Source organism: Genypterus blacodes, unplaced genomic scaffold (assembly GCF_046128005.1).
Source record: "Genypterus blacodes isolate CSIRO-AG114 ecotype Tasmania unplaced genomic scaffold, CSIRO-AGI_Gbla_v1 ptg000048l_1, whole genome shotgun sequence".
In the NCBI taxonomy this organism is placed as follows: Eukaryota; Metazoa; Chordata; class Actinopteri; order Ophidiiformes; family Ophidiidae; genus Genypterus; species Genypterus blacodes.
In genome coordinates, this window is record NW_027466861.1 from 2,023,769 (window position 1) to 2,165,743 (window position 141,975).

Sequence of the window (141,975 nt, forward strand, 5' to 3'; positions counted from 1 at the left end):
AGAATAAAACGGCCTCAGCACTTGGAGTCGCCGCTGTGATAAATACCTGAGGCGACAGCGTTCATTATTTCCGCATTATAACCGCTGGTGAATCCTCTCGACTGTTTAACGACTCGCTCTTTAAGGAAGCGAGCGCTGGGGTCACGGCGCTGGGAGGGGGGGAAAGAGGGGGAATGAGGCTCCTTTAAGCACCGGGTGATTCATATCAAACACCCTTTAAGTGGCATGTGGCTAAATTAGTGACGGGAATCTCGCAGGTACTACAGCTTAGCGAGCGGCAGCGTAACGAGCCGCTCTCTCACTGTGTGCTAATGTGGCCTTGATATGTTTTACATGAACCCACCAATAACACTCAGCTCACACCCACAGTGTCTGCATGTCGCCACAACACCCACACACGAGTCTTCTTCCTGTTTTGTAGACAACATTCCCGTATCCTGAGTCATTGACTCTGCTTAGGTTCATTAGTGGAGATTATTCCAACGCAGACAGCAGGTCAGCTCATAGCGTGTCACCGCGACAGCAAGGCACCAAACAGCAGCTAATTATAAACTAAGACGTCTTCATCAGAGTATCTATAGGGGTGCGGTGAGCTGCTGGGAGATATGGATCATCTCCCTGTTTAAAAGGTCGCATCTCCGCAATATGAGTAAACATCTGAGGGAGATGGGACCCCAAATACTCCCTCACTGCCCCTTATTCTACCTTCTTTATTATTCTATTTGTGCCTTTGCTTCCTTTTCTCTGCTGTTATTTTCTCTCACTATTAATCAGAAAGACACAGTGTGGTGGTAGTGTTGTTCATTGTGCATTTTTGGTGACAAATATTCTAAAGCAGACATAGTTAGCTCCATATTAGCCAGCTAGCGTTGTTCTCTTTGGTCTTTAAATAGTTGTAGTTTGTAAAGTTTATAGGTTAAAAAGTGCAAATGAGACGCGCAAGCTAGCCAGCTGCGAGAGCATGCCTATGTTCCCTCAGCCCTATGTTCCCTCAGCCCAATGGTCCCACAGCCCTATGTTCCCTCATTTCTAAGATCTTTTTCAAAATTAGGCCCTATGTTCCCTCAGCCCTATGTTCCCTCATTTCTAAGATTTTTTTCAAAATTAGGCCCTATGTTCCCTCAGCCCTATGTTCCCTAACCCTAACCCTAACCCTAACCCTAACCTTAACCCTTAGAAATGAGGGAACATAGGGCCTAATTTTGAAAACTATCTTAGAAATGAGGGAACATAGTGCTGAGGGAACATAGGGCCTAATTTTGAAATAAATCTTAGAAATGAGGGAACATAGGGCTGAGGGAACATAGGGCCTAATTTTGAAAAAAATCTTAGAAATGAGGGAACATAGGGCTGAGGGAACATAGGGCCTAATTTTGAAAAAAATCTTAGAAATGAGGGAACATAGGGCCTAATTTTGAAAAAAATCTTAGAAATGAGGGAACATAGGGCTGTGGGACCATTGGGCTGAGGGAACATAGGGCTGACCCCGCCAGCTGCTAGCATAACATTTCAGACTTTCAGGCCGCAAATGTTCTCACAAAGTACCAATATTCTCTACAGCGCCATGTTAACTTTCCATCCACTATATGTTATCCTTTCATCCTAACTTTCCTCCAGCGTTACAGTCTTTCCTTCAAGTTTCCTCTCCTCCTCTGAGTTTCTCTTTCCTCCTTTATTCTTCTCTTCACATTACCCCCCACACACATACACACCCCACACACACCCTCTGTCACCTGTGAGTAACGACAGCGTACACATTCTATTCATCACACACTACTGCACATGCTCAGTAGGTCTTCATTATATTAATTACTCTCATTGGAAGAGTGATCATCAGGCCCGTCAGAATCCATCACCACCTGGTTCCCACAGCGACCCAGGCCCGGTAAATAATCACCGGTGTCGGTAACGGGGCTCCGGCCCCAGCATTCCCGTCGGACCCACCAGGGTGGGCCCTAAATACCCAGGGGGGCCCGGCTCCCACCGAGCCACATTCATCTCTGCCACCAGCAGGGGAAGAAGCTTGCTGTAAGTCTGATCCAACGGGACTGCTGGTGCTGGTTCAGACCTGTAATGGGGAAAGGTGAGAGCAGAGCAAAGGTGGTCTGATCCAAGCACGGCGGTCGGGAGGGAATTAATACATTCGGTTTTTCAACATTGTCAGGAAAGGTGCGAGAGGTTCTGTGGCCCAATCTTTGTGGAGTAATAATGAAAAATGAGATCTGGGCTCCAAACAAATTTATAAGCTGTGTAGAAACTCATCTGCAGCACAACAGGGGGGAACATAGGGTCATGGGGTCGAGTCTGCAGTCGAGGTGCAGTTCATCAAACTTGGACATCAGCCCCTTTATTTCAGTTTGTTTGCGAGGTGGATACAAATGAGAGTACAAATAAAGGAAAATGCATGTGCAAATACAGATCAACTTTATTCTACTACTACACAAATGCAAGTGTGTCCTTTTACTCCACTGTCACTTGAATAAAGGGGATTTACCCAATTTCCAATACGACTCAAATGCAGCATTGGTATTGGATGAACATATACGCATCTAATTAAACTTATAACTTAATGTGGAGGAGCTTTAAGAGGCTTTTCTGTGTGTTCCATGGTTCCATAAGGGTCCGTAAGGGTCCATTTAAAGGCCGTCAGACCTGGAATGTGAACACCAGATATCTCCAGAATGTTACAACTTGCAGAGAAATACCAGTAGCCTAGTTTGGACATGAATTTTCTGAAAATCACATCGATTGCAGCTCCATCTGAAAGGCAAAATGTAGCAAACCTCCGCCTGTAAGACTGAATTGGTCTGAGTGTAGCATCTCTGTAATGGCCTCGTCTTGCCCCGTTTAAAGCTCTCTTCATGCTCAATTGACCTGATACCTCATTGTTGTCTCTACTAATTGAACAGAGATGGAACTGGGGAGGGCGGAAGGGGGGGACGAGCGAGGCAGAGGAGCAGAGAAAGAGAGAGAGAGAGTATGTAAGACTATAAGGGAATTGAGGATAGCAAAGAGTGATGTGTTAAAGGACGAGTGAGGAGATGGAAAGCGGTCGGTGTAGCACGCGAGGCCTCATTGATTATGTGGTGAGCGCCGCAGTGCTTCTCTCCTGATGCTTAAACCCATTAAAGCTACATAAACACCCATAATTGGTTCGTTTAGGGCAGAGTGGAGGCCAACTCTGCCATGATTGTCTGTAAAAGTAGAAAAGAGGAGCAAAATGAAACGCTCATAAAAGGAATCACAAGCGTTTTACTTGCAGTATAGCATGTGGGTGGATAGATGCCTGGATGTGTGTGTTTGTGAGTATGTGTGTATCCCTGTGCTGTACTAAGCAGGAATGATAAAAACCATCCTTGGAGACTTGGGATGACAATAACATTCACTTTGGGGAGAGGAAGAAATGGGAGGGCACTACTGACTATGACAAATTAGCTCTGGAATATGGAGGCAGCCGATTGGCCGAGGGCGTCAGGAGGGAGAGATACGGTTGGCCGGCTGAGTTGATGGATAGTTATTATGCGATTCTAATAAAAGAAGGTGCAACTTTGGAGCTTTTCTGTTCGATGATGGCTGAGAAAAAATGTGCAGCGCCACATACTGTGTCATGAACTGGGAGAAAGCTGGGAGGTTGTATGGGAATTTAAATATTGATAGGAATATCGAGTGAAGAAAAAGCTTGTATTATTAAAACTTTAGGTATTTTAGCAAGAATCTAACACTTACAATCCTTTACATGAGGTATTGTATAACATGAAACCTATAGAAACACATAAGCATTCAAGGTGTTCCTTCCATTGCAATATGGTAACATCTGAAAGAAATGTAGTCTGTTGAGCAGGTGTACATATTCTGTATGTACACCTGTGTGTGTGTGTGTGTGTGTGTGTGTCCTTCTTTGCCGTGTTGTACTATTTTGTGTCATGTAGTTGGAGGTAAAGGTACAACAGCAGCAATGCAAAAAAGACACAATGACAAAATTAGAAACCGTTGTGCATCTTGCCACAGTGTCAGTGTCACCGAACCCAGTGTGTGTCAGAGAGGCAATATTCAGGGTGTTCCCTGCATCCCGTAGCGCCACATCCATCAGGTCATAAGACCCCCTGACAGGGTGTAACTGGCACCCCCTCCTGCCCCCCCCAGAGGGCCGTGTCTGCGGCTGAATGAAGCGCTCCCTGGACATGGAATGATGGGATTCTTCGGTTTTCGCTGTCATCTCTAATCCAACACTCTCTCCCACACAGCTGAATCTTCATCACTCTCTCTCCCTCATCGACGCCGTACCGCACGCTTGCTCTCACACACTCGGTGAACTCTCTCTGTCTCTTTCCCTCTCCCTCTCTCTTCCTCTCACACACTCTGCGCTGCAAATAAATTCACATTCACTGCCAATTTAGACGCTTTATCAACATTGCTGAATCTACATATCATTGACGTGTCCAGGTGCTAAGTCACCATTTTATCTTGACATCTCTTCCCAACACACACACACACACACACACACTGGCAGGTCACAGTGGCCCCAGAGCACTGGACTGTGCTAAGCAGGTAAATATAGTATGAACAGGCTCTATTAGAATAGAAAAAGCTCTGCTACTGTCAGGGGTAAACATGAGCGATCGGGTCATGGTGTCTCTTTCCCCCTACCCAGGCCAGAGTTTCACACTCGTCCACTGTAGCTCCAATCCTGAGTAGCTTGTAGCTTGAAATAGGAGTAGTAGCTTCCCCCAATGCTGCTCATAAGGATGTGCTTCTTTACATATCACTCTGCTTAATCCACCAGGTTGATTCTTCTCAAAGAGGTACTTGAAATGTAATGTGTGTATGTCAGTGTGTGTGTGTGTCTCTCTGTGTGTGTATGTGTGTGTGTGTGTGTGTGCGTCCACTTTCTATAATTTACTGCTAATGCTCTTGGTCTATAACAGAAGGTGTGTGTATGTCATGTCCTCCTAATGTAACGGCCCAGTAGATTACCGTCTTATTGCCTTGGAATCAATACGGTTGAGCGGGTGAAAAATAAGGCCGCAGTCGCCTCAGGCTATGTGCGTACACACACAAACACACACACACACACGCATATACATACTCTGTACATGCATGCATTTTCATATGCATGTTTATAAAAGGAAGAGTGGTAAATAGAGGAAAAGGGAGGATGAAGAGGGAATGTAATCTCTCTGGCCTTGTCACCGGCTAAGATCGTACACACTGAGCCATCCATTCTTGATCCCCTAAAGCCCATTGATCGTATCAACAAGCAGAGTGAGTAAGGACCCCGCTTATACCTCACCACCCCCTACCCCCCCCGCCCCCCCACACCCACTCTATAACCGGGATCAATATTGATTATCATCTTTAAACTGCCTGTCTTTGGCCATGCTCTGGCCTCAAGGTGTTCCTGGGGAAGAGAGGAAGGTTGAGGAAACAATAAAAGGGCTACAGAGAAAGTCATCAGTGTCTTTATATTGTGGGATTATCGTCAGTTTGGCTTTTTATGGCTCGAGTGGGAAAGCAGAGGAGCACAAACAGTAGAAGAATGAGACAGGAGGAAGGCCCAACATGGAGAAATGTAACCCTCTGTGGCGGCGTCCTGGGGACAGCAGGACGTGTGTACCACCGTCAGGTTCACATTGCAACTTTGAGCTTACGTAACAAAAGAAAGATCCTACCTGGTCTGAAATAGTTGATGTTAAACTACTACTGTGCATTGGCCTGAAAGTCAGTCGAGTGTGTGTCTGCATCAGTCCGACTCTCCTCCCTCCTTTTCTTTATCCGGCACCCCCCCACCTCACACCTCCGACTCCATCCCGTCAATCACGCCTCTCAGATGGCCCCATGATCGCAATCGACACTCAAATGATGGAAGTGAATAAAACTCATTACTGACAGTCAGCGTGAGTCATGGCCCAACATTAAAAGTTGCGTCTGGCCCCTCAGCCGCTCATCCCTCAGCCGTGCTTTATGACGGGACACACCGGACCGGGTTTTCTAACGTGTCCCTCCGCCAACCTCCATCAATCCATAGCTCCAGAGTCCCCACAATGCTCACACAACACAATGCACCTTTACATCGCTGTGCATCGCTCAGAGCAGATTTGAGAATCCCTCACAAGTGAATGAGTAAGTAAATCCCTATTCATAATGTTGGTTGGACTTTCAAGCTTTACTGATTCAAGTGTCAATAAAGACTAGACTTATACTTGAAACTGAATATATATTACTTTTATTTGGTATGTTATCATTAACTCTTGTTTTGTGAGCCATGGTGGAGGCACCATATTTCCCAGAATGCTCTGCTTTGTCCAAAAGGCAACAAAATGGAGGCAAACTGTGTTATGTCTGCGTTTCATTTATTTAAATTTAGATGACTGATGCTGAATTATTTTCCCTGTCCTTCAAATTCAAATTCATGAATTGTTGTGGGTGCAAATCGGAAATTCTAAATGTTGCCCAACCCCCGACTCTTTGCGTAGTCAGACGTCTGGGTCGTTATGTCAGGGCGGCGGGGTCGAGTTTGGTTGTGGTGCAGGAAAAGAACAAGACTTGGGGTTTGGGTGGTGGGTGAGTGGTGTCGTGGGCCTTTGGGTGTCTCGGGCTACAAATGCGGTTGTGGTGATGAAAAACATGAGCTACTGCTTTTCTATAAATATGTTTTAAATTAAACACTCATTGCCGCCCACTGGAAAGTCAGACTAATTAGTTCTCGCAGCACAGCAGATCAGCATCCGCCTGCTTTGCCTTCATGCTGCCGTCTATATTCTCCAACGGTCTATACTAACCGCTGCCTAAACAACTCTTTACCTTGTGTAAACTCAGTCAGCGCGGTGAGTCGCCCACTATCTCAGACGCCCTCCTAACTGGCTGGTCCCGTCCTCGTAAACACAGTTCAGGGAGAGAGAGAGCGGCGTTTACAGAAACACGAGGGCGGCATAACCTCTGATCTGCCCCGCGATAGAGGAAGGAAAGAGGCAGAGAGAGAGAGATAGAGAGATAGAGAGAGAGAGACAGAGAGAGAGAGAGAGAGAGAGAGAGAGAGAGAGAGAGAGAGGAAAAGAGACGCCAGGGGTCACATGATTGCAGGACAAACTCATAAAAGTTCCATTAACCCGCGAGGAGTTAAAGAGGCCCTGTTTTCATCCGGCAGACAGCCGTCACAAACAGAGCATCACCATAAACCAGATCCTCCTTCCTTTCCTCCATCTTTCTCTCCATCTCTAGATCCTTTGCTCCCACGGTCTCCTCGTCTCATTCCCACCCCTCCACTTCTTTATATGCTTTCATGTTGTATTTATCAGCTTTATTCTTTCCACGCTTAAGGGACAAACGACAAACAGGATTCCCTTTTTTGCGTCCCATCCATATGTTCTTCAAGTCTGTCCTCTTTTCCCTCCCCCTCCTATTCCTCTGACCAAAAACAGGACTCCCTCATTACGCCCTCTTTCTCCCCCCTGCCCTCGCTCTGGGTTCCTGGTCTCTGAGTCACAACCTGAAGACGCCACAGGTCTGTCAGTCAGCGTCACTGTGTCTGTCTTCCTAAGCTCGCCGTCCATTCACTAACTGTTCTCTGGGTTGATCTCATCGTTTTAACAGAGATTAAAAGATTGGTGCTTGGCTTGTACATATAAAGTCTTGTGTAAACATATATAAGTGTATGCACACACACATTCTCTAGACATTTAATTTCAAGTGACATTCTTTGAGAGTGCATTGTTTCATGTTAGTGCCATATTTCATTTCATCAAGATTAACAATAATGTATTTGGCATTCAGTGTAGATCCGGTAGACTTACATGTTATTTACCCCTAATACATACAAAATACCTACAGTTTCTACTTTCTCACACACATGCACACACACAATGAGAGCGAGAGAGAGAACCGACCCCACCTCTGTCTTTGCCTCAGTTTTATAGGTTTGGGGAGTTCTGCTCCAAGACAAACAGAGTGAGTGTTCTTTCAAATCATCCATTAAGCCACTAAGCACAGGCTCTCAGATCCTCTACTGATGCCCTCACTACCTGGTACCACTAGCTCATCTGGTCCCTTTCCCATGGTGTAACCTTACCTCCCAAACTTATTTCTTCTTATCTTCTTTGTGTTCTGTGCCAGTGGTAGTTGATCCTCAATGAGATTTTCTTCCACCATTTGCGTGTAATCCTGTTCGTCCTGTTAAGACCTTTATCAGTAAAGTCATGCTTCAGCAATTTCCTAACTTGTTCTTCCAAACTAGGTGATTGACACTGTTTAGTATAGGTTGGCGTATTTAGGAAATATGTTTGCTGACCACGTCTGTTGGTCCAGCAATCCGGTCTGTAGGCCTCTGAATGGACTATAATGGAAGCACAATACACGATCCGAACACGTCGGAAAGTTGCTTGTGCTGATAACTTTTCACATCAGTTCCCACAACTTGAGGTAGCTTAGAGAATGTTGTGGAGATATACTTTACTTGCGAATATTGATTTTGCAATGCATTACCATCATTGTAGCATAACGCAGATCTACTGGGAAATCCAGAAGCTCCGTTTAGCTTTTATTGTCCATAACTTCTGTCTGTTGAAAAAATAGCAACAGGATTCCATTGGGGTCAATTCAAAGACCTACTAGCTGAATCGCCGGACCAATGCCAGTCAGAGGTCAGCAGGACGACTCAGCAATTCCGACTGAACACATGGTTGGGAGGATGTGGGTTGGAGATGGGAGGTGTAGGGGGTTTAGGGAGATAGAGGAGCGCATAGAAGGGGAAGCCCAGACATCCCGGTCCCCCAGGAGAGGACCAGTAGGCTGGCTGTGACGGTCATGGGATGGGGACATAATGAGGATACATCACTGCGGCACTGAGGTGCTCGATCACAAGCACACACCAACAGGAAGACATACACAAACACACACACACACTTATGTAGCTAGAATAGACACCAATAACCAAAACAGACACAATGATATCATCATACACACATTACTAAACATCCCTGAATACATAAAATCTCTGTTGATCGCAGTGTTATTGCAGATGTCAAACAAGTCATGGAGCCCATCAACATACTGCATTTTTCGCGAGTCCAGTCCAAATGTGGGAACGGGCTCTGGCTCAGACCCTCCCTGGTCTGGAGTCTGTTTGATGATTCCCTGGGAAAGGGAGGGCAAAACTTTTCCTGTCGCCCTCAGCCACCATCGTTGCTGAGCAGTAAAGCGGCCGGCGTGCAGTAAAATAAAATGAGGTGTGGAGAGAATTGGACCGATCTGCAAAGCTATTGGCTGCCAAGAGGGTCGTAAAATAATAACACGGCGTCGTAAAACAAAGTGCTTATTAAATCAATTTGAACGATATCACATGATTTGGTGCGCTTCACGAATCGTTTCACAAAACAAAAGATCTCATTGGAAAAGCAGCTGAACAATCAAATGAAACTTAATAACTTGATCATTATCACAGTGCTGAGTAAGACTTTTTGGGATAACTTGGTGTCTGAGCTCTGACAATTAAACATAAAATCCATTATGTGGCCATTATTTTAGCTTTAAATGACAAACGTATATCAGAGGGGCTTAAACTCCTGTTTGTGGTTATATTTGTGTCTCTGTGGTAAATGTTTGATGTATTATTGTTCTATGATGGATTTCCACTGTAGCTGTGCTCACAGATGTTACTAGTTGTTGCATGTGTGGGTGTGGACATACTACACCTCTGTGCCAGAGTACACAGATGTACATTTTTACAACAGAACTTGTCATCATAGTATTCTGTAATGGTAACGGCTTATATTACGAGTTTTACCATGTACACGATATGGTACAGATAGGATCGTAATACTAGCAATATATACTACAAATAAAAATTATTCCACTGCTTTTTTAACTTGTGGTACAGGCCATGGAACAACAGTGAATCATAGTACTGACTGGTAGATGAACCAGAAGCAGTGGCTGTGGTACTGGCCATAGAAATGTGTAACTTGTGCACTAGCCAATAAATGAATGATGATACATTAGAACGCAGTCGCCACAGTATGCCACATCTAGACACAGTAACATCTAATCAATACATATATCTTGGATTGTTTTTATGCTTATAAGCTAAAGAAATGTGCATGTAAAAGTGAGTGTATGTGAAAATATATACTATCTAAGTACAAAGTATAAACTTTTAAACATTGGATGCATTTCACTTATCAGGCTTTAATTATGAGAATTTACAGATTGATTTGGAATATCCAGTGCTATATGAAGCATAATGTCTTATAAGTGACACATTAACTTGAAATGAAAGTTTAATATCACATATAAAAGTAGTTCAGAAGTATCAGCAGACTGACACAGACACATTAGGACATATTGTGTCAATCAAATAGTAACAGTAGCTTTTTTACTGTGAATCATGACTCACTGTTGATCCGTACCTGCCAAGAATCTGATTGGACAGACCCACAGCTAGGCCTGCAATCTGATTGGCTGCCGGCCTCTGTTGCTGAGCCAATCCCATTCAAATGCTATGAATCTTGCGCGCGCTCATTTCACGTCACTGCGGGCCGTCCGGCGTCTGCTGCCACAATTTACCGGTGCAGGTAAGGACGAAATGATTTAGCTCATATTATTACGAATGTTTAGATATATATTTTCATACAATTGGTAAAATGTTAGATACAAGGCGCTCTCTTAAAAAAAGAGCTTTCGGCACTGAAAACGGCGCTACGGTAACTTTAGCCACGCGCTCGATGGCTGCTAGCTTAAAGCTGTGTCGGAGTTTGAGTCTTCTTCTCCTTTTTCCGGTTGCTGCTGCTGAGTTGTCTGCATGTCTTCCTGTCCTCTCCTGTCATGTCCTCTCCTGTCCTGTTCTGTCCTGTTGCTGCGTCCTATTTGAATTTGGCGCTAACGTGAGTGGAAGAAAGTGCGCAGAAACGTTTCCGTCCCGTAGGGAAGCTAGCTGTTGTACTATAGTAATGGCATCAAAGCAGGAGTAGCTAATATGTTTGTTTGCCTGTTTGCTGGATTGAGTTTAAATGAAAGTTAATCTTAAATAAAGGCAGAGGGCTTACTTAATTTGATTTACAAGTTACTTGCAAGAATACCAAGTGTATCGCTGTGAGTAAAACAATCTTCTTGCTCCTTTTCCAGGCTACATCAGAAGAAGAAGAAAAGGCCTGATGTTCGAGCGACAGTGAGACATCTGGCAAATTCCACTTTCATTCAAGCAGTAAGGTAAGTTTTCTCGTCGACTACTTCATCCTTTGACTCCACTGGGGTAAGTTTCACCGAATCCGCGTTACTTCTGCTGTACTAAAGTAAGTTTGTCCTGATGTTTGCTTGGATGTTGCCAGATGTTTAGATCATCTTGATTTACATTGAAGGTGGAAGATGTATGTTGTCTTTTTGAGTTGTGAATATGGGATTTTACTATATTGCAGTTCTAGTTTTCTAACTAAACTACATATTCTGTCGTTTTAAACTATATTGCCGTGATACTTTTCTATATAAAACCACCCCACACACACACACGTCATTATACATTTACTCTGCGGTCATTTTGTCTCGTTTGCCGGCTGCATTGATCTGCAGAAAGCTGATCTCTGCCCGATAAAGAGAGCGGGCCTTTATGAGCGTTATCACTCAGGCAGCAGCGTGTGTATAGATTTGTGCGTCACGGCAAGAGATGAGAGAACGTGGCGAGCTCTATTTGTGTGTGCCACAGTCAGAGACGCCTCGTTATCACCCACAATAACGCCAATACCATGGTAGAGTATGCATGTAGTAGCAAACCTCAAGCAGTGTTACAGTGATGTAGGTGTGTGTGTGTGTGTGTCGTCTCTGTGCTTTGAGTTTTAATCTACCATGTTTTCTGCTCTGGTCGTCTTTCAAGTCATTATTATGCAACTTTTGATTAGACAATACAACACATTTAATTACTTAAGTCAAACCGTCCTTGATCGGAAATGTGTTTTTTTTGCAGCATCTCGAAAGCCAAACAACGTCAGTGTCCAGATTCACTAAAGCAGAATTTCTTCCTTCCTTTCGTGCGGTTCAATCATAGAATTACTGCGTCGGAGTGTGTTTACAGAAACTGACCATGATTTTGATGATTTATCTCGAAAATGAGTTGTTGCTCCATTCTGCGTCCTGTATTGTTTCAGGTTTTTCCTCTCAGTAATTTTCTGTCCCTTTGCCGGCACACCTGGCTGCTGGGGGCGGGGGGTGTGTGTGTTACATTGCTTCTCCAGAGGTTACTTGTAGTTTTCCTTCAGTTTTCTTTGAGCGCTTTGTTCCGGGTCTTGACCTTTTGCTGCATGAGAGATCGAGCCGTGCAAATTAAACTTTTCCTGACGTAAATTGTCTTTAATTGTCGCAAATCGCTTGTGTTCATGTGTGTGTGAAGTCGCCTTCACCCTGATTGAGTTACAAAGCCGTAGACGCGTCTCCCGTGCAAACTGCAGTAATCACTGTTACACTCAAATCTACGTTTTGCTTACGTTTCCAAAATTCTTCCCTGTATGATGCAGTGAACCTGAGCTCCATGTTCCTCTGAACACCTGGATGCTCTTTGCTTCTGTGCAGTAAGAATGTTGTTTTTGTTCCACTCATCCATTATACTCACTGTTACTGCACTATTTGCTTCTTGAAAATAAATCGCCATCTGTGTGTATAAAATGCAGGACTTCAGTGTTTTACAGCCTTAATAAAAAAACTCATATTTTACTCCTGACTGGTGATTCTTTGATTGTTCTTCTCAGACTTTGATTGCTGGTTGTTCTGTGCATGTACACACACTTATACCCTGCATATGTGTCAGATTGATTCAATTTAAGGACAGTGGGGTTCAAATCCAGCTGCTTTTCTTCAGGTTTGAAGGATTCCAGACATTAGTTTGTGTTTAATCCATTCTTATCTGTTTTGTAATGCCTGCCAACTGTTTTCCTGATAAGATGCATTTGAAAATAAATGTTTTACGAGCACTTTGCATTCAGTTTCTGTGTCAAGTTCCTGTGGTGTGTAGTTTAATCTCCCGTGACTGTAACATTCAAAATCTGTGGTTATGTTTCTTGTCATCTTTGATCATAATCTTAGTCATATCCGGTTAAATGTCTGTCAGTGGTGCTGCATTTGTCACGCAATAAATTAAACCTTGACAGAGATGTTTTGTTTCCCTAAAGCCTCATATTATCTTGTGGGTTTGTTTTCTTACTCATCAGTGTATGTATTGTCCTAAAAGTATGAGAGGGTCCAGTCTGAACCCCACCTGCCATTACGGCTCTAATCTCTAATCCTGCTTGCTTGCACCGTATATTGTCAGCTTAGACTTCAAACACACACCTGTACACATTAACATGAGTAGCCATTGTACATTCTTTCCTTCCTGATGTGATTTATACTGTCGTGTGTTGGCTGCAGCCTTACAGGAGCTTAGAAGGTGCTAACAGTGCAGATAGTAGATGTCATGGCCTCTGGTACCTCTTTCTACCCCCAGCAGTACTGACACAGCTAAAACCGCAGTACCACAAAAACTCAGTGGTTTACCAGTGACAAGACGTAAGACAGAGGAGTGTGTGTGTGTTACATCTTTACATAACGGTAGACGTCTCCTTCTGACGTGGTAGGAATTTAAATCCCAATATGTCTATTTGGACCAAGCGTGTTGGCAGCATTGCTCAGTATTCTGAGATGCAGAATTCCTTGTCATTATAGGCTGAGTGCAAATGTTTGAGCTGAAGCTTTAAACCCTCAACCAGCAAGGAAAAGGACTTTGGTTCAGTGATGACAGAGCAGCTTAAAGCCTCAACATCCACACAGAGGAAGAATATGCTAAGTCAAACAATTCAATAGAATGACGAGGTGAACAGCCACAGAGCTACAAAACGTTTTATTGTGCATTATTTAAGGTTAAGGGATATTAAATTTATTACAAATATTCAACTAAAATCGAGGTAAAGTCGTGCTGTAATGTTTATCTGTCATGAGGAAAGAACGATATGATCATAATTTAGCATAACGTGTGTCTGGCTTCATTGTACTGTAAATGTCCTAGTCTGTATCTTCATATTGTTTATTCTATAGTATATTTCATAAGGGTCCGTGTTACCATAGAGCCCAATTTTGATTGTTCGCTTTTTGCAGTCGAGGGAAGGGATTTGATCGTGTATGTGTAACATGTTCGGTTCCACTCGGGTTGAACAAGCAAATGAGGCTGGATCCTCCATCCTCCCTCCCTCCCTCCCTCCCTCTCTCCCATACATCCCTCCTGCTCGCCTCTGTGTGTCCCAGCAGCTCATCCTCCTGCTGTCTCCGCTGCACCGTAAATAATGTTGATAAAGACGCCGCCGAAAACGACTTTCACGCGTCCCCCGATTGATTTAACGTGACCCCCGTTTCCAAATGATATTGGAAGCGCTATTTAAACAGATGAAGGTTTAAATTGTCTTGCTTGTATGCTGCATTAATCTCCCATTCATCATCATTACGCCGTGATTGGTCCGTCCACGCCTCCGCCAGCCCCCTCGCGTTATACGACCAGGGCCTGTAAATTAGGATGTAATCCAATTTAAACCGCGGTACACAGCAGCAGCCGGCGCCGCACATCCATTCTGTGTGTGTGCGTGTGTGTATATATGTGTGCGTTTTGTTGAGTTTTGTGCCGGTGGACAGCTGCACCGCACCGCCCATATCCACACGCTTTGTGCGGGGCTGTGGGACTTGGGGAGCCCTGAGCCGATTGGCGCTAATAGGATCTTCTAAGGCGGCTGTAATTGCCGTTATGTGCGCAATCTACGAGCGCCATCATATCCGCGTTAGCTGCGCTCATTCGCTGCCTTCCAGCGGTTAAACGGCGCGCTGATGGCGGGATGAGGCCGCAGAGGATTCGGGATAGAGCGAAAGGGGACGCGGATCCATATGCGTCGTCGGCTATATGCGGCTTGTACCTCGTTTTCACTTTAATGTGTCATTCTGGCACGACGTGACGCGGGTTTAGGATGCGATCATATGCGTGCGTGTGTAACCGAACGGAACTCTCCTCTCCAAGCTTGGAAAATAAAGCCATCATGAAGCGAGTTTGAGCTGAATATTCACATTCTCCCCCCGTTTATCTTTATTTTACGGCGCCGTGATATTGCGCACAAACCCAAAGCCCATTTCCCCGCCTGACCCGCGGCCCTATCAGGCTTAAAGACACCGGCTGATAGTTTACATAAATCTGCCTTGTGGTTTCCCGCCCCGACCCGAGCGGCTTAAACGGTGTATTATTCCAAACATATGCATTTTAATCAGCTCGGTCACACTTACAAGAACTCCAGTTAATAAGGCCATCAATCAAGTGCAAGTGGGGCTGGGGGGAGGTGTGTGTGTGTATGTGGAGGGTGCAGCGTTTTTTCCCTCCATCCTCTCCATCCTGTTTCATTTTCGTGTTTGGCATCTTTCGGGGTAAAAATCTGTGTTCGTTATCGGAATAAAACCCTCGAAAATTTTCAATCTCGAACCGTTTCACGCGTTTGAATCTTTAAACTCAGACTTTGTTAGATTATAGCGGTTATAACGCGTGTGTCCAGTGCCTGCAGGTGAGCTAGAAGGGCCCGATTTAAATGTCACATCTCTCAGTTTACACATTAATGCTATAACTCCTGATGCACCCTAACGAAAAAGTAAAAAAAAAAAACGATTTAAAATGTGATTTGTGCGTCTCTCCAAACCCTATTATACCCGGAAAACTCTTTTAATTTACGCACGGCGGTCAAACGCGGCCAATTAAGATCTCGCTGATTGGTGGGCGCCGCTGTATCATCGATCTCTTTGCATTTCCAATATCTCCAGACAAACTAATTCTGTCGTGTCTATTAAGCGGCCGCGGTGGAGAAATATGAGTGGCGTTACCGGAGCCCGGGGACCACTTAGCTGTCACGGTCAATCAGGCGACGCCATCAGGAGACACCGAGGCGCACTCTGGTGTTTTGACACCGACCACTTGAGAACAAAATTAGTGTTATTATTGGATGGGAGCTCTGTGTGTGTGTGTGAGAGAGAGTGTGTGCGTGTGTGTGGATAGACTGATTGCCTATCTCACTTCCTTAATAGTCTACCTGAGCTGAAGCGAAATAAAAACGATCTGGGAGGAACGAAGCTTGTTTTCACTCAGATTTTATTCAGCTGTATAGAGTTAAATTAACATCAAAGCAAATGGTGGGGAAGCCTGTTTTTTTTTTAGAGGCGCAGACGGATTTGTGCACTGGAGTTCTTTAAATCATCAGAAAGGTGTTCAGAACAACACAAACGCTCCATTGATTATTTGACAGTGTTTATTGCAAATTAGACTTTGAGCACAACCCAACCAAAGAAAGAAGAATACATTATGATCAGTCTTTGTCCGCCTTTCCCACGGACTCCATAACGCCACTATGAGCAGTGCAAAGCGAGGGGAATGTTAGCGTGAACACCGGACCTGCTTGCTGTTTGCTTTTTATTCATCACATCCTCATCCTGCTGTAAGAGCTGCGTGTCTTTCTGCCTTTGAGGGGGGGGGGGGGGCAACATGAGAGCGATGGCCTCCAAAATATCGTTCAGACCTTTTTCCCCTGATTGTCCAATGCCCCCACCCCCCACCTCCATCACCCAGCTCTCCGTCCTCCTCTGGGTCCCTTCCTCTTCTTCTTCCTCCTCCTCTTCCTCCCCCCCTCGTCAAAACCGTGCTGGCTGTAATCCGCTCCCCTGGCGCCTTGTTACCTTTTGGCAGCAACGATCCCTTCCTGGTATTATCATTAATTCAACACTCAAAATTCACCCGGTCCTACATATACATCACTTACTAATTTTCCTAGCATCTGCACATTTTCGGCCCCGGGCCGCCGTGAGGGCCCCGGCGGAGAGCTGCTTATAATGAGACGGCCGCAGTCTGTTAACAAATCCCCTTGTTAAAAAGAGAGATGGAAGGCATCATTCTCCCGTTACTAACAATACATGTAGGTCGATTTGGACGCGGACGAGACGACAGATAATGATTTAAAAAGAAAATACTAAAAAAAAAACATTGACGTCATCCATCACAGAGATTTAAACGTTGCTCTGTCTTCTTTTCCACATCACATCAATTTAATCTTGTACAAAAAAAAAGGAAGTGTTTTTGTGTCCTCGCCGTCATATTACAGCCCGCTGCTCCTCAATCGGATTAGTGTTTCTCAGTAGACTGTAATGTGAGATCCATGGTGCGTCACATAGCTGCAGAGCTGCTTAATGCTGTTGGCTCATGTTAAGATGACTTTCGTGGTGGTTCTGATCTACCTCTTCATGCTGGTTCAGTCATATAGAATGTTTGATAAAGGCGTATATAGAACAGGTGATATGTGTGTGTTCTGGTTCTATCTGGTCAGAGGCACCTCTTCCCTTTGGTCTAATGTCACCGATGAAGACTTGCTGAGCACTGAAGGCGTGAATGTGATAAAGGCGTCAGTCCTGCTAGTTGGGGAGCAAGCGAAGTCCGAGCCGGTGGGCCTGGATGAGATGCCGTTGGTTTGACTGGAGTGACAGGCCAGGCAGGAGCAGGGGCTTCCCCCCGGGCCGAGGCCGTGGGTAGGACTCGGGTACAGCGAGGGATGTCTGAAGGCGCACAGGAGCTCCGGCCTCTGGTAGGGGTGAGACAGCATCCGGAAGCTGTCGAGGGACCTCAAGGGGTTGGCGAACGGGGTAGCTGCCGGGTTGGCGCCGGCCGGGACACCCAGGTGGGAGTAGTAGGGCAGAGGCAGGTGGGACGGGAAGGGGTACGGCAGGTTCCCCGTGGCCGCCGCATGGCTCATCATGTAGGTGTAGAAGGCCGGGTCGGCTGGGTGTGGCCACGTCATGGCCAGACGCTGGCGTTTATCCTTCATCCTGCGGTTCTGAAACCACACCTAGACCGGAGACACACCGGGTCAAACATTAACCACAACCCCCACACACCGGAGAGACCAATCACCAAAACAAAGGGAGACATCAGACAATGGATTCATCTTTACGCACGGATGTAGAATCGATTTCCAGCGAGCTCATGCTTATTATTTCGTTGAATCAGAATTTTGTTTAGTTATTTTGTAAATTATTCCGCTATAGACGAAGCAAATATTTGTTTGTTGTGCAAAACAGGTGATTTATTTAGGCTGTAGTTCAGATTTAAACGTAATGGTAATCGTAATTAAATGGTGAAGCGATGTAATAAATCAAAATTCTGCACATTTCAGATCTTTGAATGATAATTATGCACAGATGCTGGAGGGTTGTGATTCTATAAAATAACTATTTGGGATGAAGAACAAAGCACGTATAGTGGTACAGACAATGATTCTAATGAAGAGGCTAAACGCAGAGAGACGTCACATCACTCAGGTTCAGCTCAGCTCTGGTTCTTACTTTGATGGTGGTTTCTGGTAGATTTAATGCGGCCGCCAGCTCGCATCTCCGCGGCCTGGACACGTAGTTCTCCCGGTAAAATTCTTTCTCCAGCCGTCCGATCTGCTCCCGGGTGAACGCCGTCCGGTACCGGCGAATCTGGTCCGCTGCGTAAGACAGGGAACCTTGGCTGGGCATATTCTTGCCCGCATCAGGACCAGAATCGTTCGGGTGACCGGGAGAATCTCGACCTGAATTGACGAAGAAGAAGAATCATTAGCAGCACATACAAAAAAAAAATACAATAACCTAAAATATTGTTGAGTATTTAATTTATTTCGTTCGTTTCACATCTATTGCTTTCCCTCAAAGTGGACATATCTGGACTTCGCATGTGTAGTCATTTAATTAATTGTTTTAATTGTAAAATCAAGGCCCTTCTGCCACATTATGCCCTTCAGTTTCAGGAGACATTTACCAGCTAATTTTAGTATTATATTAAATATAGGTGACAAAGCTTCTGGTCTTCTCTGTGTGTGTGTGTGTGTGTGCTGCATCATAATTGTGTTTTCTTATTATTGTCGTTCATTCAACTTAACCTGCCGTTTTTCTTCTACAAATCACCCAAACATGATCCAGAATATTAGCTCCTAATTTAGCTGAGGGGTGTCACACAGCTGCTGTCAGGAATACTGATGGGTGCCTGCACCCTAAAGATGCCAACTTGACACCCCAGGAATTTGGTCTCTTGGTGGCCTTCTTCTCTTTCCTTCCTTCCCCTTTTTTCGCTTCGTGTGGTTTATATAAAAATCCCTCATTCTTCCCCAAGCAGCGAATATACACGGAGGCTGATTTGCTTTGTGAGTTTAGTGGAAGTGGTGCAGCAGTGACTCAGTGTCGGTGTCAGTGGGTAAGAATGCCTGGTTAGGTTGTGGGTGTCATCTCAGCGTGTTTCCAGCCACACTGGTCACTTGACAGAACAGCTGTGCGGCACATATGAGTGTACATCTTTATCCAATTATTATCAAAGCTAAACATTCTTACATGTGCCCCTGATTCATTTTCTGACATATATATAGAGCACAGATGCGTCAAAAGGGGCATTTTGTTGGTGGTATGCATGCGGTCAGACTCATGCCAGCCGGTGCTCGCCTCCTACCTTTAGCCGTGGGGTAGTCCATGCTCTCCGGCGTGCAGCTCACATCGATCTCCTCGTAGAAGTCCGACTCGGTGTCTGAGCTGCTGCCGTCCCTGTGCGGGTGATCGGTCCGGTGCCTCCCGCCGGACGAAGACGAGCCCACCGGCCTCATGTCGGCACACACGTTCCTCCGTGTGCTCTCCTCCGCAGCCGCCGCCTCCGTCCTCTCCCGTGAGTAAGGCACAGCGCCGGGGCTCAGGCAGCTCCTGTGGCCCGCCGTCTTCCCCTGCGCCTCTCGCACGGGGCTCCCGATTCCCCCCGACAAGTTGGAGGCGTTCTTCCCGAGCTGACCTCCCTCCGGCAGCAGCACCATTTCCTCTCTGCTTTCCATTACAAGGGGGAAAGAAGCAGCTCGACTTAGCGCGGTAGAGTGCAAGTCGTCCACAAAAAGCAAAACGGTTTTCAGTGTTGGAGGGGTGTGTGTGTTTGGATGATGGTGAGGTGCTGGGAGGGTGCGGGGGGTGCTTGAGTCCCAGAAGAAGAAGAAGAGGGAAGAGGCTCTGGGAAAAAAGAGAGGATGCAATCCGGTGTGACCCTGAGAGAAGAGCGCTCAGAGTGCGCAGAGAGGCAGCTCTGGGAGGGATCACCATTTACCCTCTCTCTCTCTCTCCCTCTCCAGAGCTGTCATTCTTAATAGGCCAGCCGTCACCGCGGTCCCCCCCTGATGACGACACGCATTGATTGGATATGGGTAAACAGAAGGAGCGATCGTATAGCGTGTAGATGGAGGTGTGTGTGTGTGTGTGTGTGTAGCAGAGGGCAGAGTGAGGGTGGAGTGAGTGAGAGAGGAGGATCTGGCACCACTTCATCTGCTCTCTTGTTATTGAGATCGATCTGTTTCAATGGATCTAATCAATTGGTTTCACTGTTAAATAGATTTAATAATTCACTTAAATAGTGTGTTCACCAACACCCAAATTAAATAATCCACTATTGAATTTTTTTTGTAATCTGTTCCCTTTCCGAAACGTTTTAATATTTCCTTGGAGTTGCTCATTATAGGGCGCGTGCAGGCAGACCGAGCCGCAGTGTGGATTTAACCCCCCTCGTTCTCATTCTTACCTAAAGTGGAGTCAAGTTAAGTCCTCAGGGGTCAAGCTGTGTGGTCAGAGTCGAGATAAGAGGCCACATGCGGTCTTTGAGTCAGCCACACACACACACACACACACACACACACACACACACACACACACACACACACACACAGTTTATCATTTGTACTGCTACTGCATGTTCACATATTTACATTTAGTCATTGACATTATGAATTAGACATTTACGTCTAATTATATACACAAGCTCTGCTTTACCTTAAATTGATGATGCTCGCTCACACACACACACGCACACGCACACACACGCACACACACGCATCAGTGATGGCCGGAGCTTTGTCTGTCAGGTTGGCGGCTATTCTCTGCTCTTTGATTTGACATAAGCTCTCTTGTGAGTCATACTTCTTCAGTGGTGGCTTGTGATGAACTTGATCTGACAGTTTAACTTGGGGATATAGATTTATTCAGTCTTAAATTGCCAATTTCAACTTTGTTCCATGCATCAATGTAAGCCTAAAATCCGCATTTATCCCTCCTGACTGAACTCCACCCGGGCTGTGCTATGTGTCTTTGTGTGTCTTTGTGTTTATCATCATTGTCACTAGGGTGAGATATGACAGTAAAGCGAGTCTCTTTGGAGCTCCTTATGTAGCCGTTTAGCAGCGTTTCCTCTAAAAAGCTACAAATAATTGATCACAGTGAGAAACAATAACATGGCGTCACCCTTATTGCTCCTCTGCATCCACACTTAATCGATCTATTTCGGTCAAATTTGACGTTATAAGTCACATAGTGTATCTACCTGAGCCTGTCTGACTCCTCCGGAAGTAGATGTTTGGCGTTTGATGGGGTTCGACAGAGCGTCTGAGGGCCACGCTGCCGCTCTGTGTTGGTGTGTGCAGAGGGGGAGGAGCCATGAGGGGACAGGGACGGAGGGGGGCGGTGCGGGGGAGGAGGGAGGAGGGGGGCCCGCTGCGGAGGGGCTGTGGAGGGGCTGTGGAGCTCCAGCAGCCTCCACGCTGTCCTTGTGCGCCCTCGCCTGTCCAAAAGAGAGAAAAGGCCCCAAGCTCAGGCTGCCCCTCCCCCCCTGCCTGAACACCACACAGACCAGGGAGGGAAATTCCTCTGCTCGCTCTCCTGCCGCTGTTTCATGTTCAGATGGAAAAAGAGGAGAAACTCCTTCTCCCTCTTAAACTTTTTTGCAAAGTAGTGCAAACTCCAAACATGAATGTCTATAGACTGCGTCTTTATCTCTCTGTCTTTGTGTTGGTTTTAGCAACATTCAATTCAAAATAGTTTCACGTGATTTTGTTTTCACATAGGTGCACTCCTCAGTCTCTCTCTCTCTCTCTCTCTCCCTCCCCCCTCACTCTCTCTCTCTCTCCCTCCTCCCCCTCTCCCTCTCTCCCTCTACCCCTCTACCTCCCTCCCTCTCCCTCTCTCTACCTGTTGCCTCTGCTTACACGGATGTGCCTGAGCCCGTGTGTGTGTGTGTGTGTGTGTGTGTGTGTGTGTGTGTGTGTGTGTGTGTGTGTGTGTGTGTGTGTGTGTGTGTGTGTGTGTGTGTGTGTGTGTGTGTGTGTGTGTGTGTGTGTGGGCTGCAGTCTGCAGACAGAGCGCAGGTCTCCATCACTCGGCGGATCACAGTTAAAGATCACAGCCTGCGGGTTGTTAATGGAGAACCGCAAGCTAATGGAAACGCACCAGGCTTCACTCAGCCGGGTCATAAATAACGTCTCGACTCTGGCCGCCTGCTTGGCACAGAGGCGAACCTCACTCTGACTGACTCGCACTTTATTCCCTAACTTCTTGGTCAGACTCGTACAATCTCTTTCCCTATATATGTCAGAAACTATCATGTCTGAATCATCTTTAGTGTTGAAATACCTCCTTTGGTACATTTGAAAGGATTTGCTTTGCTTTTCTTCGGGTTAATAATTCTCATTTCACTCTAAAGAGCAGTTTTGTTTACGAGTCTCAAGCTCATCCAGTGGTAATTCTGTTTCTGAACATTTGCTTTGTTTAGCAGTCTTATAGTTCTTTAACCTATATTGTATTTGTGTTGCTGCTCTGCTTTATTTCCAATTCAACCCCTAACACGCGGCTCAAACTCTTTATGTAGACATAAAATTGAGCTTCTTATGCAACGGGTCGCGGTCAGGGCAGATGAGATCTTGTGATCTATCCCGAGATAACGCCTCCGTGTCTTGCGCAATCTCCCGATGACCTTGCTGGTTTACAGTAGTGCCACTTATACTGTGTGTGTTTTAGATAGCGGAGGGCAGCGGATGGGTTTGGAGAGGTTGCTCATGGAGGAACCGCGCTGTAATATTGACACTTCTAAGCCTGTATACAGTAACGCCTCCATCAGGTTAGAGTGGCGCGGTGTGCGTGTTGTGCCTTTGCCTCTGTGTGTAGTTAAGTAGGGGGGATCAAAGAGGAGGAGCGCCCCCACTGCAGACATTGCAGACATTGCGCCCCTCAGTTTTACTAGCCAGCCCAACTTGAACTTGACCATGGAGCCTGCGCAGTACACGCATGTAACCCAACCCGAGCTCCTGCAGGGCAACAGGAAGATTCGCTTTTCATGCCAAAAAGATCAGTTTGATCGAAGTGTGTGTGTGTGTGTGTGTGTGTGTGTGTGTGTGTGTGTGTGTGTGTGTGTGTGTGTGTGTGTGTGTGTGTGTGTGTGCGTGTGCGTGTGCGTGTGCGTGTGTGTGTATGAGTGAGTAGCTTTGGTGCAAACTCATTCTACCGCTTTGAGACATGGAGCTGGAAGGAGACACAAAGTCGTCGCGCCTCCATGATCGTGGCCCCTCCCGCCTCCGGTGCTTCAACTTGGCCTTGAAAGCGGATGACGCAGCTCGCAGAGTTTAACTCGCTGACCTTGGAGCGCAGCGCGTCCCGATGAGTGTGCAGCTGGAAGTGTGCGCCTTTATCGCCGCTCCATCCGCACGGCCCTCTGCGTGATTACACCCTGGGCTTAGAGAGCCGCTGAGCCCGGGCACAGTCGACCCATTAAAGAGGGAACATCTCGGGAGGAGGGAGGGGAGGTGGGCTTACCACCAAATCAGCAGTAGCGAGGCGACGCACCAGGTGCAAAGCCCCGACGCTTCACAGCGGCGTCAGTGTAGCTGCTCTGCCCTGCTCACGGGCTTCTGCCTCTTTGGGAAAGGAGATATTTACAAGCCCGGCTGAGTGCAGATGGTTTCATACATGTAGAGAATCGCTGCGTTGCTGTTTTCTATGCGTCATTTCGCCACTTTGGACGCACCGATTAGTCGTGTTCCCTCCCTTGTTGATCTCAGGGTGTTTAGCATCACGTGTGTGTGCATGTGATCGATCGTGTGTCATTTCTCCGACTGGTTTCAGTGGTTTTGACTCATAGACGTTGAAGCTATTTGCCACAACGCGAGATTTCAAGGAAATTGCTTTATTTTCGCCTTTGCCTCTATTCCAGGAAAGTTTGGGTTGTTTTTTTTCTTGAGAGCACCAATTTGGCTGCGTAGACTTAAGGCCTTAATTTGATTTTATAGGATGAAATGGCTGCGTGGGTTAAAGAGAGAGGCGTGCAGAAAAAATGTTTTCATTTTAACACCACATTTTCTTGTAATTAGATCAACGTGCGGCATTAAAACAAGAAGAAATATTGTATATTTTTGCATTTGCTTTTAATAATCGATTTTTTATTTATGGCAACAATCCTTTTTGATAAATTAAACTTGAAGCTACATATCCACGAATGCATGCGGTTGCTCCACAAACGAATGTCGTGCACAGTTAGTTATATTTTCAAACACAGATCATTACGACATTGAACTTGACCAATTTGAAAATAAATGATTTTTTTTGCTATTATTTACGTTTTTAAGTTCAATCCACCCCTGCAGTTGACTTAATTCAATGACATTTTTCTTCAGTATCAAACCCCAACCCTCTCAGATTAAACAGATTGCGACATATTTGTGACTCTTGTGTTTGTTTCGTGCAGCTGTAGTCCTAATGGAGGAGGAGCAGGCCTCAGCCTGTAGGGCCCATAGCGGCCCATCGATTCATAAACATAATAGCAGTAAATAAGCTCGATCACTTGTCGTCCTCACTGCAATAATAATAACAACAATACATTATTATTATTGCGAATACACACTTATTGCGAATACACGTCATGTGTGCATCAAAATGAATGCGTTTGTGGCCTTCGTGTGTCAAATTGTGTAACGGCCTAGACTGAGTTTCAGCGTTTGTGTGTTTTTTTTATAGGTGCGGGGTCAGATTCGCGCACCTTGGATAATTAAATTCTGATTTTCCAAAGTCTGTGGCCGAAAGCCAGTAAATGCTGCAGATCTGGGGAAGAAATTTCAAATAGAAGCGGACGTGTTGTGTTTTTGCGTGTCTGTAAATGATCTCACGTGGAACTTCGACTGGCAGGGTGTTAACGTGACGTTTAAGGGTCCAACTCGGGGAATTTGAACTGCAAAATCCACGCTGAGCGGGTCACCCGCTTAAAAACACATCACACACACACCTCGGCTAACCTGCAGGCGTGTTACAATATCAGGAATGAGGCGAGTGTATGATGTCCGTCAACATCACTGCGCAGGCGCACGGCCAGGAAATAGGCTGATATTTTAGAGAAGCTCTTCTCACACATTCAGTTTAGTTCATAATAGTGACATAAAGGTTTGGCTCTCAGGTCTTTCCACTTGTACGTCATGATTCTGTTTCACTTTATGTCTGTAAGTCAAGTGTCTGACCGCTCTGTGGCCACAGAAACATGTCTGCTTTCATGATTTGGCAACATTTTGACAGGCCTGCGCTTTAACCACGCGTCACCTACAAGAGCCTCAGCCGAATATATACCAAATATTTACCATAAAGACGCAGGGCTATGATAAACATTTGGTTTTTGACAAATCCCAGCTTTTCTCGGGTTGTTCTCGGGTGTTGATTTCCCGCTCCCTCTCAATCTCTTGCCTGGTGCTCCACTTAGATGCCGGTGTGCACCTTGATCATGACCTCAGATCAAACCCCCCATAGGCTGAGTGACTCAGGGGACCTCCAGGGGCCTGAATGACGCTCCAGCAGACCTACTCAGCTTTACCCCACTTAGACTCGTATAAAAGTACCATTTACTTCTCGCTGCTATCTGGGGCTTTGGTTTGAAAACGTGTCGGGGAAATAGAAGTTTTAAATCACTCTTGCCCGCGTGTTTCCAGACAGGAATCAGGACACACGCTTCTATGAGCGCGCCGGCGGGCGAGAATCGATTAGATCATTTTACATTTGATTGGATTAGATTGGAAGAAACTCAACTGAGCCTGGTGGTGAAATGATTTGTTTGTAGTATAAGAGCCATGATGGTGTACATGTTGGTGTAAGACTAAACCTAATATATCCATAAACATGTATAAACATAGAGTATATAAACATATTGACAGTAGCCACGATTTTTTGACCTTTAACACGACTTTTAATCGATTAATTAAAATGCGAGAGGCCTGATTTTCATAACAGACGCCGCGGGGCTCCAGACTCATCAGGCCTGTATACAGTGTGTGCACATGACTCATGGCCGCTCCACGCTCGGATCGTATATATTATATTATGTCAAGACTCATCCAATAGCCGACAAAGGCGATACAGAAAGTGTAACACAAATGATCTGAGCTACATGATATATTTATTTATTCCACACCCTCTAACGAGAAAGACACGAATGAATGCAGCTCTGTATGGGAAACACTTTGAATTATAGAGGAGCAAATAGAGGAGGATCGTATAAACAGCCGGTGTGTATTTTTCGAAATTCACCATATTCCATATTTTGTAGTCGAATAGCTGTGATTAACTATTCGACTAATTTTGTATTATTCTGATACAATCGAAGTTTTATTGTTGAAATCATTTGCATTTCTATCTCGGTTTAGATTAAAGATACAAATCATTCCTTATTGGATCTGCAGTATTTGTTTAAATGCTTCTTTGTTGTGTTTGTCTTGTAATCGAATGTGTGTTCATTTAACTGGTTTATCAGATTTATTTATTTATTTTGGCAAATCTTCGCTTTTCACTTGGCAAATGAATCAAAGCTGAATGGAAATGAGAGCTTCTGATTGAATAACGATGAAGCACTAACAGGTCTGTCTGTTTGGAAATAGCTTCGATGCAGCTTCTGTTTATCTCCAAGCGTCGACGAGGAAACGAGCTGAAGCAGTAGTAGCAGCAGCAGCAGCAGAATCACACACTTTAGTGGCTCTAAAGAAGCATTTGAAGCTCTGCTAACAAATCCAGTGAAAGCTCCAGCAGGTCCATTTCCTCTCACGCAGAATAGACGTAGAGCCACTGGTCGTAAACACGAACCAGCAGACCAGACACACACACACACACACACACACACACACACTCTCTCTCTCTATCCCTCTCTCTCACACACACACTCACCCACGACATGTCTGTACTGTCCCTTTTTTTAGAGATCACATCATTTTCACACGTATTTACTACAAACAAACTCTTCCTGCGAATGAAAAAACCCAACTTTACTTCTTCAGTTTATGTTTCCAGTGTAGCTTCCACGTGAGTACAAGAGTCCAAAGCCCCGCAGGTCAGAGCGGGTTGAGAGTGGAGCTCCTCTCGGGGGATAAAACGCTGGAGAAAACCAAATGATAGTAAAAGTTAATGTCCTCCGAAGGCTTTCATTGGGACAGGAATTCTCACCCCTCTTCCGCTCCTTTCAGACGGTCCCTTCAAAGCCTGAATGGGCCCGACAGGCTGGACGGCGAGACGGCAACTTTCAACTTGACCTTGGCCTCCAGCCGCGTCTCCCTGCGACGTAAAAAATAGCTGCAAACAACACACACACGTACCGCCAAAGTCCAGAGCCGCTTTGTGTCTCTGCGTGGAGTGTAAACACGCCGGAAACCCTCCGTCTGGCATTTCCACCTTCACCGGCATCCTTAAACCTGGTTTCCTTTATTTATCTGCAGCCGTAAACGCGGCCCGTGCCTCCGTCATGTCCAATAAGCTGCTCCAATTTGAATTAATTGAAATATGTCACTTTCACAGGTTTATAGCGCGTCTATAGTATCACGTCATGTCCTCAAAGCGCCGCTTAATCTAACACACAGTTTATCAACAGCATAGCAAACGCCAGGCAATACACAACGTTTACTCGTTTCATATACAGCAAAATTATAAAATGTTTAAAATATATATATTATATGTAGTTTTAGCTTGTAAGGGCCGTGTTTGGTCTGTGTTTGGCGCTACGGTGGCTCGCCAGTGTCCGTGCGTAAAAGCCTCACGCGTAATGTTCATGTTAGAGGAATGATCACAATGTCTTCTGATAGAGTCGAGTGGGTTTTGAACCATCGACCTTTCTCTTATCTTAAAGGAGGGTAAAGCAGCCATCTTAAAAGCAGCAGGATCACGTTGAAGCCCGAGTTTGGAGGGGATTTTAAACTCTCATTAATGCAGAATAATCCAGTTCATTATGTGTTTAGTTTCGTTTTTTTGTTGCTTTTTGAAAGTCGATGTTAATTTATGTGGTGTGGTCGGACAATAGACCATCTGGACCCCCTCATAGGTACACGGTCACCTTACTACGCCGCATTTTTCTCCATTTAATTATCCGTACAGGGGGATGTTTACCGTCCTCTTTGCATAGCCCCGTCACGTGACAAGGCGGGAGCCAATGGCTACTCGGCTTCTGCGCTCTGGTGCGCGTCAGAGCGGCTTTACTCTCTGGGAAGCACTATCTCCTTTTTTCAGTCTCTGGGCTTTTTAAAAAAGAGGCAGAAGCTTCAATGTTGGATGTCGTGCTATGACAACGTCACTGCTGCTCCGTCCGCGCTGGGTCGACCCGTCGGTGATGTTCCTCTACGACAACGGCGGCGGTTCCGATGAAGTGAGCAAGAACATGGACGGTTTCGCGGGTGGCAACTTTGCTGCGAACCAGTGTAGGAATCTGATGGCGCACCCCGCGTCCCTGGCACCCAGCGCGGCGTACTCCACCAGCGACTTGCCCACCTCCGGTATGGGCGAGCCGGTGAAGCAGTGCAGCCCCTGCTCTGCAGCCCAGAACTCCTCCAGCGCCTCCCTGCCTTATGGGTACTTCGGTAGCAGCTACTACCCGGGCCGAATGTCGCATCACAGCAGCATAAAGTCTTGCGGAGCGCAGCCCCCAACCGCGTACGGGGACAAATACATGGACACGTCCGCCTCCGGGGACGACTTCACATCTCGGGCCAAGGAATTCGCGTTCTATCCGACTTACCCGTCAGGCCCGTACCAGCCTGTCCCCAGTTACCTGGACGTACCCGTTGTACCCACTATCAGCGCGCCGTCGGAGGCCAGACACGAGCCCCTACTGCCCATGGAGAGCTACCAGCCGTGGACTCTAACCAACGGCTGGAACGGCCAAGTTTACTGCGCCAAGGAGCAGCCGCAGCCCGCACACATGTGGAAGTCCTCCATACCAGGTAAGAGCCACCTCCAGAGTCCAGTGTGTGTGTGTACAGGATGGAGCTATTTTCAGCGTAGATGAGTGCAGAAAGGAGTGTGTGAGTAGGACAAATATACATGGCCGTATGGTGACAGTGGAAAACTACAGAAATGATTGTGTTTATCCTTTGAAAAATATAATTAATTTCAAACAAATTGACTTGGAAAAAGAAAAGATACTGCGAGTTGATTCCAATTTGCAAAATTTAAAACAGTTGTAAATACATTTTGCATGTATCAGGTGTGTTTAGATACTCATCGCCCTCCTTTGTGTGCACTTGTTTCTACACTTAATACTTTAATACTAAAAGCTTTTAAAATTTAAATGAGGAAAAAGCTAAACTGCGTCGCTGAGTTTGGAGCATATTTGCGTTTATACTGGCAGATTGAATCTTCTACATTGTGAGCAAAATCCACATTCTGTCAGCACTTGTTGAGATGCGTGCTTCTGAACTTTCCCCCCTCTCTGTTTTTCCACCCCCGCAGACGCAGCGTCCCACACCGGAGGAGACTCCAGCTCGTACCGGCGCGGCAGGAAGAAGCGCGTCCCGTACACCAAGGTGCAGCTGAAGGAGCTGGAGCGCGAGTACGGCGCCAATAAGTTTATAACCAAGGACAAACGGAGGCGGATATCGGCCCAGACCAGCTTGTCCGAGCGGCAGGTCACGATATGGTTTCAGAACAGACGCGTCAAGGAGAAGAAGGTCGTCAACAAATTGAAAACCATCAGCTAGTTTTTTATTACGGACATTATCGATATTGGAGATAAACTCTTTAACACACACAGTCACACGCTCTCTCTCTCTCTCCCTCCCTCTCTCTCTCTCTCTCTCTCTCACACACACACACACACACACACACACACACACACACACACACACACACACACACACACACACACACACACACACACTGTCCCTCACACACAGTCCCTCACACACACAAACACACAAACACATACACGTTTGGACTTATTGGATTTGAACTCCTTCCTGACTGAACATGATTCTCGTGTCCTGTTGCCAAATGATTTCCCGGAGCTTCTGGAACAAAATCGCTTCCAAGGTCTATATAGGAAACGTCTGGACCCACATTTCCCTCCCACTTGTTGTTAAATCGTGTTTATAAGTGGGAATGTAAAAAAAAATTACAATTTCAGTACCTGTGACTTTATTTCGGCATGCGCAGTTGAACCCGGCCCTCCGTTTAGAAGGTGCGCGCCACTTATCTCGCAATATTAACGACGAATGGTCAATGTGGAGATTGACAGGAAGTGACGGCATGACGGATTTGGACTCTGGGAATGTTAAATATTAATCTGTCCTCACCTCCTTTTTTTTTTTTTTTCTTTTTTTTTTTTTTTAAAGCCTCCTCACATGCTTAGCTTGTATGAAGTTTTAGTGCTCATTCATATCCACATCCATGGTGCAATTCCTTATTATAACGCTTTAGATAATCGTCCCGGATATGTGTTCGTATCAATCATAGCTTTTATAAATGTCTTGCGTATCCATGTGGTTGTATATAAAGAGAAAAATTCCGGCATGATATCAAAGTTGTTTGTATGTGTGATGTCGGTGTTAAAGTCCGTCCCAATAAAATATGGACTTGGTTGAATTGGATCTATTATGGGTTGTGTTGGAAATGAAGCGCGAGACTACAAACTACTACTTCGTTTAATTTAGTTTGACTTTATTTACAACCGCGAAAAAGAATCTTATTTATGATCTGTGACAAGATTTTAAAAAAGGCTCAAGTTCAAACCCCGTCGCGTCTTTTTTATTGTGTTGAAATAGTGAAGTTGTCCCGTCGTTTGCTCTAACTTTCTTTATATACAGAAGGTTTTGCTTTTAACGCTTTATGTTTAATCTGTGCAATAGTGTTTGTGAGTGAGAAGCTTCAAACTGCTCTAATGGTCCCCAGTTTGGCTGTGGGGGGACACCGGAAATAAGGCACTTTGGGCTGAAACGTGAGGTAACGTCGCCATCTAGCGGCGAGTTTGTGACACACTCAATGTGGGTTATCAGCATTCACATCCAAGTAATACAAATAATAATACTAGTTTTCTTTTGTTTATGTATGGTACGTGTACATAAAAACATAAAGGCACTTTGATAACGCGTCTTAATTAAAGACTAACCATTGTAAAGTGCAGCAAACCTCCTTCACCTATGTGGTAAATGGAGTTAAACATATAATTCCCCGCTAACGTGACTGTTGTGTGTGTGTGGGTGTTGTGTGTTTGTGGAGTGAACAGCTTCTAAAAAAATTTGATGTATACAAGAATAATTTCAACATGGACTCAGATGAAATTAGTGTGTTATTGCGCTTCTCGTTGTTTTGCGTTTTGCCCATAAAAACACAAATATGTGGGATCATAAATATACATCCAGAGTGACATTTAATATCTCACTTTAATACACGTCTGTCTGATATTACAGATTATGGATCAGTTAACTATTTGAATTCGATATCAGTTACAGTTTGCATTCTTTTTTTTTTGTACTCTTGTGTAATTTATGTTTATCAGAAATAGAGCAGACACACACACACACACACACACTGTGGTAAACAACAAATTCAAAACCCGTTTGGGCTTCATTTTGATTTCATTTCATTCTCCAGTTTTTCTTCAAAACCTGAAACGGGAAAATTTGTCAAAATTTGCTCAAACTAAAGAATAAATGTTTAAACAATTATCAAGCCATTTAACAGTTTCGGTTTATTAATTTCAACACATTTATTTCACGATCCATCCACCCAGTCGAAATCTGTGTAAACAAACCCGTCTGTGTTCTCACTCCCACGCGTGACACAGTGGGAATATTTACCTGTAAAATTGTAGCATCTTTCGTGTGATTAAGTGGATTTAACGGAGCTGAACCTGCAGCCCGAACCCCCCGGGGCATAGACCCAAACCTCCTCCCGCTCCTCACTCCTCCCGGCTGCTTCCTCACCTGCTCATCTTCACTGTATGCATCACATATAATTACCGTCTATTTAATAGATTTGAACAGATCGCTTTGATCTCCACGCGGGAAGCTGTTTCACGGTCAATATGACGAGCTGCTTTCTTTTTATTATTCTATCTCATTAGTGCACAGAAGTAACAAACATGACGTGTTTACTCCTCATCATCGTTACAGCGCTATTAACCTTCATCCTTTAGTCCTCGGTCTCATCTTTCATCGCTATACATTAGAACTTAGACATTTAAAATCGTGTAGTTACGATACAAATGTACTTTCATTTAGCGTCACGTTGGAATGACAAATAGTCTTTGTTGGTTGTTATTATAATTATTATTAGTAATAGTAGTAATGGTAGTGGTTTTCCTAGTCATAGCTTTAGCGTTGTGTTTAACTTTAATGATATATATTATACATAATTGGTCTATAATTATGTTGTCAATATTGTACATACTTTATTGATAAGGCTCTTATTTTTAAGATTCGTCTGGCTTGTGTTTTTACGTGTTTTTAAAGTGTATTTAAACTTAGCAGTGACCATGTTGAGTCTTCAGTGTTTGATCACACTCAGATGGAAGGAACCCGCGTGTATCTGTGTGTTGTATGTGTGTATTATATTAACATTGTTCATGTAAATATTTGGTAAAAGTTGAGAGATGAGTCATAGTTGCATTTGTTGGTGAAGAGTTAAAGTCTGTGTGCTGGTGGTCTCGCGTGCACGTCTGAGGAAAAACGTGAGTCTGTACGTACGCGGGCACGTAGCGCTGCGTGACCGCGCGCCACGCCACGTTACACTGACGTAGGCACGGTGGGGCGCGCACGTGTTTCGAGGCGGTCTCGGGCATAGGAGGGACGAGTGACCGGCCTGCACCGTTTGAGAACCAAACGAGCGGAAGCGGCGGCGGCTGTAGAGAGGAAGTGATGCGTGAGCCGCGCCTGGTTGGCTGTAAGAGAGCAGGGCGGTGTCTGATTGGCTCGCTCAGGACCAAAACAAACGCCCCCACCCTCCCCCACCCTGTGTCTCCACCCAGCCTCCCTCCCCTCACACATGACCTTCTCTGCCGGACGGGACCGCCCACAGGGCTGCGGGCTGCACTGCGTGTTTGCTCGGCGCAATGTTGGGGCTCTACTGCCACCTTAAGGCCACATGGGGAATTGTAGTTCACTTTAGTGCTCTAAAAAAGGTTCTAATATTGCAATTTTAATGCAAATCCCTTAACGTTCACACAGAGCCAAGCACGTCATTAACATTCAGCCTAATATCAAATGACAAACATTTAATATTATACCAATATGAAGATTTGATGCGTCACTGAATAACTGGGCTTGTTGGCTTGTTGGCTTGTTTCCATTTCTGTAGCTTTAGCTCACTGTTAGTTTCCGTTCAAGTGTCTTTATGTCTTCATGTGAATCCTGTGCACTTTCATCTTTACGCACGGATGTAAAAATCACTGAGAACCATCCGTCTGCGTGTTTTTCCTCGCATGCCCACGGCGTCACAGCCCATAGAAGCGGCCCCGCAGAGCGCCGCTGTGTCCTTCGACTGCCTGTCAGACGCGCTTGAATACCGACGGGCCACTAAAACGCTCTTTACATTGACCTTCGCTGTCTGCGCGTAATGGAGGCGAGGCCCGCAACCTTCAGCGAGATGGCTTTGGTCAAGTCGAGCTTGAAAGAATGAATTCGGAAGATAATCTCGTAATACGGCGCAGAGGCTGGAACACATCAAATAATCCGAGAGCGTGACAGCGGTCAAACAGGAGCACTTGACCGAGATTATGAAGGCCCCTTCATGCTGCGGCCCCGTGGGTCCGACCGGCGTGTTCGCCTCCACAGCTGCTCTCATTTACAATACATTGGGTTTGGAAATGCATGCCAGGTTGTTCAATGTATGGATTTGGGTTTGAAGGGTTAAATGGCTAAATGAAGGGCGACTGTTTTTTGCGTTTTACACTTCAATTACACGATTTCCGTCGCGTCTTTGGCGTATATGAAAGTACAAATACGCACATTACTGATCTGTAATGTGCCATGCGCAGTAATTGAAGCAATGTCGATGAATATTAAATAGTAGAAGACCACGTAATATCCAGAAACACGGGAATTGCGACCTAATAGGTTAAATTAGTCTTGTGTTGTGTTTTTTATAAAAATTCAAAAGTGATTGGTTCGATTATTGAAGCGCCAGTTTCCTAAAGCAAGAGGGTAATGTTTGATATTTGCGTAGGTAGACCCGTTTCTGCTCGTAAACGCCACAAAGTCCTGTTTCTACTCTCATCAAAGCGAATTAGATCACGGTCGTCATGTTAACAGCGACTTCTTAGGCGATTTGCGCGATTTAGATCAAATATGAGACGAGATTTGTGAATGTATCTGTCCACTGAGACGGAGCTAGTAATTATTCAATCTTAGGACGCAACCTGTCAATCACAAATTGATGCAAAATAGAAAAAAGAATACATTCACATTTGCAATGGCAATTTAATGTAATTTTCACGTACAATCGAACGAACAAACCGAACCTGCGATGCGCATTCAGCCAGAAATATGACAGAAAAATCCAGAACAAAGGAGATTCGAACGCGTCATTTCAATTAGATTCAGCAAAAAAATCAGTGGAGTCGTTTAATCTTCGTATTTTCTAAGATTTTCGTATTTTCGTCGCAATTCCGGGTATTGCAAGTTGTTATTTTGGTTGTTTGGAAGGATCACGGCTGTGGTTAGACTTTATTTGCTGCGTTATTTGTTTTAAACGAAGCGTCACAGAAAAACAAACCTAGGATGAATCTGTAATCTTTAATGTAAATATGACGTAATGCAGACGTGCTGATCCAGTGTTTGCACTCTTTAAAATCAAAACACTTACAGCGCAAATGTGGTATCTTAATTTATTTAGATAATTATTCTATTCCTTCTGTAAATAATTAGAGCCCGAAAAATCTTTTCCTCTCCTTTCGTTCTCTCTCGTTAAATTACTTTTGTTTCTCGGCTCGTTCTTCCATCCTTTTGTCCTTTTGGCACAATTGCCCCCATCGACGCCTTTCCGTGTTCCCAGTGTTCCCAGTATTGCTACACTGGTCCGCCCGAGCCGCTCCCGTCCCCGTTGACCGTGGAGTTGGCTGGTTCCATCCGCAGTCCCCTGTGTGGTCCGCATCTGGGGCCCTCTGTCGTCGCCATACGCGCCGTCATGCCCACATTTCTGTCACCTGTGGACAAATCAACAGTTGTCCCACTGAAACATGTTCACATTTATTAATATTATGTGTGTTTGTGTGCTGTATTTTTTGAGATGAATGTGCTCATTGTTTGGTGTTGATCATCTCACACCTCCAGGCTTCACTATGCAGCTGGAGATGGAAGACTGTGCATCATTCAAGTTCAAAAACACCACTTTGTCCTGCGAAAAAGTGCAAACCCAAGAAATAGCACAAACAAATCCATCAATGTGTTTTGCTGATGTAACATTGGACTTCTTTGCATAAACCTCCTGCACTCTCAGCAGCTTTAGACGCCCGCGTCCCAAACTACATTTCCCTGCTAATCTTTCCTACGCGTTCGCGGCCTTTTAAACGCAACTATAGTCTCCAGTCAAAAGCGCCTGATCTCCACTTCAGCCTCCTGCTCAGATACTATTCATACCTTGATAAAAGCGTGTTGCTGAGGTGTGGTGGCCTCTCCTTCTTCTCACTACAGAATGACCTGAAACCCAGCAGTGACCGCAGCTCGGTGCCTTTTTTTAACTTCACAGATTGAAACTCCAGGAGGTTTGTGAATGCGCCTCTTTATCCCCTTTACAGCCTTTAGGCCTACCTGCCGCGGCGTTAAACTGAGTGTTTAGAACCTCCCCACACTTGATTGTTTACTTGTTGTCTAACAAGCTTTTATGGCGCCCGGATTGGGGCTTGTGCTGTTATGTCGCGTTCACTTCCTGGGCAAAGCGCCGCGCTTTATTAGATTCGAGGACAACTCTTATTTTGAAAATTACTTTGTGTTTCTATATAATTTTGTGTGAGTGTGTGAAAACTGTGTCCTTGAGGGAATAGTTTGTGTTGTGTTGTGTGTGTGTGTGTGTGTATGTGTATGTGTGTGTGTGTCATGTGATCACTGCATTTCTCTATTGAACATACATGACCTCATTATGATAAGAGTCTGTCTGCTCCAAAATGAGTTAAGCGCTCAAACTTGAGTGATGTTTTATGAGTTTCCTGCGGTCTTATTTCGTATTCTTCTGATTTATGGCGTTAATATTGTAAAAAGTATGAAGTTGTAAGAGCTCAGTTTGATTGAGAGGCGAAATGTTCAACTGCGAGGCTCCAAAATGCTCTTGGGGGCAGATAGGATCATCTAATGCATGTTATGAGCTGCAGAAAGTCAGAACATCCCAGAAGGATTTCATCCAACAAATGCTTCTATAATATGCAACATTTTGACTCACTGTTTACTTCAACGGAACAACTGCCAAACCTGCAGCAGCGTCCCAGCTCTGCACGCACATACACACTTTAACACTTGAAGGTGAAGTTCATTCGAGTTTCCTGCATCTTTCAAAAGTTACAGACTCACACATTATCGATCAGTCGTGTAACCTGAAAGCCTGCGTTGAGCAGAGGAACTCCATCCGGGGCACCGTTGCGGGGCCTTCAGACGGCGTTTGCTCCCTGTGAAGGTCCCGCTCCCTCCCCCGAACTTGAAGTCGACCGTTCAGACAAAGCTTTGGCTTTGAGAGCTTTTACGCAGCGCCACAGCCGCGGCATTGATCAGCCTAAGCGGGACAACAGGCGTGTTTGTAGGATCAGCACAACCTCTTTCTTTGATACGAACCTCATTTGGCATTACATTAACTCATGTCCCTTTACAGCGTGACCCGATTAAACATAATACTTTAGTTTAAGTCAAGTGTTTCCCATGTCAGGTCGTTGCTTTGCTATGTCACATGCAGGAGAAAAGCTGAAGGCAAACAAGAATCTTACCTCATTTTGGGCCCAAAAACGCAGAGTTTCTCAGCTGCTGACTTTGAATCCGTGTAGGTGGCGACTTCCAATCACGCTTGGCCAGTTTAGTGGTGTCTGTCTGTCTGGCAGGGGAGGAAAAAAACGCAGCGGAACACTATAGGAGCTATAAAAGCGCAGGTCTGTGCAGGGCTGCCTTTGGTTTTCCTGGGCATCCTGTCCTCAATTACAGCTTAAAAGCTTCAGCTCGAGTCGTAGAATTTGTGTGGATTGAGTGAGAGGCGGAGCTGAGTGTGGGCGAGAAGACGACTCGACTTGTTTGTGCTCCTGCAATTTATCCAAATAAAAAAAGGAGGCCTGAGTGTGTGTGTGTGTGTGTGTGTGTAAGCAATGGCGCACATAGTCACAGCACACTGTTTTTCCTGTTTTTCGTGCAGTAACTCGGGCCTGTGTTTGTGCTTGTGTCGCCTGAGTGCGTGCGTGTGTGTGTCTATGTGTGTGTGAGGTTGTGTTTCAGGAGAGAGTGTGGGGCCTGGTGCAGCCTCGGCGGTCCTAATCCCAGCTCAGGTCTCTCATTCACAGCACATTAGAGTCAGGTTGCAGCCGCTGCACAACGAGCTGCACGGTGGCCTCACAGCTGAGAACCACAGAGAGACTCAGCGACTCGGATCCAACTTTTACATCCCTGAAATTCTGACTTTCATACACAAAGCAGAAGCGAGTTCAACGTTTAGTTTAGATTTTGATGAATATATTTTGTCTCACTGTTATTGCACTCCTATTTTACGCACATGTTTAAGTTGTGGATGGTTTAAATACATATTATAGATATTTAAATGTGTTATTTGGGGAAAATGTCCCTTCCTTCTGTCAATTTTAAATCCCTACGCAACATTCCACCTTAAGGAATAACACGGTGGTATTCCCGAAAACAAACCAGACTGAGTTAAATAGAGGGAATTATTCGGAAATTATAATATATTAGAACATAAAAGTGTCCAGTTAATATTTGAAGGGAGAGCCAATAACCGCTGCGTGTTTAGAAACGGATATTCACGCCACAAAAACGCAAAAGGAATACGCGTGCGTTAAAAAAAAAACGGCGCGGGCCGGATCGGAGCTTTTAATGGGGAGTTAAGGGCCAAACGGAGCAGGGAGCGAAGAGAGTATCAAGTAAAATATAAAGAAGTTTACTATGTAAAGAAGCGAGCAACGTTGAGAGCAATGAAGCGGCCCAATAAGAGGTTTAATGAATGTAGGTTACGCTGATTCACCAACACCAGGAGGCTCTGCGCGCTTTATGTGACTTAGTGTGAATAATAATACATCATTAAAATATAATGAGCACTGAATTAGTTTGTAAAAATCTAAATTTGTCCTGGTTGTATTTTATTATATTGGTTTTGGTTTGAAGGGCTGTGTGTCTGTGTGTGTGTGTGTGTGTTTCACAATAGCTTCATCTACGCAAATTGCGCAACTTCTCCTCTTTGTAAAGAATGTGAAGTTTGTCCCAGATTGTTCTTTTGTTCTTTGTTGTGGTGAGGCCTTCTTCCCACATGTGGTCAGTTGAAACATTAGCCGCTACTTTGAACATGACCCTGATAACCAAATGTCCACTGAGCCAAACGCTTGCGTTGTAAACCCACCAACTGATGATGACTAGACGTTTCTAAAAGCAGACTAAAGCAAGATAAGCTGCTCGTCTCCTTCCTCACTGCTGCAATAACCCCCCTCGCTTTGCTTCATATTATTGTCTGCAGACGCCGTTTATTTATCTCGCAGACCTTAAACATCATTAAACCCAAAATGGAACGCAGTAAAAGTTTAAAATACGCACAAAACAATTTCCAGAGTAGAGTGAGTGAGTGTGTGAGTGAGGGCGCGCGAGCATCTGGGAAATTGATATTGATATTCGACTTCAGCTTCGATTGAAATGCAACACGAGGCTTCATTTAAACAAACAGCACAATTATTCTAATTTTCTGCCTCTGGCTCATCTGCATGTTAACAAATTCATTTTTAGAGCGACACGGCGATAAAGCACCAATGTCAAAGCTTTAGGACATGCAGCAGGCATGTCTTACACACACACACACACACGCAGGCGCACACACTCATACACGCACACGCACGCACACACTCATACACACGCACATTCATACACACACATACACACACAGACATACACACACACACACCCTGAAAATCTGTCAATTTCTGCCGCGTGGTCACGTGACCTCCTCCTCCGTGGAGTGGATGGAGATGGCGCTCCACGTCAGCCTACGTCTCCAAATTTCTGCTTAGCGAACCTGCTTGAAAGAGGCAGCAGCCAGGGCGCCTCAGAGCCATGTTCAGGGCGGCTATAGAGGAATCCAACCCCCACACTGAGGTGTAGCAAAGGGCGAACTACGATGATGGATTTTGACGAGCGGGTCCCCGTCGGATCGAACATGTATTTGCCCAGTTGCACTTATTACGTCTCGGCGGGGGCAGATTTCTCCGGTCTTCCCTCGTTTTTGTCCCAGAGCCCGTCCACCCGCCCCATGACATACTCCTACTCCTCTAACCTGCCGCAGGTCCAGCCCGTCAGAGAGGTGACGTTCAGGGACTACGCTGCTATTGACGCGTCCGGTAAATGGCCGCACCGGGGGAACTTGCCCCAATGCTACCCGAGCGCGGAGGACATGGTGCACCGGGACTGTCTCTCGGCGCAGACCGCCGTCGTGGGCGACATGTTCGGCAAAAACAGCCCCGCCGCCGCCGCCGCCGCTTACCACCACCACCACCACCATCACCACGCCGGCGCCGGTTCCGCCGCGTCCAACTTCTACGGGAACGTGGGCAGGAACGGAGTGCTGCCGCAAGCCTTCGACCAGTTCTACGAGACGGCGTACGGCAACTCGTCGGAGAGCTCGTCCACGAACGGCTACTCAGGGGACAAAACGGCGAGCAAGCAGCCGAGCTCGGCGCCGGAGGACGCGCAGTCGTGCCGGGACACAGAAACGAAGGAGCCGCGGGAGGAGACGAGCAGCCCGGAGCTTTCTTCCGGCAACAATGAGGAGAAATCCAGCAGCAGCAGCAGCAGTACGTATGAACGCAGGAGAGAGAAAGTTTGCAATCTAAACGCGCCGCTGTTAAAATTTTTATATGCTGTTTTATAAGCATATAAGGTTTATAGAGGCCTGTAGACCCCCCACCCCCAACAAAACTTTGTTATAAACGGCAGGATCACGTGTTTGAAATTGAAATTGGCCGTGAGAGACACCCGGGGCTGCACCGGGGACGAGACGGTGCTCGCGCCGAGGGAACCGGAGCGAAACTCCCCCCGGTCCCTCAACTCGGTCAAATCCGTTACAAACATGTCATAGTTTCACGCTTTCTTTGCGTTAAAAGCGTGTATGGAACCGAGGGTGGCGTCTATACGGTTTAACACACAACACACACACATACACGTACACACTCACTCTCACACACACACACATATACGAGGGCTTTTCTGTTAAATCTCCCACGTCGTGTGTTGCTCTATATACATATATGTAAAGCTAACATTTGCACTGTGTGTGTGTCATCTAACGCGTCTCTCTCTATGTAAAATCCCCCTCCATGCTTCTGCGGCTCATATTTGAATTTGAGCTTGTTGTTTTGCGCTGCTGGGAAAAGGTCAAAGCCCAAGTGTAGATGCATGGGCTCGCAGCCGCCCGGCTCGCTGGAGCTCTCAGCCTCGTATAATATCAGCACACATATGAAACATGAAAGGCTGAAATGAGAAACGCGTCGTCGAGGCTTCGTGCAGATTAAAGGCGCTCACGCGTGATCCGGATAATATTCCAGTCGTATAAATCTTATTGTAACATAGTCATGGGTGATTTGAACTGTTTATATTTTGTGTGACCGGTGTGCTTTTGCTCTTCACTCCCTCCTCCTCCTCCTCCTCCTCCTGCAGATTCACAGCGGACCCGCAAAAAGCGATGCCCGTACTCCAAATATCAGATACGAGAACTTGAACGAGAATTCTTTTTCAGCGTGTATATAAACAAGGAGAAGCGCCTGCAGCTCTCCCGGATGCTCAACCTCACCGACCGGCAAGTGAAGATCTGGTTTCAGAATCGCCGCATGAAGGAGAAGAAGCTGAACAGAGACAGATTACAATATTACACCTCCAACCCGCTGCTTTAGGGGAGCCGGAGGGTGGGCGAGGAGAGGGAGAGAGGGAGAGAGAGAGAGAAGCACCGAGCGGCCCGGAGCTGCGCCGCGGGGGCTGAGCGCGTTTACAGACTGACTGCCTGCTGCCTGCCTGGTTGTGACTCTCCAGTGAACATTGTGTACCACAATGGCCGACAGCAGCAGCGGCAACAACAACAACAACAACAACTGATCGATGGTTAAATCCAAGTTCGAGGACATCCTTTTTGTTTCTGAGATGTGAGAAAGAAACGAGCATGAATTGAGAGAAGGACTCCTGGCTCTGACCCGGCTCCTCAGACTCTGTGGGACATGTGGGACTCGGGGTGTGTCGCCCTGCGTGTGAAGCCTATATGTTCATATTAATGTCACTCACATGGCGCCTTTGATTCTTCTCCTTCTCACGCGGGCAGAATTCTCAGTCAGTCGACTGATTCATTGTATTTTGTAATCAAAAGATTTTAATTATTTTACTTTTACTTCTGTTTTTTCTTCCGAAATCAGAAAAAGTGTTGGACGCGCGATGGCGGAATATGTGACGTAAAATAGCTGAAAACTATAGGAACTCTCTTTGGTGTGACCAAATAACGAGTCCGAGCGGATATGAGAATGTAATGTGTTTCCTGTTTTGTGTGCTTATTTATTTTGTAGCCACTCGTTTACTCTCATTTAATGCAACCAAGCCCAAGTGTCCAACTCATATCGGCGGCGGGCTCTCTTCTCCACACACCGGGGCTTCTGTTGTGTCTCCCCCCCCCCCCCCCCCCCCCCGCTTGTCTATACAATGAGGGCTAAGTATTTATATATTTTTTGCGTTATATTTCCCCCCCCCCAATCAATGTTGTGGTGTTTTCATTTCTGGAGACTATCAGTGGGAGTATTGATCACGCAGCAGGCCGCACCAGAGATATAAGCTGTGTCTGCTGGATCCGTGTTGATTTTGCACTGAGGTAAAAGGCCCCGACACACACACACACACACACACACACACACTCTCACACACAGGTATATGCAGCAAACACACAAACACGTATCTTAGCGACATATACGACGACATACATTTTTTACAAGATACATACAATACAAATCTTTGACTGCTTTGAAACTTGCGGTGGGAAAACAAGACACAAAGCTCCCGTGTTCAAGTCCGCTGCCATTGCGCAAGGCAGCAAGGGGGTCATCGCATTGAATCAATTGCTTGGTATGCCCAAACTATTCTGTATTATACTATATTTCCAAATAAAAATCAATCCAAAAGATCATTGAAAAAACCGAACTGTGCGTGATTGTTGTTGCGTATCTTCTCCGCATGCATTCTGTCTCTAAATGTGTCTGAAACCCACGCCGCTGAGTGAAATGACGCACAGGATCTCCGGGGTTTTTATTTAATTTTACGCACGTAGAAGAAGATCGACACATGACATTTATTTTTACAGCAGAATTATCACAGTCTGCTGCTCCAGAATATAGCGACACTTAAACACAGCGGAGTGGAGCGGATCACTGCGGCTTTCACGCGCAAATAATGACGCGTACAGTTTGAAAAGTTCCTCTCGTGGAAAGAATCCACATATTTATGCAGATTAAAGGAATATAGAATAATAAAAAAAAGTCCAATCCCAATGACAAACGTGTCAAATATATTACTGCAGTATAGACAGGTGGATGGTTGATCTAATTTATGTTGTGTTGTTGTTGTTGTTGTTGTTGTCATTCTCAGCTCATTTTAGCCAAGCTACAACATTTAGACTCACTTTATTATTTTATACAATTCAACAAAAACTCCAGCGTTCCTACATTAACTTCCTCTATACTTCATTTACTTGATCCATGTCCCCGTGTCCACTTTATTTGTACCCCCCCCCCCCCCCCCCCCCCCCCTCCCATGCTCCCCCCCCCTCTCCCTCTTTCTCTCTGCAAAGTGTCATTTCCCTGATTGGGTTTGGACACACTGCTGCAACAGCCTTCTCCTTTGGCTCGAGTCGCCATATTTGCTGTTGTTATCGCCGTGTTTATGGGCGCTAGCCGCAGCGCATTGGCGTTCATATATGACAGTCAAAAGGGCCATAAACGCGGGGAGAGAGGCTGAAGTTTATGGTTGCCTCTCTCTGCCATAGTCCGGCCTTGCCTTGCGCATCCTTTACTGCGCGCTGGAATTCCGTCCCTAATTACGGGACATCCTCCCCGTTGCCGCAGCAACGCGGCCATAAAAGCTGTCTGAGAGTCTGGAGCATTTGTACAATTGGAGTGCAGTGCAATAAACCGTCTGAGACCCAAGGTTATTAACTGTGTTACCAAGGAGGCGAGAGCAGCGGCAGGAGCGGACGCGCAGGAGAAGCAGCCCCGGCTGGTTGGCGGCACTCAGAGGCTCGTTGCTCCGCTCCGTTCATCCGCCGCGAAGCTCCTCTCTGACAATGGCGTGGACTCCCGGGGGTCAAGACCCTTCTCCACCACCGGGCGGCGCTATTGGGACCAATGTCATGGCCGCGGATCTTTGTTGTCTCCGAGCTCACCTCGCATACGTTGCAGGTAACAGTTGTCCTTGCGTGTTTGATGGTGTTTTGCTCTTCGAGTGAAGGTTTTTGATGTTCGAGCCAGTTTGTTCTCGCGGGTGTGTGTTTGTCAGAGAGAGAGAGACAGAGCGTGTGTGGTTTTGTGTGTGTATCGAGTCGGGTTGTGTTGTGTTTTGTATCGGCTGGTTTGTTTCTGCTGCTCACGGGGCCGTGCAGCACATACACACACACTCTCTCTCACACACAGAGGGAGAAGGTCTTCCTTGGGGCCCTAATAAGGCAGCGTGTGTGTGTGTGTGTGTGTGTGTGTGTGTGTGTGTGTGTGTGTGTGTGTGTGTGTGTGTGTGTGTGTGTGTGTGTGTGTGTGTGTGTGTGTGTGTGTGTGTGTGTGTGTGTGTGTGTGTGTGTGTGTGTGTGTGTCTAGAGCTCTCATGCTGCATGTGCTGCTGGTTTTGCTGAGCTGAAGCTTCTAATGTTAGAGGCAGCAGCTCACTCGGTGTGTGTGTGTGTGCGTGTGTACCTGAAAGATCTGCAGGCATGTTGAATGTTCCGGCTCTGGATCAATCTGACCTCATTATGTTCCACACGCAGCGTCCATCTTAACGACACACACACCAAACACCAGACGCTGCACGGATACAAAATTAATGAATCCATTTCTCAAGTGGTCTTTGTTTGAATGCGGCTGCTATTCAATCACTGCGGCCCGCATGTGTGTGTATGTGTGCTGCTTCACCACAGCTTCTTCTTCATCTATGCCCCCCCCCCCCCCCCCCTTATTCTTCCTCTGAACACACCAAACAGCATTACACGTCCCCACAACACGCGTTCCACCCGCATACGTGCCAAGTGCGTAAAGTCTGTGATTTATAAAGTCGATTCTGATTGTGATCGGGGGGCAGAAATCGTGACTCCTTTTCCTTCCTGCCATTGACACAGAGGCTATTGGGTGTCACGGCGCAGCACAGAGCCGCCATGCAGGACCGTAGACGCGGGCGGCCTCGAGTCTCCTTCTCCTTTGTCTCTCGTGAAAAATAAATGCTTCCGCTGGATGTAATAAAACGCCGCATTATTGTTCATAACTGCACTCGGGACGAACATGATCCGACTCAAACGGCCTCTTCGGCCACGATTATATGGGCCTGATCAAAGCCAGTGGTCAGGGTAAACTGTTTTAAGGACATAATAGCCGGGCAGCTGTGAAAATGAAGATTTAATAGCGACAATTAATAACTGTAACACAAAGATATAGATAGGACCCCGCAACAGCGTGACGTGTGCAGGGAGAAAACAATTTAATACCGGCACACATAATTAATTGATGTATTCGGTTTCGTCTCTGGATCGTATGTCCCACTGGAGCGGAGACTTGGTCACATTTGGACTTATTGCTTTCACTTACTTTGTATTTTGTGGGCTAGAGTGTTGAAGGAGAACGGTGTGTCACTTTGTAGTTTTGTTTAGTAAAGGCACGCAAACGCACCACGCAACCTAAGTAGTCTTGGTTTATGCAACCAAGCAAATCGAGTGTCCTTTTCTATATGCTTTATTGTGTTGTATTAATATATGTGTGTGTGTGTGTGTGTAAATAAGCTGAAACAAGTCTGGTGTAGTATAGGTCGTTAGGAATTCGCAATTGAAGCAAAGGATCAACGTGCACACCGAGCGAAAACACTAAACTACTTCCACTAACGTATAGATTCGCAGACGGGAACCGAGTTTTAGGGAAGTTGAAATGGAGCTTAATTTATGAATTTCTTCCAAATTCCTCCATTTCAGCAGGACGCCGGGGCCTCGCGCAGAGCCACCTGGGCCTGGTAATGGCAAAGCTGGCCGAGATTAACTTCAACCTGGTGAGGGCTTTAGAGTGCACATGGCCAAGGACACGACAAAATGGAGGGAGAGTTTTATTGTGGCCCTTATTGCCCCAAATTGGACCGGCAGGATGACTTGTGTGTGTGTGTGTGTCTCTCTCTCTGTGTGTGTGTGTGTGCGTGTGTGTGTGGAGGCACTTTGGACCTCCGCCCCCGCAACACACTGATTCATATTTTGGCAATCAAACAAATTACATTTGGTGCGTTACACACACTTTGCATTATTTCATGATTATAAGATTGGCAGGTAAATGTTGCGATAAAACAACGTGATTTGTTTGATTTAATAGCCTGCGGAGGGAAAAGTACATCCAGGTTCAACCTTTTAATGCGGTGCGTAATGGCGAGCCGGGTACTTCAAAACTCATTTCCATTCACCGAATTAATCAGGCAAAACACAGAAATAAAACTAATAGCAGTAAAAAGCTCTTATTTCCGCCAGACGTATTAAATTCAGTTTCATATTTCCATGTGAGACGTTAAGGGAAAATCAGCGTAATGCGGATAATTGTTTCTGCCGTTAAGACGGTGATCAGGTCTAACAAAGGCTGTAAAGTCTGGATCCGCTCCCACTAAGTCATGTCCCTATAATCCCACACTTTACACCTTTTAATATTTAAAAGCTTATAATTTGTTATATATGTGTACAAATACTCCAGGTGAGTTTTTTTTTTAAATGTCTAAATTGCTTGTGTAACTTCTCCCGCTGACAGTCTGACGGCCCCGCTGTTTATACGCGGCCCCTTGTAATGTTAAGCCCAATGAATTTAATATAATTTAATATTATTCTTAACCCTGCAGTTACAATAAGCAGTTTGATGTAGTAACGAGCTGCCGGGTGTAATTCATGTGTAATGACAGTGTAACGACGCAGTATTTCATCAACTTATGAAGAGAGAATAAAAAGTAAATAAAAACATAAATACAACATATTTACTGTAGTATATTTCATCATTCTCTGTCCATCTCTGGCTTTGACTCCTTCATCTCATCTCCTCTCAGCTCTGTTCTGTCCTCAGGCCAAGGAATGAAACATATAAAACTACTTTTGCAAGTCATTTGCCAAAAGGCAAAATCCTCCCCCATGCAGTCCAAAGCGCTTTATCAGTCCCATGGCTTTGTTTCTTTATGTTTGTTAATAATATCCGTCCATACACTCGCTCTCTACCTTCAGGCCTCGCGCTCCTTGCATGTTCTCTTGTATTTGAGTCTCTTTGCGCCGTAAATGAGTTGGTTTTGTTGTGTCGCTGATCTGATTGCTGCTGCTTTGGGTTGCTTTGAAAAATGTGCATGTATGAAAAAAGGGAAATGAGTGCTGCTTTCATTCTTCATCACTGCGATTATTAGTCGAACGAACTGTATGTCTCTTGTATCGATTACTTCTGCCTTGCTAATATTGTTGCCTTTTCTATACATTTCTCCTTTTTTCAACTTTGGACCCTGTTGGGCGCGGGTCGCTCCTTCATACTGGCGGTAATGGTTGGCGCATTAAGGCGAGGTGAGGGGACGCTCTGATTGTTGCGTTATCTTATTCCTCTGCTTCAGCTCCATGATGGATCTGGCTCCGAGCTGCTACGTAGCATGCGAGTGGGCGGGACTTTGCGTGTCTCGGCTCTTTCATTGGTTTTACAGCCCGCACGGCGGAGAGGAGGGGAGGGGGGGTTTGCCCCTAATCATATCCAGCATGTTTTGCACAAGAAATGTCAGCCAGAAAGGGCTATCTTCTCCCTACGCCAAAATACACCACAATAATGTCATGTTCGGACAGCCCGGCAGGAAACGCGTTTCTAGTGGATTCTCTGATCGGTGGCCGCAGCGAGAGCGCCGGAGGTCACTACACCGGGAGCGCGGTGTGTGTCCCTCACAGCGCCGCGACTGAAGTGCCTTATGGACTACACAGCTATGGATACTTCCCAGGTATGGCTAAGCGGAGCGAGCTGGCTCCGCAGAACATGGTGTCCGCTTCGGGCGCGTACATGTCCAGCATGGAGATGTGGATGGACGCGCAGAGGTCATGTCGGATGGACCAAGATCACCCGGTAGGTCCTCAGGTCGCGCCCTCCTCGTTCCCGCAGAGCATTAAAGAAGAGAGTACCTACTGTCTGTACGAGCAGCCCAAGTGCCCCAAAGCCTCCACGGCCGAAGATCTGACGTATTCGAGGTTGACTACAGCCGGCGCGGGCTCCAATTCTTGCACAGTTACGGATGGCGACGGCGGCGGCGGCGGAGGAGGAGGAGGCGGCGGCGGGAGCTCAGTGCCTGTGCCGGGCTACTTCCGCTTGTCTCAGACGCACGCACAGTCTCATAAACTTTACAACAGCGGCCCCCAACCGAACCCTTCCCCTTCTCATTTTGGCCTACATCCCGCTGCTCCCGCTCGCTTCCACACGCCGCCTACGCCGACTTCTGCTCCCGCCACGGCGCAGGAAGGCAGGAGCGGCACCGAGGAGCCCGTGACCGCGGGGAAGGCGAACCTGCAACCCGGGAACGACGACACACGCGAGTCCTCGGACGTAGAAGCTTCCTCCGCCGACGAGGCAGAGGAGCTGGACAAAGAGCGAGCAGCGAAGGCCCCTAAAGGTGAGCGGAGAGCGAGGTGTGGTCGTTCACGCACTATTGTTCGGCTCGCATGCAATGCAGGTATACAGTGAGGCGTTTAATGGCACCTGTCAGCTCCCATTTTAAAGCCTGTAGTGACAAGCCAGCGCGTGTAATTAGAAACTATACACACTCACACACACGAGTTACCTTAACCTCGGTATGTGTGTGTGTGTATGTGAAATATGCGCGTTATAGATGCGTTATATGTGCGTGAATAGCGCGGACTGTCTGTGCGTAAAAAGCGAAACTAGTCCAAATATTAGATTCAGTAAAGGTGGTGCGTTTACGGACCACATGTAACGTCATTTTAATATATAATATTTAATAATATTTAAGGATACTATATCGTAGACTGTCTTTGTCATTCTGTGTGTATTTTGCCACTGCGTAAAATTCTCCCAGCCAATAGGCCGCGCGTTCACGTACAGGCCTGATGCCTTCCCTTTATCCGCTCAGTATTGTTTGACTTTTACAGACTATTTAAATTATTATCTCCATGTTTCCCCTTAAACTAACCAGTCTTAAATGTTGTATGAAATGTAAACATGCAGATCTCATATTTCAGTCGCTGGCACGTTTGAACTAGAATTGAGTCAAGCTGTGTGTGCACGTTTTTACGCAGAGCCATTAAGACACACACACACACACATACACGCGCACACATAGATGCACACCATTTACGCATACAAATCATTTCTCATAAATACAAACACATGCTTTCTGCCTGTTTGTCACACACACACACACACACACACACACACACACACACACACACACACACACACACACACACACACACTCAGACCATAGCCATATCCCCCCCGCTTCCCCTCCTCCCTCCCCCCTCGTGTTGCAGCTAAAAACCTGTATCTGCTCATTTTCCGTAGGAAACACAAAAAGTGAAAGCACGGCCAACTGGCTGACGGCAAAAAGCGGCCGGAAGAAACGGTGTCCGTACACCAAACACCAGACACTGGAGCTGGAGAAGGAGTTCCTCTTCAACATGTACCTGACCCGAGAGCGCCGCCTAGAGATCAGTAAGGGCGTCCACCTGACGGACAGACAGGTCAAAATCTGGTTCCAGAACCGCCGGATGAAACTTAAGAAAATGACGCGAGAGAACCGGATCCGGGAGCTCACGTCCAACTACGGCTTCTCGTGATGAGCGAGGAGGGGGTAGGCGTCGGGGGTGGTGGTGGTGGTGGTGGCGGCGGCAGTGGGGACGTGAGACCGGTAGACATGGTTGACCTCCGCTTTGTGTGTCTCACACGCGTGTTGACTCCTTCCGGGGTACAAGTCCGTGTCCAACACCACCAATCTGTACTGTCAACGCATCGTCCTCCTCAGACCTCCTGAGACAAGACAAGGAGGACACAAGTGAATGTTAGTCCCTCTCTCTCTCTCTCTCTCTCTCTCTCTCTCTCTCTCTCTCTCTCTCCCTCCTTTTCTCTCTTTCTTTCTCTCTTTCCTCTCTGTTTGTTTGTTTTTCTTGTAGTTGTGTTTCTGTATAACGGCCACTCTCCGTTTATGTCACTTCTGTAGTATGCGGTTGGATAGATGTCGTCAGTGGAATCAAATGAATGCTAAATATAAAACACACACACCCCACACCCCCCCCCCCTACACACACACACACATTGAGTCATGGGACGTGAATTAATTAATTAAAACCCCAATTCAGTTCTCCTATAAAATCGACTCCAACCAAATTATAAAATCTATATATTTTTTACTTTATTTCAATTCGACCTGCATGGTATAAACTTATATTCCCCCCCTTTTTTCTATTAGAATCCTTTCGGTCCCTGTGGAGTGTAAAGCTCAGCAGCATCTCACCTACATGCTCATATGAGTGTATAGGCCTGATGCGTGTGTGTGTGTGTGTGTGTATGCGCTCACATGTATATGAACTGAGCTACAATCTCTCTTTTCTATACACACACACATACACATACCAGGAGGTTTACACACAAACTGAGGAAGCTGTACAAAGTGAAGGAGGACTGTGTTCTTGTATATTCCTGTGTACATACATTACATTGTGTTCTTGTGTAATGCTTAATAAATTATCAGCTCGCATTGAGGAGTAGCTGCTTATATTTTGCATTTAAATCAAGGAAAACCCATAATTATAATAGGAAATGACATTGAAATAGAAAGAAAAGTGTGTGTTCGTGTGTTTTAAACGCATTGTTGTGGATTGTGATTGTTGTTGTGTTGCGCAATATGGATGCTTATATTTTGCGGGGTTTTGCGCATTAGTTGAGGAATGTGTGTGTGTGTGTGTGTGTGTGCGAGACGGGCTTTAGTTTAATGGGAATCGGATCTAATCCCCGGTCTAAGGCGGTAACGTGCTCAGGCCCGGTGTGTGTGGAGCTGCAGCAGCTCAGCCCGGCTATTGTGGAGTTTTATGACCGGCTGCTATATGAGCGCGGTGCCTCTCCTCTCTGAGCTGCTTCAGTCGTGGCGGAGCCCTTCAGACAGAGCGGAGGCCCCGGCCGCACTGCTACATACATACACACACACACACACACACACACACACATACATACATAGACAAATACACTACATCACCACTGTACACACACACACACACACACACACATGCATGATGGATAAAACGTTATCTGCTCTGAGTGGGAACCCGACTGGGATTAACGCGTCGAGAATCAGGTAAGTCTAGTTTGTGTGTGTGTGTGTGTGTGTGTGTGTGCTTGTCTATATATGTGTGTGTATTGCGATTATGTTGCTGCGTTTTGATCGAGTGTGAACAATCCACTTGCACTTCTTCCTCCTCTCCCTCCTCCTCCTCCTCACCCTCCTCCTCCACTATACAGACGATTTCTTGTGTCGGTTCTTTGGACGCAGACGGAGGGGACCCCGCGGTATGAATCGACTGATTGTGTGTCACTTGAGGCCCGCGGATCGACTGTCGAGTGGTTTAGGTAGTTTCATGTTGTTGGGATCCATTTATAACTCTGCAACACGAAACTGTCTTAATTGCCCCAGTTACCCACAACGCGAATCCGCCAAAGGATGGCGAATCAGGGACACGAAGCCTGGATGTGTTGACATTGTGGAGCCGGTGGTCGCTTGTGTTGTTAACCTTCCTGTTTGATCACATACAGGAAGCGTGCATGCAGGCTTTGGGAGCTGCTGCATGTCCAATGTCCTCCAGTCTGTCTCCTCTCACGCGTGTCTTTGCCTTTCGCGTCTATTTTCTCCAATCAAACCGGGTTGAAAGCTCTTTGCGTCGTGGAGTCTGAGGTGGTGTGGTAGTGTGTGTGCGTGTGTGCACGAGGGGGGGGGGGGTGTATAAGACGTGGTGTGTTTTTCCGTGCAGCGGCGGTGACGCAGACACGCCAGACACAAGGCCTCGGTTACGACCACTGCAGTGTGGAGGGGAAGGGGAAGGTGAATGGGGCAACAGCGACCTCCGTGGGCAATGAGACCGGATGCTTCCGCTGCGCAATAAGGGGCTCAGACAAAAGGAGGGGAAGGGCTTTATGGCGATATTCAGATCCGCCAGACAGGCTGTTATCTGCAGAGGCCAAAGAAGTGAATAGCCCCTGCGGTAAAAAAAAAGCCCCCCGATTGAGGTTTACAGCCGGGGAGCCATTGGCACTGTGGCGTCTTTTCCTGCCCAGAAGGTGTTTGTCTATTTTAACTTTTAGTGCGCAAATAGACGCACAGCCTGCAGCTCTGTTTGATGTGCAGCAAACAGAGCTCCTTTCCCCTCTAAACAAGCTCTTCACCTTTATACGTTGCTCTGTGTCTGTCCTCTATTGCCGCTCTATAATCTGCACTATGGAGGTTTAAGCTTCCTCCTCCTCCTCCTCCTTCTCCTCCTCCTCCGTGCAGCAGAAGCTTGTGGCCTTGTTGAGGCTGTTTGGGTCAAAGATCCTCGTTTATTTGCTCGTATAGTGAATAAAATAACTCCGGGTTTCTGCTGAGGTTTCTAGGTTTAGGATCACACACACACTCCTCGTTTCTCTATTTGACGTACACACAGGCAGAATTTACGTTTGGCTGCGGGCAGTCAGGTTAGGCTGCTGCTTTGACGTAATTGTACGTAAACTTGCTGCACCTTCTAGGATTCACGCTTCAAAGCTGCTTCAGTTTATTTAAAGATTACAAAAGATCCAATTTCCGTATCATCATCTGAAGCAATTGGACCTTATTTATCTTCTTTATCTCCTATCAAAATTAACAATATCAAATGGCTCGTGCTGCATTTCAAACCTGTGTATATAACGTGTTTATATGCCGCTCTACTATTTTTAAAAAGAGCAACCGCAGGCGCTCCGTTGGCTTGTTTACACGTAACGTTACACCGTTACGTAAAATTCGTTAATGGTCGTGATTACGCCGACATGCAGCGATAACAACGTAGCAAATAATAAACACGTTAACATCCGGGCCACTGAGTTCTTTATTAAATATATCAAATGTTCTCACCACGTAAAGCTACACACACACCTACACACACAAATACACACACACACACACTCCATATTTATTGTTACGTTTTAGTTTGTCCCTTTTTGTAGCATTTCTATTATTTAATAACACACTAATCCTGCAAAATATGATGTAATCTGTGTAACAAATGCGGAATTTAATTGATTTTAAGTCTTTGTTATTATCTGTAAATATTCTAAATATGACAATACCGGCTAATAAAAAAATCTCAAATCCATTCTTGTTATTTTTCCTGAAATCCAAATCAAATATTTCTGACTTTTGAAAGAATAAAATCTTTATTGATGACGTGAATTTCTGGTCACATACACACTGCAGTATTATTGTTTATATTTATATTATTATAAAAGTAGATTCATGTGGTTTATTGAAGCTTTGACTTGGATAACAAATGTCTTGAAATGTACTTAAAAGGGTTAAATTCACTATAATACAATTTTGATCCTATATAAGTAATGATGCTAAAGTTAAATCAGCATATACGTCACTATCACACACGCGCCAAATATGTAATATCACGCGCTCACACACCTAACTGAGCTGTTTCCGTTTAGAATCGAACATTTTTGTGACTTCTGCCTCTAAAATATTGTTAATTCTTTATGTTAGCAATGACCTGAACATGCTCCAGTGTAAATACCGCGTATTAGCTTTAATAGATATGATAAATAATGACGCATCCAGCCCCAGCGCGTGCGTGCGTTCATATATGTGCGTAAAACGGGCACTTTGCTTGTTTGCGCTCCTCTGGTTTCTTTATACGCTGTTTCAGTGTTCTGGAGCTTATGTGTCCTATAAACTAGCTCGTAAAATAAACGTTCCAAAAAACATTCAGTATCGTTTTGGAGAAGCAGAGACTCCAGACTGCAGCAAAGACGCAGAAAAACGCCTCACACACACACACATCCACACACACGTACGGACACGCACACACACACATACACATCCAGCGTCTCCAATCTCACACATTTCGCATTTTAGTCTTTTCTGATCATCTTTTTCCCCCCAAACTCGAGCTTGTTATAAGAGAGTGGTTGAGTATTTAATGACCAGAGGGATTGATTTATCCTTTATTGTTCAGCCTTTGTGGTCACGTGAGCGCGCTGACCAATGGCGGTGCCTCCTCGGCTCCCCATTACCACTCCACTGTAGTTCTCTGAGGGGCCAAGTTGCTACTTGATTTCTTCACATTGTTATTTTGTGAGGCTGGGGTTTACTGCGTGTGTGCGTGTGTGTGCGCGCGTGTGTGTGGTGTGTGTCGCATGTATCTGTCGTATGTCTGTTGTATACATGTGAAAGTATCATTTTGTTGCCATGTCGACATCCGGAACACTGACTAGTTACTACGTCGATTCCCTCATTCTGCCCGAGAGCGAGGAGCTCTCCGTGCCGAGGTACCCCTCCGCTCCCGGGCTCCAGCACTCCAGACAGTCCGCCTCCATCAGCGACCACGCCGAGCTCGGGGCTTGCACCTTCCCGTCCAAAGCTCCGGTGTTCGGCCCGTCATGGAGCCACGTCCCGGCTCAGTTCCCCGGCACCGTCTCGTCTGTTTACCATCACCACTACGGGCATCCCCAAGGCCCGATCGGCGGAGACACGGATGGCCGCTATCAGTCGTGGTTGCTGGAGCCCATGTCAGGTTCCCTGCCGATGACCGGATTACCGACGACTCATCACTACGGAATCAAACCGGAGGGTCTGGGGACGCGAGCTGACGGTGCGTTGCCGGGCTCCCACACGGCGCTGCTGCTCTCCGATTACGCCAACGGGACCGTGGCGACGGCGTCACCGGTGGAGAAGGAGGCTGTACCCGGCCAGGCGAGCGACATAAGCGGGGAGAGCGACGAGAAGCCCGCACGGCTGGATCCCAGTAAGTCCCGTTTATACCTTCTTTGTGTACCGGTAGCATGATATTTACACCGCTGTGAGGACCGGGGTGCATGTATGAGTGTGTGTGTGTGAGTTATGGGGGTGCGGGTGTGAATAGATGCCATTCTAAACGTGCCATTCCCTTATGTGGGGGCTCGTTAATGCCCCCCGCTCTCATCCTCTGCTACATACTAGTTTGCACCCTTTTGCATCATTTACAGTGAGCGTTGAGTGTGTGTGTGGAGGAATAGGGGGACAGGAGAGGGTATTTGTGTGTATGTGTGTTGTGTAGGATCTCAGACTTGTAGCCATTTTCCCCCTCGTACAAACAGGAAAGGGGGGGGGGGCTTTTTTGGGGGGGGTTGTATACGAGCCCGCAGTTCTGAGTGATGTTGTAATATGTGGCCATGCAGACCGGCACCGGGCCCTCACACACACACCAATGTCGCACCCCCCCCCCCCCCCCTCCCTGCACTCCTTTTCCAGATAACCCGGTGTCCAACTGGCTCCACGCGAGCGCCACGAGAAAAAAGCGCTGTCCGTACACCAAACACCAGATCCTGGAGCTGGAGAAAGAGTTCCTCTTTAACACCTACCTGACCAGGGACCGTAGGTACGAGGTGGCGAGGCAGTTGAACCTCACAGAGAGACAGGTTAAGATCTGGTTCCAGAACCGCAGGATGAAGATGAAGAAGTTTAACAAAGACGGCGCACCGAAAGACGAGTGAGCTGAGTGAGAGCTGCGTCTTGAGAGCGGGTTTATAGGCTGAGAGGCTCTATATGTGTGTTAGAGCTCTTGACTGTGCTGGACCTTGTTTTTAAACTTCATTGTCTTTCTTGTTCTCTGTGTCACTGAAGCCGTCGGGCTCATTTTGTTCTTGAAAAAATAAGCATGTTGGGCTTCAGTTTGACGCGACTTCCTTTATATTGCACAATTTTAACAGTTACCCAGCCGATTTTTTTATTTGTTTTATTTTTATTTTTTTAAATTTTTTTATTATTAATACCTCGTAAAAAGTCGCTGTGTATTAGTTGGCCTGGTCCCTGTGCTCGTTTTGTGTGTGGACGTTTCTAGCTGTGTGTTGCTCTTTGTAGCTATCTGTTGTCCGTCTCAGAGTCAGACTGAGAATAGTTTGTAAATGTATTAATTTGATTGTTTCTCCCTCACTGCTATAGGATCATTGGTGACCGTGAGTTTGGATCGAACATTGGAGCCTAGAAACAAAAAAACAGGCTGCTGGTTGTTTTGGTTTTTTGTTTTTGTTTTTTTTGTCGTAGGTGCACAAACATGATGACGAGCTTCTGGAATCTGCCTGGGAATTTTCAAATGTTAGAAACTCTATGATACCGATATGATTTTGACTACCTAGATGTCTCAACTACCTACAATAACCTATTTTTTTTCGATGGCGGAATATCGTAGATTTGCTTGCATTAGATTATGTTTGAATTTCAGGGAGTAACATTTTGAGAGAAAAATAATGTTTGTTAGCGAGAGGAAGTTAAAAATAAAAACACTGTAGGCTACTTAATGAATACCTCACGGTCTGCTGACCGTCAGACTTTTGGTTCACAAATGTAATTTGTACTTTATTTATTAAATAAAACAAATTATATCTGCGAATACATGCACGTTACATTCTTATTTCATTTAAATTTCACAATTATATTTAATGCTTTAATGCTGAAAATGTAGAATAAGGACATTTCTAGCTTTCAAAATAATACATTCAAAATATTTATTTAAAAAGCAAAGTCTTTACCCCCCCCCCCCCCCCCCCCCCCCCCACACACACACACACACAGATACACACACACACACACACGCACACGCACTCAAACACACTAAGATAGTTTAAATACAAATACATACAAAAATAAGCACAATACACAATAATAATATGCACATGCGCAGAATGAAGGACGACATTACTCTGACAATTGCCAATTAATTTACAGGGTTCAAATGCTCACACACACTCTCACAAACACTCTCTCTCTCACACACACCCCTCTCTGATATTCCGCACGTACACAGACACACACACACACACACACACACCTCTTGCCTATATAACGCGTGTGTATCTAGATTTGGAGCTAAGCTGCGTCTTGGCAGAGGATGTTGTTAGCAGTACACAGCCATAAAAGACAATTACCGCTATAACCGTTTATGGGGTGCAAAGCGCTGCGAGGCGAGAGGACACAACAAACAACACACAGGAAAGACACCGAGGCCAGCGGCGGCTCCAAATAACGTGACACACACACACACACACACCTACAAGCTCACACTGTTGTAAAAAATATATATGTACGTGTAAAAGCAGGGAATTTTGGGGTTAAATTCTCTGCAAAATTTCTCCTTCTTTAGCGCCTTGAAGGTTTGCAGCTGAGGTCCATCTGCTCACTTGTTCATGCGAGATGGTTGCAAGCCTCTGCACGTTTGAGAAATGTTTAATGGAACCAAGTAACTGAAGGTAAGTGTGCAGGTTGGACCAACTGGAGCTGTTGTGACGCGTTAGAGGACGCAGATGGACACACACTTCAAAGACCCGGCCGGAGACAGCGCCATAAACCCGCCCGCTCTGCTGCACTGTCTGGCATTCCACTTTTAATGGCTTTATGGCCGTCCAGACACAATTAGGCTGTTTCCCGAATGGCACCCATTTGTTTTTTCTCTTCTTTCTGTGGGACCGCGCTCCGGACAAAAGGCCGAGCGGAAATGATCGTCTTTATTGGACTCTTCCCCGACGGCTCCGCGCAGGACTCACGGTTTTTTGGAAGGATCCTTTGTCTCTACCTGGGAACCTTCCGCCCTCTGCTCCTCTGCTGGGCCCGGGCCGAAAGGAGCAGCGGCCATAAAGCCAGCAGCACTGCTCTGCGGCACAGTGGTGGGCCCTGCCAGACCAGGGATCCGATCCAACAATCACATCTTGGGTCTAGCAAAAGCCAGAAATCACCAATCAAGACACCATCGTGCCATCTTGCGTCATTTCTTTGATTTCATCTTGTATTTTGGGTCGGATTACAGCAGGAAGAGGAGGAAAACACGCCTGCGAAACTGTTGACGCCCTCCTTTGCAGTACTCGCATGTCACCAGCGGGTGGCGACACTGTTCCACAACATCCATCCAACCACAGCGCGTCTGTAACGTTGCTTCCTCCTTCCGGATCTCCAATGGCTGCAACATTTAAGAGTTTTTTTAAGAGTTCAGTAAAATATTTTCACACCTTTCACCAGCAGAAACTCCTCCTCCTCCCCCCCTTCATCTCTGCTCCTCCACCAATTTGTTTACCTGCGCTGCTGTGATTATTTTAATATTTTGCATAGGTTTTTAGACCAAAATGACTTAAAAGTAGCTACATTTACCCAAACTACACGGCGCTACACTTATATAAAATATTTTAATACTCTCGTCATATTACTTTAACTTATTATAACCTACTTTATGCTTTACTGTTGCGTGTGTGTACGTGGATAGATAGTTTATGTATATAACTGCCTATTTCCGTTCATTCCCTTTATTTGGACATACCATAATAACATAACCGTCATATAATATACAACTTAAATTAAAAAAAATATCATTATTAAATCAGGCAACTGCATTCACAGATTTTGCAGTCACAAATATTAAATCAAATGAGTTTTATATAGTATATTTTATTATACTCATAATTTTGTGATTTCCATTTCTGCTATGTATTCACCGCACGTGTGTATGTATGTGTGTGTGTATTTGCGGGCTATTTACAGTAGATAACGCCGCAGATAATAAACAGTGATATGACTTTAATTAGGATTTATTACAAGGACAACGTGATGTACACAAGACATAGAGGGCGAATACTGAGTCAGAGCCTAAAGGCCTGCAAACACTGACTGTAAAATAGGATTCATATTAATATTATAACTTCAATTAAAACAATAAATTAAATAACTCATAAAAAAATCAATACTTTTTCTTAATATTTATATACTTGAAATATTGGTGTGGACAATAGTAACTCTATCTGTTATGCGTTTTCGATTGATTAAACACAACTAGGTGGTAAAGCACAGACGGAAAGGGTGTGTTGGTGTGAGACTGAACAAATTCAGAATTGCTGCATGGTTTGGAAATAGTAAGAGACAAATGTTATTGTTGCATTGTGATTTTTAAGGCGAGTATTATGAAACTATAGAGCATCGTTTGGTTTAGCAGGGAGATTAGAAGTACAGCTTTACATTACAACGAAAGAAGCATAGATAAGTTTTAAATGTACTATTTCTTCATTTATTTACACACTAAATATCGTATCAGCAGTAATAAGAAAATTGCGGCAGTGTGTTTGTGTGAGTGTGTGAGAGAGAGAAGGAAACAAAGAGAGGGTGAGACAAGTTTTGCATCTACAAAGGTTGTTGTGACGGTTTTGTGTGCTATTGTTGTCTAAAATGTGTGTGTGTGTTTGTATGTGTGTGTGTGTGTGCTGGCTATGCGTAAAGAGTGTATTTGTGTGTGTGTGTCAGGCGATAACCCCATTCCGCAGTCTGCGCCATCATGAAACCCTCATCTGCTCGCTGATTGGACGCGCTCGTCCCGGCAGGAGTCACGTGGTGAGTTCTTTGGTTCCCGAGCAAAAATGGGGTTTGGTGTAAATCTCGGGTGTATTGCTGTCATATATCACGCAACCTCGTAAAAACGACACTGAGGATTCTGGGCCAACAAATCAGAGAGGAAAAAAATATGAGTTCTTATTATGTGGACGGTCTGCTTAGCAAATATACGACGACGAGTCCGCTGTTCCCAAACGGAGACCGAGCTTCCTGCGGCATTGGACCCGGCGGAGAGGACCGCGGCCCCGGTGGCGCCGCCTCTGCCGCTGCAGCAGCAGCAGCAGCCGCGGCGTTTGTTCCGCCGTTGCCCGGAGTCTACAGCGTCAGTCAGGCCGCGTACCAGAGCCGCCATCCGGTGTTTACCTCGGGCTGTAGCCGGGGGCAGGACGCGCACTCCCATTTGCATCGCAGCCCGTTTGACCACAGCGCGCTGTTCGCCGACAGCTGCAGCCACCCGGGGCCGGGACCCTTCACCCCGCCGGCGGACAAACACTACCGGATGTACCCCTGGATGAGAGCGGCAGGTACGTCCTGACTATTCTTTAATCTGCTACCATAGGTCTTTGCATTTACTAAACATTTCTGCATACACACTCTCTCTATCCCTCCCTCCCTATCTCTCTCTCTCTCTCTCTCTCTCTCTCTCTCTCTCTCTCTCTCTCTCTCTCTCTCTCTCTCTCTCTCTCTCACACTCACACTCACACACACTATCCTTTGGTGGTTCAATTAATTTGGTGAAACCATTGGTGTTGCTTGGAAAGAATCGTAAAACTTTTATTGCGCAACTAATGAGTTCTCTGGCCATAAATTCATTTGGCCAGCACTTGTGTATGCTCAGTACGCAAAGACCTTGCCGCTGGGGGTTTTTCCTCTGCGCACCTATTACTCTTACAGCCTCTTCTCCCCTTTGTGGCTGTAAAAAGCCCGGCCTGGTGTGTAAATCAGCCCTCTGCAGCTCCTTTCTAATTGGGTCTGTGCTACCTCTGCTAGTCCCCCCAAACCCGTCCGTACACATTGTTTGGATCAATACGCACCAGAATTGGACAAGCCAGGTTAGATTTAGTATGAGAGTGTGTATGAAGTCCTGGGATGTCTTATGATTATTTTTTTTTGTACTAAACTGGTAATCTAATTACTCAGAGCTCCTTCAGTGCGCAGATCATTACAGGCTTTTAATTGGAAACGCATGCAGAGTATCAAAGGAGGCTTGAGCCAAAGACCCCAGCAGGAGTACTGAGAGAGAACTTTTCCCTGTGTGTGTGTGTGTGTGTGTGTGTGTGTGTGTGTGTGGAGTAGGAGGAGTAAATAGGAGGCAAAATTTATGCCTGAGCAAAAATCAAAGCAGCTTCAACATCTTTCATCAGGAGTATAATTTTATTAGATTGATCACAGTGTAACGAATAGTTTAGCTTTACTGCGTCATAAATGTATAATCCTCTTCATCTCCCTCTTCCTCTCCCACAGACCCGCTCCGGAGGCGGGGGAGGCAGACCTACTCCCGGTACCAGACCCTGGAGCTGGAGAAGGAGTTTCACTTCAGCCGGTATTTGACCCGGAGGCGGCGGCTGGAGGTGGCGCACGCGCTCTGCCTGTCCGAGAGGCAGGTCAAGATCTGGTTCCAGAACCGGAGGATGAAGTGGAAGAAGGACCACAAGGACGAAACGGGGACGAGCCCTGGGGACGGGGACGTCCATGTGGATGGACTGTCCGAGGCCGTGGACCCCCGGAGCGACGCTCTGACGTCAGAAACGACTGAAAAGTAACGAAAGAGACCAAAAAGACAGAAACATTAAATATTAAACATCTATTTAACCTGCTTACACACTGTGACGCACGGAAGCTTCCCACTCTAATTAATACGGAATATAAACGGAGCACTAATGAAGCTGTAGGATCTATATTTAATCACAAAAATGCTTAAAAATGCTCTCAACTACCTGTCCAACCTATATTATTTTTATAGGCTTCGTAATATTTGAATGAAGAAATATACTACTGACATAACATTCCAACAAATACTACCTAAAGAAGTAACCTGGAGGAAACTATTGTGATTTTTAACACTTGCGAGAGAAATTGACACAATTTTAAACGGAAGAAAAACAAAGCAAAACATTAAGTAACGTGCCTTGTTTGAATAATAATCGGCTAATAAAGTAAATCTTTATTATTTGTGGGTCTGTTCCACATTCAGACCGCTGTGTTTATTGGAGCTGCTTACTTAATTACATCATCGTAATTGACTTTGGCAGCGTTAACATGGAGTGTTTGTTTGGTTCCTCACTGAACTCTGTCACCTACCTCAGGCTCCCTCAGTGCTGCATGTTGGGGGGAAACATGTTGCTCTGTTGCTTTTCTTTGCCTCTTATTCATGAATGTCAACAAATAAACGCCTGCACTCAAACTGCAATAATTATTTTTTCCTCAATGCAAAAAATTCGAATTGATTTTGTGAACAATTATAACTCGGACATTAACAAATATATACAATAAATACATATATAGAAAATCTATTTAAATTGAATAATCTGCATTGAAGCTAAATTATGTATCAAAGCTCCACTTGTCTTGTTTGTTTAAGTGTTTTCATGATTCCAGCTCTTAAATAAAGCAGTACACCCCATAATAATCCTGTTAATCCAGCATGTAGCGGCTGGTAAAGTGATAATCTGTGTTTCCCTCCTGGATGTTGTTGCGTTCTGAGGGAAACAGGAGGAATGTGAGCGAGATGAGGCAGGCAGGGCTGCACATGAAGGCAGATTACAGTTGAACTCTGCGTTCCCTCTCTCCTCGGTAAAATGGCGCCTCACGGTGACCTGCCCCCCCCCCCTCTCTCTCCCTCTCCCTCCCTCCCTCCCTCCCTCCCTCCCTCTCTCCAGCCCAACAGTCTTCCATCTCTCCCCCCCCATGCGTCGGGTCATAAATCCGCTGTTGTTTATGAAAATTTACAACATGGCAATACAACTTTACGACCTGGCTCGGCTTCCTATTGGCTGCCGCGCGTCACGTGGCGAGGGAACCGTGAACATGAACTTTTTATATATAATTTCCAATAGCAGAATCGAGCAGCCTTTCATTTAACGCGCTTGCTCTCCTGCGCAGCCAGTTCTCCATCCAACCGGAGTCCCCTTCCCTTCTCTTCCCCGTCAACACTCTTCGACCTTCGCTTCCCCCCCCCTTTCCCTGCTCTTGTTAACCTTTAATTCTGGAGTTTCGTTTCATTGTCTCGCTGTGGGACGCTGGATGGAGCTTCCCGGAGCTCCGCTGCTCGGTCTCCCGGCTCGTTCCCCTGGCAGGATAATGGGGAGAAGGAGCCCCGGTGCGTCAATGGCCCCCGGGAGCCCCAGCCTCCATCCAGGGGGGCTCAGGTGGACCGTCTCCCCTGGCAGGAGCGGCGATGCACCTGCCGACTCCATCCCATCACCGCCCCTGGTCACCAGCATCACCGGTCAAGGTAGGACAACAAATCTATTACGCTTTTAAGTTTATGTCTAAGAAATGATAGCTTATTCAGTCTAAGTCTCTGAAGCTTGTGATTGAATTATTTTATGCTGTTATTTAGATAAATTAAGTCGTTATAGCTGAATATTGTGGAGATATCTGATGAACATGAATGGGTTGAAATGTGGATGGTTTCCGTCTCCGCGGGTTTTGACGCGCTGTCACGCTATATTTGTTGTGTTTGGAGCTCTAAGCTGCTCTTTAAACTGCTGCTCTGTAACGTGTATTAGTCTGCTGCTCTGTAAACTGCTCTGTGGTCAGCTCAGGCGCGCTTTGACGCCCTCCTGTGGGGAAACTGTGGTAACTGCATGTGCCGTGTTGTTGGCTGCAGAAATGCCTGCATGCAGTTCACAGGCTGGAGGGTCGAGGGTGGTCGACCCCAAGCCTCTCTGTGTGTGTGTGTGTGTTTGTTGGTGTGTGTGCGACGATTTTACTTCTTTTTATCCAAACCGAATCGAATAAGAATCAGTAACATACGTCATCATACAGGAATGAGCCTCGCCCAGGAACCAAAGTAACATTCATCCTGTGTGTTTACGCGATCCTGCGTGTTGACAAAGTGGAAAGTGTTTGATAGTGAATCACGTGACGTCTCTCTGCGTAAAAAGGTTTCCACGGCGGATTCCTGTTGTTTGGGATTTTCTTTTTTTTTTTTACTGCAACGCGCTTTGATTAGTTGGTTGATGTTTGTTTATGAATTAATTGAAACCCAACAACATCGAATATTTTGCCTCATTATGGGATGCATAACAGGCCTAAAGTCTGAGTTTGATTTCACTCAGTATTCAACTGATATTAAAACGGCCCCTTAAAAAAAGATAATGAAGAATAAGTATATAAAAATGACGGCATATTTACAATTCCGGTTTATGGCAAAAACGTGGAAATATTCCTGTCATAGTGGCGCAACGTGGAGATTTATGTGTGTTATATGTTAATATCTTTGTAAAGCTTCTGTAGTGAACCTCCTCCTGCTCCTTGTGTTTGATGCCTTTTCTTGTCATATATATAAGTTCACACACACACACACACACACACACACACACACACACACACACACACACACACACACACTTGTACCCGTGCAGTGCGGTTAAACTGGTTGCCGTCTGTGCGTAATGACGCTCATATTATAATGGGGATGTTTGTATTAGTGTGTTGCTGCTGTGATCCTGCAGGATATGAAGGTGCCTGCAGAGAGCACTGCCCTCCCGCATATCTGCGCCAGTGCCCTCCTCCTCTTCCTCCTCCTCCTCCTCACTTCTAACTCCTAAAATGTCTGACACCGGCGCGTCATCACCGCTCTCCTCTCCTCTCCTCTCCTCTCCTCTCCTCTCCTGGGTGTGTCCGGGCTAAGAGTTTTCGTGGGAACTTTGTCGCTATTGGCCAGTCATAAATCAGCTGTTGGTTGCTCGGGTATTTTAACACACAGTCACACACACACACGCACACACACACACACACACACACACACACACACACACCCTCCGCAGGGCTTCTCCTGTTGTCCAGACCCACATCTGGGCTCCCGGTGTTCACCTGGTCTCTAACCTATATGCGCGCCTTCTGGGGCTCATGTGTTCCGGGGCAGAGTCTCCAATCCATCTCGCTGTGTTTGTCAGAGGCGCAGGATTGGACTTGTGCCTGGAAATAACTCGTGGGGGAAACTAGAGGGACGAGTTGATGCTTTGTAGAGGCGAGGTGCCATAAAAATTCCACTAAAAGGCCAAACGGAGAGCGAGGCTCTCTCTGCTGCTGTTCACACACACACACACACACACACACACACACACACACACACACACACACACACACACACACACACACACAAACCTATCAACCAACTAATCAACCAACTAATCTATATACACCTTATTATGCCTCCATGTTAAAGTTACTATAACACAAACACGACAACACAACAACACACGAGCGATTTCATTTAAACAACATTTTTATGAGTAATCTTTCATTTATATACTAATAATAATAATCCCTACTCTTCATTCCTTGGTTCTTAGAGATGATCGAGACGTTAATACTGAGCAGAAATGAAAATATTCAACAATAACATGAGATTTTACACAAAATGGGAGAAGAAAATAACTCTGCCTCGGTTGTAATATTAAATATAAAAAAAACATATAAATGCAGTTTGATAACAAAATCCTGAATTATTATCTACATGTTTAATTTACAAATACATTCGATTTAATATTCAACACTTTGTAATATTTTCCCCTCGAGTCATTTTACTTCCTATTTATGAATTTTCGTACTTTTTAAATTCAAAATTGCTCATCATATCAAAGCTTAATTCATCGATCTCGCATTAGTTGCTCTCTCTCTCTCCCTCTCTCTCTCACACACATATTGATCGTATTAAAGTCGGCGGATCGATCACTCCGCGCTTTAACGGGAGCGAAATAACGCGCTGGTTTATTAGAAAGATCCCGAGATATGATACGAGCTGAAAAAGCTTTGACAGCGTTACATTTTAATATCAAACACACGCACACACACTCTCCCTTACCAAAACACACACGCAAAACGTCCCTATGCGCATATTCACAGATATATATAAATTATTTTAGCAGTTATTTTTTTCTAAAACTACCATTTCTGTGCCATCATTCGATTTTGTGATGTTTATTTTATTTCCATAAGCTTCATTTGCCACCAGGATATTTTCGATCATTTATTTTATTATTATGAATCAAAATTGTAGTGAATTTCCTCTAAACTCCCTGGATTCCGCCTCCGCTCGCGTTTCTCGGGGCTCTAATCGCGGCTCTATCGTGTTGTTTGGAGCTCTCAGCGTGTCACTTGTTGTATTGTTTAGGAGCGCATTGCTTTTTTGCCGCAATGGTCGTTAACCTCCGGATGACCCGGTGTGGAGCCCACGCCTCTACCGGAGCGCCGCAGCCGAGCAGTGCGCCTCTCGGGCCAGAGGATGGCGCCCCGCGACAACCCAAAGCCCCGGAGCCCCGGCTGAGAGTTCGCCTCGTGCCGGCGCACGCGGGAGCGCGCGCTCGACACATCCCACCCAGTATTTCCTGCGCGCGCCAGTTTACCTCTGGAGGTCACCGAGCAGGATTTACGACTGGTCAACAAAAGCACGTGACTCCGCTCCGTACCCCATATTTGGGTGCCTACGTAAGAGAGAATCAAGTCCATGTTCCACTCATTTCCATAATTCATCATAAATTGTGCAAGGGTGCTATAGGACGCGCTAAAGCATAAGAGCCACAAATCACGCACACGCAGGTTTATGCTGTTTTACTCGTAAAACAACAATAAACAACAACCATACCTGCGCTGGAATTGTCAACAAATGAGCTCGTATTTTGTGAACTCATTCTGCGGTCGCTATCCAAATGGCGCGGACTTCCAGTTACATAATTATGGGGAGCATAGCACGGCGACCGAGCAATACAGGGACTCCTCGGCCATGCATTCCAGCAGGTATGGCTACGGTTACAACGGGATGGACCTAACTGTCGGCCGGGCCGGAACCGGACACTTTGTGGGCAACGAGCCGGACTACTCCCCGAGTCACCCGGCGGCGGCGTCGTCGTCCTCCGTGGAGCCGGTCAGGTACGCGCAGTCCGCCGGCAGCACCGGGACCTCGTCTCTGTCGCCGCCACCTGACCCTCTGCCGTGCGCCTCGGTCGCCAGCTCGTCTCCGGTCGCCGAGTCTCAACCCCAACCGTGCCGAGCCGTGAAGAACAACTCCATCGCGACCCCGTGCTCCACCCCGTGCTCGAGCTCCAACGGAGGGACGATGCTGCTCAGCCGGGACTGTGCGTCCAAAGCGTCCCCGCTGGACGACGAGAAGCCCGCGGGAAGCGCACCGACAACCCCCCAAAACGCCACCGACTCGTCGCAGCCTCAGATCTACCCGTGGATGAGGAAACTACACATAAATCACGGTAAGAAGTTTGTGTTTTATTCCTGTTGGAGATCTTCGAGTCTCCTGATTGTGTTAGTTCGTGTAAACGCTTAGACTTTGTTATCTTTTAGCCTTATTCTGGTTGAATATTCTGGTTGAAATAGACTAGTTTTGAAAATTTTAAAGCAGCAGTAAAGTTCATTTATATATCAAACCTTATGGCCTTTTCCAGTTATGTTGCCCCTTATGAGCCCCACATGTTTGTGTCTTACTGTATACAAGTCAAAATGACACTAAATACTGCAGAATCGTTGAAACTATACGCCTTAGATTAAACTCTGTTACTGTTCGCTATTTTAGGATTTGTTAGTCTCTCTTGCACTATAAGTGTAAATTCTAACAGCTAAAATATTTACACACTGTTACTTGGGTCGTTTATGCTTTTAAATGTTTGGTAACGTGTTTGTTCATTTGTTATTTACTGGATTTGATCGTCTTTGGGAGGTTTCTTTGCTGCGTCCTTAAAAATGCGCAAACTTCTTCCAAAAAAACCTCCCAAAAAAGATCAAAAATATGTCCAGAAAAAGTTGGAGACCATCTGCTGTGTCTCACATGTTTATCTCTCATCTCTCTCCTTGCTACAGATATGGCAGGTCCGGAGGGGAAGCGAGCCAGAACCGCGTACACCCGGTACCAGACCCTGGAGCTGGAGAAGGAGTTCCACTTCAACCGCTATCTGACCCGCAGGCGGCGGATCGAGATCGCTCACGCCCTGTGCCTCTCAGAGAGACAGATCAAGATCTGGTTCCAGAACCGCAGGATGAAGTGGAAGAAGGACAACAAGCTGAAGAGCATGAGCATGGCGGCGGCGGGCGGCGGAGGCTACAGGCCCTGAGACCCCCCCACCCTCATCCTCTTCCTCTTCCTCACCCCCCTACTCTGATAACAAGCACTATGAAAATAAAGCAAAGATTGTCATATCACCTCCTCCTCCCCATTGCAGAAGAGACTTGTTACGGACTGCGTGCGTGTGTGTGAGTGTGTGTGGGACATGGGGGACATCTCACCTGTCCTGTATGTCCAACTTAGACTCAAACATGTCCCCCCCTCTTTAATTTTATTCCTCTCTCTCTCTTCCTCTCTTTTTAGTCTAATTCCCACCGTGGTATTGCTTGTGTGCGTAAAACTGCATTTCTGTACAGTTCTGTCTAGATTTAGAGGGAAAAAAAGAAACTTAAATAAATGTTTGTATAAATTATTTCTCGTCCGGACGACATAAAAAAGACAAAAACAACATTAATAACAAAAAAAGACGTCAAAAAGCTTGAAACGCTGCAGCGGGAATAAACCCAGTAAAGTCCAAGTTGTGTGCTGCGGTAAAGCGGAGGTCGAGGTGCTGCAGGAGCCCGCCTGAGCTCAGCCTCCTTTCTCCATGTATGTACTGTATATGTATGTATGTATTTATTGGTTTTTGATGTATTGAACTTGCTTCCCCAACCCAAAAAAGTAGAGCCAGCAAAGTGAAGCCGTGTGTGCGTAAAACCGTGTGTACGTCGTGTAACACATGTGGCCAGAGGTGCCGACTCGGTCTTGTATGTACAGTAGCTGTGCCTTGTATCCTTATACATATATTTTAATTTTTTTATTGGCAGGAGCTTCATGTTTACGTTGTTACCCTGAACGCATCATCTTAGTAAGACAATAACGTGTTTGGTCCTTGTTTTCTAGCTGTTTCTATATGTGGAGGCTCTCACGGTCAATCAATTCCATCGCCCATAAGTGTTCAACTCCGTCGTGATGAGCTTTTTTGTAAATGTTTTTCAATGACTGGAAGTCGAGAATATACTATAATAATAATAATGATAATAATGATGATGATGATGATGATGATGGCCATTATAATAAACTTTCTACTGGAACGGACTGTGGCTGTGCGTCTGTTAATATTCCTCCAATTTCTGCCCTCAAACTCTTCACTCAGCGTTTTGATTTAAAGTTTGAAAAAATTCCTTATCCTTATTTGGTAAAGTTTACTTAATTCCTTTTTAAAAAATTCCCAGTTGCTCGGGTTCAACAGGTCTCCTCGAGTGGACCTCCGTGTTGTACTCACCTTGCTTGCGGGGCCCGTGGGGCTCCTTTTTGGGGGGATCCTCGGCCCTGGCCACTCTCTCTCCCCCCCCTCCCCTGCTTTGCTCACACACACTCCCGGAGAAATCAGCTCGACTTTTCAGGCTGTAAACTTTATTAGGGGTTCTGGCTCTCTGACATTTGGGTGCTAAATGAATGGGGGGTTTTGTCTATGAATTAGATCGTAAAAATCATCCGGAGCGCGGCCAGATAGGCTCACTGGCCATAAACGGTCACGTGGTGGCCATTAAAGTAAGTTTTATGGTTTTGGGGAGTTGACAGTATATTGCACATAACATATAATCGCAGTGACGGCGAGCCCTCGTCTGACTCTCTCTTTGCAGGCTGTAAGTGTTAGATGACCGGTGCTCTCTTTGCCTCGTCGTGGACCGGACGCGCCCGTCCAGGAGGAGCTCGTCCCCGGGTAAGTCCCATGCAGAACAGCCGCTGTATAGCCTGAGCAGAGCCAGTGAACAGCAGTGTGATTGTGTGTGTTCGCTGCCTCTATCCGTCCCTATTAGTCCATTAGGCTAATTTGTCAGTAGTGCAGCGGTGGATACTGGTCTCGGCAGATGTTGCGCAGGGTTGGTCCGGTTCATGGCTGTTTAATTGCTTCCTTCCCCGTGTAACTTGTTTCCCTCCATCTGTGGTGTAAGTCATAATCCATTTTTACATGTTGGATAATTATCTCTGTGTCCATTTCCACCCCCTCAAACTTCGACTTGTTGTAGTTTGATTACATTGGAGGATTCGCAGACCACGAGCCAGAAACTTTTTCCACGGGGTGTGTCTGTGTGTGTGGACCCGAGCTGATGAAGTTACACACCGCGTCACTCGGGCCTGATCCGGGCTTGGCTCTGAGATGATTCTATAAGGGGTAGACTTTGTGGAAGTGGCACAGATCCCTGGAAAGTTGCGTGTTGTTGTTTGTTGTTGTTGTGTTCCCCCTGCGTGCGTTCCACATGTTGGCACAAAGGGGGTTTTAGGGCTTCAGGCTGTAAACTGCGTCAAGTAAACACAACGTGGAAACACAAACAGCACAGCAGAGGCTCCTTTTTTCTTGAGAAGGAATTCCGTTTTGTGTCAGCCACGTCTCTTTGTCTGCGGGGGTTGAAAAGTTCACAGGACTTTTCTGGAGCCACTCTCGCTCCTGCGGTGACCTCTCGTCCCCGTAGAGCCAGGGACTCGAACCCGTCACCATGTAGATCCACGTTTCCTCCCCAAAAAAACGTGGATACAGCACAGAAAACAAAACTGATTCTGACTTTATTTTTCCTGATGCTTTTGTTTCATTTGGCCCGAGCAAGCGAAGGAGATGTGTGTGTGTGTGTGTGTGAGAGAGAGAAAGAGTGTGTCTGCGAGTGTGAGTATGTGAGATCATGATTTGGAATTTCAAATATGAATATGTTTAGAATTATTTCTCCATAGTTGTTGAATTCTCTCAAACATTGGCAGCAATTCTGGTTTAGTTAAATGTGTCGCTGTGTTGCGTCTCATAACCTGAATATTTGGTTCTAATCTCCCGAGTCACATTTAACCACATTTTAAAACAGGAAATTCGTTTCTTTTTAAATATTAATGAATAATTCCACGCTTGTGTGAGTTTTTAGGGGTGGAATTAGATAATTAAAGAACTTCAGACAAACAACTTCAATCGGTTATTTTCAAATAGACTTTATTAGATTTGGATTTTCCATTGATTCGTCCAAATATTGGTCTCATCAGAACCATATTGCTCATATCCTCCCATTTATTGCTTAACACATTTATCTCATTGTTATGCAAAAGAAGCCAGCAACTCAACAAAGAAGGCGGATTGAAGCGCTTCCACTTTGCTCTTATGCGCATTAAAACCCAAATCGTGGCTCATTCCGACTGATTAGATGTAGAAACGAGACCCATCCCGGGTGTCTTCAGACCGGAGAGCCGTCCACGGGGCCCCGTGTGCCGCGGAGAGGAGAGGGAGAGGAGCGCTGCAGGTTCATGTGGAGGTCAGGGAGATAAATCTGCATCCTCTCCGAGCCACCAGCAGAGCTCGCTTTAGGCCAAGTTCACTGTCAGTCTGCCTGTGAGCGCTCACACACAACCGAGGAAGACACACGCACGAACACACACTCACGCACACACACACACACACATACACACACACACACACACACACTCCCATACACACACGCTTTTCACGCTAATGACACGTTCGCCCATAAGCATAATGCGAAAAAATGAATTTTAGCCGTGCAGGGATGGAGGGATGGAGGAATAGAGGGATGGAGGGGTGCAGGGTTGGAGGGGTGCAGGGGTGCTGTGGTGAGATTAGAGCAGAAGTTGCTGTGTCCCCTCCAACAAAGACTTTAGGTTGCAGCTTCTCTCGCTCTGATGGATGATTTGCATATTCCACAGCGCTGTTGGCTCCGAGTGGAGCTCGTGTTGGGATTTATCTCCTCACTCTCATGGCACATAAACCAAAAACCATCCACACCGCCTGCTTCTCTCCTTCTCCCCTTCCCTCCTTCCCTCCTTCTCTCCTTCCCTCCTATACTGTGACAGGGGCAACTTCTTTTAATTACGAACTCGTGAGCGCCATCATATAAAAGCCCCCCCTTGCCCAAAAAAAGATGCACAACGCTGCTCAAATCAATTACTTTCCTCCTTTTCCTCAGAGGCCCTGATGCCTCACCGGGTGGGACTGATGAGGGCGAGATAGCGGGAGAAGAGGAGAAAAAATTGGGGTCAAAAGTTGAGGCGGTGAGCACGTCTCCGTCATCTGTTCTCCCTTCGCTCCATGGCCGCCTTATAATAGCGATCTTGACTCTCCACACAAAAGGCAGAATCGCTTTGAATTACACATGTCGCCCGGTGCACTCCAGGTGAACCCTGGAAGCGCGGTGACCCCGCGTTAGGGACCGGGGGAGGGGGGACCAGGGGGACCAGGGGGACCCCCCACCCGTCCCCGGCAACAAGATGGAGTGTCTGGCGTTTTATTAGGGCGGTTGATTGGTGAATTTCCTTTGAATAAATTGCATTTGATATGTTTGGGGACGAGGGCAGCATTTGCATTTTGAGGATTGATACTCTCGACCCGGTCACAGGGTAATGGGAAGAAGGCCCGCAGCCCCCCAGGACGGAGCCCCCGGACCCCTTAAAAAACATTTAGCCCCTCTCGATCAGATCAGCTGAAAGGAAAGAAAGAAAGAAAGAAAAGGAAAGAAAGAAAGACTCTAAATGCGCTTTAACTGATAAATACAGCTTCGTGTTTTGACAGAATAAAAACAAATCTATTGAAATCTGTTTCTTCTGCTTGTTACAATTCGTGACTATTTTCCTAAAATAGAATCCAATATTTGATATGAAGCCCGAGATGTTTGTTTGTTTGTTTGTTATTCCGATTTTTTTTACATTCTTGATTTCTTCACACACAGTCTCATATATCTGTGGAGGCCTGATTGAAAAATAGTTGATTTAAAAGCCAAAAGGACTGCAAAAAACGCAACAATCTTTAAAATTCAGTAAATTCATGAAGCCTAAATTAGTTTATCGACTTAAAACTCAAATCTGAAATCAAATCCAACAATTTTCCCCAAACTGCAGATAACAAATCACACAAAAATCACAATAGAAGTTTTATCTTTAAAACACAAAACTCCTCTACTGGGACCCGGAACTGATCAGCAGATCGATAAACAATAATCCACGGAGCTAAATTCGATTTCAGCATCGGTTTATTGACAAGATAAACACGTTATTGATTATTACAGAAACAGAAACACATTTGTTTTCAAAAAAGCACAACAACAATATCAACAACTCCAGTTTATTTGCGTGTTTGTAGGACTAAAATAATGCAAAACAAAATACGTAAAAGTGAAATGTTACACCTGTTGGTTCATTTTAAAAAGTAAAAATATGAATTAGATGTTAATTCGTTACAATTCAAGTACAAATCTGCATTTTGTTTCATCCCAAGTTTGATATTTATTAATCTCTGCAACCAATTAGGATTTCTTACAGATATTTGAGCCTTTTAACGCCTTTAAAGCTAAACTACGTGATCACTCTATGTTTAAGATATTATTATACATCTCCTCAGTAGTTCTCATCTTTAATTCTGATCATTGAAACAATGTGATTTGTGGTTTCGAGTAATTTCCAGTAATTCCACTGAATTTTGCTGATTTGCTTTATGCGTTTTTCTGACGGATTGAGCAGTTTGGAAGCTTTTCTGCGTGTTTTTTTACGCCACGTTTGCAGCTGTGAGACGCTCCTGATGTTCAGCGAGGACACACACACTGGAGACTCTCACACTCTTTTGTTATAGCAGAATATTCACCTTAAAGTGTATTTGGTTGATTTTAGACGCAGACAGGATTAGTCTTCCTCTCCGCAGACAGGAGACCTTGTGAGTGACCATCTGCTATCCGTCAACATCGTCTCCGCTCTTCTCTGATCATCTGAATTTACAGTAAAGTGTCAGCATGATGTATTTGTGCTTAAATAGACCTTCACTTCACGGTGTTTCCCCCCTTCAAAAACACGCTGATTCGCTTGCTGCTCTGCTTGTTTCAACCTCAAACTATCCCGCTCGCTTGTTTGTGCTCATATCAAGGACGAAATCTCTTCATTCTGCGGGAAATGACCTAAATACCGCCGCCTGCTTTCACTCTAACAGGCCTTTGCTGCTGCGTCTAATCCAAATTAGATGATTATAGCACAAATGCTTATATCGTTTGAGAGATTTGTTAGATTCCAACAGGCCTGACGTTGATACAATCTTAAATCCTCTCAGTGAATTTGATCCCTGACGCTTTGTTATGCTTTGTTAGAGCTGCTGGCGTCTGAAAATGTAAGAAAATCTCCATAGCAACAAGTCGAATGACCTGTAAAAAAAGGGGAGATAGCCGTCATTCACGCCAGGATAACTTAGCCTAAGTGGATAATAGCCGAGCTGACCTGCAGCATATTTACACAGCAGCTCTCTATATATATTACAATGGCAGCAGACTGTAAATTTAGATATCATGTGAAGTCGTCTTACCGCTGACATTATGTTGACTTATTGCCTCTCAGGTGGTCCGTTGGCTGTAAGGATATAGCGGATATATGGCGTCAAGTACATCAACTGCCATTTACAGTGAGTTAAGTGCGAGCTGAGCTATAAAATACTGCGAATACCTGCAGCAACAGGCCGCTTACACAACAAAATGTCGATTTTTACGAGCAGCACAGAGCGAAAGAGGGCCTGAGCGGCGGAATAACAGAGAGATTCACCTGATTTCTTTGGTTAGGCGCCTGCATCAGCACATCCGAGCCCGCATAGAAGGGGAGGCTGCGGTGATGGAGCCCAGGCCGAGGTGATCACTAATCGAACAGGTTTCATATTGGGAATCGATATAGATCCGCAGGTTTTTGGAGCTGTGCGGTCTCGAGTTGCTCTCCGTCTCCATACATGAGCTCATTTTAACTTTCAGGACAAGCTGGACATGAATTTCTTACAGCTTTGGAGGCTTTTTTTGGTAGTTTTTTCATGCTTTTTTTTTTTTTTTAAAAGGGGGGTCTTCCTGGGTGCTGACCCGTGCTAAGTGCCCCCCCCCTTCCCTCTCCCCCGCACACCCCACCCGAGAAGACACCCCGCAAAAAAACTGAAGTCCAAGTCCGGGGTGAACCTCAGGTCAGCGCGTCTAACAGATATGAAAATGTCGCCTCTTTGGAGAAGGGTACGCCTTGTTGTTTAACAAAGACTGTCAATGGGCAAGATTAATCAGAAACAAAATGGAAACGGTGTCACTCCGGGGTCAGGCAGAAGTTATCTGTGTTTAGGGCTGCGGTGGTAGAGAATAGAGCCGAGTGAGGGGGAGCGCGGAGGGGAGAGAAAAAAAGGGGAGAAAAGAGAGAGAAAAAGAGAGAAAGCATTTCAATATTACCGAAGTTTGGCCCTCTTGTTTCAGCCGAGCGGAGGCCCGGTGTACGCGGACGTGGACGTCTACTGAGAGCTGCTGCTGCTGCACACACAAGCACGGTGTCCCGGCGCGGACACGGAGAGGACACGGGACGTGGACACGATGGCTGAGGACCAGGAGGAAGGTCAGAAACTATTTAATCCCCTCAGAGCAAAGTGTGACGGCGGTGTTTCAATTTTAATTTATTTTTCTATTTATATTTAAAGGTGGTTGATGGAAGAGTTGTTTTTATTTTTATTATTATTATTATTATTATTATTATTATTATTATTATTATTATTATTATTATTATATCGCCTCTTCCAGTTTCTTCTCATGTTGTTTTTGTAGTTGGAGTGTTTTGTCTTTAGTTGCTTTGGGCAGAATTGTTGCGTTACTCTAAATTAACTCACTACAATTTCAGTTACGTGTAGACATTTTGGCAATTTAATTCTGGCAAATGTGTGTGTGTATGCTCGCATATATTCAGAATTTGATGTGAGGTTAAAATGATGTGAGGTGGCTGAATGGTTGTTGGTGTATGGCTATATAACACAACATCTCCAAGTGTGTGTGTAAGAGTGTGTGTGTGTGTGTGCGTGTGTGTGTGTGCGTTCTGATGAGCTTTTGGGCCATGGGTGCTGCTCACACACACACAAAGAACGAAGCAACAGCTCGCTCGAGTTTGCTGCTTTAGAGTGTTTAGATGCTTTGGTGCTGCAGAGAAACAGACATTTGCACATGTTTAGAGGTTGAAGTTGATTGTGTGGATGTGCACGGATGCACAGCCGAGCCCCGTGAGAAGGGGGTGGGGGGCAGTTTGGAGAGAGTGTGTGTGTGTATTCTGTGCAGGTATTAACTGTGTTCTTATGGATGCACCACATGGAACACGGGCATCTGGTTTGTGCAGACTTGAATGTCAGAAAAGCTTTTAAACTGACGCTCTCCCCCGTATGGATGATGTGGATATGATATTACGCCACAAGAGGACTGATGTGAGTGTGTGTGGAGGTGTTTGGACTCGCTTGTTCGTCTCTTAAAGATAGAAAACACACACAGTCAAACTCCAGCCTGCAGCATTCCTTCCACTGACCATCAGAATCTGCCTTTTGTTCGTGAATAACTTGTTTTTTAGCGGCGTGATTTCGCGCTCCGCTACCGCTCTTCTCCTCCTCCTCCTCCTCTTCCTCCTCCTCCTCTTCTTCCTCCTCCGCTCTTCGGGAAGGATCCGTGTGCTGTGTTTTTTTTTTCCAACCGGGCAGCCTCGCCCACGGAACTTTGGCCTCACGCGGTAAACAAGTTGGGCTGATTGGGTTTGCTTTATATACTGTGATTTAATAAGGAAAACACCAACGTAAGCCAGTCCGAGCGGCGTTGGTGGTGCCAGTGCCATGCTTTCCATTGGTTCCTGTTTACATGATGCCCACAGGACGCGCCGTGATTGGTGGCTGCCCGCACGTGACCAGACAACTTTGTACATTTGACAGGGAGTAGGAGGGTTTTGTGGAGATCAGAAAAACGACAGCGCGATAAAAATTAGTATTGTTGCACTTCACAAATTAATGACCATGAGTTCCTACTTGATAAACTCCAACTATATCGAGCCTTCCTTTCCTCCATGCGACGAATACCAGCAGAGCGGATACATCCCCAACCCCGGTGATTACTACGAGCGGCCAAAAGATACGGGCTTCCCCCATCACGACGAGCCATCCTATCCGAGGTCAAACTACACAGAATCGGGCTACGACTACGGCAACGTTCCGGCCGCTGCGGGGCTCGACGATTTCGGCGACGGGCACCACGCTCAGCAGCCCCAGCCGGTCCCTCAGAGCCACGGTCCGCGCCTCGCCGCGGCCCCAGACGGTGGCGCAGGGGCAAATGCCAGCAAGGACTGCAGCCTCGCCACTGAGGTGTATCCCGGCGTAGCGAAGGGCAAGGAGCCGGTGGTGTATCCGTGGATGAAAAAGGTCCACGTTAGCAACGGTGAGTTATCGTCACGGTTAAATAGCAGAACCACAGAGAAACAACCACTGGAACACGCGTGAGCCCATTGAGGCAGCACTAGTAGCAGCGCTTACAACAGCAATTTACGACTATCGAGCAGCAGGGTCGGTAATTAAGGACCCTCGTAAATTTTATTGCCTGTGTTCGTCTGTCGGGGCCATGTGCCTTTGTTGCTTTTTAACCCAAACTACCTCCACAACTGGAGCCGAGCCAAACGTGTAATATCCGAGCCTGCTGTTTTGTTAATCATTCCTAAGCTTGATTTCTCCCTGGATGCTGAGTGCTTCGACACTCGGCATCTTCCTCCACACACATTAAGGTCATGTCCGCGCAAACCTGAGGCGAGACAGACCGGGAGCGAAGCAGGCAGGACGGAGGTGATCAGACGCGCTGATTCGGTTTCGTTTCGCTGCGTGTCCAGTGGAGGAAAAATCTCAGTTTTTTATTTTTTTCATATATCGGGATGAATCGCTCTCAGCCCGCATGTAACACCTGCTTGCTTGCCTGTGTATGGCTTCTCCCCCCCACCCCTTCCCTACCCCCCCCTCCTTCAGTCAGTGCCAGTTACAATGGAGGAGTGCCCAAGAGGTCCCGCACTGCCTACACCCGCCAGCAGGCTCTGGAGCTGGAGAAGGAGTTCCACTTCAACCGGTACCTGACCCGGCGCAGGCGGGTGGAGATCGCCCACACCATGTGTCTGTCCGAGCGCCAGGTCAAGATCTGGTTTCAGAACCGGAGGATGAAGTGGAAGAAGGAGCACAAGCTGCCCAACACCAAGATCCGCTCCTCCGGCTCGGCCTCGTCCTCGGGGGCCCAGCAGCAGCAGCAGCAGCAGCAGCAGCAGATCAAAACAGGCCAGCAGCTTGTGCCCACGCCGTGCACCGCGGGGCTATAGTGGCCGAGCCCCACCCTTGAGAACCCAATTTCAGACTGAGAATGGCAAATAACCCCAGTGGAAATTTGATGGACCGATTCTCCAGTATTTTACACGTGGTGTTATCTCTTTGCCCCTGCCTCTGCCATTGGGCCCCTTGTCACCTCCTTTGTCACCTCGCCCTCCTCATATAAGCTTGAAATTCACCTCTAATTGCCTCGGTGGCAACTGAAGTGTATATATGTTTGTTTATTATTATGAAAGAAGGATAACGCACATCCAGACGTAGGACTCGGATCATAATGTATCAGTACAGTTAAAAAAAAAAATAAGTAAGTGAGGTAAAAATCCAGTTTTTTCTATGACATTTATGATTTTTATCTTATTTTTTTTGTATTATTGCTCATGGAAAAAGTTCTAATATACTTGAAGGATATTTTAGCGACACTCCAGATGCCTGCAGAGAGCAGAGCAGCCCGCTGTGTGTGTGTGAACGTGTGTGTGTGTGTGTGTGTGCGCGTGTGTGTGTGTATTTGGATTTGGCATCTTTCAGAGTAACAATGTAGTTATTTTGTGTGTTTGGGTGAGATGGTTTAGTGTTGAATGTAGCCCAGGTGACTCTCACATTTCATGTAAATAGACAAATCATAGCGGATTAAGGCACAATGAGGAAACATTTCTCCACCCTAGAATTCTGTTGCTTGGTGTCGTGAGGTCTAGTTTAATTTGTCCAGTGCGTCCGTCCCCTTCTATGTTGTGCTGTATTTTAAACTGTGAATATTTGTACGTGTTGTCCAAGTGATCATCGTTGTAACGTGTAGGCTAGTATAGACCCAATGTCCTTGTGTAATAAATATGTACTTCACTTCACACTGCTGAGATTCTGTCAAAAATGCGCATTTGGTGCGCAGCAATGTTGCATTTTTTGCAGCTACGCGTCCAAAAAAATGTCATGCGTCAATTTGTGAGGTGCAACAACAATCTTTAAACATTTAAACTCCTTCTAAATATTTTTTTTGACGTGATTGTGTTCAGATAAAATTGCGTAAACTCGGTGTAACGGTTAAGGCGCGTTTGGAGACGTCGTGCGTAAAAACCTGTGTGAGATTCTGGATGAATCTCTGGCGCCGCTCACACACTATTTAACATCTTCAACTTTATTCCATCAGAAGAAACTGTAAACTGTGAACACACTCGCCTACGCCATCACACACTTTTGTATTATTTCTGCATTAAGGCTCGTGTGTGTGTGTTAACTGGTGCGTAAAGTTGTACACTGAGCTTCTTCTCGCCCTTTTCCCCTTTCACAATAATATTTACATTAACAGACGGCATTTCCTGCATTTTCAGGACGTGGGCGTCTAACATTAGGAGATCTGTGTTAATATCTGCACGTGTACAAAACTCTTGAATTACGTTTTTATAAGCTGCAATCCTTAAAATGTAAAGAATGCGGTGTGTGAGGCTGCTGGTGGATAACGGAGAGGTGTGGCTGAGACACGGGAGGCTTTCATATCAGCTACCGTCTCCCCGTGTTACGGCTCCGCTGTTGTCACGGGGGATCAGGCCCAAGAACCCAGATTGTGAAATGTATCCGGCCACACATATTGTTTTCACTCGCCATTATGAGGCAGATCTCAGTAAAAGCGCGGTGCACCAGTGTGAGTGTGTGTGAGTGTTGGTCACTACCTGCTACATCCAAACAATGGAGGGTTCACCCAGAGGACACGGCCAGCTCTGACCAATCACCGGCTCGGAGCACTTCTCCTGACCCCTGACCTTTCGACACACACTATGTTCAGACCATACATCAGCGCCGGGACCTCCGCGCGCTTTTCTTCTCGTTTCAGATTTAGTCAGAGAGACAAAACGGTGTTTAGGTGCGAATCTGTGCCGTGATTATTCTGGAGGATTGTTCTTCTCCGGACAGCGCCTCTGCAATTCGTCACAGAGAAGCCGCTGTCAGCGTGTGTGTGAGTGTGTGTGTGTGTCTCTCTCAGCGTGTGTGTATGTGTGTGTGAAAAGGGCAGATATGAGCAGAAACATGCTGTTATTGCGCATGTCAGCATGTTTTTAATGCTCATCTTTACTTCAGAATCACACTCAGTTTATTCTCCAGCATGTGAAGGAGGCAGGAGGCGCAGACACACAACAGGCACAACACACACAGAGCAACACATGCAGCAGCAAGATTGTGACTCTTCAAAATAGCAAACACATTAAAAACAAATCAAGATAAAGACATAAGAACACGAAACGGTAGTAAAATATAATTGATAATTTACCAAACTGATGTAATGATGTTTTTAAAAAAGAGACATTTGTTCTGTGTGTGTTGTGATTGTGATTCTTCTGCTTAAATGGTTTTATTCATATGATCGCAGCCCAACTAAACATGTTTAATACACACGTTGACATACATGTAATATAAGCGGGTGCATCAGAGCCTCACGCTGCCACATAAACACATTTTCTCTCCAGTTTCCGGTCCAGTTTCTATCACATTTCTCCATCGAGGCCCTGTAATAGACGCATTTCTGCAGCAGTCTAACGCGCTGCTCTCACTGGCTCGATCTCTGCACGCCGCAATTGCACGCATGGAGGCTGTGCAGAAGATGGCGTTGGCCCCTGACTGACTGACTGCCTGCCTGCCTGACTGACTGACTGACTGACAGCAGCCTGGGCGCAGCTTGTCAAAGAAAAAAAAAAGTCCCGAGTCGTTAAATTCTACATTTCAGACTCGAAGCTGAGGTCGCTTCAATGTACTGAAATTTTAATTCGCCTCCTTTTCACGTGACTTGTTGAATAATGAATGGCCCCGGGGTCAGAAATAGATGTGGAAGATCTGCGCTGATTTTCATTTGAAGTGAATCCTCTGCAGGGTGAGAGTCGCATCCCCAGACCGACATGAGCTGTGAGTAGATCTCTGCTTCTTTACCTTTTCACTCTTTTGGTGTGGGGGGGGATTTCAACTGAGAGGTGAAGGAAACTAACACATGTGATCTGTGTCCACACGCGGTGTAGCAGCATGGGATAGGATCCAGGCCCATACACGGCCATCACAGGCGAGCTGGGGGTTTGACCGTGTCACATTCTGTTTCTTATCGAATCCATGCATGTAAACGTGAGGGGTTCAAATATTTCTATGGCTGTTTCATAACAATTCATAACATCTGTATACTAGTCTAACGTATAGCAGCTCATATGTTTAACGTCTGCAGGTGTAGTTTCCAAAAAATGTTTCCAAAACGTTTAAATCTTTCTTAAAGATAAAAGAAAACAGAAACAAAAAGAAACATATTTTGCCATAAATCCAGCAGTTGCCTGCATGTGGCAGCACAGACAATTTAAAGAAAGACTGAAGGTTACATAAGGGATAAATATCCATATAGAGCCTGGCTGCAGGGTGAAGAGGGGATCCAAACTTTTTAAAAAATATAAAAAATACTCTGGATGGATTTTTATGATCTTTCCTTAAAAAAAGTCAGGATTTAATCAAACACGTGCAACAGAAACGAGAGGAAATGCATTAAAAGTGCAGGAAAGGATTGAAAAATGACTTTATTTCAAAATAAAAGTACAAACAGAGATCAGTTTAAACATGTTTTATTATTGTTATTATTATTATTATTATTATTATTAGTATTAGTATTAGTATTAGTATTAGTATTATTATTATTATTAGTATTATTATTATTATTATTAGTAGTAGTAGTATTATCATCCTGGCACTTACCTCAGTACACAGCAGTCTGTTATCTATCTTATCTTACATTAACCACATTTGCATTCATTACAAAGGAGCCAGTGAGTTCAACAGCAAAATATACCCTATAACTTCATTTTAATCACCTAGAAGCCAACATGTCCGTGCATTTGGGGGGTGAGGCTGTGATGCTGTGATGCTGCTCTGCACTCATGAGAAATGGCTCCACGTCCGCTTAAGGCGTTGAATTTCGCATTAGCCTTGATGTTGGCCGGTGTAAACCCTGCAGAAAGACTTATCTCCGGGTAACCCAAGCCTGGCTGTTAAGAGCTCCGAGTGTCAACATTGTGGAAAGATATGGACCCGCGCCTGGCCAACATCCAGAGGTCTGCAGCCTCTAACTCCTCTTCGTTGACAGTGATAAGGAGCCTTGATTTGTCTAAACAGCTCTGTAACATTACTTTTCTACCAGAACATTTGAGGTTTAAAATCAACAAACAATCAATCAAATAGTAATTTCTTACAAAAGTGCAGCAAAAAAAAAATAGTGCAAAAGGAAGGCGAGCAGCTTGAGGCCTTTGGTTTCCATCTTCTTCTTGTTTTTGAACTCCAAAATAACTTCCCACTCCACTCTGTGCGCCTCTGTCCGGGTCACGGGAGAGTTCAGGTGCGGTGGCGAAAGGCAAACGCGGGGAGAAAGACTCGTGTTTTCTGTCCACGGTCAAGTCGAGCCCGCGTTAAGTTCCGAGGAGGAGAAGAGCACATCTGTAACAAGAACAAAATGACAGAATCAGCTAATCTATAACAAAACACATCAGACAACCCACGTGTGCGTAAAAAGAAAACCCCACTCCGCGCGTAAATATCCCTGAAGATTCCTCCTCTTCTCCTCCTCGGGATTGGGGACCCCTTTCCTTAAAGATGAATTAATAAGATCCTAACCTGCTTCTGTTCCTGCCTTTAAAACTTTACCGCTCAACTTGTAGTTTGGGGAGACAAAGGCTGGTGTGGGAGTGGGATGCTGCCCATGTCCGCCCCACATGATTAATAGTTGTGGTGGGATTTTCCACGCCCGCTACTCGGTGTTGATGGAAAACAAAGCGCCAAACGGTGCCGAGAAGAGTGAAGCACCTCAGGCTACAACTTTTGGCAGCACCTGGTGTGTGTTGTTTGATGCCAGATCTCTTCTAAGGCACCAGAGTTGATCATATTTAGAGACTATATGGATTTTAAAGCTCTGTGCGTAATTGTTATGGTCGTCTTGGCGATGTAACGACTCATTCTGCACTTTTCTCCAGCATGCATCACTCCCTCCACCCTCAGAGCTCCAAACGTCTCCCTTTTGCACAAACCTATAATTTCTAACATCACTCAGTGGGTCATAGGAAACGCGTAAGCGCCTATGGGGTCGAATGGGGGGTCCGTGTAGCGATCAGCGGGGTCGAGCACCCACACTTTGCTCGCCTCATCTCCATTCTCCGCACACCGCTGACTGACAGAGACTTACACGCGACCACCGGGGAGCACCGCGCGCACCTTCGGATAGGACAGGTAGGTGCGTGACGTGTGTGTTTCTGTTAAGCCAGCAGCAGCGCGCAGGTTAGTGCTGACGGAGCAAAGACGCGGAGGGAAGAGGTCGGGGGTGCGACGTGTAGTAACGCAGCCCCCGTGCAGCACCATAAGCCCCGCAGCCCCCGCAGCCCCTCGCAGCCCTGCCCGTGTGTTGAATAATCACGATGCCAGCCTTAAATGGTATTTTTTGGAGGGATGGGCTCACATAGTGCGAACTGTATCGCCGCAGTGCCAAACATTCAGCTCTTAGCGCGGCTTACAGCTGGAGAGACGTGGGGGCAGGATGAGCGTTACGGCTGCGTGAGGCACTAACAGGCACCAAATCTATGGCACTTTAAAAAGCTGACAGAACAGCCTTTCCCCTCTGAATGGGGCGACACGTGGAAAAGCTGCTGCTCTGCAAGACGCTCTGCTCGGTGCCAGATCCATTGCAGTGTCATGTCCCCCTCTTTTTTCTCTCTCCAAACTGATCCGTTTCTCCTCAGGGGCAATGACTGCCTCCATTAATGATTCACGGCCTCAAATAAAAGGGATTTAAGTTGACGTTGCGTCACGTGAGCGGGGGCGCATAATACTGCGCGGTGTTATGGCACACGGGGAAGCAAACCGGAGCCCCGGTCTGGCCATATGATGCTGATTACATGCGGGTTACCCCCACTTCTCGTCAGGGGAGTCCGGGCTTTGTAGTTTTGTTGTTTATCGACGGGAAGAAACGGCGAGAAAAGAGCCAGAGTGAGAGAGAAAGAGGGACCGGCGCGGGCTCTGTGTGTGGATGTATCAGACCCAACTGCTGACACGGACACGGATATGTTTTTCCACGCGGACAGAGTCAGAGCGCGAGCTGTGGGAGGATGGATTTTATTTTGAGGTATTTCCGCCGATTGTTCATTACTGTCGTGAGTTATTACCGCGCCAGGCAGAGGTCAGTCAGAAGGAATCCGGGGGTAAGAGACTCCCCGGCTGTAGAGACGTGCAGGGAAATGGAGGATTAATCAGGAATCTATCGATAATCACCTATTTAATAAGCAGAAATGAATCAGGGCCAGATGACGTTAATCACGCGGGGACATAAAGAGGCCTGCGTGAGAATTTAGGGAGGATTTATGTGCGACCCCTTAAGAGGCTCTAATTGTTCCATGTAATGCTTCGAATAATCGCATTAAACCTCTCAGGCTGATCATAGTGCAGCAGCGAGGATCGATATGTTTCTGATTTTGTGTCTTGTGGAAGCTTTTGAGGGACAAACAGGGCCGTAAACGCACCATTTACATAGCATCTAACCCAAACAGAGCAGGTGAAAGCGGCTGTCCTATAAAACGAAGCTCGTCTCTTTATAGTATGTGTGTGTGTGTGTGTGTCTGAGTGTGTGTGTTTTTATGTTATTGTTGTTGTGGTTTTACGCGTTAAAAGGATAAATCAAAACGAGCTCCATGTTAAAAACACACACACATATAACCGGTTTAAGAGGAGCAGCAGCAGCGGGGTTTGAGCTCCTCCGCCTGGGAAACGAGCCTATAATGGAAGACGGAGTGCCATCCAGGACCGCACGGCCGCTCGGAGGTCACGGCGCTCCGGCGTTGATTTATGGGCGCGGGGACTTGGGGAAGACGGTGTGCGAGAGCTAATGACTGTTCGATCCGCTGCTCCACAAACTGCTCGCCAGCCAGCCAGCAGGGAAACAACAAAACGCCACATTTGCATAGACCTACATTAGAATTATTAGTGATGTTACCCTGCAGAATAATGAATCTGCCCTTTATTTATGCGGTTTTATGCGTCCATTAGGCTGAATTTCAGGATTGTGTAAATATATCTGTCTGTGCTTTGTTTCAATGTTGACATAAATATTTGCTTTTTGTAAAGATAATTTTTTTAAAAATATAATTATTATTCAGACATAATGATGAATAATAATACACACTAACATCTTTAAAAAAAATGTCTTCCATTTTAATTCTATTGAATCGAATTTTTGCTAAATTTATCTCTGAAAAATGTTTATTTATCTGCCATTTAAACAAACAAGGCTTAAACTATAAGGCAGGACAATATTAATCTCGTTATGTGTGATATTTCCTAACACAAAATTGAATTACATAGAGCAAAATAGGAAGATTCTTACTAATTGAAATCTGCAGGAAGCGTGGAGAATTAAGCTGCATTCTCTTTATGTTTAAAATACAGAAAACTAAAATCTGCTATCTTCTCATTTTTGCAGAATTCCATCTGAGTGAGTTCAGGCCATCGCTCGGTCTCCCAGACACCTCGAGCCGCCTCCGGTGAGTCCATATATCTTTATTGATTAGTGTTATGAGTGTTTGATGGTCATATCCTTATCCCGGCTCTAATCCGCGCCTCGCACGCGCACACACACATATACGCACACCGCAGAAACACGCGGGATCAGACCTCTGGCTCGCGCGTTTCCTCGCAGAAGCAGCAGCAGCAGCAGCAGCAGCAACATGAGCAACACGAGCAGCCCGAGAGCAATAATTCCTTCTCTTCCACTTGTCTTTGTGGTGTAATTTGTCACTATAAAAGTGACGAGGGGAATCGCGGCTCTTGGAGCGCTGCCTCGCTCCTTTCAAAAACCACTTTCTGCGGAAACCATCTGCCTGGAGCGGCCTGCATTCACGCTTTCAAATGGATTTGCTCCTCTCAAACATTGCAGATTTCTCTCTCTCTCCTTCTCCTTCTCCTTCTCTCTCTCCCCTTCTCTCACCCACATGGTCTCAGGGCCTGATTGTGCTCCTCTCCGTTGACATTTAACCCTCCACGCAGGAGCAAATTAAAAAAGAGCTAGGAATCAGCGTTTTTTGTTGAGCAGCACACAAAGGAGTAAATAATTATCCAAAGTCTCCACTCTGCTTAGGAATAAAGAAAAAAGCAGACTTGGCAGAAAAAAAACAACAACCTCATCCGTGAATTTTTGTCCCACTCACCCTCCCACGCAGTCCGTGTGTTCCACCTTCCAGTCGCAGGGAGCTGAGCGTGTTTACAGCCTGTGGAAGTGTGAGGACATAAATCTAATTGTGTCTCTTTCTTTTTTGGCTGTAAATCGCAGCGCCATGCAGAGGGATTCCCCTGCTCCAGGCTCTCCTCTCTCTCTCTCCTCTCGTCTCCACCTCTTCATATCTCGGGTGATGAAACTTCCCTTCTTTTGATTTCTAAAACAAGAAATTCAAAAAACTCATTCCTAAACCCGGCGCCCCCCCCGCCTCTCAGCCCGGCCGCGGTGCAGCATAGGGACCGCGGCTCGAGTGAGGGACGTTCCTCGCGTCCACTGCAAGTCAAGAAGATTGAAGATTGTGCGTAAAAATGTGGGTTAATGATTAAGCCGCGGATAGAAGCTCTTTATGCGGCGTGGAAATGGAAAAGCGCCGCGCTCCTTTGTACTCTCCCCTCCACAACACCGCGCTATAACTCCACTCTGGACGTGGAGTAAATAATACGAAATGATTTAAAACACTTAAGGGTGGACGTGATTTTTACCACGATGGATTTTTGTTTTCCTACACACACACGCACACGCACACACACACACACACACAGTGGCTCGCTTGGTTGGGGGAGGAGAGGAGGAGAGGCAGATACTTGATGTGAACTGGCTTTCCAAGGCGCTACTTCATTTGCATAATTTTTCTTGTCTATGGTGACGCTCTGGTTCGGGGCAGTTCACTGGTGTCTGCGTGGTACTGGTGGACGATCACACGAGTCCGGCATCGCCTTGGCTTGACTTGAGTGTTGCCATGAAGCCCCTGGCCGCTGCTCCTCCACTCAGTCCAGAGGCCAGATAAAGTCTTATCTCCCTGACCCGGCTGCTCACGCCTGTTTTCGTAATCTCGGTGTACCCATCCACGTCGAGTAGGGAACGCGAGAGAGAGAGAGAAAAAAAGAGCCAAGGGGGAAGAAGCAGAGGGGTTTGTGTGTCGGCTCGTCCCTCTGTGTTGTGGCTGCTCATGCCTGCTGTTCGGCGGGGTTGCAATCGCACCCACACAGCCCTGCCCGCCTCTAAACTTTTTCTCTGGATTACCGTTTTGATCGATTTCGTCGCTGAATGAGAAAATATTGCTCGGTGCTCTGCATTCGTCGTCAGAGGAGAAGGTAAGCAGGCCAGAAATAGGCTCCCTCGGTTGTAAATGGCGGAGTTTGTGTGTCGTGCGCGGTGATTTATCACCGTACGACTTAGATCTCGGTTCAGGAAGAGTTCACACACACACTCAGTCAGGCAGCCAGATTTCTCCAGCGCGGAGCAGAGAGCAGAGGGCTGCACAGAAAAGCTCCAGTCTGCCTTTTGTGTCTCTTTCACTGCGTTCTTGACTCTGGCGGTGTGTTTGGTGGAGGTGCAGCTTGGAGCTCTCGGCTCTCGGTGCTGCAGCTCCTTCGGGAAGCTTCCGTCTCTCTTCGCTTTAGCTGCTTTATTTTTCTTTTAACAACTGATTTTGCTTGTTTGTTTTGTTTGTTTGTTGTGCACGACTGAACCAGCCGGAGTCATTTTCTCTTTCATTTCTCACGTTCACTTCACGATAACGCGACTTGCTTGTTCCAGCCAGGAGACACAACCTGCTGCTGGGGGACTCATAAGTCAGGTTTAGGGTGGATTTTAGCTGGGCTCGTCGTTTGTACTGTTTGATAGATGATTCCAGGTTCACCAGGCTGCAGATCAGCATGAAAACAAACACTATTTTTCTATTTAAATCTCTTTTCAAATATTTTTTTAGATGAAGTGTGTCTTTGTGATTGTTTGCGCTGCTGCTGAGGAAAAGCACCATAACAGCAGAGAGCAAACAAAAGAGCTGCTTTCATTCATACATGACCTACTTAAGACGCGAGTGAACAGCACATATTTACATTATTGTCACCATTTTAAGAAGGTGCTCATAACCAAAAATATTACAATTATTATTGTTTTTTTTAAATATTATTGTTATTGTTCTATTTTGTTGTAGAAAAAAAATCCCTACAACTTTTATTATTGTATACCCTCCATATAATATTGCTCATTAATTACCTTTAACGCCACATTATGAACGGGTTTCCCCATAACGACCTGTGTGTGATAGTGTCTATAATAACATTTCGGAGGCGGTGACCTCCATAGTTACCTGGGTGAGTTATGGTTGAGGTTTAGCTGCAGGCTAAGCTGTGGATCCCGGGTTAGTGCCCGCCTGAGTGCCGGGCTTGGCTGCTCACCGGTCCGCTCTCCCCTAGCAGGCCGTGCCGGCCCACTGACCCCCATATATCACCTCGACGGGCACGCCGCGCAGACAGCACCGACAGCACCCATTATTATGGGTCTGCGAGGAAGAAGTTCACACGGTGGTCACGGAGATGCACGGATGCCCGCCCCGGTTTTTCAGGTTTCCTCTGTGGCTCTAACATTTATCTTACAAAAGGGAGGAAAGAACCCGAGAATGCGGCTGCTTGTGCTCTGCGCCAGGTGGACTTGATTCGATTCTGTTACTGATGGAAGATCTTTAGTGTAACTCAAAAATGGGTCAAAGCTAAAAGTCCGTTTGCCACAGAAAGAAACAAGTTTTCACCTGCAAATAAACTAGTAAAGCCGAGAGAATAATCACATTATTACTCTAACCGACAGTATCGTGACCCAGTATGAAGCTCCAGCTCTTATTATTTTTCATGTTTATTTTCTCCTCCAGGTGAAATTCTATATTCATAGAGTGTTGCGGTTAATACCCAGAGAGACTAAATGTCAGGCAATTTCTTGTTAGGGTCCAGAATTGATTTGGCAATGTGAACCGCTTTTGAAACGTTCTTGTTTTATGCAGTTTGGCACAGATGGTGGTACAAGGTTAGTGCACGCCTGTGCGCTCCGTGTAAGCCAGAAGGTAAACGGTAATAGTCTGCAGGACTGTTGGCCCTATCTCGCCTCCATAGTCTCCTGTGTCAGGCATGTATTGAAAAGTAAGATGGATCGCCACCATTTCTCCTCCTCACAGTGCTTCTTGTAACCCTAGGTTCACCCGAGGAGGCCATTGGCGGAGAGGCGTCACGTGACCACGGGGTGCCAATGTTATTCTACAAGGGTGTCAAGACCCTGTCAGTTTCTGAAATAAATATTGGGAAACGGCGAGATGCAAAAGGCAACCTACTACGACAGCTCTGCAATTTACAGTGGCTACCCATATCAAAGCGCAAATGGCTTCAGTTATGATGCCAATCAGGTCCAATATCCCCGGGCCTCTCATGTGGAAAGTGAGTACCATCGACCCGCCTGCTCCCTGCAGTCTCCTGACGGCTCCGTGGCCCTGCAGAAGCCGGGGGAGATGGCGGAGAGCTGCGACAGGAGCGCGGCCATTCAGGCGACGCAGTCCACGGTTCATCCCGAAAGCAATCAACCGCAGGTGCCGGTGTCGGGCCCTCCCCCTCCCCCACAGTCTCCCGGTGCTATCAGCCAAAACGCCAGCAACGGGTCCAACCAGCCCAGTGCCAAGAGCGGCTCCCCGACTTCCACGGCCCGCAAGCAGATCTTCCCCTGGATGAAGGAATCTCGCCAGAACACCAAGCAGAAACCCGGCAGTAGCTCCAGTTCAGGTACTTACAAGCTCAATCCAACTGCTGGTGACACACACACACACTTACACACGCATACACACACACTTACACACACAGCTGTATAGCCTTTGGCGAGTTAGTTAAACATGTACTGGTGAAGGAGTCAACAAGAGAAAGGGAGGGGGTGAGGAAATGGGGTCAGTCAGGGCAAAACACAATCAGTTTCCCTTTAATAATTCATTTATACACAACAATCTGACCGAACACAATAAAACTGTGAGGGTTCAATGTTCAATTTGTTCCCTAATGTAACAACATCAAGTAGCAAGGGATTCGTTTATGGTGTTGCAATATTTTGTTGCCACTGCAGGATTCCAAAGCTCACTGGGAGTGACAGCTAGAAGACACTGAACACACCTCTCTCTCTCACACACGCACACACAGACACAGACGCACACACACACTGGAGATTAATCACGGGGCCGCTGTGGTGGATTGTGTAACGTAGTACGAAGCTCCAACCGTCATAGAACTATAAAAACACTTTCGCCTGGATTCACCCCCCTCCCCTCCCCATTCTCTCCTCCCCCCCCTGCATGCTTCCAAATTAGGACAGGATTGGACCATTTGCTGTCCCCCTCGCCCCGCGTTTGACCCCGTCCCTACTGTAAACACGCAGCTCCACTGATCACACAGCGTCCCCAGCGAGATAACAAACAAACATGCACAACAGTTGTTTCAGTTTGTCCTGCTGTTTTGATTAGGGGGAGAGAGAGTGTGTGTGTGTGCATGTGTGAGGGGGGAGTTAGACCTGTAATTTGCTGCTCACTCTCACATGGCCTCAACATGTCTTTTCAGAATAAGAAGTCCTTTTTGAGCCAATATTGTCAAAATGTCATTACAAATAATTACAAGTGAAAAAAAACTGATGACACTAAACCAACTACATAACCAATAAACAAAAAAATATATACAATATAAAACACTGAATGGAGGTCAATGAGGTAAATCTGTGCAGTGTGTATTGCAGTACATATCTGTATACACATACCTAATGTACTCATACACATCATCTGCATTATAATGGTGAGAATAAGTCATAAACGTTCCGTTGAGCTAGTTTATATAAAAGTAAGTTGTATTTGTGAAGGACTTTTCTAAAGGTGCAACTATTTATAAAATTCCTCTTACGCACGTTTTACGCACTGAAGCCCTCCTTTATCTCTGCATACCTTAAACGCGTCGTCTCTTACACACGTCCCCCCAAAATCTACCCCCCCCCCCCCCCTGTTTTATTCCCCACCAACAAGCAGTTTAAAAATCAAATTCCTCCCAGTTACGCAATAATGATCAGCCGCGATGCATGGCCCACGCCTGCGTGTACATTCCTCGCGTTGAGCTCTCTTTCATCTCCCAATGGCTCGGGTGATGTCATGCTGCATTCCTCCAGCTCTGGTTCTGGTGGTTGCCGGTGAGATGTATTAAAGCGTTGGCCGGCTGCCACAGCGGTAAGCAGACCTGACTAACACCTTGCTATGCTGCAGCCAAGCCCTAGCAGCCTCTTGAAAGGAGGCTTATCAGCGAGGGCGAGGCGAGCTGCTCCGTACACCCCTGAGGAATACACAATGCTTATGTTTGCATTACGCGCGTGCTACCGTGGTACTCTGCCGAGGAAGATGAGGGTCAGGGTGTTTGGGTTGGGAATCTGAGGTTACCTGGTTCTGGATCAAACATTGACCCGGTTACGTTGGTGCTTTGCGGTGAGCGTAACGTGCAAAGAGGCGCAGTTGTCCATACATTGATTGTTAATTGTCTTATGGCACCCTGATGATAACCCCTACGTGCTCTGAAGGAGGGAACAGATTCATCAAACTCCTCAGATGCACAACACATACAAACACACACACACACACACACACACACACACACACACACACACACACACACACATACAGGCGTGCAAAAACACATAGAGAGCAAGAAGGAGAGAGAGAGTCAATGATAGAGCCTTTATTTGAAGAGCAGTGTATATTTATCTAGTAAACTCCCCCTCCCCCCTCCCATCATGATGGTGGAGAGATTTGTTATCAGCGGTGTGCGTGTTGTCACACGGTCTCTCTCTCTCTTTCTGTTTCCCCCCCTCTCTCTCTCCCTCCCTCTCTCGCTTTCTTTCTCTCTCCCTCCTCCCTCTTCTCTCTATCTCTCTGTCTTTCCTTTTCTAAAAGCTTTATTAGCATGACAAACGTACAGGACTGCCAAAGCTGTATAGAAATAAATAAATAAAAATATTTAAAAAAATATAAACAATTTTTTTCAGGAAGGATTAAACATTTTTTCTTAAGTAAAAGTATTAAAAAAAATTATTAACTATTTAATAAAATAAAATAATTTTAGAAAATAAAATAAAATATTGTGTACAGTTATCTACAGTGTATATAATTACCCCCCCCCCCCCCCCCCCCACCCCCTCCAATATCATATCAAAATTTTCCATTGCATATATCTGTGTACAGTTCAAATACTGGGGAAAAATCAGAAGATAAAATACTGAAAAAATTATTACTAGTCTGCATTATATAGACAGGCTCGCCCCCTCTCTCCCTGATTCTCTCTCCCTCCCCCCTCTCTTCCTCTCCCTCCATCCCTCCCTCTCTCTCTCCCTCCCCCTCTCTTCCTCTCTCTCTCTCTCCCTCCCTCTTTCTCTCCCTCTCTCCCCCTCTCGCCTTCTCTCCCCCTAAAATGGATTACTCATTGACACCCCTCCTCTCCCCCCTGACAGTGGAGAGTTGTCCCGGAGACAAGAGTCCTCCGGGGTCAGCAGCGTCGAAGAGGGCCCGGACAGCTTACACCAGCGCGCAGCTAGTGGAGCTGGAGAAGGAGTTCCACTTTAACCGGTACCTCTGCAGACCCCGGAGGGTGGAGATGGCCAACCTGCTCAACCTCACCGAGAGACAGATCAAAATCTGGTTCCAGAACCGTAGGATGAAATACAAGAAGGATCAGAAAGGGGTGGGGATGATGCCCTCCCCTGGTGGACAGTCCCCTCGGAGTCCCGTGGGTCCGGCCTCCGGCGGTGCTGGAGGCGGTGGATACCTCAACTCTATGCATTCTCTTGTAAACAGTGTCCCGTATGAGTCCCAGTCGCCTACGTCTTACAGTAAACCTCATCAGAACGCATACGGAATGGCTACGTCATACCCCCCTCCTCTGAACAGCTGCCCGCCCTCCCAGAAGCGCTACCCGGGGCCCGACTCGGCCACGCCCGAGTATGACGCGCATCCTCTCCAAGGCAACAACGGCAACTACGGGACGCACATGCAGGGCAGCCCGGTGTACGTCGGCGGCGGCGGCGGTTACATCGACTCCATGCCCACTTCCGGGGCCTCGGTGTTCGGTCTGACCCACCTCCCGCACCCGCCGCCCACCAACATGGACTACAACGGAGCAATCACAATGGGCAACAGTCAGCACCACGGCGTGTGTGACCCGACACCGACTTACACAGACCTTACATCGCACTACTCTCAGGGAAGAATCCAGGAAGCGCCCAAACTGACACATCTGTAGCGGTGGCGCAGCCCGGGATCACTCCGCCCCTTTGTCTTATCCGCCTCCAGACGCATCACCGCTTTGTTTCCGCGCCTCCTCACCGCTTTTTTGTTTTGTTTTTGTTTATTTTTTTCTATAGTTTTGATGTGTGAAGTAGCGTAGGAAAAATAATCACTACTTGCTTGAATTTTTGTTCTCTCTCTATCGTGTCATTGTCTCACAAAGACCTTTTTATCTGAGAGGTCTAGAAGAGCGGGGGAGGGAGGGAGGGAGGGAGGGAGGGAAGGGGGGTGGGGGGACACACACAGTATACTCTTAGGCCTATTTAATCCTTTATGTTTTCAAATCAAACAGGGTAATAATGAACATGTGTTATTCTTCTTTTTTTAAATGTGAATTATGTTTCGTCTTTTATTTATCCGCAGTTGAAGAATTGTGTTTTGCATTTTGTTGCACTTGGTGAAGGATCCCCGAGAGCCACGAGTGGGATCACGAGGGGAGGGTGGGTGGGTGGGCAAGGGGGGGTCCATCTTCAAAACAAGGGGTCTCGATCTTATACACACACTTCCTATTGGACTTTCTGATGTTATTTATTTTGTTCGGTGTATAGATGAAGAGTCCCCTCAGTATTATTTCACACCCCTGCGATCTTTGCGTGGGAGACGTTTGGTGGGAATTCGCGTCACGGCCCTTTTCAGTCTGCAGGACACTACAACATGTCAGGCTCCATTTTTCTTCTTCTTCTTCTACTCCTACTCCTACTTCTTCCCCTTATTCTTCTTCGTCTTCTTCTTCCTCGAGGAGGTGTTTTATTTTCTCAACGAATGTAAAACCAATCAGTCATGCAATAAGGGTGCAAAGAAGGACACACGTTAGCGATTTCTTTATTGATGAGGGGGAAAAAAAGGAAACAGTTTTTTTCTTTCGATGTCATACATTCCATGCTGCTCCAATTCGAAGAAATAAATAAAAGAATTGAAATATAATTTGAAGGAAATCATTCGGTTTTAATTCAAACACACATTTGGAGAATCACACACAAACCAAACCACAACGTAGACACACAAAGAATCACAATATACCAAAATATGCCCCTAAATTATTACTGATCATTAATATTGTTATTGATGATGTAATCGGTGCTGGAATACATTTGAAAATTAAACAGCAAAATAATATCAATTTTAAAAATCCAGTCACGATAATATTAAATAATAATGACAATAATAAATCACGTTAGCAAATAATTCAATAATCTAAATGATTCTATTTCAATTTTGCGAAAAAAATCAAATATAATCGGTGGCTGTGATCAATAGAAAAGGCAAAAAAAATTATCAACCCGTCGCTACATATTGAATCAAAGCTGCTTGATGTTGGCTCGACATGAATACAGCTCTCGGTGGCCTTCATCCTTCCTCCCTCCTCATCTGCGCGGCCACATCCATAATCATAAAAATGTCAGCCGGGCTCTGCTGGAGAATCTGCAAGAAGACAACGAGCTAAATGAGAAATCGTTTGGAGGAATAATTCCCTGATATCTCCGGTCAGTCAGAGCGGATCCGCACTAACGGACGTGATTGAGCTTCATTATTTTACATATTTTGTGCCTCGCAGCTGTAATGAAGGTTAAAGCCAAGCCAAGGCAGAAATCAAGAGTTTACACACATTCGATTCATTTCAAAAGGCGTTTTTCCAATGTTTACATCGCGTCTCTGTCATTTCCGAGTCCACACAAAACACACACATTCATTTAAAGCGTTAAAGCAGAAATACAAGCTCAGGTAAAAATATTTATTCTGTTACTAGTCAATGAAAATAATCGAGAGAATATTTCCATGGTGATTGATCTCATTTCCAAACATTTCAAATCAAATCAAACCATCCAGACTCTTTGTACTTTGTTGACGCCTCAGTATTTTCGTGTTGTATCTTTGTGTAACTGCAGTATTACTTGATCACTTTGTGTTTTCGTTCTAAGCCCGGTATGATTGATATACCGGGGCATGAACATTACTACCCTGACATATGGTTAGCAGGGGAACCTAGAACAATTGAACCATGGTGTGTCAGTGCAGGAAGAAAAAAAAAAAGCTGATGCACAGAGCATTTCTGCATCCAACACACACACTCACACACACATGCACACACACACGCACGCGTACGCAGTGAGACACTGATTTGACCCATATGCGCCGTACGCAGGTAGCCACATAAATAACGTTTTAACTGAAAGCGGAGATTTGTATTTTGGTTTGGGAAAGTGGCTCTAAATCAATCTGTGCTGTAAAGGAGCAGTGTGTGTCGGGCTGGGGTCCACTCACATGCCGCCACCCACTCCTTCCCTAGCACACAAAGCCTGTGCGTAATTCCAAAAAAGCCATCCATCTCTTCCCTGGCAACTCTGTCCTCCTGCCCCGCGGTCTATCTGCTTGCTTGCTTCCCCCCCTCCTCCTCCCTCTCCCAAACCTGAATTTACACCTAAAAATCGACAAAAAATAAACCTGCTTGTCGTGTAAAATGCCATTCAAAAAGGCTTCTAAGAGAGACGCCAGGTGGAGAATGCAGCTTCGCCCTGTACTCACCGTGGCGCATTTACACCGCCTCCTCTGACCGGGGGGAAAGAAGCTCCTAGCATCGTGGATTCTTTTCGATTCTCTTTTCTAAAAAATCCCTCCAGCGACAAACGAAGGGCTGCGACTTGCGAGCAGAAAGTGGTTCTAATGTGAGTGGCCCAGTGTTTCTCGCCACTTCCTGGCTGCATTTGATCCGGGGGAGAGTTAGAAGCCTTAAATGTGTTGTGAGGGCACCGAGCTGTCAGACCTTTTGGCGAGTAAGATTGATCGCGCACAGGCTTCCAGGACTCTTTGTTTGGTATATAAGCAATAAACTGAGAGAGGCCTCGCACTTCTCTCCTCTTCCTCCCCTCTCATGCTCACTAAGACATTTTTTTTCTCAATGGAAATACAACTTGTATCCCAAATGTGGCTTTTACAGATTATTCTGGAAGGGCTGTAAAACCAAACACTGCGGGTGAGGACCCATTCACTGAGGTTTCCATCTTCATCATAACGCTGCGGCGGTGGATTCGTGGTGAATGGGGACGAAATTGGGTTTTTCTTTGATTGCTGCTCGCAGGTAGAATTCAAAACTGGAAACGTCTCTCTAGGTGGCCCCCAGATCCAAGACATTAAATCACAATAAAGCGTTTCGAATGGGATTAGAATGAATAACACTGACAAGAAAGCACCAGTTTTTGCTTATGGGACATTTTGACCATTAGCTGTTTGTTTGTGTGTCCTTTTCAGTGCGTATTTGGTATGAAATCGACCCCTTTTTTTAAATTAAAGTCAACGCACGCCTATAGGCTAAGATGTGAGGTTAAATAAAAGACCCATCAAAATCATATTTAATAAAATGTGTGCGCATGCATGCGTGCATTTGTGTTTACAAGTTGTGTTGGTTGTTGGTGTAAAGGTGTCACATCAGTCAGTGTTATTTACATTATATTCAACTCCATGAAGGGCGTTTTATGACTGCAGCTCATGTAATTGGATCTATTTCATGTCATGGTTGTGTTTTTGTGTTACATTTGTCACGTCACGTCTTAAGGTGTGAAGCATTACAGACGCAGCACTGAACAAACTGGATTGTTGGGGTTTGTTTCTGTCATGAAGTCTCAATATCAGTTTTTTGGACTGTGTTTTTTCACCTCTTGCCTATATGAATAGCTAGTGGGGTGAGATGTGTGTGTGTGGGGCTGAGTGTGTGTCTGTCTCTGTGTGTGTGTGTGTGTGTGGTGGGGGCGTTCTCGACTGACATCCTCAAACAATACGAGAAAGAGGAGTGCACGAATCCGCGCACCCCAGGCTGGGCTCCTTCCCTGTAATAGTGAGCGTCAGCCATTCTTAAAAAACACATTTAGTAGCTTAGTGGACTGGACTGCTGCAGGGGCGAGAGGAGGACAAGCAGAGCGGACAAAGATGTAAATAAAAATAGTCGTTCCCCCAACTGAGCGAGGCGGTCTTCATCCGAGTTTTTGGATCAATCAGGCAGACAGTGGCTTCTTTTGATTAAACCCCAAATTGTCATTGGGCAGAGGTAATCATGTGACAGGCAATTCGGTCCAATTTCAACCTTGTCTCCATGAATTCAATAGTTTAATAGTAGCTCGGTCCCCATACGGCCGTAATCAGTGAAATAGAAAAAACACCACCTGGAGATTTTTTTTTTTCAATGATTTTTCCTCTTCCTCGTCCTCACTGAGCCGTAACGTTTATAAAAATACGCGTGCAAACTTTCCTCGGCTCTCAGGGAGCGGAGATGAATTACGAATTCGAGCGAGAGAGCGGTTTTATCAATAGTCAGCCGTCGCTTGCTGAGTGCCTGACATCTTTCCCCCCTGTCGCTGATTCATTTCAAAGTTCATCAATCAAGAGCTCGACGCTTTCACGCCCGACACTGATTCCTCCTCCCTTTGAGCAGACCATCCCCAGCCTGAACCCGGGCAGCCATCCGCGGCACGGCCGGCCCAGGCACAGCCCCGACGGATGCAGCCCGCTGCCCACCGCCTCTTTACCCCCGGAGTACCCCTGGATGCGGGAGAAGAAAGCTTCCAAGAGGAACCACCTGCCGACCTCCACCGCTACCGCCGCCGCCATCTCCAATGGACCCGTGTGCTTCTCCCCGAAAGGTGGGTGATTTATAACCGAGGCTGCGGCGTGTTTACTATCTGTTGCTACGTTTTTAAAACACGCAACACCCGAGCCTGCCCAGCAAAAACAAACAGGATTTAGGAAGAGGGCGTTTTTATCGCTATTGATTTATTGCTTTTACGGGTTTGTGCGTAAAGAAAGAAAAGTTTGCGTAAAGTTTGGTGATGTAAGATGATTTATTCCCTTCGCCGTGCCAGAGTTTTGATGTGTGACAGTAATGAAGAGTGATGGAGTGCCGTTGCCGAGGAGGGCAGCTGGAGCATTCATTAGTATCCCACACCAGCCTGGACCTCGGCGGCTCCAACGCACAGCTCCTAACCGGGTTTTATATACGATAATTTATGCGTAAAACAGCGATTTCATGTGTATCCTGGTGCTGTAATGATTTCTGGATAAAAGCTGCAGGCTATAAGCTTGAGTTAGTAGCTCCAGCGGCCATTTTGCTGCAGTGTGTTGTGAGCCATCTATCCATTCGTGGGTAGTGAAAGCCTAAAACTGGAGTCCCGAGCAGGGGGCTACTAGTGTGAGTGTGGTGTGCTGGGTTTTAATCCCGCTGTATCTCGGCGCTGCTTCTTTTCCAGGCTCGCCTGAGATTGTGGAGAGCACCGGGGGAGGAGGGGGCTCCCGCCGGCTGAGGACAGCTTACACAAACACACAGCTGCTGGAGCTGGAGAAGGAGTTCCACTTCAACAAGTATCTGTGCCGGCCGAGAAGAGTGGAGATCGCGGCCCTGTTGGACCTCACCGAGCGGCAGGTCAAAGTCTGGTTCCAGAACCGGCGCATGAAGCACAAGAGGCAAACCCAGAGCAAGGAGAACCACAACGGGGAGGGCAAAGGGCCGGGGGGCGCCGAGGACGGCATCCACAGCGACGAGGAGGAGGACGAGGCCCCCCTGTACGAGCAGAGCGGGCCCCTGCTGGAGCGAGATACCTGCTCCTTTCACAACAACGCCCAGCAGCTCCACAATGGAGAGGCCATGAGCTTTGCAGCCGCGCCGATCAACAGCAATGACAAAAATCTGAAACATTTTCCCAACCCGTCACCCACTGTTCCGGGCTGCATGTCAACAATGGGCCCCGGCTCGGCATCTGGCCCGGACAATGGCGACAGTCCCCCGGCTCTGGATGTTTCTATACACGATTTCCAAGCTTTCTCCTCAGATTCCTGCCTTCAGCTGTCCGACGCAGCCTCGCCGAGCCTGTCAGAGTCTCTGGACAGCCCCGTGGATATTCCCACGGACAGTTTCTATTTTTTCTCGGAGTCTCTAACTACAATCGACCTGCAGCATCTAAACTATTAATTGAGGTTAATCAGAAAAACTTTTTTTTCCCCGGGACAATAAAAGTCAGGCTACCATGGTTTTAACTCTGGTGTTAATTTTGTGGTTATTTGTATATTCGGCACATTTATTCTCTTATTTGACTTGACGATTAATTCAAGGTAAGACTGAAATGAAATCATTGAGGCAGTTTTACTCAAACGTGGCTTGTAATTACCATAACAAATTGATCTGTTGGAATGGAAATTATGAGTGTGTGTGTGAATAATTATACAATATTAGGCCTAAAGAACCTGGTAATTTTTATTTTTGTATAGCTCCCAATGTCTTGGATATTTTTGTTAGAATACAATTAACTTGCTAGAATATTTTCCTTGTGTTTGGGCTCATTTCTTTTTTTCTTTGCTGAGTATTTTACTTGAATTATTCATGCGGAATAATATGCTAAATATAAAAGTAGGACATGGAAAGATATAGATGTTATGCAAATTTAACAACAGGTTGGTAATGAATATAAATAGTCTGCTTTAAAAAAATACCACAGCTGAATTTAAAAACAGTCCGAATTATTTAAAATAATCGAACAAAAGACGAATAATCGTATCTTAAAATTATAACTTAGATTTGTTTAAAGTTCTGCTATTTGAGTGAAATTACCTATGATGTGTTTTTAAATTAGAACTTTATTTAGAACACATCAAAGTCCAATAATAACATTTCTACTGATATAAACTTACTCCAAAACTCAGATTCCAATTTATCTAAAGCACTTACGTCATTCCTATTTTCTCTGCTAAACCTCCTGCTTTAGAGACGCCAGCGCGGATCTCGACATGCCAGAGCTCGTAACGTGTGTGTGTGTGTGTGTAGCAGGCAAACACCCGAGTTGCCATGTTTGCCTTGGAGAGCTCATAAATCACTGCGTGGCATGAATGAGTCGGACATTAAAGGGAGCAATTGTGGCGTAATGTGCACAAATAAAACCCCACTTACATTTTCATACGGGACTCCCCAATCCAGGACTAAAGAAGGGGGCCCAGTCTCTGCGTGTGCGTGCGTGTGTGTGTACGTGTGTGAGTGTGTGTGTGTGTGTAAGGCCATAATTCATTTTTATAGCTTGTTTGAACGCGGCTCGTGCAGGTTATGGAGGCTGAACCAAAAGTCTTCCGCGGTCATTTTCACACTCGTATTAAGCCCAAAATAGCCGATTTGCTGCGTAGATGAGATTATTGTGCAATATTTGTGTTCGACTGAGGGAGTTTGCGTTTGTTGAATTTGCAGCTTTATTGAAGAAGCAGCAACTGCGCTGATGAAGAAACTCCTGCAGCTCAATAGAGGAATTATGAATGCTGTTGCTCTATTGTATTGTACTTGAGTTGACTTATGGGAATCAGTTATTAGCTCATGCACAGCTTGACTCAATAGGCTATTCCACTTTAACAGCTCCGTGCATGTGTATGTATGCGTTTGTGTGTGTGTGTGTGAGAGAGGGAGAGCTGCAGACAACCACCGGTTGCGATAGATCGATTCACAAACTCATCTCCACACGCGAAGTTCATAACCTTCCAGTGTTCGTTTGGTTTTATCGAATAATCTGGAAGCCATAAGCAGCTCATCGACTGGTTGAACATTAGCCTGCTGGGCAACTAGAGTGTGTGTGTGGGTGTTGAAGGAGGGTGGGGGTAGATCCCACACTCCTGCACTCCTCCACGCAGCACCCAGTTCGAACCAAAGGGGCCAGTAACCAAATCATTCCGAGACAGCGCGCCTTTTCTGCGCACATGTGTTCACACAAAGAGCCAAGGAGCTCCGAGGCCTGGCGGAGTTTCCACAGGCAAGGCAGGATCCTCTGCGCCCACTCACTCACTTTGTTGCAGAGGCGGCTGGGAAGACAGACAGACAGAGAGAGAGAGAAAGAGAGAGAGAGAGAGTAGGAGGAGGAGGAGGAGGAGGTAGTGTGTGTGCGTGGGCAGGCTCGGCCTGTGGTGTGTTGACCCCGCTGTGAAGGGTTCGCTTTTTTCCCACTGGAGTGAGAAGTTTCGTATTCCGTGGAAACAGAAACAGAGACGTCACACAGACTATAAGTGCTGCGTGTTTATGTGCTACAATCAGGCAAACTAAGTCTAAACCAATAGCAGCGATCAATAATACAATATTAAAACTATCTATCTATCTATCTATCTATCTATCTATCTATCTATCTATCTATCTATCTGTCTGTCTGTCTGTCTGTCTGTCTGTCTGTCTGACTTGGGGAAAAAAGAAGACCAGCGATTCCACATGTGGCCGGTAGGGGCGCTCACCCGTTTATTTGACTCTTCCTGTCTTCCTCCCTCCCCTCCCTCCTCTCCCCCTTCTCTTCTCCTTCCTCGGTGAGAGGTTGGCCCTGGTTGCAGCCCCCCTCCCTCTCCCTGCTCTCCCTCCTCCCTCCCTCCCTCCCTCCTTCCCACCCTCCCTCCCTCCTTCTCTCTCTCTCTCTCTCTCCTGCTCTGAGTCCTTTCAGCGGTGCTTTTGGTGGCCATTAATTTCTCCAGCAGCTTTATTTGATGAACTTAACAGGATAATCAGCCCACACTCGCACCTCGGGCTACGGGCGCATTATCACATCATTTGATCACGACACATGCATAATGAAAACGTGAGGGAGGCATACTGGAGTAAATAGCAGACCCTATGACCCTGCGAGAGAAAAATTAATACCTCATCATCTTAATGTTTAATTTGCTGCCTTGTCATCGCATCACCTTTGACCTCCCTGCAAGAACACAAAAAACAGCTGAAATCTCTCAAAGGAGCCTTTTTAGGTTTCATCTTAGCCCAGCGTTGGCATGTTTTGATCCTCATACCTCCGCCAAGACCCAAGAAGTCAACTGATGTTTACATTTTTTGGCATAAGTAGTAAGTATGCATGCAGGTCCACCATGTTTGGTGAGAGTAGAATGATTATATAATGAGATGGGGCATTTTTTAAAGAAGAAGCACCCACTCTTTTTTGGTAGCCTATTATAGCAAGATGGTAGGACAGATCGATAAACAAAGATATAACATTTGTCCGACTTGGTCCAAACATTCTTCAGGGCAAACAAAAACACTACCCCCCCCCCCCCCCCCCCCCCCCCCCAACAATCAATGCAAAGGGGCGTGGCCAAAGGGAAAGATGCAAAAGACCCACAATTCCAAGAAAATGACTTAAGTCCCAAACATGACAGGCATAAAATGTAAAGGCGGTATAGCGCCACCATCAGGCCGACTGTTACCAAACTCTAATGCATTCTTCCTGTTTCTTTCTGGATCAAGTCCAACCTGCTTGTTAAGTTCCATGACTACCAGGTTCATAAGCTTTGAGCAGCACAAACATCAAAACCTCCACATGAAGCCTAAAACACAACCAAGCACCAGTCTGACCAGATGGAGCCACAGAACCAAGCGAGCCAAGCTAACTGGTGACCGTTCCACTCCGCTCAGCACCAGACTGCAGCCTGATTAGACAGAACTGAAGAGCTGCAAGCGGATATGAGGAGTCTCATTTTTAAAGGATTGCAAAAGAGCACTAGAGTGAATGAAGAGATGCTCCAACTCAAGAACATTTCCATAAAACATTTCCAAAAGCCTGTCATCAACATTAGTGACCCGTTAAACTGCATTGTAACAGACTCTTCTTGTCTTTTGAGCTCTAAAATGACTGAAGTGACTGTGTTAGAGACTAAAATAGGCGTAATGTGCGACCTTCCGCTGTAAAAGCCTCGCAGCAGCCACATGTCCAACTCTTAGTCACAACATTTGCTGAGCAGATCGTTCTCAGTGTTAAAGCGTGACGCTCTGCGCGTTGGAACGGGACACTGATGGCCCGCAGATAGCCTGTGGCACTGACACACACACGCACACACACACACACACACACATGCACACACACACACCCGGAGAATGATTGCTTTCCTCTCCTCCAATGACACTATTATACACATCACATCGCGTCAGCTCCAGAGAACGCATAGAGACACGCAAGGGGACGCGCACATACACGCACACACACACACGCCCCCCACCCCTCATTCCAAAAATACCGTACCTGGGGTCACGGCGGCGGCTCGTCCTCGTGGAGAGGTCGCACGGGGTGATGCGTTAATCTTTCCCCCGGGCAGCAGAGGGCACAGCGGGGGGTAAGAAGACGCCGTGTTTGCCGTTCCTCGCTCTTCATGCGACCCCGGCGCTGTCCGCCGCCGTCTGCCTTCCAGCTCATTGTTTGCTCGGCCAATACATTAGTGCCGACGCGCGTCACCTTGATCGACGAGCGCCTGGAATTTAAATAGCCCCTCAAACACCAATCTGTCACCGGCTCCCGGGATAAGGACGCGTAGCTCACTGGCTGACCTGGACCCACGTGACCGCACCCGTTCATTGATATCGGCCCTTTCGCCCCCCTTCGCCCCCTCCCCTCGCTGCCTCATCTGATAAGCACTATAGGTAAAGGTTGGCACGGTCACTCAGGGTGAGACAGTGATCAGAGGGTGTCTGTAGGCGGACGGTCCCTCGCCCCCCGGTAGGACAATGCGATAATGAGCAGCTTCTTAGACTACTCGGTGATGAGCGGTGACGGTGGCTCATGCTCGGTCCGGGCTTTCCACGCGGATCACGGGATTACAACTTTCCAGTCCTGCGCGGTGACGGTGAACAACTGCGGGGCGGATGAGCGTTTCATGGCGAGCAGGGCTTCACCAGACGGCATGCCTCATCAGCCGGGCTCCTACCAGCCCACGGCGAGCTCTCTGGGTCTCACCTACGGGGCCCACCCGGCCTGTAGCTCCACTTATGGACCCCAAAGTTTCTGTGCGACTTACAACCATTACGCACTCAACCAGGAAGTAGACTCGGCTGCAGGATTCCCCCAGTGCGGCCCGCTGATGTACTCGGGTAACATTTCCTCCTCAGTGGTGTCTCAGCATCGCCAGGGTTACGGTGCCGCCCCCCTGGGTCAGCTGCAATATGCCCACGCCGCCTATGGTGGCGGACACGAGCAAAGCACCCCCTTTCCTCCTGGGTGCTCGAACCCGCTGTCACCACTGCACGCTGCCCACCTGGAGGCTTGCTGCTCACCTCTGTCCGAGGGCGCATCTTCTGCACAGACCTTCGACTGGATGAAAGTCAAGAGGAATCCTCCAAAGACAGGTGGGTACCCTGTGGAGTTGGTCCTGTTTGTGCGTAAAGATGACGAAAAGATGATAAATGAATCAGAACTTGCTGTGCCAACGTGATCAGCTTTGATATTATTATTAGTAGATCATATTCCTGTTCAAACGTAAACAAAGTGACAGGTGCGTGAAGGTGATGCTTGTGCGTAAGAATGTCAGTATCAGTATAGTATAACAGTGCAGGTGTAGTGTCCTTTTAACTGCCCTATCGGTCACACTGAGTTGTTATTGTGTCCACAGGAAGGTCTGGGGAATACGGCTACGGGGGCCAGCCGAACACCGTCCGGACCAACTTCACCACCAAGCAGCTGACGGAGCTGGAGAAGGAGTTCCACTTTAACAAGTACCTGACCAGGGCGCGTCGCGTGGAGATCGCGGCCGCGCTGCAACTGAACGAGACTCAGGTGAAGATCTGGTTCCAGAACCGGAGGATGAAGCAGAAGAAGCGGGAGAAGGAGGGGCTGCTGCCGGCCAAGGCTCCACCCTCCGACCCGGGTGATGGCGTTCAGGAGAAAATGGACGATGCGGCATCAGAGAAGTCCCTCTCGGCCCCGTCCACCCCGTCTCCTTCATCCTCCACGGTGTCTCCCTCTCCACCTCATTACTCCTCCAACTGAGAAACCAACTGCCTCTGTACCTCATTGGGTCTGAAGCTGCAGTGTATCAAAGCAGAAGTCCCTGTGTGATGGTACGTGGACATTTAGGACGAGTTCATGCACTATTTTAGGACTTTGGACAATGACACGGACCATTATTGAGTCATTTTCTATTGTGTATTGTGTTGGAGAGGGAGGGTGATAGCATAGCTGTCCAAAGAAGTGAGTCCAAAACTGCTGAAATGTGTCCACGTCCCTCTGAAATTTGACTTTAAATATACAACTCATCCGTACCCTACCCAGTGCTGCTGAACGCGCCAGTGTAAAGTCACAAAGCTGCACTAACAAATACCTCAAGTGTGCCAAAGTTGTGCGTCATGGCCACGGCCAGTGTGTGTGTTTGCACTGGATGTCCTGCATCAGACATCACAATCAATGAGAAGACCTCGTGTGTGTATTTATCGCCTATACGCTGCATTGTTATACTCACTGTGACTCCTGTGTTTCTGGCCGGTGTGTGTGGGTGTGGGTGTGGGTGTGTGTGTGTGAGATTTGCATGATGCGTAACGCTTTCATGTCTTATTGGCGGGGGCGCTGAGTTTTATCAGTTTGGGGAGCGGTGATGTCTACTTGTTGTGTCTATATGTTACAGGCTTTTAACTGTGAACTATTTAACCGAGTGGTGAACATACACAATGTTTTGTCCAAAGAGACGTTTACGGGTCAATCATATGTATTAAAGTGCGTTTACCTCTAAGAAACACCCTTTATTTCTTCCTTTCTTCACATTAATACCTCCTTTATCCACACCTGAGGCTTTTCTGTCCCCTCCCTGCAGCCAGATCACCGCAGCTTCCGTCTATGTCTCCATGTCTCCATGTCTCCACGTGTCCCCCCTTTTTACGCGCAGCAGAATCTCTCAATGTATGCAGCCGTGCGCGCTCCCGTCCCCTGGGGTTGAGCAGATATCGGCATAATAAAGGCATGTTTATCCAGCGAACGTCAGCGTCCATTGTGATGACAACCTTATCGAGCTCTGGGCTTATTGAAGGGACAAAAAGAAAACCGTATCGATTCAAAAAACATCGAGGTTAGACTATCGACACGGACTGGGCCCCGCGCCGCCCTGTCAGAGGCTCCCCGGGTTACATGGAGGTGTCATCATCCTCACCTGATGACACGATGAAGGGTGAAAACTTGCAGGAGCTGATGTCATTAAAGGCAGAATACACACAGAGGTAATGTTGCCATGTAAGGATTCACGATCAGACATTGTGTTTACACGAGCTGATGTAATGACAAAGAGTTTAAATCTGTACATTCTATACGTGTTTTGTGTTACCTGCCCCCTTTTTTTTCATTTACAAGGTATTTCCTCTTTGCCTATTTAAAGGGGTTTCCTGTTTCTTTTGATGTTTTAATTCCTGGTGTGCACGATGCGAGTCCATCCTGCCATAAAAGGGCACAGACGCTGAGATGGCCTCATGATTAATGGCTGACTTTCACCTTTACCTCGGATCCACCTGCAGGAGTTGCTCTGTTGGAGCTGTGGAGACCTGCTGAGGTCCTACAGCAGAACGCTGCTCGGCCTGATTGAGCCTCAACAAGAACCACGAGGAGGAAAGTGAGTCCCATTTATGTGATTTATCTCCTTTATTTCCCCTTGTGAGTTCTGTCTTTGCTTTCAATTGTGTTTGGGATTTTACTTTGCAGGACTTAAAAGGACAAAGGATGGCGGAATGTGTGACATTTGGGGACAAGGTTAGCACGAACACACGCACACACACACACACACACACACACACACACACACACACACACACACTTGTTCTGTTGATAGAAGAATTGTTTCGGTATAAATAGTCCTGAATGTACACAAGCTTGTTGCCCAGGGCCTGTTTGTCTGAGAGGCCCGGATGTGCCTGATCTCCTCACACAGCTATTATGGGAGAAAATAGGAAAACATCTGAAGTAAATGATGTTTCTGTAAAATATATTATGTTATAAATGTCCATATTCTCTGTAAGTCAAAGACTGTCTTCTTTTCTTTTTTTTTGATTTGTAGAATCATTTAGAATATTAATGGAACAGCACAAATATTATACATATAAATATTAATATAATATGATATTTTAACATATATGTATATTCCTAACAATAAATCAAAGCTTTATTTCAAAATCATACATTACTATCTTACTGTTATTATTTTCAAACTTATTTTACTTAAAATATTAAATTGCAATGTGACTGCTTTGTGTTTTTAAAGGATAAAATAGGTCGAATTTGGATTAAATTTACAATTGAAAACGTAATCATTTCATTCCCTCGTTATTTACCCACATTATTGCAAGCAGATAAATACATTTTATTTACGAATAGAATTGCGCTATTTTTATAAAATAAAACAAAAGTTATAATTTATTAGTTATGACTCATGAAAAGCTTATTTGTAGTGTAAGAAATCGGATGTGTAAAGTGATTCTGATTTTCGTTCGGCTCGTTGTTAAACTGCGGTGAAACTAAACGTCTGATTCAAACTGATTTTAGATCGAATCAAAGATCTGTTTCTCACTGCAATAATATGTAAAAATTTCAGTTTAAACACAATAAATCGTGACTCGTGTGTTCATGATGCAATATTTTCGCGTTTGTCACACATTTTTGTTTTTATTTGAATGTGCAACTTTCTGTCCCTTAAATTTGTCAAATAATTTTAAAATCCAAAGATTATAAATAAACATTACATTTAAAGTAGTTATCATTTGTCACACATGTGGTCAGATCTGATCAGAGTTTAACAGCTGGATCAGGAAAATACATTTGAACTTTGCGCTAATCTGTGTTTCCCATTTGACAAGTGAAATCTGGGTGAAATTCACACATTCCTTCTTGTTTGTGGAGCCCCCTTTTCACGGGGTTCAGGGCCCTTGGGTGCCCCCGCTTTCTGGGCAGTTGAAGCTCCCTGCAGGCCTCCGCGCTGCTATGCAGGAGCCACACGGGGCGGATCAGGAGCAGCTGACCCCCAAAGAAGCCCGGGGTCAACCCTCGGTCACGCTTTGGGTTTGTTGTCACAGCAGCAGCCGAAGCTGAAGCGCAGTTTACAGAACACACCGGGCAAACAGCGCCCGAGTCACCGCCTCACGACAAGAACCGGCCCGTATAGAATACAGGACCGTTTTACGACCGAGAACCTGATGTTTCCCACCAGAGCCCTCGGATCAACACGCGCACATGATAGATGTGTGACGCAAACCATTAAGACTCTGTGAGGGGGAATGGAAGTTTAAAGCCTAAACTGACGGAGGTGAAGCAGAAATTAAAGATTTTATTTATGAGATTTGTGGCCTGAAACGTCCGCGCGCTCTGCCAAATCCCGCTGACGTAGCTGTGTAAGAATGTTTTTATAGTTTAAGAGATATATAAGAGCTTGACCCACTCAGAGGAGGGTTCATCCCGTTTAACACATATTAAATACATTTATACTTCACATATAATAAATAACTAAAGCCGAGTTTAACACAAATGGCGCACAAATAGAAAAAAACATCCCAGGCATGCATAGAGGCAAAAAAATGGACTATAGAAATTTAAAAAAAGAGTAGAAATGTTAACACAGACTGGGCGGTAATATAAGATGAAAACAGGTCAAATATAACACAGAATCTACATCGTATTTGCGTAATTAATTTATCATCTCACCATGGCTAAATCGATATTCATGTCCAAATATTTGTTCATAATTTCCCTTCTTGTTTTGGGGGTGTTTTGCATTTTACATTTTTTTGAATATGATATACAAATATGTTCATCCTCTCTTCATCCTCTCTTATTTTACACGTTTTATAAATGTTGTACCTTATAGATGAATATGGGAGTTATTATGATATCATATCAATATTTAAAATTTTATTTTACTGATCTCAATGACAAAGACTTTTATACCCAGAAATTGCACTGTGTGTGTGTGTGTGTTCCTTCCTAAAGAAATGTCATAATGTGACTCTTTGTCTCATAGTATCAGCGGACACAGGAAGATGATTTGTCGAGACATGAAAAAGAAGCGGAGAGCTGCCAACTCAAGACTCATATCACCTGAGAAGGTACAGGTATTCATCTCTCTCTCTCTCTCTCTCTCTCTCTCTCTCTCACACACACACACACAAACACACACATGCAGAGAGAGAGAGAGAGGGAGAGAGAAAGTATATATTTGCAGAGATGTCACCCTGCAGTGTAAAACTGATGCCTCTGCCTCCAAGTCTCACCTTGTTGATTTCATTTTCTCAAAGACGAGTGTGTGTTCATGGGTGTGTGTAAGTGGGTGTGAAGGAGGGGACAAGGGTGTAAAAGACAGAGGAAAGAAGCGTGAAGTGATAAGCAAATGGAAGTAGACAGAGGAAACTAAAGTTTTTGTCAGAGCCGAGGGTCAGAGGAGCGTCGCCTCGTACCTCCTGTGGTACGTTTCCATTTGGGATCGTCGTTCCTATCAAACCTTATTGACTAAAGCTTTCAGCATCATTTCTCCACTGTAATGGAGAATCCCGGGTGGGCCTGGGACATTTTGCACACGGTACATACAGTCAACGCATGCTCAGGCCTTGGCGTGATGTGGAGACCTTTGCACACACCTGCACAGATCCTGCTGGTGCTTTGTTTACGCTCATCCATGGCCCCCGTTAGCAGAAGAGACACAAGCCAATACAGCACGACAACATCACAGTAACGATGCAAACTAGAGAGAGGCGTCTAGATTTAGATCCTCAACTCCAAACATCAGCAGGCTTACGAGTAAATACATACAAAGCCGGCATTTGGTCTTGGTTTATGGTGTCTTGAAGTGTGTCTGCCTAAAATGTCCGTCCTGTGCTCATCAATCTATTCAGGTGTGCAAAAGTCTTGGTCAGATTGTGCCACAGTTTCCTCAATGGGACTCAAAGAACAATGGAATCAATCACAGTACACAGGAATAATTGCAGTAGAAGTATGTACGCCTGCCAACTGGAGGTTTGAGACATTGATCAACCTTTGGTAGCTGATGAGTTTGTTGGCTGTTTTGAACTGATGACTATTCCGAATTCTAGACATGTACTCATATTTGCTTCGTCCTATCAGTGTGATTGATCCACCGAGACCCGTGAACTCCGGCCCATTTTGCAAGAGCAGCATCTCAAACATAGTAAAAGTAATAGTTTTGCTTAGTTCTGGGCCCGGCAGGTGAACGAACAAGCCATCACAACAACATTCAGTCACTGAAGAGGTCCGGCCATTTACGGAGGCAGGCGGCTGTAAAGATCGCAGATAAACGTTCCCTTACAAAGCTTTGTATCGCCGCTCTGATCGTGTTGTGTGGAGATAAGTAGCCACTCCTGCTGGTGTGCATTCTTGCAAAAGGGACAAGGTCGATAGGTAAAACTTGAAGGACACTTAGTTACATTCCAATTTTACTTAAAAAATTGTAATTCTCAAATTTCAGTAGCCTTGGTTGGGTAACTCTGTCTTTGTGACGTGAGCATACAGCGAGCGCAGACAGACAGAAGTCACTCATCAGGGTCGTCGAGGTATTGGCACGTCTGCCCTCATTGACCACTCCCCTGCTGTGATTGGCAGCCAAAATGAATTCCGCCATCGACAGGCGTGCGTCTCCATGTGCCGATAAAGGGGACGGAGGCGCCGGAGGGATTGACAGTATGATGGAGGAAGAGAAGGAGGGGAAGGAGAGCAGAGATGACATCATGTGGTATGTGGCGCTCTGTGCAGCTGCATCTGATGTTAGACGCCGCGAGGTGAGATATGAAAGGAGGGAAGCGGCGTTGTGCCGTGCTGTTCAGAGCGAAGGAAAAGCAGAGGCGTGCGTCCATAACTCACCTCGCGCAGTCTTCAACGAGGTCCTCATTTCTGCCGAAGCAATGGCCCGAGCGCAGCGACGCGGCGAGACGTGGAGAGCGGATAGTGCCGGCAGCACGCTTTAGCACTCTGAGGCCCACGGGAGAGAGCGAGGAGAGGGGCTGTGGATCTGCAGACAGAGGTCCATCCATCACACATGCCCTGACCCCAGCTTGACCTCGGTATGGCAGCCAATGAGGCGCCCTCTCCCCCCCTGACAGAGCCCCCCACCACACACATAGACACACAGGAGGGATTGGGTATCTGTGAGGCCGAGCCGAGTCTGGATACTCTTTGTGTCGGCCCTCGTTGCTTCCCACAATCCTTTGTTTTTTACATGACTAATGTGAGTACCAACACCTGACAGACAGGCCGCTCATCCAACACACACAAACACACACACACCCACACACACCATTCCCACCCGTACATGCCAGTTAACAGACAGGAATAACCGCTGAGGAACATTCTGGATGCAGGACAGATGTGGGTCAGGGAGAGTGCGAGAACGAAATACACACAAAACGTTGGTGGCCTTTCTTTCGGTTACGAGTTACAGCAGAAAATGATTTTAGTTTAATGTATACATGCCTCAGTGATATGCAGACCTCACTGGTCACTGAGGTGGAAATAATCGTTGAAGCAATGAGTCGAGGATTGTCATGACTTTTGTGAATTTTCCATTTGAACAAAGTTACTGATATTGTTTTTGTAAATTGGTGCATTTTTGAGAAATTTGGTGTTCACTTCCCAGGCTGAAGCAGACTTTTAGTCAATAGAATTGGTCCACAGAATACATTAAAAAACAGAATACATTAAAAAACATGTGTCCTCATGTCCTCAACCTTAAATTTCCTGACTGTCTACCCGAGGAACATCGACCATTGGCTTAGAAAATGGGTGAGATCTGCTAAGACTCGAATGTTGCAAGAAAACAACAACTTATGTTCGGTTTTGTTTGGCCTTGGCGGAGGCGTGCGTTCTGATGATGTTGCAACACCGGAGCCAAAGTTGTGAGATTCACACACCGACCCGAACCATAATCCAGACCCCTAAAGTGCACAGCCAGCAACAAACCCAACAGGCTTTCCTGAGCGCTTGTCAATAAGCGAGCAGAGGCCGAGCCAAGCCTTTGATATCCACCTGAGCCTTTGGTCTCATGAAAACCCAGACAGGTGGCAGTAGCACGTGCTCAAGCCGCCTCGAGGAGATGATTGCTAACCTATCACAGAGAGAAACACACACACACACACAGCCCGGAGGTGCAAGAGAGGTTTCAGCACCTCAGATTAACTGTCTCCATGTCAGGGAGAGTTTGGAGTTGGTGTGAGCTCTGGATTCTGCTACAGGGGACGTGCAACGATTGTCGGGTTGTTTGAGCTCACCTGACACCGTTTTACCTGAGCACCACCTGTCAGCCATCCCCAAAAGGAAGAGCAATGGCGCTCACGTGCGTTGTGACAGAAGACCACTGGAAACACAATCTACGAGGGATTAGCGAGCAATTTGTGAGTCAACTGACACAAACGGCGAGCGGTCGACCTTTGCAATGGTTTACAGTAGCCAGGGTACAAACTAGGAGACGATCAAACTGGTTCTGGGCTCGATTTACCTCTTCAAATAATCGGATCAGGTTCTCCTCCAGGGCTGCACAATTTTGAAATCGTACTTATCAAACATATATAATATTTCCGATCAACCCCGAGTTTTCCGTCCTGCAGTTTGGCGGGATTACACAGAGGACGCAAAGTATGCACAGTCATGTGGGAACGACTGGGAACGAGTTCATAAATTCTCGTGACACAACTGTAATTCACGCTGCAACATGTTTGAAAGAAATTGTTATCTCCGTTTTTTGATTGCAACAGCTAACAGAGCTAATTGTACCCGCCGGCAACGTCATGTTTGTTTACCCAACAGTCGTGTTTGTACCCGTGGTTGATCTCGTGAGGTTTTGCATGATTTCAGGTCAGTTTTCCTGGTCCGTTTGTCAGATTTGTGACCCCAGTAGTTAAGCGTTCCCTCCCTCTCTGACTCTGCGTGTGCTGCTGCGTATGTTCACCTGGAGTAAACGCTCCTCATGTCAACACCTCTGGGCCATTAGAGGAGCAGGACCCTCATTAGCAAAGTCAAAATTTACTGATCCTAATAACTACCCCGGCCCCTTTCTACCAGAGTCTTTTGATGCCGAGGACGACCAGCAGCGCCATAAAGCCGGCATGGGCGTTGAAACAGGCGGCGGCCACACTGCGGCTTGTTGTTGTAAAGAATGACGAAGATGTTTCAGTGACAGATGTAAGACGCTGTGTAACTCTAAGCCTCTGGTTTGTGTGCAGCCTGAAGCGCATTACACTGTGGGAGCCGGAGTGAAACTATGCACTGATGGGCCGCTGTCCCCTTCAGGCGAAGAGCAGCCAGATCAGAATCTGCTGCACTCGTTACTGTAAGCTTAGTAAGACAAATTGACTTAAAATCTGTAGATGCTGTATGTGTATGGCTGTGTAAACACACTAGATAAAAGCTTCTTATCACTCTGTCAGCGTTCAGGCACTGACAGAAATGGCCGCCCGCTGCTGCTCAGCAATCACACCACCATGCTTTTCCCTAAGTAATTAAATCATGATGTTGTAAAAGTGACGATCCTCCCCTGTTTTCTTCCGGGAAACACTTTTTGTTGTTAACCACTTTGGAGAGAGGAATCGTGGAAGTGGCGTGGAAAAGGCCTCATTTAGAACTACACTTGTAAGACTTGAATGTAGGATGCCCCGCTGCCAAATAAGGATCCCTGTAGAGTTCTCTTGATGTTGCAAACGTCACTAACAGCCTAATATGGTCGCACAAATCCTGTTACATAGGGGACCAAATAAGTCACAGATATCAGCTGTAAGTCCCTGTTTGCTGTAATGGTCTGCAGTAAGAGTAGATGCTTGTGTAAAGGATCACAGATCAAGAGGAGCGTAAATTACAGCCACATGTTGAAGGCTGAATGTGTCTTTGATGGTTGGTCAGATACCATCGTGGACACGCCTGCTATGGTCTGACTGAGGCTGAAGCTTGAGATCGCTGCACCTCAAAGAGACTATGTGAATGTAAAACATGTAAACACACAGAAACAGCACATCTCTAAAACATTCTGTGACACTGTGAAAATTTAGGAACACAAGCTATGTAAAATTTATTTTATTACAAAATAGGCTTCCATATGTGCTTTGTGTGTGTGTGTGTGTGTACTTTGTATGTATGGTATGTGTGTGCACATGTGACCTGACCTCTCCCACACCACACGTTCACCTGCAGACAGCTGGACAGTCGCCCTCTTCAGCACCACCTCCTCCTCTTCCTCCCCCTCGCTCGTTATCATTTGAGCTCCACAGAGACTCCTCTAATGACAGCGCTTGTCTATAAAATCGTCGCCACGGCTGGTGTGTGTGTGTGTGTGTGTGTTTGTGCACTACGGGTGCATGTTTGCTCTGTAATGACAGCGGCTGTCTATAATGGGTCGTCCTGGCAGGGATCATTCGGTCCTCCCTCTCTCCCACGTCTGCTGTCCAGTGTCACCCGTGTCCGGGTGGACGATGATGTGATCTTTAGTCCCCTCTGCGATCTATAGACTGGCATTTGGCTCAGGGAGCGTCTCCGGCCCTGACGTGCATGCTAAAGCTCGCCACTGTGCTGCCGATATCCCCCCACAACTCCCCGAACAGAAAGTTTACGCCAGCCAGCGCAATATTCCGACAGGCAGGATTGGATACTTAAGTGGCAGGTTGCCACTGAAGTTCGAGCCCCTGAGGGGAAAAGTATAAAAGTGTGTGTGCGTGTAGAAACGCATAAATATCAAATATAGCTTGTGTGTTGTTGGTTTTATAGTCTTACAGGCTTCTCTTGGATCTGCTCCCTCACCACCATGACGCTACCTGGCCACAGTTTGCAGAGCAGCGCTACATGTAGCTAATCTTTTAGCACGCACCGTTTATTTGGAATTCAGATACGAGCGGCTTCATCTTCCTTGTGACGAGCCAGGATTCCATTTAGGCTCTGGTGCAACAAATGAGTATGAAGTCCATCAAGATTAAAATCAACCCACTCCAGCATTTCTTTAGGCCGTCGTTACCAAATTTAGTTGAATTGAATGTGTTTTGATGCTAACTAATGAATCCTTAATGGTACAACTTTTACCCCAGCAAGCTTTAGTTAGTAGCTAAGTATTTATGAGATGACTGATCTACACCGAGCTTCTTCTCTCTGCTTTAGTGCTCCGCTGGGTTCTAATGCTTCAGCTCAAATGCAAATATTAGCTAATTAGCATAACTAATATGGAGAAGGAAGTGTAATATCAATGTCACACGTAAATCATCCTCTTTGGTGTTTTTTTAAATCTTCTTTCATCAGTTATGTAGACATTTTTTTTGCTCTGCTGTACTGCTGAGACAAATTTTCAACCTTTGTTTTAGTTTTGGCAGCGAGCTAAAGTCGTGTACAAACTCAGCATCAGCCGACACCTCTAATCACCGCTCCCTCTCTTAATGCTAAAGCTGCTAGCTACCTGCACTGACTGATTCCCCTCTGCTTTCCTCTCTGTTCTTCTCATTACTATACTTTCCGATTACATCTCTCGCCGTGTACGTTTTCCCGGATCCCATACCGCCGCGTCAATCGGGTTCTGCTCGATGTAGCATTGGGGGTATTTATTGCTCTCCCTGCTGAATGTCCCGTCGCTGATTGGATTCATTGGCGGAGCAGAGCCTATTTCCACCAAATGAAAGCGTAAAACCATTTATGCAATAAATGATCGGAGGCCTAAGTGTCTGTGGCAGAAATGAGAGAATACAGGCTGCAGTTAAAGTCGGATCTTTGCTGTCCAGCCGACGAGCTAATCAACAGACAGAAGAGGTGTGAGGGGGCAATGGATCGGGAGCTCGGAACACATAATTGACCCCTGACTAAATTACTAATGTACAAGTTTTAATGTGCTTTACCATTTGCCTGTGAGGACAAACAGGACTGATTCAGCCCATTTTCAGCCCAGCAAAGCTTCACATCTGCTGGACCGACTGATAGCTTTGTTTCCCATTGAAACGTGGTCCGCAGGGGGAAACTTGGCTGCAGGATGATCACATTGGTAGAACAATTCTCCCCATTTTAGAGTGGTTAACCCTCCTGTTCACACCTGTGTGAGTCCTCCCTGGGGTGACAGATAATTAGCTAGGTAGAAAAGTCTACTACAAGCTACTTTCAAATGTAGTTCAAATAGTAACTTTCGTATGTGTTTTTATGTGTCTTATCTGGTAAGCATGTGCATCTCCTTCATGAGGAGAAGACCAGAGTAAGAAGCTGTCACAATCCTGGACCCGCTGAGAGGTGAAGACCACGGCCTCCTAAATGTGTTCATCAGCTTCTATTAATCCGAGTCTCTATCTGCTCCTTGTTAGCTCCTTGTATTGACACGTGTGTGCTCTGTTTATGCGTCCGTGTTTTCTATCTCTAATGTAGGCTTATGTGCTCTTTGCTGTTGCCATTTGCTGTGTGTGTGTGTGTGTGTGTGTGTGTGTGTGTGTGTGTGTGTGTGTGTGTGTGTGTGTGTGTGTGTGTGTGTGTGTGTGTATGTGTGGGTGTGTGTGCTCCCGATGGTGTGTGTGGTCCTCAGGGACTGGACGTGTCCACTCCTGCATTGATGCCATCACGCTCTCATCTACATACCTGACAGCACAGACCTTCTTCTTCCTCCAACCCCCTTTCCTCTCTCTCTCTCTCTCTCTCTCTTTCTATCGTTCTATCTATCTGTTTCTTTGCTTCCTCTGCTTCCACCTTTTCTTTCACCGTTTCCTCTCTCCCTTTTCTCCTTTCTTGGTCATGTTCTTTCTTCTCCTCTCTCTCTCCCCCTCTCTCTCACACTCTCTCTCTCGCTCTCTCTCTCCCGCAGCCTTGCTCTTTCTCGGGTCAATACGGTGTGTGTTGGGGATTCAGGGTTGCAGCTTCTAGATAAACACCCTGTTAGCAGGATTATCCCTGTTGTCCTAACAATGTAAACCTGGGATTAAGCTCAGATCTCCAGGGATGTGTGTGTGTGTTGTCCTAAAGACTGCTTTTGAGAACACACACATACAAGTTCTCAGTGGAACAAAGTGCCTATAGAAACAAATCCGTATCTATTGGCGTATTTTGAAGTTGCAAATTGTTACCAGACTGAAAGTAACAGAGCAAACTCATTAATTTATTAAGAACTGCAAGAAATTGCGACAAAAGCTTTCACAAACCAATGCAAGTGGTATGTTGGAACTCATGCGGTGGATTAAGCTTCCTTTATGATGACAGATTTGCTTATATTTTGCATAAAACTGGCAGTGGAAACATGACTGGTGATGTAATTCATATTTGTGGGTTTGAGCTGTCAAACTTTGTGAGTGTTAACATGATATCTTGGAAGAGAAACAGTCTTTTTGCTGACTAAATATATACTACAGGGCTGTGAATGGGATTAAAGGCTTTTTCAAGATATACTATTATAAAGAAAATGTAGAAATATTTCAGCTGACGCCATTATTTTACATTTTAAGAGTGAAAGCAGTCGGAATATTTTAACGTTCCAGCAGCTTTTGGGGAGAGAGTTGAAAAGAAATGGGGGCGGGGAGATGTGTGTGTGGGGGGGCGGGTGAGGAGGAGGAGGAGGAGGAGGGGGGGTGAATGCTGCGGTGGAGATGAGGGAATGAAAGGTCAAAGGTCAGGCCCCCCCAATGGTATCTCCTGTGCCAGGGAGGCAGTCACGACCCGGTCAGCGGAGGTTCAGGTGTCAGAGAGAGACGACTGACTGACGAGACCAGGCGGGACCTCTCCTCTCCTCTGTCCCGGGCAAACTCTTCATCCTTCCTTCCCTCCCTCCCTCTCCCCTTGCCGCTCACTCGTGACTCATCTCTCCCTCGCCTCAGCCGTCGGCCCCTTCCTCGCACACTCGCTCTCTTCACTCTCGCTCTCCCCATGCAATCCCGGGCCCTGTCATCCTCTCATCCTTCCCTCCTTCCTCCCCCTCCCCGCTCACCTTCTTCTTCACCCCTTAAGCTAAACATTACCACAGGGTTTCACTCAGCAGGACGGGCTGACTCGGGCAGCTCTCTCTGGGGCTGCATGTCTTCAGCCCGCCATCACACAAACGCTCACACGGCTCACATTCACCACATTTACGTGCTCTCAGTGGTATACACACACACTCACACAGATAATCCTACATGGCAACGGGAACATTATTCATGATTTATAGGGAAAATCTTCAGGAACTTGGTCATGTTTTCATATTCTTTGCCCTCATGCTTGTCAGTTTTACTCAATGGCTTCATTGTAGAGACTTTGGGAAACAGACAACATGACCCTCAGTGAGACCTTAAACAATGGAAGTTGAACGTTGTCATCAAAGCTCCTTATTTGGCTGTGAACCATATGTAAAGAGTAAATATTATTCTCTAAAAGTGCAGCATTGGCCTACTGAACAAACTGTTTATAAATTGATCAGATTATTCAGATGCAGAGTCTCCGTGTTGGTATGAATTCTTTGGGCCCCTTTAAAACATGTGTGGTCCTCATTCACACCTTTAAATAGATACACCCATACAGCCAGTAAATCAGTATAATGCACATATTATGCACGTGTGATGGTTCAATTATAGAGTTGATAATTACACCTCAGCTGGGAGGAATTTAACTGTCCGTTTCATCATGTTACAATGAGCATTATTTAATTATACCACACTTGGTTATCATGAGGTAAAGCCACGTGGCCGCGGGCAGCATGTCTACATAAAGATACTCTGGGAATATGATATGTAACACCGTGTGGGCACTCATAACATATTGACTCATTCTGACCTGCTGGCTGACAGATTAACCACAACTGACCGCAGGTCACACCGGTGTTGCCGTCCCTTCACCCTGCGATGATGGACGGAGAAAACGTACCCAACATGAAGACAGCAGCCACGTTTCACTCTGTTTTATAGAGACTGCTTATGGCAAAAGGGTTCTTAATTGGAAGCCATCACTGTTTGATGAACCATTTCAACAACAGAGGGTTATTTTGCAATTTGCCAATGACAATGACCCAACACACAAGTAATAGGCATTGTTAAATACCTTTCTGTCCTAAGAGATAATGCTCGTTTGTAATGGGAAATGTCTTATGTTATGTTGCCTTAATGTCCAAGTACGACACAAAGACCAAGACAAGATAGGGTTGTCGATGTTGATTAAACAATTAATACCAGACCATACCAGACCATGCTATGTTGTCTCAAATCGTGTCTGTCTCTAGAGTGCCTTGTTTAATACAGATAAAACTGTACCTGATAGGACTACAATAGACTGTAGATGGTAATATATTTCCCCATAGTGTTACATATCATAGTGTGGTGAGAGCCAACATTTCTTTACTATACTATTGAATTCTTGTCTGTCTGCTAAAGTATAAAGGAATTCTCCGCACTAAACTATTTCTTTGTGGTGTCGTCAGCCATCAGCAGCAGCTCTGCTCCCAGCTCAGAGCCTGGTGCTGTCTGATGTCTGCTCTGATCTAATTTGCTGATTAAGGTCGTTACATGAGGAGCACCTGCACCTCTGTCAAAACTGAAGCCTTTTCAACTTTTCTGACAGATTGAGTTGCCAAATGTTCACACTCTGCACTCTGTTAATCCCTGTAACTCATCAATGCTCAGATCTCATTGTAACACATAGGGTGTTGTCAGTTTGTTGACATTTGTCATTGGCTCTTGTTTACATCATCACTTTTGAAAATGTATTGACGTATTATTTTTGTGCAGGTATCTCAGGGTGGGAGCGGCACTTTATATTCATGACCATTTCATGTCTGCCGAATGGACTCCACCCTGAAGGTATGGACTCACTTCTCATCACTCTCACACTGTCTCATCATCATGCTGACTGGCTGGCGCGCCTGAGGACACGAGGCGGTGAGACGTAGACGCTGGCAGGTATGCACACATAGACGCTCGCTCTGGCAGGTGCAGCCTGCACGGAAACACTGGCAGTCATTTCTCCTGTGTTGCTTTTCATTAACTTGTCTAATACAATCAAAGACTGTCAGCAAGAGTGACAGAAGGAGAAAGGACGGGAAGGAGAGGAAGAGAGAGATCGCTGTCTTCTTTTCACTGATATGATTCTAGTCACGCAGCTGCATCCAAAGTAAAACTTCCTTTTTCTTTATGATAACATTGTCTCTGTCCTTTTGTTTGCTGGCAATGTCCCCAAGCATTTCTCTCTCTCTCTCTCTCCCTCTCTCCCTCTCTCTCTCTCTCTCTCTCCCCCTCTCTGGTTCTCACAAAGACACACACACACAGGTGAGAGAATCCAATGATAAAAGTAAGTGCTCTGGGCAGCATACAGTGCATTCTACGTTGTCAGCTCTTCATATAGTATATCACCAGGAGCACACACCTGCATGTTGCCATTCAATTCCTCCTCCTCCAACTACAAAAAAATAAAAGGGATTATTGTTGAAGAGCGACATTTTCAGCAACGCAGTCGGGACGTTTAGGGAAATGCCACCGCTTAATGAAATAATGACGGAATACATTTACCTCCCTGCATAAACCGACGGCTTATTTCTTTGCTTTGGTGAGACGCGTCACTCCGCTAAAGGTTAAAGGGAAGATATTCTAATCAGGGACTCTTTATACAACAGCAGCTCAATAAGGTCAACTGGTGTCACAACATTCAGGATGGAGGGTGTGCGTGTGTGTCTCTGTGTGTGTCTGTGTGTGTGTGTGTGTGTGTGTGTGTGTGTGTGTTGGAACTTTGCAATAATGCTTTGTGCACATTTCTGTCCTGTTAAATCTCATATTGTTGATTTTTCCTATTTTTGTTTGGCTTAATTCTCTTTGTATGCAATGAAAACAGCATCAGAACATCCCTCTAACACACACACACACACACACACGAGTCACATGTAGAGCGCTGGCGTCTGACGGGGTGATCCGCGGGCCAATCGGCTGTATTGATTATTGGGCCAAGGGAGGCTGGTGGAGCGGCAGCAGTAATTAGGGCTTTTTGGTGTGGATTAGCTGAGAGAAAAGGTCACACGCTCAACATCACTGAAGAGGCGGGGAGGGGGGACTGTCCCCAAACATGATGATCAAGGCTGGCAGGGTCACGTACGTATGTTTCGGTGAGTATATACCAACATGTTACATTCTTTAATGTCTTTTAAATTCTCTTTAATGTATTTGTTACATCTGTTTGTGTGTCTGTTGATTGGCAGGTTTGCTCGAAAAGTTCAGAACTTATCCGAGTCCGTGAGACTCTGTGGTCAGGTAGGATATGATCAAGGAACGGACTCGTAAAATGCTGATGGTGGTTCTGTAATTCTCACTTTTACATTTTGGTCAAAGACCTTAAGTCAAACACCATTTCAAATCTTCCCGAAACAGTTCTTTTGTATTTTCTCTTATAATTTTAACTCAGTTGTCATCAAGGTTTACCTGCAGAACGTCTGGACTAAGCCAGACCAAGGTCTCGTCTTTGTTTTTTGATTTTGTCTTAATGCTTTGCTAGAATCAGCTGCTAAACTTCAATGAATGAGTCTTTTTGGTGGTGGGCCTTGGTGGAGGTATGATCTCTAAAAAGCGCCACTCTAATTTTAATTTTCTTTCTGTCTCCCTCTCTCTCTCTCTCTCTCTCTCTCTCTCTCATTCCCTCCCAGCTGGCAGGTTGACTTCTCAGTGGCGTGGCAGGTTCTGAGTGAGTGTATCTTACGGGGTCGTGACCCCTCCAGACTGCGACCTAGACAAACAGGACCGAGAAGCTGCAGCGGGTCATGGAATGTCCCCTTTTGTTTTTGTTTTGTTTTGCTTTTTCTTTTTTCTGTTAGGTTGAAGGTGAACAAATTCCTCTGGCTTCATCTTCCAACCTAAAGGTAAATATTTTCTTGGCAAAGAACGCTGGCACGGGTCCATAATGCAATGCTTCTACTTTACCATAATGAATATAATAAATGTCAAGACAAGGTTCTCTCTCGCTATCTCTCTCTCTCCCCCCGATCTCTCTCGCTCTCTCTCGCTCTCTCTTTGAACGTCTTCTTCTCAGTCACAGTAAAAGTGATTTATCTCACTTTCTGGTCACGAGCATACTTTTGCTATTACCACAGCCACTTGTCTGCATTATCTTTATGCCCGTATGTCCCACATTATATACGTTCACTCCGCCTGTGGTACCATGTGGAACCAATTGTTTCTTAATAAAAAAGAAAAGCCCGAGTGAATGATGAAGAAGGTGTCTGCTGGTGTGCATTTACTGGGTGTCAGCTCGCCTTCTTCTGCTCCGCGGCAGCTCAGTGTGAGGCAGGCGGCAGCTGTGGTCAGACTGGGAGCGCTGGTTTTTTGTGCTAAGCTGCAGCGCCCCCAGTGGTGGACAGAGGGTGGTGCGTGGCGTTTGTGCCAAAACCGACCAGACAGGACGGAGGAGTGATGATGGAGAGAGCTGACATGAGTGGCTGCTTCAGTGTCACTCTGGTCTCACTTATTACACACAGGAAGGCCAGTTTAGTTCCATTTGATCTGATCTATTTTTTAATTTCCATTTTAGATTTTCTTCACACACTCTGTTTTAGTTTTTACTGTTGGTGAAATCATATTTATTGCGTTATTTTAGCTTTAGCTTTTAGAAATAAATAAATAAATAATGCCTCTAATGGTCAAACACACAGCAGAAAAGTTATTATGAATTGTGGCAAAAGTTTAATAAATACTGGAAATAAAATGTGAAATTGTAAAATAGTCTTAAAACAAAAAACAGATATCAAATAGTTTCTTTTTTACAGAGGAAATATATTCCCTACAAAATAAGAGAACATAAACGTATTAAATTGTAATTGTCTTTTCCTCTGTGTCTTAAGCTAAATGTCACGCTGCTATGACCTCTTCATTTTCATTGTGTCTTGCTTATGCTTTTAATTTAGATTTGCCTTGAACCGCTTTTGTTATAGTTTCAGTTTCACTTTTAATTAAGTATAATAACCTTGCACACAATGCACAAGGTTATAAATGCGCCTAAATGCATCACTGGAGAAAACAATCTTTGCTTCTTCAGACTCGCGCTGCATTAGAGTGCTCATCAGAATGTGGTAAATACTGAAAGGTAAAGCGGTGTGGCGGATTCTCTGGAGAATCAACCAATAACTGAAGTGTAAAGACAGAGGAGCAGAAGATTATAATGCTGCTTTTGTTCCTTAATGTAAAGAATTACATGTGATTGTTTAAGACATTGTCCCAATTGTTTAAGACATTTTTCAGATTTTATTTACCATTTATTGGCAGCGTAACACGGCAATTCTGTGCCGCATCAAGATTCCTGAACGTACCACTTATAAAGACGGCTGTTCAATTGCAATTTTCACGTTGCGAAATTGGGACTTCAGGATTTCCAACACCACTTGAAGGCAGCAGCGTATTCAGCGTGCGTGCGTGTGACCTCTGTGCCTCTGTAACCGCGTGTTTGATCTGTAAATGTCAGAGGAAATGGCAGTGCCAGCAGAGGCTCTGAAGACGTGTTGTTTTGTGACACCAGAGGACGACGCCACCGAAAAACACGTGAGGGCCAAACAAACACTGAAACTTATCTGGCTTTAAAGTCGACCGCCTGCTCGTCCTCGTCCTCTGATGAATGTTAGGGCGCATACGTGTCTGTATCTGATGTCAACACGAGACGCTGCTCTTGTTTCTCTGTCCACCAGGATATTTGGCACTAAAATGAATGTGGAACGATCACGGTGCAGCTGAGGCAAAGTCACCTTGACTGAACTGTGAAAGATGAAAAGGCAAATCAGGTGACAATTTAGTTATTATTGATTAGAGACAAAAGGTGTTAGGTTTCCAGGGCCTGCAGGTCCCGATCTCTGTTATTCCTCTAATCATAGCAAACTGCTGTGATTAAGACTTTATTTAGTTTCCATGACAAAGGTGTGCAGCCTTGCTTCCCTCCGGTTGTGGCGTACAGCTAACAGCACCTATACGTTGCTCTATAGTGGCAGGATAGGCAGGGCAGACGGGGTCTATCCGGACTCTGCACGGCTTCTGCATTATAGAGTTCACCAGAGGGTCAAAAGTGTCACCACATACATCACAGCTGTAGCAGAACGGCACACAGCGTTGCCATGGTGATCGGCCACCCCCCCCCCCCCCACACACACACACCTCTGCGCTAAGCCAAACAGAGGTGGGTGGGTGCTTAGACACAAGAAGAGAGGAAGACAAAAAGGGATTGTGTGCGCGTTTCAAAGAGTGTGCGTACGCAAAAGCCAACGTGTTTATTTGGACGGGTGTAGATTTCTGCCGCATGTGTGTGTGTGTGTGTGTGTGTTTGTGTGTGTGTGTGCACATTCCTTGTTTGGTGTGGCTATCTGTGGTCTCAGCTGGACTCATCAGGGAAGCCGTGCAACAATAGCTAAGGTGCCCGCGGTGGGACCTGCGCAGCATGATAAAACCGGCAAAATGGCGGTGTCAGAAGCTCCATTGCACATAATCAGCCTGTGGTAGATGAGCGCGGCAGTGGCGTTGGGGACCATAAGTCTGGCGATTAAACATGCATGGGGAGAATCCTTCATCACAGGGCGAAACAAAGCCGCCCTGCCCTTCCCACGTGTTCCTCCAGCGCCGTGGAAAGAAGCCTGTTTCCGTGGCAACCAAACGGGCTCTCTTTGTCATATAGGAATGGAGCAAGAGGAGGAGGAGGAGGAGGAGGAAGGAGGGAGCGGGGGGGGGGGGGGGGGGGGGGGCAGGGAGGGGGAGCAGAGCAGGGGCACGACTACACTGACCTCCACCTGACCTCTAGGTGAACGCACCCCTATTGGTTTCCTGCTTTCCCTGGAGCGAAACATTAGCATCGTTCCGTTTCAGAGAATAAACGAAGGAAAGAATAGCTACGAAAATATTCTCATTTCTTTTCAGTTTGATGGGAATTTAGTGTTTAGTGACAGAAAACATCAGACAGATTTATTTATTTATTCATCTATACACCTGAAATGTTAAACTGTATGTTTGTATATAGGTGTCACATTTGTTGTAATATTGTGCATATTGTTATTTGCAAAAACAGATCCACAGCTCTTTTAGGAATTCTTTTCAATTTGGATTTTTTTATAAATTTTTTATTTTATCCCAACATTAGCCATTTAAAATGACTTTAAAAATAATTATCTGAATATTTATACACACACACACACACACACACACACACACACACACACACACACACACAGTTTTCCCAAATATTTTTCTTTCATATTTGTGTGTATTCTCTTGTAATATGTGTGTTCTGGACCTCATATAATTCCTTGGACCGCCAATGCGAGAGGTCGTAAGTTCACACAGGATGCCACGATGTCCAAACTCTCCCTAAACGCTGTCACCTTCTCTTCTGCTGCCCCCGGTGGCAGAGCACGGGAGCGACCGCGAAGGCGACCATGCAAGGTGGAGGGGGTGAGGGAGCAGAGGAGGGCCGAGGGAAAGAGAAATGACTCAGGCCCAGGAAATGGAAGATGGCGTTCCGAAAGCGAAGTGGTGAGAAAAAGACAATGGGTTGTTAATACAGGCGGGCAGACAAAGAGAGGAAGGGAGACGGAGTGAGATGCCTCTTTAATGTCGACCCACGGCTGCTCCCACAGCACAGGCTGCTGGTGCCGGAGCTCTAATGTTAACTTAGTGCTTCCCTAATGGGCTTAGTGACATATGGAACACAGATTGGAGCGAGGAGGCGGCTCACTTTGAAACCGCTGTCGCCTCCCTCAGGGCTCACCGCGCAGTACATGATGAAGAGCGGCTGAGGACGCAGAAGGTCGCGTACTGTATGCGGAGCTTTCATGCTAATCAAAGCCATAAGTGACAGATCTTTTGTTGACGTGTTTGCAGCTGATTGTAAGTGGCTCTCACCGGGTTTGTTACTTTCTCTTTGTTGGTGTATAAAATTGGCACCGTATCACTTTAACCACCTGAAGATGAAATACTGCTTTTACACTGTCGGCATGCCAGCCAGCATCGCATATAATACATCCTTTTGGCTGTGAAGATTGTAGGGTACATCTTGATTCAGCAGGCAAAACCTGAAGCTGAAAACGCAAGTGAAACAAACAAACAAAAGCCCAAATCCGACCTAAATCAGGAAGTTATAGCGGTCCTTGTCCAGAGTAGAGCAGTCCTTCAGCTCTATTTACTGCTCTTCCTCTCTGTTTAAGCAGGTTGTGAAGCTCTGTTTCTGGGTAAAGTGACGCTTGATCCTCTGCTGAAGGCTTTTCGGAACCTCCATCAGGGGGCAGCAGCTTTCATGCTTGCGGGGAATAAGGACAGTAGCGATCCCCCTTCATATTAATTCCAATTGCCCATAGCTACAGCGCCACTCAGTGGACATTGTGGATTATAGCCTTTATTTCACGGAACCTGGAAGTCCCCTTAACAATAATTTTTTATTTGATAATTTACAATATTAGACACGTTTTGCCAGAGTTTCCCCGGGCTTAAGGGGTAAACACCAAATGATCTCGACATCAAACACTGATTAGCGCTCTTTTTAAGATTCTGGCCAGTGGCCCGTGTGACATCTCCCTAAGCATCTCTCTGCAGCACATCAACCCGCCATTTTGTTTCAATTTGTTGCCATCGCTGGTATCTCTTCATCCCTTCGGCTCTCACAGTCCGTCCGCATCGCGCTTGTCGTCTGGCTGTCATCTTCTCTCGGACGGTTACTGATGATATCGGATCTCCGTTGGCTTGGCGGCGCTGGGGTGCGGAGCTAATGGGCTTTCAAATACTTTATTGTGAATGCAACCTGTCAAGAGCGGAGAGATAGGATCAGATTTGATTAAGGGGGGCGACGATGGCGGAATGAAATGTGTTTAACAAAGAGAGGGAGGAGTGAGTGTTTGTCCGCATGTCCGCGTGTTTGAGAGGGAAAACACAAAGTTTATACGGTGTATTTACTGTAATTTACACACTTATTATAATTATCATTTCATGCCCTTGGATCATCCTTATCTCAGGAAGTCCTTCCATTCTTGCTCCCATTATCCTCCCCTCCCTCTCTCTCTTTTCACTTTCCTTTTCTCCATCGCTCCCCTGCAGAGCAGAGAGCAACACTGCCTCTTTTGGCCGAATATGGTAAATGTCTTCTTCCCTGGCAGATGAATGATGTCAAACAGACATATTTATATTCATTTAGGACTGAGGAGGAGGAGAACCCATCTGTAACGGATGTGATAGGAGCCGCTACGTGTGAGTGTGCGTGCGCGGAGGTGTGTGTGTGTGTGTGTGTGTGTGTGTGTGTGTGTGTGTGTGTGTGTGTGTGTGCGTGCGTGTGTGAGCATGTGTTCCAAGGTATCCATCGTTTGTGATAAATGAATCATGCTTTTGTGTGAGTTGATACCGTGTTTGTGGATTTGTGTGTACAATACGTGTGTGCGCGCTTGTGTGTGCGTGTGTGTGTGTGCTTGAGTGTGTGTGTGTATGTGTGTGCGTCTGCTAGCAAGTGAGGTCATTCCCCGGTCACTCGTTCAGGCTGCGTGATGAATGAAGAGGAGAGGTGCCTGCAAAGCCGGAGAGATTTGGGAGAAACATTGTTCTGCAGGGTTAAAAATCGTCTTGTGTTGTGCCAGAGGCGGCAGGAACGTTCCTAAAAAATGTAGGACCGCAATTTAACCGAGAGTTCATCATTCCTGAGTTTTAATACCGAGCCTGGCGATGTAATAAACTAATTAAATATTTATATTAGTCAATTTTTTGTTCACTTTTGCTCTCTGAGAGGTTTTGCGAGGAAAAGGAAGTTTCCCTGTGAAACAAATCCCACTTTGGCTCTCTCCTATCCAGTCGCTGTTTCCGGTGGGAGGAGTGAGGCGGAAGTGGCCGTGTTTGGTTTGGGATCGCTGACCAATGGGGTCAAAGACATCTGGCTCAACCGGGAAGTGTCGCATTCGCAGGGGACGGGAAGTCTGCCAATGAAACAGGAAGAGAGTTTACAGAGAGGAGGCTACCGAAAGGCTCGGAGCCATCAGTGTCTGTCAGCAGAAGGGACCAAGAATAGTGTGTGTGTGTGTGTGTGTGTGTGTGTGTGTGTGTGTGTGTGTGTGTGTGTGTGTGTGTCTGTGTCTGTGTCTGTGTCTGTGTGCCTGTGCGTGTGTGTGCGTGTGTGTCTGTCTGTCTGTCTGTCTGTCTGTCTGTCTGTCTGTCTTGTCATATCTTAGGATTTTGCACAAACATCAAAATTCTAACGTCAACCCTAATTAATGGTAAAAATGGTTTCCATGGTAACAGTAATGATCTCTTGCCACCGAATCTTTCAAACTCAAAGACACTCAAAGATGTCAGCGTGCATCAACGCTTTCTTGAGATCTAGTGAGAATGATGTCATTATCACGGGAAAGCGGCCGCTCTCAACTTCCCTCAAACATTTTTGTTAACTTTTAAAATCAAAGTTTGAAGTTGTAATGCGGCGTGAGTGAGAGAGCAGTGTGTGTGTGTGTGTGTGTGTGAGTGTGTGGATGTGTGGGCCTGATAGAGGTCAGCTCTGATCCAAGGAACTGCTGAGGATGATTTGTGTGTGTGTGTGTGTGTGTGTGTGTGTGTGTGTGTGTGTGTGTGTAGGAATATGTGCCCAGGACAGTGTGGTCAGGCAGAAGTGCATTGTGGGATCGATGTCTACACCTCGTCCTAAATTATTCATCCTGTCAGCTGGCCTGTCCACCATCGCAGTGGAAACCGCTGACCAAGAGCTTTAATCCCCATCCCTGTGGATTCACCTCTTCATCCCTTCCTCAGCCCTCACTTCCTACGCTCTCTCTCTCTCTCTCTCTCTCTCTCTCTCTACCTCTCTCTCACTCTCGCTCTCGTTATCTCCTCATCTCCTCCCTGATGTGTTCAGCCGCTCTCGCCCATCTCACTTCCAGTCTTTTTGTCTCTCTCCCTGCTCTTGTTGTTCAGTATATCCGTCTTCCTCATTACTCCTGAACTCCCACTGACTCTCTCGCTCTCTCTCTCTTTCTCTCTCTCCCTCTCTCTTGCTGACTAAGATCATAACGCGTGGGCTTTGTAGCATGTTTATGTTTGTGTCTTTGAAGTCGAGCCCCCAGCGGCCTTTTGGAAGACCGCCATAATCCTGTATTAGGTTGTTGGGCCTGCAAATGCATCTGTGTGTGAGTGTGCGTGTGTGTATTCATCCTCATACATGTGTGCTGTGTGCTACGTATGTGTGTGTGTGTGTGTGTGCAGGCGAGTGCGCGTCAGTAATTGTGACATGGCTCATACATCATATCCAGAGCCCGTTTGATTACAAGCAGAGGGGCCCAGTGATTAATCGTCGGATTCAGCTTCCTGGCCCGAGTTGTGACACCCGGTCACAGAGCATCTGTACTGACACCCCCACGTCCCCACCCCCTCCAGTGAACCCCCTACACCCCCAAACACACACACACACACACACACACACACACACACCTAGATACCCCCTGCGTCCTCCCAGTGCTGCATTACCTTCTGCCCTCTCTTCCCTCCTCATCCTCGCCTCCTCTGTGCACCTAAGCCTCCTGTTTTATCTTAGCCTGACCATCTCGTCTTCTTCCTCTTCTTCTTCTTCCTCTTCCCTCTCTTTTCTCATCTCTCTGACCTCCCTCCCACCATGTCTTTTACAACATTGCAGCCGTCCTCACGCTCTGCCCTCTTCCTCCTCCTCCTCCTCTTCCTCTCCCCTCACCTTTCCTTTTCTGATTTGTGACCCATCTAGATCCACAGGCTCGGATTAAGCACAGCCTCAGTGTTTTCATGTTATCACCTTTAGCCCCGGCACACACACACACACACACACACACACACACACACACACACACACACACACACACACACACACACACACACACACACACACACACACTAGATATCTATTAGAAAAGCATTTGTTGAAAACGAGAATAGAAATATAAACATAACTCAAAACGAAACAAATTTTTAAAATAATACCGAAAATAAAAACGAATAAAAAGAAATGGAACTATAGTGACCTTGTTCTGCACCTCCGATTAGGGAGACTGCCAGACACACACACACACGCACACTCGTTCATCCTTGCATTCATCACACCAAACACGTACACGCACACACACACACACACACAGACACACACACATACAATGGTACACACTGGTCTAAAGCCTCTGTAGGATCTAAAAGCATCCCCATCTCTGCTCTGTACCTGCTGCTAAAGGTCACGTGATTCAGGCCCCTGAGGCCCCAAAGCAGCACTTAATCTTAAGGTGAAACAGCCCCGAGGCCAAGCAGCTGCCCTCCGTGACCTCAGCTCACACACACACACACACAAAACTGCACACAGAACAATCAACTCAAAGCACTGAAATTGTACCTACAGGTGTTTTATTCAAAAATCAAGATTTTAGCTTTTTAACACTTGATTTGAAGATTGTATTCATTTCTATCAGCCGTTGCTTTATATTCTGTTTTGTTATTAATCCTATAAGTCGTAGAGAAAAGATTTATTGGTAAAAGGCAAATGACAAATATTCAAAGACAAGAAGACAGAGATGTTTGAGAGTGGATAGAATGAGGAAGAGAGAGAGAGAGAGAGAGAGAGAGAGAGAGAGAGAGAGAGAGAGAGAGAGAGAGAGATGGAGGATGAGAGACAGTGTGATACAGAGGAGAATGAATGTGAGCAAGTGGGAAGCACAGACAGTTTGTGTGTGTGTGTGTGTGTGTGTGTGTGTGTGTGTGTGTGTGTGTGTGTGTGTGTGTGCACGTTCCCCTGGCTCTAACCTCCACGCGGTATCAGGATGAGGGATGGTCCTGCCAGCGATCAGCCCAGGCCTGGACTCGAGCTCCACACTAGGATTCCCTGCTGAAACCATTAGTCTGGGCATTAAACACCATTAGAGCACACACACACACACACACACACACACTCACACACGCGCACACACTCACGGTGTAAGAGCTTCCCCACAACCCCCAACGTTAGCAAACACACATCCATTGCACGAGTGTGTAGTTGCATCCGTACACACGCTCACACACCCATGTTGCATTTGAAGAGGTGCGCGTAATCACACACACACACACACACACACACACACATACACACACACAGATACACACCATTAGAACAGAAAAGGAGATTGACTGCCCGACAGATGGGTAAGAACTAAGGGTTGAAGCAATAGAGGAAGAGGAGGGAGGGAAAATGATGAAGAAAGGAAAGGATGGATATAAAATTCCTGAGGTCTCATTTAACAGGATATTGATTGGACCATGATTTAGAGGAATGAACCACACCCACTCAGATTGGGCAGCCAATCACAGCTAGACCGTGATGAATCATAACACACCAGAGATAAACGTTTGGCCCGGCTTGGTCCAGACATTCTACACGTACAATTTTGTGTCAGATGACCCGAAAGTTGTAGGACAGGGATAAAAAAAACAACCCAGCAACTTAGGCGCAAATGGGCGTGGCCTATGTTAATACGAATTTTGATTCTATGTCTTATGGTTCTGAAGTTATGGAGCAAATTGTAAAAGTGGTTCAGCGTTCCTTCACATCTCCTTGTGTGATCACGAACGCTTCTCTGTGAATATTCTGTGTGTGTGTGTGTGTGTGTGTGTCGCGTGCGTGCTGGAACGACCGTGTCCCCGGTGATCAGGTGTAATTGGGTTAGTGACAACCAGGACAATGTGACACCTGCAGGTCTCAGCTGTGCCTCTCCCCGCTGAACTGGCCTGGAGTCAGCTGGAACTCTGTCATCTGGACCGGCCTCAGATGAAATGGCCGTACTGGGAGGGATCCAGGGTGAGAAGCCTGCATGAGACGTGCGCCGCACCAGCAAACGCTACAAATCCACACCTTTTGTCTTTTCTACCGACAGAGACGAGAAGGAAGGACACACGGGGGGGGATGGAGACGGATTACGTAACGTCCATCTAAGAGCTTTGAAGGAGAGTGAGAGGGTCGTGGAAATCCTGTTAAAGGCTTTTTAAAGACTCAGCGTCAAGGAGAAACAGATAAAGGGGTGAACTTGATCACTTTTTTTGGTATTTTGCGCTCAGAGCCTTTGGGAATTGACGTTTTTACATTAAGACAGATGTGTAGACTAACATCTTCATACGTTATCATGACCACAAGAATAGATTTTATTATTCAGGACAATTACTCTGCCATATATGAATGGATATGAGCTGTTTACTCCTGATGGTATACATTATGTTTGTCATTTTGAGCTCATATAAGAGAGAAAATACATTTGATTGATTGATGTTTTTGATCATGTCAACAGTTGCTGAGGAAACAAACTAAATGCCATGCTGACGCTGAACTCCAGTCACCACAAATGTACTTCATCAGAACATGGAAACGCACCTAAAGAGACACTCCCCAGGTAAACATATGCATCCTACAAACACACAACTCAAATTATAGTCAGATAACACGCTCACACGTTGAACCATTGTCGTGCAAACTCAGTGTAGAGACGAGGACTTTGCCTGTTGAAGATCCCCATAATTGAGGGTGAGTCCCCATAATGTAAGTCAATGTGCTTTGTCCCCACAGTGTAGTGAACATGTAGTACAGCTACACACACACACACACACAGAACACAAACCCTGCAGGTGTGTGACAGCTTCCAGAACGCCCTCCTCCTCCTCTTGTCAAGCCGAACTTTGCGATCACAGACTGATATCATCACACAAACATCTCCCTGCCACATCAGATTTGGGCTGCTCCCGTCTGAGCGCTCGTCTCTGCAGGCCCGAGTGGCGGCAGACCGTGCTAACCGGCGCAACGCCATCGGAAGCTAATAAATCATCTGTGGTTTTATTTCAGATTTATTCGGACCGTAATGAAGACGCGATGGGCCCCGGGCCGTAACCGACGGCGACAGGGTGACACTGATGAATGGCTGAAGGTGCGTTCTCTACAGTCAGAAGGAGAGAGAGAGCTGTCAGGCGGTGTGTATGTGTGTGTGTGTGTGAGAGTGTGAGAGAGATCAGGCTTGTTCCAATAAGGATCTGTTGGATCACATTTAATATCTGTATGGAAATAATGAGAATGATCTGATAAGGTTCTGTGGAGGACAATATCAGTCTTCATCATTATGGCCATCAGAATCACCAAAATCATGATTGACTGCATCTTCATCTTCTTCATCATATTTACCATCAACATGCAAGTTCATCATCAAAACCAACGCCAACATCTTCATTACCTGATTATCAACATTTACCATCCTAATCATCATTGTGTTATGTCATCATCATCATCATCATCATCATCATCATCGTTCCTGAATTGTTATCTTCCCCGCAATAATGTCAAAGTTGTAATCTTCAGTTTTGCCACCCTATCAACAACAGAATCATCATCATCATCTTCATCATCATCATCATCATCATCATCATCATCATCATCATCATCATCCTCCTCATATTCCTCTTCTTCTTCCTCTTCCTCCTCCTCGTCATCATTATCATCATCATCATCATCATATTCCTCTTCTTCTTCCTCTTCCTCGTCGTCATCATTATCATCATCATCATCATCATCATCATCCTATTCCTCATCCTCCTCCTCCTCCTCTTCCTCCTCCTCATCATCAACAGATCCTGTAACTTTACCTTCATCATGATCGCCATTGTCATCATCACCCGCCACCACTCCTGCAATTAGCTTCCTCATCATTATTACCGTCGTCCTCATCATCATCACACCTCTGACCTCCTCTTCCTCACTGTATTGGCGTTCCCATCACTCGTGGCATGGCTGTAATCTATTACTGTGACTGGGTGTTTTGATGCTCTTTCTGTGTGTCATCACAGTCCTCACTGCCAGCCAAGGACGAATCGACTCCGCCGCCTCCGATCCTTCAGGCGCAGCAACTTCCAGTCAACCTGTCAGTCAATGAATCCATACTCCGCCGGTCCCACCCGGGCCCGACGCCCAACGCCGCAGCACTTTGTGAAGAGCGCAGAAGGACACGCAAAGATCACACCTGGAGCTGTGGGTCAGACGCCTGCGTGTCAAAATCCTTAACCCCACATTGATGATGATGATGATGATGTACGATGCGTCTCTGGAAAAACATCTGAGAGGCATCACCAAACTAAATCTACTTGAGATCACAAAGTGGTTCATGAGCCGTTTTCTAAAAAGTCCCCAAAGTTCACGTTTCCGTAAGATGATGTTAGCGAATGAGGCCTGGTTTACTCTCTAACCTTATTAAGATCAGAAGAAAACATGGAGCTTAGCGTTAAATGTAAACATAAGGAGGTTCTGTATGTACAGTATGTGTGTGGACGCGATTGCAGCTCTCTCTCTCTCTCTCTCTCTCTCTCTCTCTCTCTCTCTCTCTCTCTCTCTCTCTCTTTCTGTGTGTGTGTGTGTGTGTGTGTGAGTGTGTGAGTGTGCTCGCTCCATCACCCTGTCTCTCTAATTACTGCTGTTTGTCCACGGCGAGACAACATGAAGGCGTTTGGCCTCTCAGTCTGACAGCCACCATGAAAGGACAGATAACACACTCCTGCTTTACAGAGGACTGGCACCATCTCTCTCCTTCCATCTTCATCACTCTCTTGCACACTCTGTTACACTCCTTCGCTCCACCCGTCTCTCTCTCTCCTCTCTCTCTCTCTCTCTCTCTCTCTCTCTCTCTCTCTCTCTCTCTCTCTCTCCCCTCCACCAAGCTGTCACTCACTAACTGCAGAAATCTCTTCTATCTGTTCCATCACCTCTATCGCTTTGCCACTTATCTCCCCTGTTTCTTTCACTTTCTCTCACTCTCCCTCGCCCACGTTTGTCCCCCTCTTTCTCGTCCTCTGCCCTCCTTTTGACTCGAAATGAAAAGTTGTGCTCCGTCCGTTAGCCATATTTGTAGCCGAGTTTAACAAGCTATTAGCATACCCTGTGGGTCTTTAATCCCCTTCTCCAGTTACACACACATTAGTTTTCATACGCGCGACAAACACGTCTTCATGCACACATACTCGCATAACAAAAGCTCACACACACATACACACACACACACACCCTGTAAATGCACAGAAGCAGTTAATTAGAGCTGGAGGCCCTTCTCTCCTAACGAACCTGAGGGTAATTAAAGAGCCCCTGGACACGGGCGTGTCTGTGAGCTGCTTCTAATTAAGCCCCAGCGAGCTGATTTAGCTAATTAGCTAAAGGCTTGGTGTCCGACACCAAAGCATTCCAGCCCCCGCGGAACACAGGAAGTTACAATGTTCCCACATCGTCCCCGGCAACAATTTCATTTCCTGGGGCATTAATCACCAGAGTTACAACTGTCGCCGTGGTGAACGTGAGCCACCAGAGCCACGCGGGAATGCAGGGAGGGTGAGCGATACGGACCAATGGCGTCCAAGCTCCTGGCTGATGGGAACGATTACACCAATCGCTGCTGATGTCACAGCCCGCAGCAGAGGAAGGGGAGTGGCTAGAGGCAAACTAACACAGTCTAAGTGCTGGATTATGTCACATCGCTGTGTTGTGCTGTGAGGTAATTGTGTATTATGAGACACCTTGTAATGAAACACCCTTTTTATGACAAAGTTACACACTCTACCAGAATCAGACACACACACGTGAGTTTAAGCTCAAGCTTTTCCGATGGACACTCTGCAGGCCAAGCTGGCAGTGAACGCAACATTTAAATAATTAAACATTCCTCATCGCAACTGCTGCGTTTACACAAATCCTCACTCTTAATGGAGCTTATTAGAGGAACTCAATAAGAACAGAATAAAGAACACAAACTGTAAACGCTGCAAAGAGAATAAACAAGCTCGTTTTCATCACAAACCTCATTACGACAACAGGAAATGCAGTAAAAATAAAAACACTCTTTTAGATGAACTTGACAATTAACTAACAAGTGCTCTCTCTCTAGTTTCTGTAGGTTTTCTTGATTAGTAACTGTACCGATAGAGGTGCTGTTAGTAGATCTGTGGTATCGTGTTTCTGGAAGGTTAAAGGTCCAAACTGGGTCATTGGAGATCTGTAGTCTAGTTTAGAATGGATTCTTGGGTCAAGAAGCCTCTAAAAGCTCCTGTACGTGAAGTTAGTTAGAAGATGAAGTCTAGTTAGATGAAAATTAGTCCATCATTGTCTCAGACGTGTTTTCCTATGACATTTGATCCTGGAACGTAGTGTATTTGTTCATGGACGATGCTGGAGTAACTTCAGATGCCTCCTCACATCAGTTCAGCATTGAAACATAAAATCGGACCCAAAGAAAACAGATTTTACAAGGTGTTAAGCTTTTATTTCGGCGTTCAGAACCTCTGAAGCACAGGCATCCGTAAGACCTGGTGAGTGAATGAGTCTCCAGAGTGCTGCAACTTACAAGAGAAGTTTGGATTGGATTTTGCTTGTACTTCTGCTGGTAACTCACAGTACAACCACCTGAACAGTTGCTTAGTGATGACCTGTGTTGGACCTGAGAGATCATATGAATGAGTGAGTAGAGCTGCAGGGAGAAGAGAAGAGGAGAGGAGAGGAGAGGAGAGGAGCGATGTGAGGTCATCTGTGTTCTCTTGGTCCTCCTGGAAATCTCCGAACTTCAAAGAGGAGATACATACCGGAGTACATGTTCCTCTCATTTCATCTCCTCCTCCTCATCTTTATCTTCTCCCCTCTCCCGTCCGCGTCGCCCATAACTCAGATTCCAACTTCATAGCCGGAGCGCATCTGATCCCCATTCATTTCCGCCACGGGGAAGAGGGAGAGCTGGCGTGGGCCACTAAGGCCCTGATCAATCATGATCCAGCACGACAGCTCGTATTAGAGATGCAGAGATGGAGGGACGCAGGGAGAGAGAGAGAGAGAGAGAGAGAGAGAGAGAGAGAGAGAGAGAGAGAGGGCGAGAGAGAGAGAGAGGGCGAGAGAGAGAGAGAGGGCGAGAGAGAGAGAGAGGGAGAGAGAGGGAGAGGGAGAGGGAGTGGGAGGGGATATAAGTTATTCAGACACGGATATTTCTCTCTCTGAGATGCGTGTGATTTGTCGACGTGGCCAGATGTGATCAGAAGACGGTCGTGGGGAAGAGAGGGGGAGAGGGAGGGAGGGAGGGAGAAAGGGAGGGGAGGGACACAGAAAACATCCCAGCCTCTGTTCGTTATTAAGAGATTAAATCCCATCTCTGACAGACTTGTCAGGGAGGAGACAGGATGGAGCACGGACGCCAATTTGACTCGTTCGCTATCTGCGCACCACTCAGCTTGGACGGTGACAGCAGCGCGACAGAGCGTTGAATATGCAAGATGTCTCTCCCTCTAAACGCTGCCGTCTCCCCTCGCCTGCGAGCGCTGTCATGGCTACCTCGCCGACACAAATATATGCACACACACACACACACACACACACACACACACACACACACACACACACACACACACACACACACACACACACACACAAACATACACACACACACACACACACTCTCATGCCCAGTCCTGTGGAAACGACACATTTTCACCCGTTTGCATTGGCACAGAGGTCTTGACCCCCCAGCGTCCTGACAGATGAAGGCTTGCAGGTTCAGCTCCCTCACACACAGACACACAGACACACAGACACACAGACACACAGACACACAGACACACACACACACACACACACACACACACACACACACTGTATACTTTGACGCAGTAGCTTTTTGAGTGCCTGACAAAAAGTAGCTAACTACATTGAGAAGTTTTGGATAGTTTGGCAACAGTTATAGAGTTTGACATTGACTCCCCGTCACATGACACAAGTAACTTCTAGTTGACGCAGCTACTTTCTGGAAAGGTTACTATCAAGCTACTGAGCTAAGTTTAAGTCAGTAGCTCAGCAAGCTAATCCCCAACACTGCTCGTGTGTGAGGCAGGAGTTTATGTAGCGATAAGCATTCTCACTTCCAAAATGCTCTCAGCGCAGGTGTGTGTGTGTGTGTGTGTGTGTGTGTGTGTGTGTGTGTGTGTGTGTGTGTGTGTGTGCACGTGCGTCTCCGCTGACAGCTCCTGTTAGCCTGATGTGCGGATCCTTCCAGCACACCCACAGTGAATCCAGTCAGGCCCGGTGTTATTTTAACACTCACTTTCAGAAGATGAACGAGGGACATTTTCCTTCATCCTCTTCCTCCGCCTCCTCTTCCTCTTCCTCCTCCTCCGCCCTCTCCACCTCCATTCTCATCCCTTGCTCCCCCCTCCCCCCTCCTCTCCAGTCCCATCCCTCCATTCGGTAAAGCCTGACCCAGTATTACGGTGACATTATGGGGCCACTTACCGCCCGGCTAAAATAAACCCCAGTGAAGGAGGCGTGTGACAGAACCAGGTTACAGCGTGGCGTCGCACAAATTAATCAAACAAATAAACGAGGAATTTAGACTTAAACAGGGAAGATCTCTCTCTCTCTCTCTCTCTCTCTCTCTCTATCTCTCTCCCCCCCCCCCTCTCTCTCATCTTGCACCTCCTGTCTTTGTTCTCCTCCGCACTCTGACACACACACAAACACACACACCCACACACACACACACACATTTATCCACAAACAGCTGCCTGCACAGTCACATGTGAGGCAGCAAAGACCTCCAAAGAAGCTGGGGCGGGCAGATATGCATCACTGTTCCGCTTTGACATTCATCCGCTGGCTGGTTCCTTCGCGGAGACCCTGGCAGTGCGTCCCTCTCCCGCTCTGGATCGCCACGTTTGCTGCTCCCGACGCCACCGACGCGTCCAGCAAACGCGGCATAAACAACAAAAACGACAGCCAATTTCCATCCCAGTTACAGTCAGGCAACCTATTTCATATTAGGCCTGTCAAACTTTGCACATTCGGCTGCCTTCTCTGTCAACAGCCTCTAAGAAGAGAAGAAGTGTAACTTTGAAACGCTAACAGGCGTGACAGCCGCTAGCATCACTAATGAGCTCCCGGCGAGTGAATCTGCGGCGTGACTTTTGCAGTTTGCTCCATATTGTTGGTCTCCTTCACCTCTGTCTCCTCTGCGTCTCCCGGGACTGAATTAATATCAGTGTAGCTGGTATCTGCTCGGGCTCCAGAGGCTCCTCGCTTTGAGATTGTTATAGTGTTTTTGGCTTCTTTAGATGAGGCAGCATGACACAGGCTGTTAACTGATTTCAAACCAACAATTTAACAAGTGGAGGCGGCGCACTGCGGCGTTCTGTCGCCTTCGAACAAACAGATATATCTTGCGTATATAAGCGAGCAGAGTTCAAGCTAAACTTAGATTGTTCAGTTGTTTGCTTTTTTTTTTTTGTTTGCGGCCGGTTTTCACTCAGTTTATTCAGTGGTGCCTCAGCAAGGAATGCAGAAGGTTTGATTGCACATTTTGATTAAGAGTTTTGATTTTATGGTGCATAATGCAGGCAATCTGATCTTTAAGTGTCATGTAAACACCATGATTACAATGGAATCAGCACAGATCGAAGTCTAATTGCTAAACAGATGAGGAAATTGATTGATTCACCTCATACTGGGATATTCATTTAATCATTGTAGATGCCTTTGTCGCATTTTTGCCTTAAACCCAATCTGGTGCATGTGTTTGTATGTAATTTGCTCAGTCACAGGGGGCGCTGTTACCGCCATAGGATCCTCTTACCCAGAAGCAGAGCCGCACAGCTCTCATGAACAGAGCGGATGAGCGGTAAACAGTCATGGAGGTCTGCTCTAGCTCTATTCCGGATGAGGTTTCTAGAAAACACTATGACTTTGTGAATAAAGATCAGATTTGCTCGAAAACGAACGCAAAAAGCACGAAACACCAATTGGAAACTGGAATAGGTACTCACAGTGGAACAGCATTTTGTAAACACAGATATTTGCAGCTAGAGTCCATGTTGTAACAAACCACGACTCAAGTATCAGACTTTTCTTTCACTCAACACTTCGACAGTATTCGACAAACTGCGAAATCCTATTAAATCTGTACTGTACTTGCATTTTGTCGTTAACCGCAGCATTATATTCATATACAGTATATTCACATCCTCCTCTGCTGTCTCTCATTCTTCAATAGTGGAACGCTTCTCTCACCACAGCCAGGAATGCACAGCGACTTCCAGGGGTCGTGTGCCAACAATCATTCTCTCAAATTTCCATCCTGCACTGGATCGTGCTTCGTCTCCTGCCACAGAAACTCCACTTGTTCTTCCCTTCACTTCTCTCTGTCTTCATTTCTGCTGCTTTGCTCCAGCAGGATCACAGGTGGAAACACTGAACCCCCAAAGGTTTCTGTTATTGTACTCTTTCACAGTTACGTAAGATGAACACGTCGACGCCTCGGTCTTTGCAGACGAAAGAAAGAAAGAAAGAAAGAAAGAAAGAAAGAAAGAAAGAAAGAATGAAAGAAAGAAAGAAAGAAAGAAAGAAAGAAAGACAGAAAGTGTGTATTTTGTTTGTTTTGCATGCAAACATTCATTAGTGTCTCGCCCGTCCCATCGTTTCCATATTGCTCCCAGTTACACGCCGGTTACCATAGCGATGGCTCGGAGGCCCATTCCACACGCAGGCAACATCTTGATTAATCTCGACGACGACAGCGCGACTCTCGATGGGGACAGCAAATTTGCGAGCGCGTGATGAATGAAATAATTAATTAAGCGACATGGGCGGAGTGAATTATTTATTATTCCTCACATCTTTGAAGTCGGAGGGAAAAGTTTTCGCCGTCCGTTAACGCCTGGGGTGGGCTGAGGTGAGCCGTCGCCGTGGAGACGCGTGCACACAGACCAAACCGGATTTATGGCGGAATAATAAAACCCCCCTCCCGTCTCTCATTCATGTGTGCGCTAAAACACACTTCTCCACTATTTACGTCCTTTCGACACAATAAGTAAATTGCGGGAAACGACCTCCAGAGTTTTTGGGGTGATTTGTTATTTCTATGATCAGATTAATGAACATCTGGGCAGACTTCTGTGCTTCTCCACTCTGAGCCAAACACAATTGTTTCAGTTTCTTGCATTGTTAATAACATAGATGATTAACTGTCTTAATGAAGAGTTAAGTCTGTGATCCTGTTCCCATATGTGACTCCCAATATGTCTGGAAATAGATTTTGTGACTCCACGTTGTCTTTTCCATCTGCCGCCTGCTGTTTCGGGGTGTGTGGGATGTTTCCTGGACCTGCTGTCAGGACCGCCAGCTCTTCCAGGGAAAAATCGCAGTAATTTTGGAGCTTCTCTTAAAAACCTGGCACAGCCTTCCTCCATGTGCTCGTGCATATGTCATACCTGGCATTAGGCGCTTTAGCTTCCCGCTGACACCGACCAGTGGAAAACCTGTTCAGACTTCCCATAATTCCCATCAGGAATAGGCAGATATAAGGGATCTGTGGGCCAGTATGGTAGCGAACCTTAAATTTACAGCTTTTGGCCTCTACATCAGTTCAATCTGTACCTATGACTGCATGTCTGCTCTCCTGCCGTACGTCTTTTATCACCGCTCCTTCCCCTCTGCCCGAAATATTTGAAAGCATAATAAAAAGAACTCGGCATCGTAGATTTTCACTTTTATTGTACAATCCTTTTTTTTTTTCTTCTTCTTTAATCCCGGGGAAGGATTTCTGCTGACTGTGTATTCTCTTTTTAGCTCTGCCCTGCTTCACATTCTTACAGTTAGACACACACACACACCTGGGAGCTGCCGGGCTGCTTTAACGTCTCTCTATGCAACAACAACAACAAACTGATCTATCTGAAGGCTGAATATCCTCCGTTTCTATCTACACGTATGATGATGTAATAATGAACATGTTGGGGTTTAGATCATTGTTATGCTTTACCTCATCCCTCTTCGTTGTAGCCAAAATGATGATTCAGAAACGTGTCCATTGTGTGTTATTAACCACTTGAACCCAGCTGAGCTCGTTCTGGCAGTCAGCATCGAGTATAATACATTTTGTTTCTTCTTTCTCGGGAAACCTGCAGTAATAAATCTTGAACATTCACAGTGAAGCTTGTTCTGTCTGTCTGGAAACTGAGCCTGAAACCTCAAACCTCAAACCTCAAACCTCAAACAAGAATAGCAACAAAAAGCACTTATTTCTCACAACAAAAAAGTTACCATTGTCCACTAATGCAGTATTAACTTGTGTGTGTAGGTTACAGAGAGGCAAGTTCAGGATTTGGACTCAGATTAGTTAGATTTCCACCCTGAGAGAAGAAACTCAGGGCTTAAACCTCCCGTGTACACACTGTTGCGGATGAAGCTTTTAGTCGGACTGCACGGTACTGAATTGTGCAATGATATGTCTGCATTAGTATCACTTCACTGCAGCGTCTCATCTGGATTATGATGGCTGAGCGGGACGACATCGCTCGACTCGTCCCCATCCCCTTGCCAGAGGAGCACTTAGGAATGAAGTGGAGGGAGAAGCAAGCAGCTCTACCGTCTACAATACATCTATATAATAGAACGGCTCACACTGGCATGAAGAGGCTCTTAAAGTGATGCT

The 141,975-nt window shown here is 46.1% G+C and overlaps 11 protein-coding genes across 15 annotated transcripts; 10 read left to right on the top strand and 1 right to left on the bottom strand.

The window, feature by feature from the left end:
• Positions 1-17,333: 17,333 nt before the first annotated feature.
• On the bottom strand, positions 17,334-19,865 carry evx1 (even-skipped homeobox 1). 2 transcript variants are annotated; one of them, XM_076150028.1, is made up of 3 exons: positions 19,496-19,865; positions 18,358-18,503; positions 17,334-17,861 (listed from the first exon to the last, which is right to left on the bottom strand). In XM_076150028.1, the coding sequence occupies exons 1-3, from the start codon at positions 19,863-19,865 to the stop codon at positions 17,334-17,336; spliced, it is 1,044 nt and encodes a 347-aa protein (XP_076006143.1). The 2 variants fall into 2 exon arrangements, with proteins under 2 accessions (XP_076006143.1, XP_076006142.1); XM_076150027.1 differs by having other exon boundaries at positions 18,358-18,587.
• An 8,546-nt stretch (positions 19,866-28,411) lies between these two features.
• Positions 28,412-29,825, top strand: hoxa13a (homeobox A13a). Its single transcript, XM_076149974.1, has 2 exons — positions 28,412-29,069; positions 29,578-29,825. The coding sequence occupies exons 1-2, from the start codon at positions 28,412-28,414 to the stop codon at positions 29,823-29,825; spliced, it is 906 nt and encodes a 301-aa protein (XP_076006089.1).
• A 9,595-nt stretch (positions 29,826-39,420) lies between these two features.
• Positions 39,421-41,188, top strand: hoxa11a (homeobox A11a). 2 transcript variants are annotated; one of them, XM_076149986.1, is made up of 2 exons: positions 39,421-40,090; positions 40,956-41,188. In XM_076149986.1, the coding sequence occupies exons 1-2, from the start codon at positions 39,421-39,423 to the stop codon at positions 41,186-41,188; spliced, it is 903 nt and encodes a 300-aa protein (XP_076006101.1). The 2 variants fall into 2 exon arrangements, with proteins under 2 accessions (XP_076006101.1, XP_076006102.1); XM_076149987.1 differs by having other exon boundaries at positions 39,421-40,087.
• A 6,129-nt stretch (positions 41,189-47,317) lies between these two features.
• On the top strand, positions 47,318-49,344 carry LOC143000604 (homeobox protein Hox-A10a-like). Its single transcript, XM_076149990.1, has 2 exons — positions 47,318-48,161; positions 49,070-49,344. Exons 1-2 carry the CDS (start codon positions 47,333-47,335, stop codon positions 49,342-49,344), a joined length of 1,104 nt encoding a protein of 367 aa, XP_076006105.1. The 5' UTR covers positions 47,318-47,332.
• Positions 49,345-53,978: 4,634 nt separating this feature from the next.
• Positions 53,979-55,261, top strand: hoxa9a (homeobox A9a). Its single transcript, XM_076149993.1, has 2 exons — positions 53,979-54,534; positions 55,020-55,261. Exons 1-2 carry the CDS (start codon positions 53,979-53,981, stop codon positions 55,259-55,261), a joined length of 798 nt encoding a protein of 265 aa, XP_076006108.1.
• A 4,001-nt stretch (positions 55,262-59,262) lies between these two features.
• Positions 59,263-60,895, top strand: LOC143000429 (homeobox protein Hox-A7-like). The gene is made up of 2 exons (XM_076149739.1): positions 59,263-59,656; positions 60,597-60,895. Exons 1-2 carry the CDS (start codon positions 59,263-59,265, stop codon positions 60,893-60,895), a joined length of 693 nt encoding a protein of 230 aa, XP_076005854.1.
• A 4,954-nt stretch (positions 60,896-65,849) lies between these two features.
• Positions 65,850-68,439, top strand: hoxa5a (homeobox A5a). Its single transcript, XM_076149730.1, has 2 exons — positions 65,850-66,565; positions 67,170-68,439. Exons 1-2 carry the CDS (start codon positions 65,968-65,970, stop codon positions 67,418-67,420), a joined length of 849 nt encoding a protein of 282 aa, XP_076005845.1. The 5' UTR covers positions 65,850-65,967; the 3' UTR covers positions 67,421-68,439.
• Positions 68,440-74,500: 6,061 nt separating this feature from the next.
• On the top strand, positions 74,501-93,073 carry hoxa3a (homeobox A3a). 3 transcript variants are annotated; one of them, XM_076149726.1, is made up of 4 exons: positions 74,501-74,730; positions 84,963-85,023; positions 88,723-89,299; positions 92,040-93,073. In XM_076149726.1, exons 3-4 carry the CDS (start codon positions 88,840-88,842, stop codon positions 92,825-92,827), a joined length of 1,248 nt encoding a protein of 415 aa, XP_076005841.1. In that variant the 5' UTR covers positions 74,501-74,730; positions 84,963-85,023; positions 88,723-88,839; the 3' UTR covers positions 92,828-93,073. The 3 variants fall into 3 exon arrangements, with proteins under 3 accessions (XP_076005841.1, XP_076005840.1, XP_076005839.1); XM_076149725.1 differs by lacking the exon at positions 74,501-74,730 and adding an exon at positions 82,937-83,612; XM_076149724.1 differs by lacking the exons at positions 74,501-74,730; positions 84,963-85,023 and adding an exon at positions 86,409-86,848.
• On the top strand, positions 75,863-78,336 carry hoxa4a (homeobox A4a). Its single transcript, XM_076149728.1, has 2 exons — positions 75,863-76,571; positions 77,147-78,336. The coding sequence occupies exons 1-2, from the start codon at positions 76,148-76,150 to the stop codon at positions 77,485-77,487; spliced, it is 765 nt and encodes a 254-aa protein (XP_076005843.1). The 5' UTR covers positions 75,863-76,147; the 3' UTR covers positions 77,488-78,336.
• Positions 93,074-94,191: 1,118 nt separating the features above from the next.
• On the top strand, positions 94,192-99,173 carry LOC143000413 (homeobox protein Hox-A2a). The gene is made up of 2 exons (XM_076149727.1): positions 94,192-97,502; positions 98,106-99,173. The coding sequence occupies exons 1-2, from the start codon at positions 97,133-97,135 to the stop codon at positions 98,822-98,824; spliced, it is 1,089 nt and encodes a 362-aa protein (XP_076005842.1). The 5' UTR covers positions 94,192-97,132; the 3' UTR covers positions 98,825-99,173.
• A 4,180-nt stretch (positions 99,174-103,353) lies between these two features.
• On the top strand, positions 103,354-104,609 carry hoxa1a (homeobox A1a). Its single transcript, XM_076149976.1, has 2 exons — positions 103,354-103,969; positions 104,233-104,609. Exons 1-2 carry the CDS (start codon positions 103,360-103,362, stop codon positions 104,607-104,609), a joined length of 987 nt encoding a protein of 328 aa, XP_076006091.1. The 5' UTR covers positions 103,354-103,359.
• Positions 104,610-141,975: the final 37,366 nt, after the last annotated feature.

Excerpts from the sequence above, each read along its gene's own strand:
- evx1 (XM_076150027.1), bottom strand. The coding sequence starts at position 19,865 with ATGGAAAGCAGAGAGGAAATGGTGCTGCTGCCGGAGGGAGGTCAGCTC. Across the intron at positions 18,588-19,495 it reads GGACTACCCCACGGCTAAAG|GTCGAGATTCTCCCGGTCAC; the intron begins GTAGGAGGCGAG and ends TCGTCAATTCAG. Across the intron at positions 17,862-18,357 it reads TACCAGAAACCACCATCAAA|GTGTGGTTTCAGAACCGCAG; the intron begins GTAAGAACCAGA and ends TCTCCGGTCTAG.
- hoxa13a (XM_076149974.1), top strand. The coding sequence starts at position 28,412 with ATGACAACGTCACTGCTGCTCCGTCCGCGCTGGGTCGACCCGTCGGTG. Across the intron at positions 29,070-29,577 it reads GTGGAAGTCCTCCATACCAG|ACGCAGCGTCCCACACCGGA; the intron begins GTAAGAGCCACC and ends CCACCCCCGCAG.
- hoxa11a (XM_076149986.1), top strand. The coding sequence starts at position 39,421 with ATGATGGATTTTGACGAGCGGGTCCCCGTCGGATCGAACATGTATTTG. Across the intron at positions 40,091-40,955 it reads GAAATCCAGCAGCAGCAGCA|ATTCACAGCGGACCCGCAAA; the intron begins GCAGTACGTATG and ends CTCCTCCTGCAG.
- LOC143000604 (XM_076149990.1), top strand. The coding sequence starts at position 47,333 with ATGTCATGTTCGGACAGCCCGGCAGGAAACGCGTTTCTAGTGGATTCT. Across the intron at positions 48,162-49,069 it reads AGCAGCGAAGGCCCCTAAAG|GAAACACAAAAAGTGAAAGC; the intron begins GTGAGCGGAGAG and ends CATTTTCCGTAG.
- hoxa9a (XM_076149993.1), top strand. The coding sequence starts at position 53,979 with ATGTCGACATCCGGAACACTGACTAGTTACTACGTCGATTCCCTCATT. Across the intron at positions 54,535-55,019 it reads GCCCGCACGGCTGGATCCCA|ATAACCCGGTGTCCAACTGG; the intron begins GTAAGTCCCGTT and ends CTCCTTTTCCAG.
- LOC143000429 (XM_076149739.1), top strand. The coding sequence starts at position 59,263 with ATGAGTTCTTATTATGTGGACGGTCTGCTTAGCAAATATACGACGACG. Across the intron at positions 59,657-60,596 it reads CCCCTGGATGAGAGCGGCAG|ACCCGCTCCGGAGGCGGGGG; the intron begins GTACGTCCTGAC and ends CCTCTCCCACAG.
- hoxa5a (XM_076149730.1), top strand. The coding sequence starts at position 65,968 with ATGAGCTCGTATTTTGTGAACTCATTCTGCGGTCGCTATCCAAATGGC. Across the intron at positions 66,566-67,169 it reads GAAACTACACATAAATCACG|ATATGGCAGGTCCGGAGGGG; the intron begins GTAAGAAGTTTG and ends TCCTTGCTACAG.
- hoxa4a (XM_076149728.1), top strand. The coding sequence starts at position 76,148 with ATGACCATGAGTTCCTACTTGATAAACTCCAACTATATCGAGCCTTCC. Across the intron at positions 76,572-77,146 it reads AAAGGTCCACGTTAGCAACG|TCAGTGCCAGTTACAATGGA; the intron begins GTGAGTTATCGT and ends CCCCTCCTTCAG.
- hoxa3a (XM_076149726.1), top strand. The coding sequence starts at position 88,840 with ATGCAAAAGGCAACCTACTACGACAGCTCTGCAATTTACAGTGGCTAC. Across the intron at positions 89,300-92,039 it reads CGGCAGTAGCTCCAGTTCAG|TGGAGAGTTGTCCCGGAGAC; the intron begins GTACTTACAAGC and ends CCCCCCTGACAG.
- LOC143000413 (XM_076149727.1), top strand. The coding sequence starts at position 97,133 with ATGAATTACGAATTCGAGCGAGAGAGCGGTTTTATCAATAGTCAGCCG. Across the intron at positions 97,503-98,105 it reads CGTGTGCTTCTCCCCGAAAG|GCTCGCCTGAGATTGTGGAG; the intron begins GTGGGTGATTTA and ends CTTCTTTTCCAG.
- hoxa1a (XM_076149976.1), top strand. The coding sequence starts at position 103,360 with ATGAGCAGCTTCTTAGACTACTCGGTGATGAGCGGTGACGGTGGCTCA. Across the intron at positions 103,970-104,232 it reads GAGGAATCCTCCAAAGACAG|GAAGGTCTGGGGAATACGGC; the intron begins GTGGGTACCCTG and ends TTGTGTCCACAG.